We start from the raw sequence: 144179 nt of genomic DNA, 5'->3' as shown, positions 1-144179 counted from the left end.
CTAATAAAGAGCTTCAAATCAACATCCCAAACAGCAGCTTCACAACAGCAGAATTTTGGTCCCTTCCACTCAAACTGGGATGTCGTGAGAGCGGCCCACCACTGAGAAAATGCAGGCAGAGCTGCAGGACCACAGTGCTAGTTCAGAAAAGAAACCCCGCATTTGTATCCCAGTGACTTGCCACTGCTCCAAACAGTTACAATAGCACTCATTTTCTGTACATTGTCCACAGGTAAAAACATAGCAAACCTCTACAGAACTTTTCTAGCCTCTCAAGAGTTTGAGCTGTACACTCAGCGAGTTTCAGAAGGGCAAAAACCCCATTTATTTTAAGTACTACTTAAAGGAGAGTCTTCATCCTCAGGCTGTTCTAATGCTTAACAACTCTATTGGCAGGGCACTGCTGTTACCATCGGTATTTAACTAATTATTAATAAATGAGAGGAGAGCAAAGGGAATTAGACATTAAGCTTAATAAACTGGGGAGCACAAGCCTATTTGCTTTACCAGGAAGCGACAGCTTTGCACCCTCCAGGGAACCAGAGCGCTGTGTCTGCAGAGGGGATTAACACCCCTCCCTTCCTGCTCCAAACAGGTTGCTGAGGGGCTCAGGGAGTGGTACTGGGCCACAGAGGCCTGTCAGTCTAACTAGGGGATGTGAACCCATCCGAAGCCCATGAAATCTTGGGAAGTTGATTGGTTCTTTTGAAAAGACACCTGGTACACCCCAAGCTAATATAATCCCAGGGGAAAAAGAAGCTCCTTCTCTCGTTCTCTCGCTCTCTCAGTGGTCTGCATTCACTCCATGCCCTCACACATCCTCTCTCCACAGCCCAATGGCCTTGGCAGCCACATGGCCCAGGGCCCTGTGGACTCCACTCAAAGGCTCCAGGAGGGGGCCTCAACACCACAGCGCAGCAATGAACTGCAGCTGGAAACACAGGCTAAGCTAGCTGGATGCTGGACTGGACTGGACTTTAATATGGAGCAGACACTCTGAACACTGGCTTTTGTCTTGGCCCTGCTGAGAACCAATTGGACCTTTTCCATGGTGAGACAGATGGAGATGGGACATTGTGAAGTCGGGAAGAGAACCCACTTAATTTGACAACATCAATAAAGTTTACCAAGGACCCCCATCCTCCTGTGCGGGTCTCAGGAAATTCTTTTCCTCGTGATACTGCAAGAACTCATTTTTGCGCCGGTAACTCTTTCTTCATATCCTAGGACATCATAACAATTTTAGGTTCCCTAGTCCAAGAAAGTAGGTCTCAGTCAACAACATGACTATGGTTTCTGGCCTTTCATGCTAATCTACACAAGAACAATGTAAAAATCAAAAGCATTTCATGTGGTCTTTCAAGTAAATCCCTTTACCCCAGAGCACACATTGAGTGCATCTTCAAAAAGTCAACAACTAAACATGGGAATAAAACTCCAAATAATTTCTAAACTTGATGCAATACAAAGCTAACAGATGGGCTGGGCAGAGTTATTGATTAAATAGATTTTTTCCAAAAGCAGTCAGCACGTTGCAGCGCCATGTATAAAAAAAATACTAGGACTATCCATGAGAATTAAGAGCTTGAAGAGTTGATGGGATAAGTAGATGGTAGCTAAGAACTCCTCTGTCTTCCAGCATGGGATGGAATAAACACATCTCACAAGAGGGTCACAGTCAAAACTCCCAGGAACTCCAGTAATTTACGTTTTGGGAGGGTAACAAAGTAAAAGGCATGTGGAAAATTTGGAAGATAGTATCAAAGAAGTGGAAATAAATTTGTTAACACAACAGTCACTGTTTACCTAAAAATGTTTTCTGTCAATAACTGGTCAACATAAGGATGTGCTGTCATCATTGCATAAAAATAAACAGAGAGCAGAACCAGCACCCAGAATGACTTTGGAGGAAGGAAGAGGGAAGCCCTTGCCCCAGAGGAATAAAATGTCGCAACTTTCAATGGTGTCCTAAGCCAAATAGTCACAAAAAAGATTCCTTGCCAAGAAAAAAATACTTTCCTAATTTGTTTCTTTTGTTGTGTTTTGCTTTGAATTTTAAAAGTTCTTTTTTGTTTTGTTTTAAAGGGCAAACTCATAAATATTTACAGAGAGGACTTACTAAGCAGAAAAAGAGATTAGAAAATGTTTTTGAATAAATGCAACATGGTTCATATAAATTGAATTATGCAATCAATTTTACATTGAGAAGAAATTATAAATCACAAAACATAATCTACTTTATGAGACACTTTAAATATGTGAAGTTAAGATAAATCCAAAATGTTTTGTATTTGTTACAGTTCAAATTAAATTGAACAAACATACTGGCGCCTAAAGTTACCATTGGTTGGTGTTTACAGACAGTAAGCAAAATTGTGTAGTAGTATTAAATGTTACCAAATAAAAATAATAAGTTAATAAATCTGCATTTCAAGATTTTAATTTAAACATATATCACACATACTGCTTACCGTATAAAATTCTGTTTATTATAGGATCATATAAAACCTTTGATTTTCTATTTTCTTGTATGTCCAAGATTATGGTAAACGTTTATCAACTACCACTTCGCAAATACATAAAGTTGAGTCACGTTTGTGTTTTATTAGGCAACAATAATTTGCACAAACACCACATTTGTGTTTCCTTGAAAAACAACATGGTTTCTAATAACACACTCTCACCATAGTCACTCAAAACCTCCTCACGGCAACGCCGTCCTGGAGACACTTAAATCTGTGTTTTCTGATATAGTCTTACTTATTATTAAGTACCACAGAGGGAAAACAGTCTTTTAAAAAATGATTATTTGAAGATGGCTGACACTTAAATTGCCTTCATTCCCAAATTATAGAACTATTTAAATAAAGACAGATTCAACTCCATACATGCTATTCTCTTACACAGTGTAATTGTTTCTCCTACACACTTGGCAGTCCCAGATACAACAATCGTACATAAAATTAACAAAGCCCTTAGCCACCAAGGGTGAAAAGCTATTTATTATGCGATGCATCAGAGTTCAGCTACAGATCAGGCATTATCAGCAATACTCTAGCACCCACAAAAAGTTTTAGGCATAACATCTCCATAGAAGGTGTGCCTCTAGTCCGCCTTTGGTTTAATGAGGTAATAACTCAGGAACGAACTCCCTCACAGGTCCTGGCAAGGAAAACCAAATGGAAAAGGTACTAATGTACTCCCCAACCTTGTCCCGAATTCTACACTTCCTTTTAATAAAAGCATAAGGAATTCTACCACATCTGCTTATGCCCATAGGTTAGAGGTGTATGGAAAGAGCTGTCTACGTTTTGTCCTTAAATTCTACATAAATGTGGAGAGAGAAATTGGTCCCTCATCACTCATTCACTCATCAAATATTAATCAAGAGTTCCCCAAAATGTAAAAATTACCACAGCATATATCATCTTTGTGAAAAGGGGATTTTATTATTTTTAAAATGCTTACTTCTTTTCATATGCCAAGAAAAAAAAACTTCAGGAAAAAAAAAAAACAGTCTCCACAGTTGCTTTGAGAAATCCGGCATTAAAGCAATTATTAGGATAACACTAAAAGCATGACAGTTTTATAAATAGAAAACCCTGAAACAAGGAAAGCTATGAACCCTCTCAATAGCTTTCCTCCTTTCTCTAAGACGTAGTAAACAGGGTGATCTAAAATACAGAGTTCTCTCAAATACAGAATTCGCTCTATATGTGGGAAAAGTAAACCATATCTTATGCTTCTACAGCTCATACTGATGGGATAGAAGATAAAGAGGCGATTCAAATACATTTTCGATAACATCATATGGAGGATTACGTGAAGGCAAGAGGGTTAGAATTTACATTAACGTTTTGTGATTACACAAATTCTAAGGTCAAATAAAGGCCTCTTTTAAAAAAAGGAAGTTAAATATATATATTTCTCTACCAAGCAATTAGATAGCCAAGCTTCTGGTAATTAGATAACATCTTACACTTAAAATTATATATTGAGTAACTTAAAAACACATCTGCAATAGAAGTTATTGGACAAGAATTAGAAAAATGTGCCCTGGCTGGTGTGGCTCAGTGGATTGAGTGTGGGCCTGCAAAGCAAAGGTCACAGGTTCCATTCTGTCAGGGTATATGCCTGGGTTTTGGACCAGGTCCCTAGTAGGAGGTACATAAGACACAACCACACATTGATGTTTCTCTCCCTCTCTCCCTCCCCTCCCCTCTCTAAAAATAAATGGATAAAATCTTTTTAAAAAAAAAGAATATAAAAGGCAGTATGATTATTTAGAAAAATGGAAACTTGAGAATTATTATTATTCATTCTAATTCTCCTATAAATTCTTTGGTACGGTGCCTCAATCTGTTTTTTATTTTCCTTAGCTGTGAGACAAGGATATAACATATCAGTTATTTCAGTAGGATTGGATAAAAAATAGTGAATTTTGCTCCCCATCATTTTAAAAACAGTTTAAAGGTGGGACAATAATTGCTTTGACATGAAGTTGATTGAAAACAAAAGGATAAACTAGTCGTTGCAATGACCTAATCCAAGGCGGTAAGAAACACCCTCTGATAAGAGGGTCTAGAACACAGGTTCAAAGGCAGAAGTTTTCTCTGCACACACGCACAGACACACTGAATTTCTCCCTCCAGTCCCTTCAGTAGTCTCAGTCACCACTTCAAAATTCCTGTTCATATTTACGATTTTCAACTTGGTATCAAACTCTGCCCTTGGCTATAAAGTCATTATTTTTATTCTTGGAAAACATCCATGTGCAAGGAGCAAAACAAAATGTTATAATTTGTGTTTATTTCCATTCTTCTTTCTAACCACTGCCTAAATTCAGAATTGTTCCCTATTTCCTTGTGGAGCCTGTTTCTGGTCACAAGGATGTCATTAATTCAAAGGTTCAGAAATCATAATTTTTTAATAAAAGAAATTGAAAAATCATAATGCTAATTAAATTTCTTTTAAATGCTTTTTCTTCAGAAAGAGGTCATAATTGCTTTAAAAGTAATTTTCTATGTAAAAACTAAATAAAAGTTGCAAAACTTAATATCCTATTAAAGAAATTATATATCAAATATAAATTAGCATTAAATAAGTTCTTCATGAAAGGTGGGGGCGTGGGGAGCTAGGGAGGCAAACTGGTGAGGAAAGGCTGCAGGCTCCCACCGGACTGAGAGGGGATTCCCACCTTCCTCCACTCCCCTCCAGAGGGACCCCAGTAAGACATGATGGAGTATGACCAAACCCCACAAACATTAGAGAGCAAGTGTAATGTTCTCTGCAAAGCCAGAGATACGAGGCAGGGAAAGAAAGCACCGTTAAAACGTAGAGAATTGCTCCAGTATTTAAAGAGGAAGAGACAGAGCTGAACCAAAAAACACCACTTTTTAAATAATCCACTTGGGGGATCTTCAAAAGTCCTGACTAAACCTAGGATTCCCAGCTCATTAAGTTCCAAAGTGGGGGAAGAAAGTCAGACAATTTCATTTTGGATATAAAATTTGAATAGGAAGGAGGTGTTCAGTGTAGGTAACAAAGAATCGAGTTGTACCTAATCTTATGCAATTATTTAGATATTGCTAGGTTATGCTAATATTCATCAATAATTATGCTTTCCATTACTAAAATGTTTAAGTACCAATATAATTAGCAGAATTAATGAAATTAGATCCCCTTCCAACCAGGGTGAAAGCGTGTTTCATAGAACACTCAACCATCAGGACAACCTACTGGAGACATGATGTGCCACTCGAACCCCCTTTCAAGAAGGACCTCAATCCAGTGCCAAAGGGGGCAGCTACCTGCCAGCCTGGGAGTGTCAATTCCTTCCTACCTGCCTCAGCTTCTGTGCACAGGTCATGACCTTCTCAAGGCGGCACCAGCCAGTGACTAAGCAAGACCAGAGTGAAGGTCCAGCCACTTAATATGTAATATGAGATTCCTCTAACACCAGGTGAGATTCCTCTTACACCAGGTGAGATTCCTCTTATGCCAGGTGAGATTCCTCTTACGCCAGGTGAGATTCCTCTAATGCCAGGTTTTCTCTTAGGTCCCAGACACCTGTCAGATCTGCACCACAGTCCTATTTCCCACTGCCCAATCCTACTTTCTCCCTTTTCCATTCACACGTGTTAATCCTCAGTACACCCTTTACATGTCGACTCTGGTTCAGCACCAGCTTCCCAGAGAATCTGGGTAACACAGTACAGAGGAGTCTAAAGAAGCAGGAATAAAACAAGGTGTTGGGACTGGATAGCTCACTGCCTGGCTGGCTGGCAACAAAGGCCCATCCAGGTAGGAATAACCTGCAGAAGCCCCTGTTCGGCTAAGCAACCCACTCAAGATCTGCCCTTACCTCCCCTCATGCCAGGTCACCAATAGACAGGATTAAGGTGTAGAAATACTCCAGTCAGGGCAAGCTGGGCCAGATAAGAGAGAAATGAGGACTATACTTAAAAACAAACAAGAAACCACGCAAAAACCACGCAAGAACCAGACAGCGTGTATTAGCAGCGCCTGAGATAATACCTACAGGCTGAACTTTGAGGATGCTTGACCCAGGAGGCCCACCCTAGACCTGAATTTATTGACTGTTAATGGACATAAGGACACTGTCTCAGAACATAGGTTTAATGCTCTGGAAAGGGCCCAAGAAGGTGGTATAAGTCAGCAGCGAGGGGGCTCCCAGCAGCCTGCAGAAACTGCTGACTCGTGCTGAGCAAGGCTGACAGCGTAGAAAAGGAATGCAAGGCTCAGGCAATCAGGCACTCCGGCCTGGCTGTATCATGTGAGGCTGGAGAACCCACCGAGGACTCTTTGCCGTGCTAAGGCCCAGAGGGCATGCTGTCCCCCAAAGCCACCCGAAATACTGAGGAGGGGGCACCGTCCTTGCAGACGTTCACAGTGGCTCTTCGCTGCAAACCGGAGCTGACAGGAGACGCCCTAGCAGGACTTGGCTCAGAGACAGCAATAGAGGTGACAGGCAGATGGAGGCCAGGGGAGAGTGCTTAAGCCCCAGAAGCCGGGGGTGCAACCAACCTAGCAAACGGCAAGGTCACGTGGTTATATGGGTTTTTCAACAGGTCGTGTAGGAACAGTTCAGTACCCATGTGGAAAACAATCTCAACCCTTACCTTACTTACCTCACACCATAAACAAAAGCTAACTCCAAACGGATGAAAGACTAGGTGCAAACCCTAAAATTAAATTATAAAACTCTCGAAGATTGTCACAATGGCCGAGCCAATGACCAAAGACCAGCCAATGACCGAAGACCAGCCAATGACCGAGCAAGACTCTGGGACAGGGGCCCATCCATGCCTGCCCAACTGAGGGTCCCTCTCGAGGGCCATCCATGCCGCCCACTTTCCAGGGCACTGCAGTGAATTCTGGAAACCCCCATTGCCCAAGCCCATTTTTGCCCTTTTCCTCTCACAGGTATTCCCCGTAATTTTTTTGTACTCCTAACTCCATTTCAGTATCTGCTTCCTGTTTCTTTTATTTTTTAATAACAAGCCACTGCGTTTTAAAAAGTGCTGTAAATGTTCCCGTTCTGCATGTAAATAGCTTGGAAGTTACCCCTCCATCTCCACAACAAAGAAAAAAGTTCTTCTTGGATCAGTGAGAAAGGAGAAGACACAGAGCAAACCAAGCGGCCCCAACACTGGAGGGACAGACAGAAAACGCAGGAACTCGACTTACCGGGCAGAGCTTCCCAAGCAGCAACTTCCACGGGAACCAGGGCCGTGGAAGGAAAATCCAAACTCGCAGCAGGTTCCTGGGGTCTCAGTGTGGGCAGCTCTTGGGTTTTAAAACTCCATGGACACCCCGTCATAGGGGGTCACCCACGATCCTGTGAGATTTACCTCCAGGAGTTTGACCAAGTCCCCACAGAAAATCTCAGCGACAAATCCCCTTGTGCAGCCGGCAGGGGAGGGGGAAGGAGCCACTTTGAGAGACATCAGAATACTGCTCCCCTTAACAAGGCCTGCTCACAGGGGAAGCTAGTTAACCGATATCCTCAGAGCCCACCGACTGGGAGAAGGGGTATACCCAACTTCAGTTTCCTCGAAACTTCCACCCGACTGGGAGAAGGAGAACGCCCAACTCCACCCAGCTCACTCTGCCATTCGGTCTCACCTAAGGGGGCCAAAGTGACTGAGAGCCCCCATGAAGTTCAGGGTCCAGAGGCACAGAGTCCCCACAGGTCTGAGCCCTGATCAGAACACCAGAGCACGCTCTCCCTCCTGCACTTCACCACCACATTCTTAAAGGCCAATTGACAGCAGTTCTTTCCACCTGGCTTGTCATGTCTGCCCATCAAGGAAAACCACACTCTGGAGGGATAGAGCAGCGGACTGCCGGGGAGCTTGGGTCCATACATTACAGTCCTGATACGCCAAGGCTGTGGGTTTGATCCTTGGTCAGGGCACATACAGGGAGCAACCAATGAATGTATAAATCAATAAGTGGAACAAGTCAATCTCTCTCTCTCTCTCTATCCCCCCTTATCCCCCCTCTGCCTTTCCTCCCCGCCCCCCCCCCCACCTCTGGTGTTAAACTGCCTGTAGCAGAAGCTCTCTGTTTAAGGAAACCATCTGGTGTTAAGGCTCCAATTCTAGGCAACCTCCCCCATCTCCCAGGAGTCCCCGCTGGGCAGCACCAGGACCCTAAGTTTCCTTGGCACTCACTACTGGGTGAGAACGGATATATCTTCCACCTGGAAGAAATCAAATGACAACTGCGGGAGGTGAATTTGAGCACAGTTATCCTACAAATTTCCAGGAACTATGAGTACAAGAGTTTGGCTATAGGTGCATTTTTACTCTTTCTTTCCAACCTCAATTTGTGTATTCTCGTATTCATATCCAAAGTTAGCTTGAGAGCACGTTATACATCTGCTCAGATGCCAGACAAGGCATGACTTGGTTGTCCCTTTGTGACTCCATCTCTCTTCATGGCTGCGTACGACAAAACGAGCTTCCTTTTCCTCTCTGCACAGTACAGGGCCTTCCGGATGACGGGTGGACAACACGTACATCTCCTCAGGTACATCCAACCACAGCACCAGACCCATATGCAATTGCAAGCGCCCCCACCTGTGCTTCAAAGAAGTGAGTGAGATTCAACATACTAGAAGACTGGAGTGACCATATACTTCGGCACCCAGACAAGAACCCTGATGCAGGTGAAGGAGACCACTCTGAATAATCCAACTAGAATAGCAGACAGAAACTAGCAAAGCGACATCCGAGCAAAGCCCCTCCACCCATTCTATCTACTAGCAATCCTCCTTCTGTAGTAAGTTTGCTACAAAAATTAACATGACACAACCTGAAAGAAGCAGCGTCAGACCACTAGGTGCCTCATCCTTTTATTCATTCATTCAATAAGCTTTCATTCAGCACCTTCTGTGGGCCAGGAACTTTACTGGGCACTGATGAGAAATCACAGATAAAGCAAATACAGTCCTTGCCTTTAGGAAATAGAAAATGGGGCAACAAACACGTAATTCAAATAATTCCAAGATGTGACTTTTAATGCTTTAAGGGAAACAAAAAAAACTTTGGAAGAAAGAGAAACCTACTCAAGATACACTGTTCAGGAAAGACCTCTCCGGACTGGTGACATTTGACTGTCACTTGAAAGCCGAGTCGGATTGGCCATGGAGAGTGGCTGGGAAATAGGAATAGAGGAGGAGCATTGCAAGCTCAGAGAAACAGCATGTGCAAAGGCCCTGCAGGGGGAAAGTTCTGTCTAAGTGAGAACATGTGAAGACCTATTTTCTTACAGTTCCATGAAGAAAAGAATGAGTGTTTAAAGCAGACTGGAGAGGTCAGAAGTCTGGCTTTCTTCACCTAGAATTTACAGGTGAAAGAACAAGAGAACCGTAACTGCCAGGACACAGAGCCAAGTTGATTCTGTAAGCACATTTTCCTCTGTCTCCTCCTAGCACCAGTGAGGGCCATGAAGTCAAAGACAGAAAAAGGGTACTGACACCAGGAAAAGCCACCTGTGCACATTTGCTCCTCTGTCACAAGGGTGCAGCGAGGAAGCTAGGGCAGGAGGGAGGCCTGGGTGCAGGACTACCCTCCCCACGTGACAAGCCTCCTCACTGGGGCATCACTGCGTTTATCTGTGCAAAATTCAGACCTGCTTCTCTTTCCTCTAAATCATCAAACGTCCTTGTGGTTCAAGCCTTGTCCAAGTGGCCACAGCATGGGGGGAAATTCTAGACAACTTACATAGTACTTTCAAGTTTGAGTGAAATGGAAAATACAGATTGCACGATCACTGACAGGGGAAAGAGTGCACTTCTGTCCAAAGTCAAACGACAAGGAACCTGAAGTTGGGCGCATACTGCTGGGTGTCAGGGGTCTTATCACGAACAAAAGAAAGCACAAATCCAGGGCAGTAATTAGAGGTCAGAGAGAAGCCATTTTCAAATTTAAAAAAAAAAAAAACCCACAACACTAATAAGCCTAAACATGAATTAATTTTAAAAGAAATGAGACTCCAGCATAATTTGGGGGTCCAGGAACACTTTGAGCTTTATTCTAGTGTTTTGGGTTCAGCAAAATACATTTTGCCAAACGTTTCCCCCCTTAATTCGGAAAAGGCATGCATATTTCAAAGGAAATTTAATCCATATGTTTCTGATTCATTTACACTTAATTCATCAAAACGTTGTTTTGTAAGAGTTATTTGGTGTCCAAGAAGTCTTATAAGACTCTTCTCTTTGAACCAGAAAGCCCTGCACTGCCAGGACTAGATGGAACTTTATATGCAAAAGGAGTAGGACCTGGTGTTCCTCTAGGAAGTTTGGCCTGTAAACTAGACTCTGCTCCTAGAGTGATGAGGTCAAGAGGCACAAGTAATGCTAAAAATTAGCAGGGAGCCTTGAGAGAGATAAAGAGAAAACTGCCAAAGAGCACTCTGCAGTGAAACAAACTCATCAGCCTGTTACTGAGAAGCAGTCTTCATTTTCATTTTTCATTACGAAAAACCATTCCAACGCTTCAACAAGAAAATGAAGGACTTTGGTCCTTGGCATGGAATGTTATACTTAGTTATTAACCATGAAAAAATATGTTATCTTATAAAACAATAGCAAAAACTGTATTTCCTCTGGTATTTCAAGTATTTTGTTATACGAATCATGAGCTTCCTCAATTTTCTTTAGTCCTTCACTACTTGTTTTGGACCTTGAGGATGCTTTATTGTTTTTTTAATCTAGTTGATGTTCAAGTTTCCCACTAACCAGGAGGCTTTTTCTCTTTGGGCATGTGCGATTGCTTGCCTTCCAAGACTTCAGATAGTGATTCTTCTGCCTTCTTTACAGAAATAAAATAAATAAGCATGCCAACTCTACATTTAAAGCTATACTACCCTGCGGTGCATTCACTGTGCTTATTAACTTGATTGTGCATGTATTATGGAAATAGCTCAAAACGTCTTTTCCAACGAGCCAACGTCATGATGCAGTTACGGTGCTGCCCCCCATACATGTGGGAAAGCCCCCAGTCTCTTGGATGACAATAAGATATAAGGATCTAAGAGGACAGACCTCGTCAGATTTAAAAAGACTATAAAGATTTCCTATGATTGAAACCATGAAATAGTTCGGTGAAAATAACTTGAGTAAAATATTAAGCAGTAAACAAAAGTGGTTGCTGTTAATAGGGTTTAAATAATCGATTTAAACTAAAAAGTATGAATTGTAAAACGTACACACTATAGTCTTATATTATTTGATAATATTCATTATGAACCTTTATGTAATGACAACCTAGTGATACAAAATCTTTTAACTCTTTTTTAATCTAAAATTAAAATTAGTGTTACATAACTTAAATGAACTTCAGTTTTCTTTGGAAAAAACTTTCCCACTTATCTGCACAAAAATTTTGCTAAGTGCAACGTACAAATTAAAGATAAATTTTGGTGAATACAGGAATTTATCGAGAGCCTAGGATGCACACACCATTTTTTCAACCCTAAAAAGTTTAGCTATGTAGTACAAGCTATAAGATTTGAAACTGACAGAGTGGTCTTATCTCTTACTAATAATTACAGCAAGAGAAAGAGGCATCTACAAACAGAACGTGGATAAGTCCCAGCCCTACCATACAGGAACTATGTCCCCTTTAGGCATTACTTTTTTTAATTTCTATGAGCCAGTTTCCTCATCCATAAAATGGATAAAATATTATTCTTATCTCAAAGAGCAAGGATTAAATAATATATGTGTATTACAGTATTGCTAGCTGTTCCAACAAATAAATGCCCAAGTATGTAACTCCCACATGACAAACACTTATTTCCCACACACATACAGTCCTAAATGTGTATTCCTGATTATCAGAGGGCTCTAGTCCAAGAAGGAACATTGGAACCAAGCATCTTTGTATCTTGTAACCCCACCCTTTTCAACACATCACTTCTAAGCTTGTGGTGTTGCTGCATCGAGCCAGCAGAGAAGGAAAGAGCACCAGCCCCTCAGTGGGAGGGTGTATGGACTAGGCGTAGAAGTGGTACACATCACCACTATCCACATTCCATTGGCAAGAACTAACTCGCACGCTGATGCCTAATTACAAACCAGGCTGGGAATGTCCTCATTAGGTTGCCAAGAAGAGGAAGCAGGCTGGGAGAAAATTAGCCGGGCTTTGCCACATGTAAATTGTATAGCACTCTTCCGTCATGTGATACATACTTAGCTATCACCATTCCTTACAAAGTTCCTCTTAAAGGAAGACATTTATCTTGGGAAACACGCAGATAGAAAAAACTTAGTATAGTCGATAGATGGATATATCCAGGAGGGCTCTAAACACAAGACTATGCATATTCTTTAATAATACTATGATAAAAACAATCAAAAAGGCTTTTCTCCGAGTTCAAATGTCAAAGGTCAAGCTTAGTAAATGAGAGCAAAATCCTTAGATAGTTGCCTTTCAAGTATTATTACAGCAAACCTCAAGCTGCTGTCCAAATTCCTGTGTCATATTATCACCCTGTTGCAAAGCATACAGCTCCCATGGTGTACAAGTTAAAATTGTTTTGTTTATGCATAGAGTTGCCATTGTATTACTGTATTATTGTTCTCTTCCATGGACTAGGGCTCACGCCATCCACTGATAGCTTCAAATACTTTTCTTCAAGTAAAGGTCTAAAACTCTAGCCATCCACCAGGGGCAATGTGAAAAACCTAGTAAAAAGACCCTTCCTTTCTTGCCAAAGAAATTGCTTTCTTTAAAAATCTAAATTCAAAGGAAATTTCAAGATTTTTCAGGGTCTGTCTGGTTCTAATGGGAAACCATTGCCAATCCAAAGGGCAGATTTCAGCAGCTTTAAAAAGAGTTAATTAAAATCACCCTGTTCTTAACTTGCCTCTTTTTCTGTCTCTTTCGTTGGCCCAACTTGTCCATTAGTATAATATTAAACAAATGAAAACAAAAGAAAAAATTAAACAAGGTCCTTTCTGTGCATATTTCTAAGACCAGGCAGGGCGAGCTCCAAAACCACGTCTACAAAGCCAAAATTGTCGGGAAAAGAAAGCAGCTTTTTAGCTGATTGAAAACTACTTGAATTCGAGGCTTGTTTTACATACCCCAAACAATTCATACCCTTGCAGTTTGAAACGTTGTGGCACAGGGGATGCTACGCAAACGCAGCACTCTCTCCCTCATAGGAAACACGCCGAGGGAAGCTGTGCACCTCCGCGTCCTCTCCGGCTGCGTCTAGCCAGGCCTTACATTGTTTCTCCCCAACAACGTGTTAACCTGGAAAAATAAAGCTTTCCCGAACGTCCCAACAACCTTGGCTCTCTGATCATGTGATCAGAGAAAGAAACACACTCTGGCTTTCATTAGTTTGAGGACATCTGCAAGCTTACACCGAAAAACAATCTCAGTGGCTGATCGTGTTCCCGCGTCTGGACCGAACAGTGTTAGTGTCAACAATCGCCGTCAACAGCGTGGCTGGGGCTAACGTAAACATCTCAGAAATCATACGCTTAATGTCGTCGTTCAGAAGTTGGACCAAGCTGTGACTAAACTCTTCTGCACTCAAGACCGCAGGCTAGGGCCTGACTTTGATATATTTCCAGACCGAAAGTGCATCCAAACCTGCACGCTGGGAGAAAAGGAAGCGTTCCTGGCGAGGGGAGGCCATGTGGCAATAGGTACCTTTGGTGAGTGGATAAATGTGGGACGCGAACAAAGGGCCAGACTGCCCCCGCCTGTAGCGGTGGGAGGTATTCTGTGGGTCCCATTGTTATTAAAGTCAAGTCGTAAAAGTCGACACTGTTTATTTCTGCGGCGGCGGCAGTTCTTGGGCTCTAGCTCCCCCTCTGGCCATGTTTTTAAATAGCTCCATGCCTTTGCGATTAAGTGCAGGCTTTCCTTAGACCCAGCGCAAGGCAGCGGAAAAACAAGCCCGAACAAAAACAAACGGCACCTCAGTGCTGTGGGTTTGCTTCACGAACACGTCAGGCCCAAGCGAGGCAATTACCTTCATGTAAAGGAATAATTTGCTCGGTCACTGTGAGAAGTGAGAATTTTGTGCTTTTTAGACTTTTCTGTTATCTCTAGTTCTAGGCAGCCAAAGACGTTTTCGAGCTTCATGTTGATTCCGTGGTAAGGACAGAGTGAGCTGAACGGCACCTACTCTACCTCTCTTCAACGGTGGGCTCACTCACCATCACTGGACTCAAAATGATCAAGCCCATACCCCTTCTATTTACAGATTTTCTAAGGTAAAAAAAAAAACTAGGAATGTTCTCTCTTGTTTCACAATTACTTTTGGACAGCACGTTGTAATTGCAGAATTACTTTTTCTGTTATTATTCCCCATAGCAACCATGAGAGGTGGATCAACCGAGAACTGTAACCCCTGCTGGCAGAGAAGAAAACAGGAGACGACAGTAAGGGTCAGAACTGGGATGTGACCCTCAGGCAGCAGACGGTACTATCGGCAGTCTCCCCACTACACTGTGCTATCTGCCCACACGTGGAAGGAGCCGAACTGTAATCCCTGCTTTGCATCTGATCCACGTAGCCTTTTTCTGGTTTCTGGTGGCCCTGGGAGGGAGAGTGGCCAGAGCGTGCTGTGAAAATACATTCAAAGACTACCCGTTTAGGTCCTTCATAGAATGGCCTTTATCAGAAATCAAAGATAATGGCCAACTAATAATATTAGGGCACCTAGTATATATACTGTATATTATCTCCTCAAAACTCCTTGATAGTCCTAAAGGGTCAGTATGGTTGTGTTCTTCATTCATGCGTAAAATGGAATCTGAGCCCTGGCTGGTGTGGCTCAGTGGATTGAGTGCCAGTCTGCAAATCAAAGGGTCACCAGTTCAATTCCCAGTCTAGGGTAATGCCTGGGCACGGGAGGCAACCACACATTGGTGTTTCTCTCCCTCTTTTTCTCCCACCCTTCCCCTCTCTAAAAATAAATAAATAAAATCTTTTTAAAAACTTTTTAAAAATGGGATCTGAAAAACACTGAATGATTTGTTCAAGATCATCTTGGTAGTTAATGGCAGAGGTAGGATTTGAGCCTAAGTGTGTCTGAATCCAGAGCCCATACTTTTGGTACCCGACCACATTGCCACAGCTCAGAGTCAGCCAAGGGATCTGCAAAATTTGCCTTTAAAACTAGCTAAGTAAATAAGAAACTATCAGAACTTCTTATACTCCTTCAGTATCTTATTTAGCTCATTACTTCACTCTAGACCTTTCCAGCTCTCAGCACTTAGATCTTCAATGAGGTTTCAAGATAGCTGTTTTGTGTGTGTGTGTGTTTTCAGTCTTATAAAGGCTGTATTTACCTAATGTCGGCAGAGCCTGTTTTCCATCTTGTATCAAGTGGCAATTTCACCCGCCCCATCCTCTGGAAAGTCCAGTGAGAAGTACTTATTAAGTGCTTACATGAGCCAAGCACTGTGCTGCACATCGCAAAATGTTTTTTAGATAAAAAGGTGTTAAATCGCCTTCAAGGAGCTTACAGCCCAACTAGAAGGACGTGATTCTGAATGCTAGCAGAAAACACTTATGAGTCCAACCCAAAGACACTTAAAAAAGTGTGAAACACTCAAACAAGGGACAGCCACAGTGTCAGGGACCTCTGGAGTCCTGGCTAGGCTATAATAACGCAGTAACAGCTGCCGTAACTTCAGTCCCTACCGCTGAACTAAGATGAAGCATCTTTGGTTTCTACTAACTAAAAATTGTGTTCCACCATCCACATGGAATCCAGATAAATTAATTTCCACTCAGAAGTACCTTCCATCTTTCTTCAGTGAGTCCAAATGCTTGAAACCCAGGTCCCACCCGTTATTAACAAGCCTTCATTTGTCTCCAATCACCAGTCTCATTTCCCCCATGTCTAAAAACATATTTTGTTTGTCCCATATTTGAGCATAGATATTTTGATTGCGAGTGACAGAGCAACTTGCACTGGCTTAGATCAAAATAAAGGCATTTATTGGTTCATATTTATAAAATTTTCCAAAAATGTTGTCATAACTTGCAATCCTGGCCCAAGAAGCAAATACTCTGTTAATGGAAATATTTATCTGTGTCACTATACATTTTTTTGTTCACGAAGAATAAAACAAAGCTTAATTTTAGCTTCATCAAAAAAATTTTTCAACCTATAAACAATGCAGTCAAAAAGAGAGGGAAAAAGGAATGACCATTTTCATAATTTTTGAAAGGAGAATCTACCTTTGCCGATCCAAATGATCTAACATAAGTAGTCACTTCTACGCTCTCTAGCTGCCGTGGCTCCAAGCCCTGGTCCCTTAAGATCACCTAGGGATCTTTTAAAATCAAATCAGTGTTACCCTCCTTCTCCCTCAACACCACACCAATTCAATCAGAAGCCCAAGAATAGGGGGTAGGGGGCTGGATAACAGTATTTCTTAAGTGCTCATCACATGATTCGGATGCGCAATGATGGGTAAAAACCTATCTTCTGTTAGGTTACCTGACCTGCATTATCCCATCTATTGAGTCAAGGAGTTTGCAGTGCTCCCCAGGCAATGGCAAAGGGATGGGATGGCCATTTGGGCTCCTAGAAAAGGGCAAAACAAGAAGAAATGATTAAAGGAAGAACCCAGACACATACTATTTTCTCCCCAAACTGGCAGTGATTCTGGCCATGGCCCCCAACAGCAGTCTGTAATTTCCTTGCAAGATTCTCTTCCCAACCACAAAATTCTAGAATCTCTATCTGTGTTCTTCACTTCCTTTCCTTTCCTTTCTTCTTTTCTTTCTTCCTTTCTTTTTCTTTCTTTCTTTCTCTCTCTCTCTTCCTTCCTTCCTTCCTTCCTTCCTTCCTTTTCCATGAAATTAGCCAGGGAATTATCTACTATTATCCATGGGCTTTAAAGAATATATGAGGCAGAGGTTTTATACTACTGCCTCTAGGCAGAAAAAGGCAGAACCAACTGTATGAAATTCTGCCTTCAAACTTCAGGGCCGGTTGTTGGGTAGTCGCCTGTGCTGTTCTGAAGCAGAAGGCCAACCCCTTGAGGTTGTTATAGGACAGTTATTTTAAAGGGCTTGTTGGTGAGCCACATGAAATGACAGGGGCTATAAAGATGACCATAAATATGGCTTATACCTAAAGATAATGTGTGCACATTGGTTCATTTAGGAAAACATAGGACCACACTACAAGACCAGCAGGCTAGCTTCTGTTTATTCATGGGTTATCAGTCACACACACACACACAAAATTACAGCATTTTGTGGTAGAAGGGAGTCATGTCCATTGACTGCATTGGAGGAAAAAGCCTTAAAAGGTGGATGCTGATTGCTTATGGTCTTTATTTTCTGCCAACCGAAAGGAATCAGAGGCCCCGCCCTGTGCTCTCCTCACTCACCTTGACTCCAGAGCCGCTGCTGACACAAGAAGGAGCTCCATGTTTTCAGAATCAACGACTTACTCTCAGTGGCCCAATTGGCAGAAAATGAAAATAAACAAACTCAAAAACCTCTTATTTCGCAATATTAGCAAAGAAAACATGACCTCCCACCTCCTACCTAATCTACCCCCAATTGCTCCTTTGACACTATGCCTAGTAAAATGGAAAGAGGTTTTCAAACGAGGGAAAGAAACATCTGCTTGGACTTTAGAATCTCCTCCAAAGCAGAAACCAAGCTATAAAGGTTACATGTTCCAACGAGCCAAGCAAGACGAAGGAGAAAGTTCAACTGCTTATCCCACTTGACCTTGGCTTTAACGCAGGATCACGTTGATCCTGATGGAGAGATTAAAACGCCAAGTCCAGAACTGCTCACCAAGCAAATTCACAAGGGGAGTTCTAAGAGTTCTTTGGCACTCTTGCTCCATATGAAATTAGCAGGGACGATTCCAGGCCACAAATGTAGCAATATTTTAACTCAGTGTGCAAAATTTCAAAGATAAGGCCTAAGATTGGAAGCAGTACTGAACTTTTCAAACAGTGCTTTCCTGGTAGGATTTGTCAAGAAAATACAAGGCATGTAGGAGAGCTGTTGAAAGATTTCTTTATGGAGGGAATAAAGTGAAGGCACTGTTGGCCGTGAGAGAGAAAGGATGGGGTGGGGGCGGCAAAACCCAAAACAATTTCTTTTCCGTGTCTCTACTCTAAATTGCAGGTTCCTGCTGCCTTCTACGACACTCCCTTTCACAGTACAGCACAACAGCACATCAATGGTCGCGCCTTCTCTCAGAAAACACTAATGCAGGTTCGGATGATAAATCAGAAATATAAACTTCAAACCTAAATTTTTGAAAATCTGAGAGAAATATTAGCAACAAAACAGAGATGGGCTACTAGTCCATCTCTTAAATTGCTCTAAAAGAAAGCACCAATGGGAGAGAGACTCCCACTGGATTTCAGCTGCATCTCAGCTGAGCTCCTTGCATGCTTTGGGCCTCTATTTCTGCATCAATAAAAGAAAAGAGTTGGAGTAGAGGAATTCTGGAACCAAAGCATCCACAGATGTTATGGAGGTTGTGCGAAGCTGCTCAGAACACCGTGCCTCTGTTTTCAACTCGCTTTTCCAACTGGCCCAGTTCACAGCGGCTTCTCCCTCCCCTCCTTTCAGGCTGCTCACTGACAGGGCCACGGTTCCAATTCGTAACTTGGCATGGTTATTCAATTGCGCTAACATCGCCTCTCTCTAGGAGATGGCAAATTCCCCTACCGTACAACATAACACATTTTTTATTGCATCCCTTACCGAAATTAAGAGTGTTATGCACATGGTAAATGCTTGCATGTATTTTTTGGATAAATGTATGAATGAATGAATGTTTGGCACTTAGTACGTATTGGGTTATTTAATTGACCAGTTTTTGTTAGGGATGAGTCACAAATGTAAGGCAAATGTAAGGCAAGAGAAACACTGATTTCTAGGAAGCAGAATCTAGTCATTAGACCAAAACTTTGCCTAGCCTACATTTGTTAGACAACAAAAGAATTCATATTCCCACTCTTAAATCTCTATGTTATCTCTGTTTTGACAGTATCACAAATATATATTGCATCTGAAAATCTTAAAGTATATAATGAAATAAACACATCAATTAACATCAAAAGTATTTGTTATTAGAGTATCTTTTTTTTGTAAAAACACAAAGAAAGTCTCTGTCTTTGTAATCCTTTTTCATGTACTTATTTTCTAATGTTTTGGGGGTTTTACTCTTTCTTAATTTGGGGAGTAATATACTCATTTGAAAAGACATACACACCCCTATCTTTATTACAGAATTATTTACAATAGCCAAGACAGGTGTTCATCAACAGATGAATGGATATGGAGGATGCAGTATGTGTGTGTGTGTGTGTGTGTGTGTGTGTGTGAGATAGAATATTACTCAGCCATAAAAAAGAATGAAATCTTGCCATTTGAGACAACATGGATGGACCTAAAGGGTATTATGCTAAGTGAAATAAGAAAGACAAAGAAAAATACGGTACGGTTTCACTTATATAAGGAATCTAAAACAAACAAACAAAACAAAACAAAAACAGAGTCATGGAAACAGATACCACGGGGATGGTTACCAGAGGGGCGGGGCATGAGGATGGGTGGAAAAGGTGATGGGGAATATAGCCGATAATACTATGCTAAGTTTGCACAGTGGCAGATGATAACTAGAATTAGTGGGGTGACTACATCGTAAGGTATAAAAATGTGAAATCACTATATCATGCTTCTGAAACTAATATAACTAATATAATATTTATACTAACTATATTTAAATTTAAAAAAATAAAGGAACTATTATGTTTAACTGTTAATTGTACCACAATTTAAAAAGCATTTAACTATCATGTTCTTCTGTTTCTTAATTCAGCATAGCTTAAGTCAGCATAGCTAGCACAAATTTACTGGCCTTGTCTGATTAAAAATATATATATATCTATTTTCACTTACTTCCGACCACATATGTACTAAAGCAAACCTCTTTAGGGCATAGGATGCAAGAATTAATGCATTTACAAATTTTTACTAACATCACTGGCTCCTGCAGCCAGACATTTTCAGAATTATCCTTATACCAGAAAGGATTTATGTCATACGATTAAATGGAGAACTCGTTTTAAAAAACTATAGGCAAAAGGGGAAAAGAAGAGGCTCTGACATTATAAGAGTCTTGCGACATCACCGGCAGAGCTGTCTCTTACTAGCATATGGAAAGTTTTCTTACTTGCTAATTAGACTCCAGCACCCCTCTGCTCTTCACTCCATCGACACCAACTTTATCCTACTCATGACCTCAATTCGTTTTCCTATGCTAGTAGCTAAGGAGACAGGACACATATTTCTCTCTCCTGGAGTTTGGTTATCTGCTTACAGTTGAAGGGGAAGCCACAGAGGAAAATCACAGCCAGACAGACAGAAAGAATACCTAAGAGGAAGTAGTCACAAAACAAAGAAGAACCACAGGTTAGGTAAGCAACAAGTACTACAGCCTTGCTCTGTACACTAGATATTCAGCCAATGGCTGGGATTCAAAGAAATAAACATTTCCTTCACATGTGGTTTTCAGTTCCCTGTTAAAGTTTACTGTTGCAAACTTTTCTTTGGGCCAAAATGTATTTTAAAATATTTGTTCATCTTATCTAATCACGACAAAATCAGTAGTAAACTCTGGACCAGTTGAGTCCACTGTAAGGTAGTTGGAATCACACACACATGGGAGCACACACACATGCCAGTGAGCACACTATTTTAAAAAATCCCCTTTGTCACTAGCGTTTTGTTTTGAAAAGACTGTCCCTTTTCCCATATGCCTACCTTAAAAGGACAGCCTTAATTCTAAGTGCCCCAGATAATTAGGAACACTGATAAAAGAGGCAAACAGAAATCAAAGCCAACCAGGTGCTCTTCCCATCCTGTCACGACTGAGCGTGGCCTGAGCCCCCACCAGCACGTGGCGTTGGCCAGCCGAGGCTCACAGCACTGAGTTGTACGCCCGAGCGGCGGGCCACCACAGGGAGCCGGGGCCAGTGGAGTCCTACTGGTGATACATCTTCTGGCGGTGGAGAAATGTCAACTAGAGTCACTCAGAGTCACTGAACCTCAGAGCTGTGAGGAATATTTATCGGATTGGCCTAAGTTTGATATGACAGAAACAGCATGTGCTGCTTCTCAGTGGGCCCAGAGGTGTAAATACCACTCAGGCAGCCTGTGGACTCCAGTGGAGATCTGTTCATCCTACTCGTAACCGAAGGAGGGGACCTTTCTGACAACTTTGCACTGAAGTACAGAGAAAAAAATTAACCACTGAATTGACCTAACACACAAAGAAAAAAGAAAACAGATGCTTGAAACCAAAACTACACCTCTGAAAAACCAGTTATTTTAAATATTTTTGGTGACCATCCAGTAGAATCCTTTGTATGGAATTATAATTGGTTGCTTTCCTAAAAAGTATATAGTTCACTCATTTTTCACTTAGAAGATGCAGCTCAAGAATAATTTTAAGCAACAACATGATGATTCAGAATAATTAAGCCGCATGCAGAGTAAAAGTTTCTCAGAAAATGAAAATTTACTTCCAAAGAATAGCCCTTTGTTTTTCAAATAAAATTCTGTTTCTCTGAAACTAACTAAAATCCCTCAGCAAAAATGCAGTAGACAGCTGAGAGAAATGAGCACTCTTAAATTGGAATTGGGAGTAGAAAACACAGCTTTCTGTAGGGAAATTTGGCAATAATTATCAAAAGCCTTAAATATGTTTTAAACTTTTACAGTAACTCCACTTCTTGGAGTTTTTCCTGATCTGTAAACTGAGATACAGATAGAGTTACATAGAATAGTATTCATTGTGAAGTTCATACTGGAAATAACCTTGATGTCCAAAAATAAGAAGTTTGTTAAGTAAATATGCCATATCCGATGGAATAGAATGTTATTTAGTGGGTTGAATGATGTCATAGGAAAACATTTAACAGCATTAGAAAATAGTCTTGATGTCCCATTAAAAGAAAAATAGAAATAAAACAGTAACTATGATAGAATCACAGTTTTTAATGTATGCAAGTGCGCGGGAAAAACACTAAGCATACATTCTGCAGATCGATGCTGTTCGGTAGGAATATGGTGCAAGCCACATGTATGATTTTAAGTGTCTAACAGTCACACTAAAAAGTAAAATATGAAAAATTAATGTTAATAATATCATCTATTTAACCCAATATCCAAATACCATTTTTATATGTAACCAACATAAAAATCTGTTGGATATTTTATGCTTTCTCCATACTGAGTCTTTGACACTCAGTGTGTATTTTACATCCGCAGCACATCCCACACCCCGTTTCCAACCAGCTGCCTTTCAAGGGCTCAGCAGCCACAGGTAGCTGGTGGCTATCGCATTGGGCAGCGCGCTTCAAGAATGGGGGATACAAGTGATTCCCTATTTTCATCTTTACACTTTCCTATACATTCTATGTTTATAATCAGAAAAAAATCAGTACTTTCAAATAACTAAGCAGAGGCAGCCGGACAGAGAAAAAATATGTCTCTGGGCTCCAGACCCAGATGCACAGGGGCCAGGTCCCTGACTTTGCCGCTGCACTGCACGGCCTCACTGTAAAGGGGGGTGACGATGCCCAGCCATCGTGGGCGACCATCAGCAGAATGCTGGGAAAATAGCGGCTACTCAAACAAAGTTAGTGTTTCTCTAACCAGAAATTTTCCTTCCTGAAAACAATCCTACATCTGTACATAGAGTATCCCTCAGACTGATGGTCAAGTTGAGGTGTACTGTGAGCCCTCTGAAGGGGCAAGTCTTGCTTTCCTTTATTTTTCAGGTTTGGACCTAGAGTTTGGCAGAGTACCTGGCACATTTATTTATGAATTAATAAATGCATGAACAAATTAATAGGCTGTGCCTTTTTAATGCATATTCACCTCAAGGGCTATTTTATATGTTCTCCCCCTTTTCCATATTCATAATTTGAAAACACATGAAATGCTAAAAAAGAAGTTCTTGTCTCTTTGATGCCCCCAATCTTCCCATTCCTTCCCCCGCTGGCCCTTGCCATCTTCCCCATCCTCCTCCAAGGATTAACAGTTTCACATTCTTTTATGCAGCTTCCACAATATGTTATGTTTTTCTCTACTCTAGCATTTACTGTGCTTTATTCTACTTATTTCTATGATAGCTGACTACCTCTATAGACCGAGCTCCTTGAAGGCAGGCATGCTGTCCATGATGCTGTGCCTAGAACAGACTAAGGGCTCCATAAATGTCTATTCTATGCGTGAAGAAATGAATCAATAGCACTATGAGGTTGTAAACACCTCAAAGTTTATATCATTTTATTGAAGATTTTATTTATTTATTTATTTTTAGAGAAAGAGGAAAGGAGGGAGAAAGAGAAGGAGAGAAACATCAACATGTGGTTGCCTCTCATATGCTCCTTACTGGGGATCTGGCCCGCAACCCAGGCATGTGCCCTGACCGGGAATCAAACCGGCGACCCTTTGGTTCACAGGCCAGTGCTCAGTCCACTGAGCAACACCAGCCAGGGCAAAGTTTATATCTTTAAATTCCCTCTACAAGGGCAGTTCACAAAGACTGGGAGAGAGGGCTGTTTTTTCAAATGCAAAAATACCAACACAAAATTATAAGAAACATGAAGAACCAGGAGAAAATGACCCAATCAAATGTATAAAATAAATTTCCAGGAACTGACTTAGAAGAAATGGATGTATATGAATTACTTGATAGGGAATTCAAAATAACCATCATAAAGATGTTACTGAACTCAGGAAAATGATGAATAAACAAAATTAGAATTTCAACAGAAGTATAGAAAATACAAATAAAAATATAAAAGAACAAAACAAATTTTGGAGCTAAAGAATGCTATAAATGAATTAAAAAGCTTACAGCATCAACTTGCAAGGATGCAACATCAAGCTTCATCAAACAGAAAAAAGAATCAGTAAATTCAAATACAAATCATCTGAAATTATACAGTGAGGGGAGCAAAAAGGAAAAGGAATGAAAAAGAATAAAGAAATCCTAAGAAGCTTATAAGGCACTATCAAGAGGATCAATTATGGGAGTATCAAAAGAGAAAAGAGAGAGAAAAGGGGAAGAACACTTACTTAAAAAATAGTAATTGAAAACTTCCCAAATCTGGGAAAGAAGATGGGCATTCAGATTTAAGAAACACAGTATATTCAAATACAAGGAATTCAAAGAAGTCTGTGTCAAGACACATCATAATCAAATTGTCCAAAGTCAGTAACAAAGGAAGAATTTTGAGAGCAACAGCAGGAAAGCAACTAATCATGTCCAAGGGCAATTCCTTAAGACTGTCAACAGCATTTTCAGCAGAAAACTTAGAGGTCAGAAGAAAGTGGGATGATATATTCAAAGTGCTCAAACAACAACAAAAAAACTGCCAGCAAAAACACTCTTATCTGGCAAAACTGTCTATCAAAAATGAAGAAGAGATAAAGACTTTCCCATACAAAAACTAAGGGAGTTAATGACCACTAGAACTGCCTTATAAGAAATACTAAAGGGAGTCCTTCAAGTTGAAACAAAAAGATGTTAAACAACATGGCATATGAAAGCATAAAGCTCACTGGTAAAGGTGAATATACAGACAAATAATGGTGTGTAAATCACTTTTATTTCTGGTAGAGAAGTTAAAAGACAAAAGTATAAAAAGTAATTGTAACTACAAAAATGTGTTAGTAGATACACAACATAAAAATATGTAATATGTGTATAATATGGTTCAATCTTTTCATCCATACTCCTAAGAACTAGGTACATCAAGCAACAGTCAATCTAATATTCAGAGTTCAATAGGGACTGATTTCCCTTTCCATTATAAAACAATAACACCCAATTTTTGAAAGACCATACTTAGAAGCCCTTAAGCATCCTTTCTCTTTATTATGTGCAAGCTAAAGATGGTATTGGTCAACTCAAATTGATTTTGGCACACTCCCTAACATAATAAGACCAGTGTCATTTTACTCTGCAATTCTATGAATTCTGATGAACTTTCTCCACATTTCAACATCACTGCCAGCATGTGAGATAAAATCTCCTGTGGAAATTAGCTTATCAGACACTGAGAATTCTACAGTGAGTTTGTCCAGTTCCACTAGAATCTTTATTTCCCATCTGTACTTGTTGTGGCCTTGTGGTAAAATTAAACCACAATTATATGTGTTCCATCACTCAGTTTATAAAGAATAGAGATTTTTATTCTACCCATGCTCATAAAAGGTAAGTAGTTCTTTGCATGGAAAGCCAGAGGAGCTTAAATTGGATAAACTTCCTGCATAAGAATTTCAGTGCTCAGAAGAACAATCTTTCTCAAAATGGAACAAACTGGTACTCATCCCCTGTACCTCAGTCAACACATCTGCATTTCCTGTTTTACATCTCTGCATTAAAAATTACTTTCACAGAAATTACACAGGTTCCTTTTCCACTAGGTTCTCAAGAATTGGTACTCAGAAAAGCTCACACTTCATAAATATCTGTTCACTTAGCCTGCCCTTTTTCTCTTGATTTCACATTTTTGGCATATTTGTTGATATTGTATCTGTATCTCAAACTTATTATATTTTTCACATTTATTTCCTTAGTAATATGTCTCATTTCTACCATTTGTTCAGTCACATATTCTGCTACTCAGAATTTCTTTAATTAATAAATTTAATTTTTAAGTATTTAAGAAATATTACTATTCTAAGAACATGTACAGGGACATATTATATAACAATATCCTGCTGATATTTACATGAATAACATTTTTGAATAAGATACATGAAAAAATAATTAAAAGTTAACATTATAATTCTAGATATTTAATGGAATTCCGTTATATTAAGTAAGACTCTGACTTTACGCATTGGTTACCATGCTCTCACCTGCTTTCTCAATTTTAGGGACAAATTTAAGGCTTTCATTAATAACAATGCATCAATCAACCAACACTCTATCAAAAAGTAATGAAAATTAATATTTGTGTCCTTAAAAACTAGAAAAAATTGCATTTTCTAGGTATGGAGGCACAGAGTATCCAAAGACAGTGACAGTATTCCTACAACCATGTTTTCTAGATTCATTTGCTCAATTCTGTTAAAAAAAATAACTGGGGTTATATTATTACATCTTCTTACAAGGAATGCAATGACATAAAAATTACATTAAAGCCAACAAAGACAGACTGGAACAACTGAAGTAGAAGAAAGTTCTCGGAGGAGCAGTAAATCTCACACATACTAGCGCACCAAACAGTCCAATCTTCCAAGTCCCAAGCAACATCGAAGCTACCCAGGGAGTGCATAGAAAAAGGGAAGACTTATAGTAGAGAGTAAATATCTTCATACAGTAAAAACAGAAAAGTTAGGCGAGGCTTTTAAAATAACGTATGTGGAGCCTCCAGAGAGGAATTTAGGAAGTTTCACAGTGGTCACAGTAGTTACAGCAATAGTCAGGAAGTAGGGGGGAGAGAGAATGGTAAACATGGTACTACTATCCTATCAAGTCTACCTCTAAAAAATTGCCCAGTTACCCAGTCTGAGATTTTTGAGAAGACAAGTAATAGAAAGCAGCAAGACACAGCCATTTGCCTCAGGAGTACCACACGAATTCACAGTCAAAGTTTCAGAGTAGGTGAGTCTAAGACATCAGGCTCTTTGTCCTTAGTCTCGATCTTTTTTATTTTCCTTGATCTTAACCATCCCTTATCTTCTAAAAGATAGAAGTTATTCTTTGATCCTTCTATCAATCCTCCAATGAGTTGGGGTGACTTCAGGATGTCTTGACCTAGCTGGGTAGCTGTGATATCTTAGGACCTTTCCAAATATACAGAATTCTCCCAACAAGGGATAAACTAATGTCAGACACTAATGACTGTGGCTGAAGTTAATGAATGGGGCCAATGAAAATCCTATCAGCTAAAACCCTGTCCCAGGTTGTTTGTATGCTATATGCAGTACATCATTGTCCACTGTACTAATAGGACAACGTGATGTCCCATACAGCACACTGATATTGATTATTCAGTTACCGTCCTTCCAGGCCCTGGCATCCCATACTGCCACAGCTTTCCAGGCCCCGCTTCACCAACTCTGAATCTCTCCCATCTTGAATACCATCCAGGGAGTTTTGGTCACCAAAGCACTAGTCAAAAGGCAAACACGTCCACAAAGTAACATCACGTCAAAGAACCTCAAAATAGCATTTGTCAAAGCCCAAAAGAATAATAGCAAAGAAAACAATGTTTGCACTTATTTTCTAGTAATAGGTAATGTTTATATCACTAATAACTAGAGATTCCCAATAATATCTAAAGGATTTTGAGGGTGATAAAGTACCTAAAATTAGTTTGATTCATAATCCCGCTTATGGTCTCCTGTGTCTAAAGGTGGAAAGTAGAAAGAATAAGAGTGGATAATAGAGGGGAAATGTAGAGGATTCCAGCAAGGTCAAATAAACTTAATATTTTTTACAGCATGGTTACTTTTGTTCTGAGTTATCTTTTGCTGTCTAAGCAGATGCAAAATAAGAAGCAGGACAAGATTATCTAACTTACACCAAATGGATGGGAGAGTGGAGACCCTCAATACAGAAAATGGCTTCCGTGTGCAAATTGCCAGTCGATAAATGAAGTGAGCCCCGTAGCCACAAGTGACTACTGAATACTTGGAATGTGACAAGATCATCTGATTTTATTTTAATTCATCTAAATTAAATTTATAAATTGATACTCAATTCCATTATTAGAAAACTTTCAAGTATGTTCGACACCATCTGGGCACATAAATCTACTTGTTCAACTCCTACTTTTATGAATTATAAGTTCATCTCAAGTTTTCTCTAAAAAATGGCATTCTGAAGGGCAGGTGGGGTCCGGGAGAGCAAAGGGGGAAATTAGGACAATTGTAATACACAACAATAAAAATAAAATGACATTCTGATGTGCCCTGAATGTAAATATACAGTAAAATTTTAAGACGTACAAAAAAGTAAAATATCAAAATAATTTTCATGTTAATTACACATCAAAATGATAGCATATTGGTTTAAACTCTCTATTAAAACTAACTTCATTTACTTTTTTATTTTTTATGTGATCTCTAGAAAGTTTTTAATGACATACGTGGCTCACATTGTGTCTGTTGACAGATTTAGAGCACAGTAACCCGGCAGCAGCCAACACATTCCCCTTGGAGTTAGCACAGCATCGTGCACATAATCGGCGATCACTAAATACCCGTTGTCTACATAAAATTTATCCATGTATTAGGGCAAATACACTTGTTGTAGTTTCCAAAAAAAAATTAATTTTAAAATGAGTTCATTTTTTAGTGGAAATATTATTTTAGAGACAGATCAACCCATAAGAGAAATGGGGACATTTTTTCCTCCTCGTACTCAGAGAACCCACAATTAGTTGAGAAATGTTAAATCAAATCATCACATAATGTTGATGATTAAGTATCCTTAGTTATTACTACAGCTGTGCTATCCTTTTCTAGCACTTCTAAGAAACTTAAACATCTTCTTAACTAATCTTCATTTGGGTAGGTCCCAGCTCTTCCAGGAATAAAAATCTCTTTTAGTTTTAGTTTCCCCCTTTGTTCTGTGTGAAATCATCAATCAAGCTGATGACACTATAAAGCTGTAAATGTAAAGAGAAGTGAAAGCAATTTCACAATCTAAGGAGTTTTACAACTGAGCGCTGATATATCACATTTTTCCAAGAAATCTAAGAGATCCTCTGTAGGTATGTTTAGATTCCTCCCACTGACAAAGACCGACTATAGCCAGGTACTGCTGTATACACTCATTCCAGTCCTGGTCAGAGAATCCAAGGCCCAACAGTCAGTCCCGAAGCTCAGGATGCCACGTGATTATTTTATATTTTAAGGCAGGTATGCCAGGGCTGCCTTGTCAATTAGCCACCATCAACACAGGGCCCAGGACCCACAATACTTTTAGGGCCCCACAAATATTTTTAGTTCCTTTTAAAATCTGAAGAAAAAAATAAACTTTCAGGTTGAAGATACTATTTTGCTATATGTTACCAATATAGACATCTTTACACCAACATAGTCACAAATATAATTTTTAACATGGTTTGAAGGAAGGGGCCCACAAGGCAAGGTGCTTAGTCACAGTGCAGCCCTGCAGGGTGGCAGGAGCAAACAAGACACAACTGAGCGATGGAGCAGCACTCTGAACGGAGGGATCACAAGCAGACTGGCCGCATAGGCCCTCACTGCGAGGGGAGAAACGGGGAAGGAGCGTGTGTTTACAGAAGGGGCAGAGAGCTGTACCACTGGTCACAGAATGCATGCAGAGCAGATACTGTGAAGGGGAGTTTTGGCAATTCCTCATCCAGGTCTGTGCCATCCATGAGCCTTCAAGTTCACCCACAGGCCACATACATCATCACAGACAAGCTGGCCTCTGATATCTTGTCATTTTCAGCCTCAGTGCTGCCCTATTTTGTCCTGGGCATCTTGACGTCTCCTGACACTAGGGCTTTGGAGTGTGTAATTACACTCCTTTATACACCCTTGCCCAAATCTTAGTGTACGTGCAGCCGAAGCGAGCACACCTGGCTTGTTCCTTCAGCCCGGTGGATGGCACGCAGCACTGTGGCCTCTGCTTCTCTGTGTTAGTGAGACTCGCCCTCTCGCCACGCTGACACAGGTGGCCCTGGTGCCCTGTCCCACTCTACTCTCAGACCTCTTCACAGAACTTTTACATGATAGCACCTGGGAGCCAGACAGATGAGTTTTTGAGTTACTGGTTCAGCTCAGTGGCTTTCCTGTTTTCGATGGTTGGTTCTGGACCGTGACATGGAGACAGGGAGCAGGGCTCCTAATTAACTCACCCTGTCCTTTGTCGGCCGAGAAGCAGGCAACCTGCTCAGTAAGTTTCTCACCCCTACATCCTACTCTATAAAGATCTGGAACCAATATATTCAACAAATACTTATCAATTACCTATTATGTATATATGTTGTTCCAGATGCTATCAATGCCAAAACAGAGTTCTTGGCCTCAGAGAATTTATACTAATATACAGAGACAGACAATAAACAAACAAACAAAAAACCCAGAAAACAGGATGTCGGATAAGCAGATGATAACTGTTATGGAGAAAGATAATAGAGCGAGAGAGACAGTGAATGGGGTGAGCACAATTCTTTTCTGTAAGAGGGTAAAGCAAGGTGACATTTGAACAGACTCTTAAAGAAACAAAGCGAGAAAGCCATCTACACATATTCAAGGGAAGAACCTTCTAGAAAAAGGAAGCAATAAGTAGAAAAGCACTGAATTAAGGAGCATGCTTAGCATGTTTGAGGAACAGCAGGTGCTGAGGAGAATCCCTTTACCCTGAATGCTGGAGTGGATGTACTGTGCTTTCTGCCACTAGGAAGTGATGACAAAGGCCATTTCACTTGGAGTGGCAAGCAGTGAGGAGTGGACGGGGACAGGAGATAATAATTCAATATGAGAAGGCCTCAGCCTACCATTGGTGGCTTTGAAGAGGGTGGGAGGGACCACAAGTCAGAAAATGGGGCAGAGGAGGGGTCGCTAGAAGCTGGAAAAAACAAGGAACAGATTCTGCTCTAGAGCCTCCAGAGCCCTCCTCACACCTCCCCCAGAATCCAGGGAGACCCATTTCAGATGTGTCTATTTTGATGTGATTATTTTCTTACAGCAAAAATTATATTTTTAAATCTTCATTTAAAAATATTTTGACTATTATCTAGATATGACACTGTCTAAATAGTTTCATCATATAAGGAAATGTTATCAGAAGCATTAAACTCTAATTAATCAAATCATTAAACTTTCTAAATAATTATTAGAAGATTTATATTTTATTGTAAAACAGCCCTGGTATTCTCTTCTCTAATTTGGTCTCATAGTCTTTTTCTTGGGACTCTTGAATTCTAAACAACATATGTGAGTTTGTGACGTCAGCCTCATTTCCACACAACAAATAAATTTAAGTCAGTAATATTTGGATTATGTGAATAAGGTTTTTAAATCTTGTTAGGCAAAATCTCTGACAAAACTACTTGAATGTTGAAATTTGGGGAAACTTTGTAGCTAATATTCTACTTTTCTCCCCTAGTCAGAAACTTATATTTTCTATGTGTGTGATTTTAGACAAGTTACATAACCCCTGCGCTTCAGTGCATCAGATGAGAGTATTTTATGATTCCATGATACTATGACTTTAAAATGGGCCTAGAAGTTTGATAGAATGGTGAGAATGAGAAAAGCATGAAAAACATTTCCTCTCCATGGACAAGCTTAAAATGTTAAGCTTCAAATCAAGCTTAACGTTACAACTATCACAAGTTCATTGCCAGTGTCACACAGGCAGTCACTGGGAAGAGCTGGGCTTTACGTACATGTACGCCACAGACAGGAGGGACTCCCTCCACCTTCCTCCCGTTCTCTCAGTGGCCATTCTGGGCCTCTCGGGTGTTTAATGTTACTGATACAATAAAAAGTGAAAAGTCTTAGAAATATTATCTAAAAGGCTGAGAATCCTTGGGGAACATGAATGAAATCTCTAGAGATTTCCAGCAGTGAAAACCTCAACAATTCACCCATAACCCTTCATCCATCCATTCTACCCTTCTTCCTCTTTGAAGTCTCCAGCCCTTCAGAACCTCAGTTACAAGCCATGAGGAGTGGTGGTCTGTGGGTGCAGCTGAAAAGTCCACACTCTCAATGGCCAGGGGCCAAATCTCTGTGTTACCAGTTTTCATAAACCCTAGGCCACCTGCTGATTTATCCTGAAAACTGCTGACCTCAGCTGAAGACATACCGGCCTTGACCTCTTGAACAGTTTCTAAACAACAACAAAAAAAAGTACAAAAGAGTTTCATTTAAAAAAACACTAGTTATTTTTGAACTTCTGGATCTTTTAAATTTTCCCCGTGTATTACAGATTGACGTTGTCTTAGAGTAGTACATGATTTCCTTTTCTTGAAAACAGCAAAAGAGTGTCCTTGGCAAACTGTTCCTCGTGTAAACTTGCCAATGAGCTATTTTGCATCTCTTTACACAGTCTGATGTGCCAACAGCCAATCACAGCCATCACCGAATTACCTCCATTCTAGCAGCAGCATAAAAGCACCCAGAGCCTGATGGCATCACTCCTCCGGGATTCGTCATGCTAGAAGCATATCACATGGTCACCCTCCTCTGGTCACATACATGCATTCATTCCTCCAGGCTCTCACGCCTGCACTACAGGGACTGGGGTCTCAGCCTTGAAGCCTACAATTCCAGAACAGCCAGGCTGAGGACATAGTGTTCCATCTTTACAATCAAATACAGATTTCCTATTAAGAGGAAAATTCTCTATTTCAAAAGATTTAATAGTAAGGTCCCTTAAAAATAATTCCAGATGGTTAAGTTTTAGGATTGAAAAATACTACAAGGAATATTTTTGCTTTATTGTAATTTGAACAAATTTTCAGACATTACAAGTCTTACCCCTTCAGGTTTCCTTTCAGGGGGTAGGTTGGGTTTAGGAGTTCAACCGCATTTTTTACACTATTTATTTCAGTATATTTGTAACCTATTCAAAATGACCTCACTCTTATTGACACATTTTTGGTGATTGATTATGCTAAACAAGTTGCTATCTTCCTACAATGTTTTGATACTTCTGTATCAACTTGGCCATCTTTTCTCACTCACTTGCAGCCTCACCCTCTCTTCTTTGATGTCTCTGTCTCCTTAAATTAAAAATAAACTTCATTGAGCTTAATGGCTTATTACATCAAGAGGGAAAAAATTCAAGCAAAACAGCAATTACGTACATAACCTTTCACTGAAATGAATATTTCCAAGATAAACACCAGTGAGCAAATATGGCCCAATAGCCTATAGAGAGCTCAAGTATAACACGATAGTGATGCTTTTATTGCCCCTGCATCACACTTCCCAGTAAATGTTTCCAAACAGCGTTTGAACACCATATGCATGCACGGTTTCCTACAATGTGCCAGTAACTGAGTCATGAGATGAAATCCTTAGCCCCAGCTTCTGGGGGTTGAAGTCATGTTAGTGTGTCACCTTAACTGCCACCAGATAGCGCTGTTTTGGGTGGCTCTCTGAGACCACATGTGCCCCATAATTGAAGGTCTACAGGAATGATTTTCAAACTTTATTATCTCATGGCACACATCAACTAATTACTAAAATCCTGTGGCACACCAAAAAAATATATTTTTTGCCAATCTCACAAAAAAAATAGGTATAATTCTGATTCAGACTGGACAGCTATTGTTGTGTTGGCTGTTATCATTTTTTATTTGACAATCTAAGAAGCAAGAGGTCAGTGCCCCTGACTAAATAGTCAGGTATTGCATGTTTTAAAAATTCTTGCAGAACACAGTTGAAAATTGCTGATCTACAGTATAATAGATATGAAGGCTAAAATTTTGGAAGAGGGGCATGTGGAAACTATGTAATAGAATAAATGTTTATAATTCTTTCAAGATATTATTTTGGAATGATCATTTGGAAGGAAGTAGCTAAATAAATGTCTGTAACATGTACACAGAAATGATGCAAGGAAAATATAGAAGAAAAACTTCGTGTGCATCTTAATGTGCTTTCGGACACCTAATGTATGAATTCTTCATCTCAGGTAAGTTAAGCATCCTAGGATCTGCCTCATTTTGAAATTAATTTTATGGTGAGGCCAGCACATTTCCTTCAATGGCTTGGCTGTCTGTCCCTGGCCTGTGCCCCCCTTGAAGCCCCCCAGGCTTTTTGGTGTGCCTTCATCCCAGAACCTCCTGTCCTCCACAGGCCTGTGGAAGCTCTCTCACCGGGCCTCATTCTGCTCTTTCTACCACAACGTGAACTGTTGGATTCCTCTGCCTAGGCTAGGAGAACCAGACTGCCAGTCAGTCTAGTTGCTTCTAATAGCTCTTGCTTGTTGAAGGAACTATAGAGCAGTTCCTTGTTAAAGCACTTTAAGCTTTAAGTTATGGTTAACATAATAAACCTCTTTGAGAACAAATAAACTTTAGTTTCTTCATACCACAAAGAAAATAATATTTTTCTCATCTTTAATATAATCCCAGCCTGCTGAAACCTCACTACAACCTAGAATGCACAATTTTTCAGAGCTGTCCTGCCTCTTTGTGGCACGTGGTAAGTACCTAAAAACATTTGTTGGATGAGCAAAAGAATAAAGGATGGAATATTCTGTTTGGTGTGTCATTTCCTAAATTACCGGGTTAACTGCAAATAGGGGTATAATGAGAACTATAAATTGCCTACTCTAACATTGTCTCCTAGAATTTGTAAAATAAATAATAATCTACAACAGCTTGCTAGACATTTGCAGTTTATGAGGAGTGGCTCCAGAATGTTGTCACGTTTAAATCAGACTAATGAGTGATTACATCTAAGATTCTGGGCACCCTGAAAATACCATGATTGGGGCTGCAATGTCAACAACACACCCTCCACAACTTCCCTACACCTGTAAAGCTACACAGGGAGGATAGCCCTTGGTCTTACTTTCTGTAGGAACTCACGGAGAGATTCATCATACTGGGGCCATTTACCACCCCATCCCTTTCAGGCTACAGAACCAGGTTTCTCCAGGTTCTGGGGAGGTATTTTGACTCTGAATTACATCACCATATGGTTTGCAGGGGAATCTGGAACTGAAGTAAGTAGCCTGCTTAGCACTTTTCCTCCTTTGCCATGTAGCCTACTCTCCTCCCACTGCTGGCTGACTATGCAAAGAGTACATGGCTCTGTGAGCGAAAACATGTGTTCCAGAGCCCAAGACAGCTGACGGCTCAGGCTGGAAAGGACTACACACTTGTTCAAACGGCTTTTGTGTAGCTGCTGGGTAAGGGTCGGGTTGTTTGGGCTGGGGCGGGGGGGGGGGGGGTTCTTTTTCTTTTTTTGGCATAAATTCAAGATGACTATTTAGGCCAAGTTAAAATAAAAAATTTCCAGGTATACCCACTGCAAAACAAATAGCTTTTTCCATGGTTTGCCATAAAGGATTTAAATATGTCTCTATATCATTAGAGCTTCTGTGGGCAAAAAATACCTAAAACTAATCATTAATAAATTTCCTTCTAGCATCTTGTTGCTTTAAAGCACACTTCTGTAGAGGTGGGTTTAAAAAAATAAAAGTAGGAGATAGAAAGCTAGATTTTGCTGAGGTATAGCTCTGAAATCCCTGACAATAAATAACCTATTAGTGTTAGAAGTGTTCTGAATGTGGTATCCAGTGAGCTCCACATGAGACAAACCATCTCCCTGTGTAGGGGTCAACAATCCCATTCTACTGAAAAGAATCTCTTTGATAATTATACTTTTAAATACTTCATATTCACAAGGAGTTTTGAATGCTTTCTATAAAAGAAATAAACAATAAAGTCACTGTATTCAAGGGAGTCTCACAGTTTGTTGAGGAAATAACAGTTATATATATGGAACCATTAAAAAATGAAACAAAGAAGTTTTTAGTACGTACATATAATGAATAATGTTCAGGGTAATTTACAACCATCCTCCCATTTCTCATCACCAAATGTCCTGATTCTGCACCAAAGACCCAGGGGCCTGCCTGGCCGAGACAGAATGCTCTTAGGTAAACAGGGAGGGTGGCTGTGGGCTGGGACAGAAGAGCCATGTTAATAAACAGCGTCCCACCCTCACCAGCGTGGCTCAGTTGGTTATGTGTCTTCCTGCACAGCAAAGGGTTCTGGGTTCTGTTCCTGGTCCAGGCGCCTGCAAGAGGCAACCAATCAATGTTTCTCTCTCACATCGATGTTTCTTGCCCTCTCTTTCTCCCTCCTTCATTCCCTCCCTCTCTCTCTCCCTTCCTTCTTCTCTCTCTAAAAATAAACAAAATGGTTAAAACCGAATAAAGGAATGAATAAATGAATAGATGAATAAACATTGTCCCATTTCTGATGCACATGTGTGTAAGAAAGAGTGAACCAAAGGGACATCAGTGTCATGGAATATGTTGTGGACATCTGAGCAGAAAAAAATATTTAAGGATGTGGAATAGAAAAACAGTGGGAAGATCAAGGCAGAGGTGAGAGAGTAACTCAACAAATGGCAGTTATTAGATAGTAATGAGTGCCATTTATTGAGGAGTGTGCACTTACTAGTCCTCTAGGTGGGTTAGGCTCAATTATTGCCATAACTTTCAGAGTTTGGAATCCTTTACTTAAATTTAACTGACAAAGAAGCCAAAACTCCAGGGTTAAAGTGACTTATCCAAGGTTTCCCAGCTAGAATACAATTCAGTCAGACCCAACTGAATCTTAAAGGTTTTCCACTCTGCTGACAGTTTCTCCTGACTCACTTACGTGGGCCTTGCCCCGGGGAGATGCACACGCACCTCAAACGCAGCAGGGGGCCCAGTGAGAGCTGCAGTGCAGCAGACCTCCAGCAAACGTTCTTCCAGACTCCTGTCAGGGCGGGGCACTGTGCTGGACGCAAGACAAACACGAGTGAGGAGGCAGAGCTCAGCCCTGCCTGTCTCATGGGAGTCCTGAATCTGACCGGGAGCAGAGGGGTGCTAAGAAGAGGGACTCCAGGCTCCACATCTCCTCACACATCACAGACCTGCTTTCCTTAAGATGTCGAAAGCAGCCATTAGAAGGTGAAGTTACACAAAATGAGTTAGGATCACAAACAATATCCAATTTTAAGCAGCTGGAACATACAGATAGATGGCCAACAGACATATGAAAAGATGCTCAAGGTCACTAATCACCAGAGAAATGCAAATTAAAACCACAATGAGATATGATTTCAAACCTGTCAGAATGGCTATCATCAGTAAATCAACAAACAACAAGTGCTGGCAAGGATGTGAAGAAAGGGGAACCCTTTTGCACTGTTGGTAGGAATGTAGACTGGTGCAGCCACCACGGAAAATGGTATGGAGCTTCCTCAAAAAATTAAAAATGGAACTGCCTTTTGACTGAGCAATCCCACTTCTGGGAATATATCCAAAGAAACCCAAAGCACTAATTTGAAAGAATACATACACCCCTATGTTCGATGCAGCATTATTTATGATTGCCAAGACTTGGAAGCAGCCCAAGTGTCCATCAGTAGGTGAGTCGATAAAAAAGGTGTGATACATTTACACAAAGGAATACTACTTGGGCATAAAAAAAAAGAAAATATAACCCTTTGCAACAGCATAGATGGACCTGGAGAACATTATGCTAAGTGAAATAAGTCCATCAGAGAAAAGCAAATACCCTATGATTTCACTCAAACGTGGAATCTAATGGACAAAATTAACTAACAATCACAATAGAGATAGGCTCATAGATAGAGAGCAGGTGGACACCTCTGGAAGGAGGGGTCGGGGCTGGAGGGGTTGAGCAAAAACTAGAAAGAAGTCATGGACATGGACAAGAGTGTGGTAATTCTGGGAGGGGAAGACAGGTAGTAACAGAAAAAATATGATGAAAAGTAAACCATTAAAAAATAAATGAATGAATGAACAAGCAGATGGAGTGAAAGGTGTGACACGGAAATAGCAGAATATAATAATAACAATGATAACAATCAAAGTTACTGAGTAATCGCTCGGTGCCAAACATGTTTTTAAACACAATATAGCTTAATTCATTTAGTATAAAAAGGATGAGAGCCATTTGAAAGCTAAGAGCAGGAAGCCCCATTGCAGCAAACTGATTATCTTCTCAAATCCCCATCCGATATTTTTTACCAAATTTGTTGGGTGTGACATCGGTTAATACAATTATGTAAGATTCAAGGGTACAATTCTACAACAACTCATCTGCAATTTTTAACCTTAAGAAACTGCAGGCCTTGGTCCCAATGTTCTTCAAGATCTACATGTCACCTATACCAACATTACCATTTTGGCAGACAATTTTCAGATTTGAGATGAACAACAATTTCTTTTAGGATAAGAAAATTTCACTCAACATCCAATTCATTCGTTGTCAGGACAATATTTTGCAGCCAGCTGATGCAGTCGGGCCCTTAGGGACGCTACCTTTTCCAGGCCGCAACCTGTTCTAGTTAGAAGGAAGTTGTCCTTCTGAATGATTATTTATTTCTCCAGTCCAAGCCTGTGCTAGGTAGTAATTTATATGTCTTTTTAATATTCAAAATAAAACAATGACTTCTCTGCATTTATGCCTGACATCTAAACTGTATGTCCTGCTTTGCAGTCAAGAGTATAGGACTCCAGTATTTCAGGATCCTCGGTGACCCCAGAAATAAATGGAATGCCAGCAGATTATATCAAACAACTCAGTGGGAAAATGGCACAAGATGCGAACACACTCTTAACAAAGGGTAACACCCCAATGGCTTATAAACATATGAAGAAATATTCAGCTCCATTAGTAGTTGGAGAAATAGAAAATAAAACCATCATAAGATACTGCCTCACACCTACTAAAATGGCTCAGTTGAAAGAGTGTCATTCCCAAGTGTTGGTGAAGACATGAAGCAAATCAAGTCTTCATGCACTGGTGCAGGAGTGAAAACTGAAATACTGCTTGGCAGTGTCAATTAAAGTGGAATGCATGTATACACTATAGTGCAGCAATTCTAGTTTTATGTGTGTGTGTGTGTGTGTATCCAGCAAAAATACATACATATACCACAAAAGGACATCTTACAGAAATTCCCACAGCAGCACTATTTATAAAAGCCATCATAAACAAATCAACAAACAATAAGTGCTGGTGAGGTTGTGGAGAAAAGGGAACCCTAGTGCACTATTGTTGGGAATGTAGACTGGTGCGGCCACGGTGAAAAACAATATGGAATTTCCTCAAAAAAACTAAAAATGGAACTGTCTTTTGACCCAGAAATTCCATTGTTGGGATTATACCCTAAGAATCCAAAAGAACCTATGCACCCCAGTGTTCATAGCAGCACAATTTACAATAGCCAAGTGTTGGAAGCAACCTAAGTGCCCATCAGTAAGTGAGTGGATCAAAAAACTATGGTACGTCTGCACGATGGAATTCTATGCAGCAGAAAGAAAGAAGGAGCTCCTATCCTTCCTGACAGCATGGATGGAAGTAGAGAGCATTATGCTAAGTGAAATAAGCCAGGCGGTGAAAGACAAATACCATATGATCTCACCTATAAGTGGAACCCAATCAACAAAACAAACAGACAAGCAAAATATAAACAGAGACATGGAACTAAAGAACACACTGACAGTAACCAGAGGGGAGGCGTAGAGGGAGGGCGATAACGGGGGAAAGAAGGGGAAAGGTCATCAATGAACATATATAAAGGACCCATGGACAAAGCCAAAGTGGGGAAAGATTTAGGGTGGGAGGTGAGGGTGGCTGGGGAGGGGGAAAGTGGTGGTGGGAAAATGGAGACAACTGTATTTGAACAATAATAAAAACAAAAACAAGCCAATAGCTACAAACCACCCATATGTCCACCAACAACAAATGCACAAGCAAGTTGCATTATATTCATATAATGGAAAACTATACAGCAATGAAAGTTAATGATTTAAAACTATACTCGAAACCTTGAATGACCCTCAGAAACACAACATTGAAAGACATCAGACACAGAAGGCTACGCAGGACCTGACTCCTTTCGTGGGAAGTTCACACAAGCAAAACTAGTATGTACTGCATGAGGGAGTGGTAGGTGCTGGGTGGAGGGAGGAAAAGGAGGAAAAATTGAGACAACTGTAATAGAATAATCAACAAAATATAATTTAAAAATAAGAAATGACTAGGGGTTATTTTGGGAAAGGAGACCATGACTGCAAGGAGGACAACAAGGGCTTTTCAGGGCTGCAGTTAATCTGTTTTTAATGATCTAGGGGCTGGTCACATAGGTGTGTTTCCTTTGCAAAAAAGTCATTGAGACTTATATTTATTATTTGTATGTGTATGTTGTTTTTTGCATAGAGGTTATATTTTATCAAAACTTTACCCAACAGGAAGGATGGGGGGAAAAGGCATACATCTGTAACTGAATAACAATAAAAATTAAAAAAACAAAACACTTTACCCAACAAGCAGGAGGTAGGCAGAGATGTAGGAATATGATATATGAATATATATTTCTGTCATCAGCAAAATTGCTGCTAACATCAATGCCTCTAAATGAGTTCCATGTAGTAAATTCCTCTTAGAATATGTCATAAGAAAAATGTTTATGTCTCCAGAATACCTTTATGCTTCATTTATTAGGAAGCTCAGAGCTGACCTGAACACTTCAATGTAATTGTTTTTAACCAAAGTTTTGCACCATTTCTAACTCTCCAATTCAGTATTTATTTTATTGTCCTTTAATCCATTTTTGAAGTATTCCATCATTCTTATGGCTATTGAAGGAGCTAACATCCTTAAAATCTTTCTGGAATTTATAAAGGTATAAAAATTTATGCTTGAGAATAGTAAATATAGACTAGTGATCAAATATAGCCTCCAAAATTATGAGATAAATTTATAGGTAGATATTTTATTTAACTTTTAGTAAACTCTTTATAAATTTTCCTATAATAATTTTAAGTAAAAATCTACTAATCATACATCCAAGTAAATATTTTTATTGTATTAATGCCAGTATTAAATCTAAGTAGACGATACCAACCACAGTCATTTTACTGGGCTGTCTCATACTGAGCAGGTCCCTTATTGGGCACAGAAGAGTGAAAAGTTTACACCACCTTCATCATGAAAAGTTCACTTTGTAAAACCGACAAAGACATCCTTCAAACAAGAGGAAATTTACTACAACAAAAGACCCTGCATGTATAAAGGACACACGGACAAAGCCAAAGTGGGGCAGGATCAAGGGTTGGGGGGGTTGGGAAGAGGGGGGAAATGGAGACAACTGTACTTGAACAACAATTAAAAAAAAAAAAGAACCTAAATGCACAGCCCAATTCACTCATTACATGAAAAATAAACACAGAACAACGCCAATGGTGGCAAACCAACAAAGATGTTATTCAATGAGTTTCCTATAAACTACAAATAAAGGAAAATAGGGAAGAACTGACATAGAACAGAGATATGTACAATATGACTAGACCTTGTTTTCCTAATGTTTGTAAAAAGCAAATAAATGTCAAATTGTGTAACTAATAAAAATAAATGAACATCAAATATTTGGAAAAAGGGTTGTTTCACAAAGAATATCCAAGTTAACTTTCAACTGTTAATAACCTGAGCTTCCCAAAGGGGTTGTTTTGTTAGGTTGATGTTGTTATTGTTATTTAAAAAGTAGTGTGACAAACTTTCTCTGTGAGGCAAAACAGTCTTATGTTTCCATATCCTGTCCTTTCTGGTAAATATCCCACCAAATTCCATTAGTGACCCTTTTTTATTCCCTTAACTTGGTAGATTGGGTCTCTTTTTTCTATTTTCCCTTCTCTTACTCACTAAATAATATTTCTAAAACTACAGTAAGTACATAATAACAATTATCCATATTGAGTGGCAGCTGAAGGTCAGGCACACTTCCAAACACATTACATATAATTATTTACTTGATCCCCAGAATAACCTGATGGGGTGGGCGCTGTCATCAGCCCCATTGTAGTGATGAAAAACAGAGGATTTATGTTATATCCCAAGGTTAACCCCAGCGAATGTGTTAACTATCAAGTCCAGTGACAAGAATGCCGTGCAGGTTAATCATTCACCATATGATGAAATGAGTATGTAAAGTACATAAATTCAAAGATTACATCTATAAAGATACTTTTGAACAAGATCAAACTATTTAACTCAGAGTTATCTTCTTCCAAATTACCACTGTTCACATAATAACAATTTACACTGAAATTAATACGGAAGTCGTCCCTAACTATGTTGATACCTTGGAAGAGAATTCAGGCATTTCATTTTGAAGACTATATCAGCTGAAAGGTTTTCCTTAAGTAAGGGTGAATATGTTTAAACTAATATTGTCAAGCATCATGTCCAACATCAGAAGAGGCTGAGAAACATCCTCGAGTATCCTCAGAAACCAACTTACTCTGCAAGGGTCTCCCCATCAATGGAATCAGTAGTAGTTTGTTGGTAATCAAATGAGTAGACGAATAATATAAAATCAGGTAGGTGTCCTCTGTCTAAAAAAAGAAGAAACATAGACTGTCTGAACATCACTCTTAGAATTCCTCTTCTTCCACTGCGCCTCCTCGCACAACCAGAACTGACAGAAAATCGAACGGCAAGGGGGTCCACACCAAGGAAATACAAAATAAACATACATCCAGACTGGTAGGAGGGGGTAGATGGGCACGGGGGTGGAGAGGACTCGTGTGGCCGTGGCAGGACTGAGACTGGCGGAGTGTGGGACGAACGGCCCAGGCAGTCTGACCACTAGCAGACCCTGCGGCCCCACACTGGCGCACAGATAAACCGAAAGGGCCGGACTCAGAGTGGCGGAGAGTGGGGAAGGCTGAGCAGTGGGTAGCACCCCACAGTCCCACATTCTTGCATAGATAAACTGAGCGAACGGCAGGGAGTGAAGCAGACCCTGCAACCCAGGGCTCCAGCTCCGGGAAATAAAGCCTCAAACCTTTGATTGAAAACGCCCGTGGGGGTTGGGGCAGCAGCAGGAGAGACTCCCAGCCTCACGGGAGAGGTCGTTGGAGAGACCCACAGGGGCCTAGGGCGTGCACAGGCCCACCCACTCGGGAACCAACACCAGCGGGGCCCAGTTTGATTGTGGGTATCAAAGTGAAAGATTGAAATCCCGAGGAGAGTGAGGCGGGCGCCAGGCCCCTCCCCCACGTACAGCGTCACATCCCAGCAACCAGCGTTACCCCGCCCCCCAGTGAACACCTAAGGCTCCGCCCCTTAAAGTAACAGACTCTCCAAGACAAAAAAAAAAAAAAAAATGGCCCAAATGACAGAACACTTCAAAGCTCCAGAAAAAATACAACTAAGCGAGGAAGAGATAGCCAACTTATCGGATGCGCAGTGCAAAACACTGGTTATCAAGATGCTCACAGAATTGGTTGAATCTGTTCGAAAACCAGATGAAAAAATGAAGCCTATGCTAAGAGAAACAAAGGAAAATGTACAGGGAACCAATAGTGAGGCGAAGGAAACTGGGACTCAAATCAACAGTGTGGACCAGAAGGAAGAAAGAAACATCCAACCAGAAAAAAATGAAGAAACAAGAACTCGGAAAAATGAGGAGAGGCTTAGGAACCTCCAGGACGTCTTGAAACGTTCCAACATCCGAATTATAGGGGTGCCAGAAGGAGAAGAGGAAGAACAAAAAATTGAAAACTTATTTGAACAAATAATGAAGGAGAACTTCCCTAATCTGGCAAAGGAAATAGACTTCTGGGAAGTCCAGGAAGCTCAGAGAGTCCCAAAGAAGCTGGACCCAAGGAGGAACACACCAAGGCACATCATAATTACATTACCCAAGATTAAACACAAGGACCTACATCCAAGATTACTGTATCCAGCAAAGCTATCATTTAGAATGGAAGGGAAGATAAAGTGCTTCTCAGATAAGGTCAAGTTAAAGAAGTTCATCATCACCAAGCCCTTATTATATGAAATGTTAAAGGGAGTTACCTAAGAAAAAGAAGATCAAAAATAGGAACAGTAAAAATGACAGCAAACTCACAGTTATTAATGACCACACCTAAAACCAAAACAAAAGAAAACTAGGCAAACAACTAGAACAGGAACAGAACCATAGAGATGGAGATCACATGGAGGGTTGTCAATAGGGGAGTGGGATGGGGGGAGGGGGGGGAAAGGTACAGAGAATAAGTAGCATAGATGATAGGTGGAAAATAGACAGGGGGAGGGTAAAAATAGTGTAGGAAATGTAGAAGCCAAAGAACTTATAAGTATGACCCATGGACATAAACTATAGGGGGGAATGTGGGAGGGAGGGGGTGGGCAGGATGGAGTGGAGTGGGGGGGGGAATGGGACAACTGTAATAGCATAATCAATAAATATATTTAAAAAAAAGAATTCCTCTTCTTCACAATCAGAATTTTTTTATTGCATATGGTCCTTTTTGAAAGAAACTTACTAAAGAAGATGGTCAAGGTAACATTAGCAGGCCTTCAGGAAGAGATTAGATAAAGCCTGGAAGGAATGATGGGGGACTTATCCTGGGAAATAGAGACCACAGCAAGAGGTGATGGGGTGTACAGGGTATACACACAAAGACAAATAGTGAAAGAAAAGCAAAACATTGCAAGGTTGAAGAATTCATTTTAGACAGAATAGTTTAGACAGAATAGACAGAAAAGAGAATAGTTTAACTTTTAATAAAAATGGTAAAGTAAAATACAGGTTTAGAAGAAAAAATCTGTGAAACATATGCCTAAAAAGTACTATCATATTGTTTGGACGATGATAATAAGTTACAAATGCACAGTGTAAACCCTAGAGTAACGAATAAGTAAATAAAACAAAGAGGTCATAGAAGAGATAAAATGCAACACTGAAAATAAACTCAATACATAAAAAGAAAATAAAGGAGGAAAGAAGAGGCAAATGAACAAATAATGTATAAAACAAAAGAAAAAACAAGAACATAGTAGATTTAAAGCCAAGAATATAAAAAATTTAGATTAAAAGTAAGTGGTTTGAATATTTGCATTTAATAAGAACAACTGTCTGTGTTCAGACACAGTAAGGTCATGTACATCAGCAGCTACCAGTAACTCACACAAACTGTTAGGACGGGTAAGTGAAGTTACCCAGGAGGCAGGATGCAGGGTCAATCTAGGAAAATCTATTGTATTTTAAATGTATATGCTTAGCACCTACAGGCCTGAAATACTTAGGGATACAGTTTTGAAAACATCTGCAAGACCTGTGCACTGCGAGGGACGAAACATTACTGAGAGAACTGAAAGAAGGCCCGACTACATGGAGAGATGTGCCGTGACCATGGGTGAAAACACTGAAGACTGTTAAGATGCCAGTTCACAAACTGATCTGTAAATTCAGCACAGTATCATTCAGAATCCCAGGCGGGTTGCATTTTTAGGGTTTTTCCTTGTTGTTGCCATTTGGTTATTTGTTTCAGTTGGGTTTTTTTCCAATACTAATCAGAACCTGATTTTAGAATTCATATGGAAATACAATGTACCTGAATTAACCAAAGAATTTTTGAAAATAAGCAAAAATAAAGATTTACATGATCTGATTTCAAGACACTATAAAGTTACAGTAATTAGAGTAATGCAATATTAGCACAAAGACAGAAAAATTGATCATTAAACGAAATAAAGAGTTCAGAAATGACCCACAAAAAGAGATTAATGGATTTTCCAACAACATACCAAAATAATTCAATGGGAGGAAAGTAGTCTTCAACAACTGATGTTAAAACAACTGGATATCCATATTTTTTTAAAAAAAGAATCTTAGCCCTTACTTACCACCTAACATAAATAAAAATTAGGTTTTAAAACAATGGATCATAGACCTAAACATATACGCCCAAAGTGTAAAACTTCTAAAATAGCATATAAATTAAAATATTCTTAAACACTAGCTTAATCAAAGATTTCTTAAACAAAACAAAATGTCCACACACATACAAGTGAAATGTTCACAAGTGAATCATAAAGATAAAGAGCAATAAACTAAACTTTATCAAATTTTAAAAAATTGTATTCTTGAAAATATGCCATTAAGAAATTGAGCAAAAAGGAAAAAGGACTCATGGACATGGACAACAGCGTGGTGATTGCAGGGGGGAGGGTGGAAGGGAGGTATGAGGGGACTAAGTGGTAATGGGAACAAAGTGCAATAAAAATCATAAGAAGAAAAAAAGAAAATGAAAAGGCAATTCACAAACCGGGAAAAAATACTCCCAATTTTTCTGACAAAGGACATTTATCCAGAACACAAAAAGAATTCTTGAAACTCAATAATAAAAAGACAGTCTACTTTTTAATTTGGCAAAAGATGAACAGACTCATCATTAGACAACATACACAATGGCCAATAACCATATAAAAAGATACTTCATCATCATTGGTCACCCGTAAAATATAAGCTTACAGTGAGCTTGTATTAGACACTCAAAGAAGGTTAAAATCAAAAAGGGTGATAACAAGTGTTGGCAAGGAAGTGGAGCACCTGGAACTCCCATAGGTGGATGAGGAAATGTAGAATGGTGGTATATTTACTTTGGAGAACATTTTGGCAGTTTTGTATAAAGTGAACTATTTACCATGTGCATGAAATGTGCTACTCCTATATATTCACCAAGGGAAATAGAAGCATATATATACCAAGAGACTTAACACAAATATTCATAGTAGCCCAAATATGGAAGCAATCCAAATGTCCAACAAAATGTGAATAGATAAATAAATGGTGGTCTGTCTCACAATGGAATATTATTCCACCATTAAGGAAACAGACGCTGATACGCATAATGCATATAGATCTCAAAAACAAAGTGCTTAGCAAAAGAAGAAATGAAAGGGCATACTGTGGAATTCTGGTTTAATGAAGTTGTAAAGGAAGCAAATCTTACCGATAGTGTTACACAGCAAGTCAGTAGTTGTCTAGGTCAAGTGGAGCAGTGATTGACTACAAAGGGCGTGAGAAAAAAATTTGGAAATGGAAACATTATATATTTTCAGTGGAGTGGTGGGTACACAGGCATGTGTGTGGCCAAACTCATCTGAATGCACGTGTAACATCAGCTCAATTTATTACACAGTGTCTGGCTGAAGTAAGGCCTGCTTGAGTGTGGTTGATGGGGTATGTGAATGTCTCACATGACAGGGACAGCAATTTGAACATTTCACCTAAAATGCCACAGGGTGTGCTCGAGTGTGATTGTTACATTACAGAGTTACATGCTTATGATTTTGTAATAAAAGATTTTGTAATAAAAAGTGACATTATTTGTGCCAGACCCCATGTGTATGTATCAATAAAGTTGATTTAAAAGGAAAACATGTATTACATATATAAATGGTAAAATAAACAGGGATGAGTCTGGGTATTAATTCAAATAGCCCAAATAATCTAACTGAAATCATTCACCATCCACTTAATCAACATTGTAATTTATATATGTCAATTTGATTAAGCTGAAATTATTTTCACAGAAATCTTTTGACTGTAAGGTCCTGAGTTAGAATGGGCAAGAAGAGGAATTTGTATGAGACCTGGAAGCCACAAGGGATGCAGCAGGCTTACTTTCTAAAGGTCCTTGTGTTTAGTTGTAGTGATGGACTCAGATTCTACAACTTAGAACGGGTTCTAAATTGTCTTTGTTCTCTTCCCTCTGCATCCAGCTCCTCTTGCCAACGGCAGACACCAATGACTACTAATGGCTCGGGTGCACCCCCAGACACTGGGTGTGGGACCACAGAGCTGGACTCCATACCAGCGCCATTCCCTCCTCCCCACACACTTTTGCCTTTCCTTTGCTATATGAGTTAGGCATCTGGACAGGTTTGATTTCCAACATGATTTCTTTGGTGATCATCCAACTTCTCTCCTTGACCTTGATTTTTCAATTCTTCTTACAAATGTGTAAGGTCCGATTCCTATAGCACATCTATTATGACGGGTTGGCAGAATTTTTCTGTAAAAGGTCAGAGAGCAAATAACTTCAGGCTTTTTAAGTCATGAAGCAAAATCAAGGATATTATTTAGGTACTCATGTAACAAGAAACAAATTTCTACAAATATTTATTGATGAAATTCAATATAAAATTATCATAATTGAGTACAATTGCTATAATACATATCTAGTAATTAGAAGAATAAAATTTATTTTTTCTGGTGGGGAATAACATTATTTTCAATTGGGATTCAAAATTAGTGTTCCCTACCCCCTGAACACATAATATTATTTGAGCATATTCATAAGGCACTTGTAAAAGTATGTTTGATTGTTGTCTCAATATTTGCGCTTTAGCATGTTGTTCAATTGCAAGTTAATTACTTTGAATTGAGAAACAGGTGGAAGCCCCACAATTGCTGAGTTAAATGGAATTTGAAATATGGAATTTTTTCATTTTCATCTAAAAAGTGTTTGCTGGGAATTGAAGAAAATATTTGCAAAACGCATATCTAATAAGGAAATATTTTAAATATGTAAAGAATTCCTACAATCAAAAACAGGAAACCTTAATCCCAATTTAAAAATGAGTAAAGGTTTTGAATAAATATATTGCCACAAAGATATGCAAAGGACCAATAAACACAAAAAGATTCAGCATCACTAACAATCAGGGAAATTCATACCAAAGTAACAGTAAAATACCACTTCACACCCTTTAGGATGTGAGTCTACTTAGGAAGCTAATTTCTAAAGCTATGCAGTATGCAAATATACTGATTGAGTCAGTCCTTCAGAAAAATTTCACTGTCTACTTGAGCTCAAAAAAAAATCACAATAAACCTTTAGCACTGCTAAGCTATTATTACATGGCTATGTGATAGAACAAGTTAGAATACCCAGCTTCTACTTCAGGCAAAAATTCATGAAACTGACTGTGGTTGAGTCTATAAAAGCTACTGAAGTTTACCATCAATGACACAGGTTAAAAACCCCATGATAAATTCAAGAATTTTCAAAAACTGCCTCAGGAAATATTAGAATAAATAAGCAGATGTTAAACACCTTATATTTTCTTTTTTTTTTTTTGCTATTGTACATAAATTTTATTTTTATTTTTATTTTATTTTAAATTTATTTATTTATTTTTATTCAGTTACAATTGTCTGCATTTTCTCCCCTTCCCTCCACCCCACCCCAGCCAGTCCCACCTCCCTCCCCCTCTTCTATCCTCCCCCTTGATTTTGTCCTTGTGTCCTTTATAGTATCTCCTATAGACCCCTCTTCCCACTATCCCCTCCCCACTCCCCTGTGGCTATTGTTCATAGCAGCACAATTTACAATAGCCAAGTACTGGAAGCAACCTAAGTGCCCATCAGCAAATGAGTGGATCAAAAAATTATGGTACATTTACACAATGGAATTCTATGCAGCAGAGGGAAAGAAGGAGCTTATACCCTTTGTAATGGCACAGATGGAACTGGAGAGCATTATGCTAAGTGAAATTACCCAGGAGGTGAGGGAAAAATACCATATGATTTCACCTTTAACTGGAACATAATCAACAGAAGAAAAAAAGCAAACAAAATATAACCAGAGACACTGAAGTTAAGAACATTGTAAACACCGTATATTTCCATAAACTGTGTCTATTTGTCCAGCTAAGTCTTTCTCTGCTCCACACACATCACATCACTGTCAGTGATATGTATGAGCAGATCCCGCTTCAGGTTGTACTGAATCAGTGTTTTCTTCGCTGCTTCCAAAGTATTGTCACCTGCAGTTGTTCCACACACGCCATTCTTTGGGGCTAACTCTTCAGTCAATGCAGATTTGGCATTGATCCCAAATAAACAACAACCGAGCAGTATCAGTAACATGTATTGGTTCATTAAGAGCCAAAGAAAAACACTCCAAATCCTTTGCTTTGTTTTTTAACTGACTATTGATGTTGCTCCCAATGTCTTCAATTCTTCAAGCAACTGTTCTCTCAAAAAAGGTCATAGTCTTAAGCAAGTTTATTTTTTCCTGAATGCATGTCTTTGATTGCTGCAGCGAAGTACGATTTAATTAACTTCACTATTGTTAAACAGCTTTCCTCCCTTTGCTAACAAATATGACACCCAGAGAATGACTTCAGTTGTAGTCCCATTTTTATTTTTTATTTTTCTGTAGATGTTCTGCAATGAGCATTTAATTTTTCTGGTTTTTGTGTTCCAATGTGGTAGAATATTGAAACAAACATCCAGCTGAGAAAAGCTGACATATACTGGGTCACAGCTATATTGTGATTGCACAAAAAGAAGACACTACTTTGCCATTTCCCGGAATAACAAAACAATTCACTGTCCGCTATGTCATGAAAGAGCAACATTCAAAGTCTACTTTTCTTGGTCTGACACAGTAGATGTGCGCTTCTGTAATAAAAATGTATTAAACTTTTCCCTAATGTTAGTTTCTGGCACTGTGCCTGGCACTTGAAGCACAGTTGAGATGAGATGGCATCACTGCCACTTGCGGAGTGCCAGCCAGCGGGGCAAGAACACGCTCATTGACAACATGTACATGACAGATGTGGCTGGGTTCCAGTAAGATTTTATTTATGGGGACTAGAAGTCGGATATAACCTAATATCTATATCATAAAATATTATTCTTTTGATATTTGCACCATTTAAAATGGAAAAAGCACTATTAGCTCAAAAGTTGTGCAAAAATAGGCAGTGAGTCAGATTGGCCCAGTGGGTCATCACTTGCTGGCTGATTCCAGAACTCACTATGGTTATAACTCACTGACTAAACTTCGACCGAAACAATATATATTTTATGCTAAGTATGTGTCAGGCCCGTGCCAGGCAAAGAAGATCAAGGTGAACATGACAATCTCTGTCCCCAAAAGGTCCGTATACATTCAATATTGCTTCAATTGTAGTAAATGAATTGAAGTGATTCAATACATTGCTTTAGATTGTAGAAGTTTCTGTGATAAAAACTTAAGTATTTGCCTATCATCTACTATATGCTTCGCACAGTATTGCCTGAGATACTAGCAGCTTTACTCCTTGAGGCCTACCCAACCTTGTCTGGGAAATAAGACGTGACTGTATTAGTTATATACTGCTGTGTAACAAATCACCACAAACTAAGCCACTTAACCTGTATTTACTATCTCACACTTTCTAGGGGTCATATGTCTAGTCTTGGCTTAAGTGGGTCCTTTGATTAGGGCCACCCAAGGACATTCAAGGTGTCATCCAGGCTTCCTTCTCATCTGGAAGCTCAGCAGGGAAAGAATCCATTCCCAGGTTCTCTCAGCTGTTGGCAGAATTCATTTCCTCATAGCAATGGGGGTAGGGTACTAAGTGCTCCTCTGTCTTCTAGAGATCTCCCTCCACTCTCAAAGGCTGCCCTCAGCTTTGTGACTCCCAACATAGCCACTCACTTCCTCAATGTCAGCTAAGGACACAGTTTCTAGAGGGAGTCTGCAAGCCACATGGAGTTTGGTACAACATTTCATAATCCCAGGTATTCAGTTGGTGAGAACACCGTCCAGATACACCTAGGTTTCAGGTTCCATCCCTGGTCAGTGCACATACAACAAGCCACAAATGAATGCATAAGTAAGTGGCACCAAAAACCTCTTTCTCTCCCTCTCTGTTTCTCTCTCTCTCTCAAATCAGTAAATAAAAATAATCAAGGGAGTAACATCTGTCACCTTTGTCATATTCTATTTGTAGCAAGACACAGTTCCCATCCAAACTCAAAAGGAGGAAATTATACAAGGGCAAGAACATCAGGAGACATCTATCATAAGGGGCCACTGTAATCTGCCACAGGCCAAAGAGGAATACAATAAATATATGATCAAAAGAGAAATGGCATGATATAGACCATTGGTTTTCTAAGCACCTAAATAATAGACAGTACAGTATGGACATAAATTACTGAGTAAGGCCCCATGGTGAAAAAAAAAAGTCTCAGCTTATCTTCGAAAATGATATAGGCTGAAGTGTTCATAAAATTCTGTGGGAAATGACACCAGTCCTGATAATGCAGTAATAGACACAAAATGGGATGTTTGCAGAAAAATGCTGAGACTCACCAGAACCTCCTAACCCTGTTCAAGACAACTTTGTCACTATCAAGTTTTTTTCAAATGTTGAAAATGTGATATGCTACCAGTATTGAAATCCAGAATAAACCCAGCTTTCCCCAAGAAAAGCCTGATATAAAACTCAATATCAACTAGAAAAGGAAAGTAATTATTCTATCCATCCCAGTTCTGCCTTATTTCATGTAAATAATTTGATAAATTATGCTAAAAGTATTCACCATTCCATTTAGTAAATACAAGAAGAGAGAGGGGAAGGAGTGGGAGGATAAAGGGAGATGGTGTCTATTTCTCCAGCATTCTTACAGAATACTTACATGCTGCAGAAAATGGGTCCAGATATGGAGACCAATCAACCATTAGCGCAGACTATGCAATGCAAGTGATGATGGCAATTCATGTTTACAAATCTGTATAGTCAACAGACGTAGTTTCATAACTAAAGGAAGTTGTGGGCATTGCTGGCTTCTCATACTCAAATGTTATTTTTGATTCACTCTAACTTCCTTATTTAAACATTCTTTTCTCCCCAATTAGCCAAGAGATTCCTTCTCAGTGAGCACAAACCACATGGAAAGTTACAGTTTTTGAGTTGCATCCATTTCTGAGTTCTCAGGGAGCCAAACAGACTACATGCTTCAGATTCAGAAATCTAACTTAAAAAATGTCTATCTGGGTTAAGAAAAAGCATGGAAATTTCCTTCCCCAAAGGTAATTCTAGAAGATCTGTGTGGATTCATACATGCCGATTCTATGTTCCCAAACAGTGATCAAATGATCCAAAATGCTAGATGCATTTATGTATAGATTTTATTTCACCAGTAAGTACATTAAGTGAAAGATAATCATGAATGAAATAGACATACAAGATACAAGATAAAAACAGATATAGAAATAAAATTTGGTCTATAAAAACCGGAATTATCTGTAATAACACAGGAAACAATACCGTTTAATCTCCCAGATGTGGGCTCTGGGGAAGGATGTGATGCTGAGCCCACCAAAGAAAAAGCTGTAAGGCAAACACGTGGCTCGTTCTAAGTCAGAATTCCAGACCAGTTGGATCTAGATACAAAGGTTGTTCCAAATAATAGATACTTTGACCACTATACACATCACTCACAATAGAAAATAAAACATCCCTTGAGTTATCGATTATGCTAAAGATTATTTGGCTAACACCTTGATGCATTTTATAATATCTGCTCTCAGTACAAACTCATATCTTGATTTCCTTATTACTAATAATTGCAGAACAATTTTCCTTATTGTAGAAATTTGATTCCTCAGTATCTTCTTTTATCTCTATCATGTCTTCATCCATCTATTCCATCCATCAGACACCAAATTTCTGATTATTTCCCTTCGTTTCCAGGTCCTCTGCCTCCCCACTTGGTTCAGAGCCTCACTGCCTCACACAGGGCCTATCACCACTCTCTTCTCAATGGTTCATTCTGCCTGACTTTTCTCCATCACGTTCTGTCATCACATTGCTACTAGGATTGATCGCTTCCTGGCTTACCAGAGGCCTATTAAAAAGTACGGGTTCCTTGTCTTTACTTCAGGGGCCTCCAAGTTATCCCTCAGGATTCCCACAAGCCCCCTGAGCCCATGGTTCACCAGCTGACCTTTCTCCTTACCCCTGCTACATTCTTACTTACATTGCTGTGTTCTCCTGGGCCCCCTATCCACATCCCTTCACTCAACAACATGTCTCCCATTAAAATTTCCACAGACAGGCCATCTTTCTTTTTCTGAGTACAAATAGCATTCTGAACCCATCACATCTTTTTATCAAACAGTAACCATATCTTACTCTTCAATATATATATAATTACTCTTGAATAAGTCTTATCTCTCTTACCATGTACAAGCATACATGGCCTATTTACATTGTACTCATAAATAGATTTTGAACAGAAAAGTTCTTAAAATTACTTGTTAAATGAATGCAATCGAGTAATCTTCAAAAACCACATAACACATATTACTATATTTAACCAATAAGTGTAACTAACAGACTCATAGACTCTATAGAGAAAAACATTTCTTCTGAAAGCATTTGATTCTAAAAGTTTATACAGAACTAAAACAAATGGTTGACTATGACTTAATAAACTTGAAGCTATGTTAACAACAACAGAAAGTGACTGCATTAACAATGAGCCCGAAGTAGATAAGGACAACCCGGGAGGAACTCCACGTGAGCTTTCCTATAAACACACACACACAGCCCGCAAACTCCACTCAGTCAAAGTCTTGCATTTCATAAGAGACTGATGCTTTAAAAGAGAATGGGGGGAAGGGTACAGGGAATAATAAGTATAAATGGCAGGTGCAAAATAGACAGGGGGAGGTTAAGAATAGTATGGGAAATGGAGAAGCCAAAGATCTTATATGTACGACCCATGGACATGAACTAAGAGGGGGGGAATGAGGGTGGGAGTGGGGTGCAGGGTGGAGGGGAATAAAGGGGGGAAATGGGACAACTGTAATAGCATAATCAATAAAATATATTTAAAAGAAAAAATATGACTTCAAAGGTCTCCAGCCTAATGCTGTATACCTGAAACTAATTCAAAATGATACTGAATGTAAACTATAATGGGAAAATAAAATCAAAAACATCTGAATAAGAAGGTATAAAATCACCATCTGAAAAAAAATGTTTTTAAACAATTATAGCCTCCAATTATTTAATACCTACTGTGTGTTGGACTCTGTGCTAAGAGCATAACATATATTCACATTTTGTTCTCACAACAGTATTGTGAGGTGAATAGTATTATCCTCTTTTTGGAGATGAAAAAACAGATACTGGACAAACCTCATAGCCAGAAAATGGCAGGGCCAGGACTGAAGTCTCTATTTGTCTGACCTCAGAGTTCATGCTCTTACCCACCTCACTCCAGTGCAGAGGGCTCCAAAAGCACAAACACAAAAATAACATTACTTTAAACCTTATTTTCATCTGTTATGGAATGTTGAGAATATTGGCATGTCATTTTGCCTTAATAGGCATCAATAAATGTGTTACTTTTTCACTCTTTTCAACCAATGATAATATTTATAGAGTTAGTATTATTTAGAGAATTTAGTCCAACTTATTTTGACTTTGTTTAGAATTCAATTAACTCTTCATGACAACTTTAAAGTAGGTCTTGGGGATGAATTTTGCATCATCAGCCTCCTCTGAAAAACTACGAAGATCACCCAAAATTTAAGTGGCATGCAAATTTAATGTAAATTTAGAATGATTTAATATAAGTTGATGCAAATGTTGAAAATACAATTATATTATGCCAGTCAGATTCACTGAAAATGAAAATGATTGTATAAGAATGTTTCAGAAGTATTGCCACCTATTGTCAATTCAGAAGGAGAATATACATATATTGGAAAATGTTAATCTAATTTCAGAGCTCAATCACTTTACAGTGGTACTAGAACATATATAGAAATATGTTCTCTACTTGAATTAAATGGACTTCATTTATATACCTAAGAACTTAATAAAACCATGGCTAAAACAAAGTTACCCTATAAAAAATTAGGATTTTTAAAAAATCAACTCAAGGTAAACTACAAATTTAAAATTAATCCCAACTTCCTCATTGTTCTATTTCTTTGCGTATCCTGGTTAGGGACTACAGAATTGTGATTCTGGTTTTTGTTGTCACGAGAGAAAATAATATTTCTACATGCTTGCTAAATCCCTGGGAGATAGCTGGCATTCACTCAAGCATCCATTCAATAACTGAACTGCTTATTGGGTACTGACTTCATACCCGCCGCTCTTCTAGGTGCCAGGAATACTGTGGTGAGCAAGATTGGTAAGCTTTCTGCCCTCCATTGCTTCCCCTCTAGTGGAAGGGCATCAGCAAACAAATACACAAATCAGTAAGTAAGGGAATTTTAGATAGTGTCAAATTCTACATGGGCGCTAGAAGAGGCTAATGGAAGAAAGAGCCTCTGAGGAACAAAATTAAGTTGGGGGATTAGGGAGTTACTTGGAGATGCTGGCCCTTGAACTAAGAGTTAAATGACCACAAGGAGTCAGGTCCACGAAAACCTGAGGAAAGAGGATTCCAGGTGCAGGGAGAGGGAGTGATTCACACGTGGCAAAGGAGAAGGAGTTCAGATGAGAAGGACCTTTACCAGCTCAAGGAGGAAGGAAGCCAGCGAGACCCGAGCATTGCAGACAAAGGGAGACGGAGGAAACAGCACTGGAGGGAGAGGAGAGCCCTATCAGTCAGCCAGCTCTTTGTTTTGACCACATAAGACCTTTAGATTTTATGTGAACTGCAGTGGGAAGCAAGGGTATAAGCCAGCAAGGGAACGACGTGACCCGATTTATACTACAGAAGAAACTATGTCGCATCATATTGTTTAAGCAAGTTCATTCCTGGGTATAAAAATAGAATTACAATGAATTCCTTCCCTGGCTTGGACTTATGGAGCAGCTTTCTCCCATAGAAACTCATATTATTCAGAAACCACCATCTGTTTATTCTCCCAGCATAGGTGCTGTTACTCACTTAACAGAGAGAGACTGAGATGTGGTACAACGAATTCATTGTCCATTCTCTACATGTAATAACGACCAGCACCACGGAAAATGTACCCCAGCAGCAAGTCTGAGGCTGCTGTCTCATCAGGGCGAATGTCTTGTCCTGCTGATTTCACTGAACACTTCCTCATCCTTCATTTCAGACGGGAAAACTTTTCTGAGTGCTTCTGGAAGACAAAAATGGTGCTTGCCAAATTACAAGAGACAAGCAGTCCCACTTTAAATGATGACTGGTATGAGTGTTATGAGTCACTAAGCTCCAAACCAACTCAATTTAGCCACTTGAACTATTCAGTCATATCCTAACAACGCATGGTACGGAATGAGTGTCCTACTGCTTTTAGGAAATGGAATTCATAAATAAAAATAAGATGGTATTTGGGGTGCTTCACTGACTGCACAGTACAGACAAGTCAAATAAACACCACCTTCCAGTTTTTCAGCCCAGAGATCAGAAGCTTTAAAGAAGTCACTCTTGAAAGTCAACCCATTAACCTCTGCCTCTCCATTATCGTGTGTTAGACTTTTAGAGAAACTTCTGTGTAGCTGCAGCTTCTTAAACCTCGTAATCTCGAGAAGAGCACAGAGGATTTGACATTTCTTAGGAGCTGTTAAAGTGGAGTTAGGAGATTTAATGAAAATTTAAAAGATCATAGAGACTTCTTTGCAGAACAGTGAATGCTTTTTCCTTTATCTTTTTGTAGGCGCTTTGTTGCATAATAATATTTTGCAGTGGGGGTGCAGGGGAAGCTGCCATGACATCACTCAAAAGTATGACTTCTTTGAATGTTTTCTTTGAAAATTCTAAGGGCAATAAAGTGTTGGTGGAAGAGCCCCTGGTTGACGCTTCACGGCAAGAAGTCACACCGGCAAGTCCCACTGCAGACTAGCCTTTCTGCTAGTAAATACAAAGGGTAATAACAGCTTCCTGCTATAAGTGGTCTTGGGTATGTCACCTGCCCTTCTTGGTTTCTTGAACCTTGTCCACATCTCTGCTCATAGTCCCCTTATTAAATTCTTTCCAATTAAACTATTTTGACTGTGACAGCTGTCTGCTGCTGGGATCCTGGCTGATTCTGTACATGACCTTTAGTCAAAGACAGGCCTGAATCCCTTTGCCCTTACTGTCCTTGTTATCATTTTGTCACTCTGATTCTGGGGACCTAAAACTGGTTTTAAGAATTCTGAGACCAACTAGTATTTAATGAGCATCTACTATGTGTCTAAAACTGTGCTTGGAACTGGAAGGATGGAGATGTAGAAGATATTGCTCCTGCTCTCAGGGGTCTCACATTCTACTGAGGTGATATGGCTTCTCTAAGCTACAGGCCTCCAACAAGCCTTCCCAGAGAAGTTTCTCCCAGGTAAAGCCAGCCCGTCCGTGAAGCAGGAAAGTGCAGATGGCTGGCTTTGCCACAGTCAAATGTCCAGACACTGCCAATTACTGGCCTTTGGAGAACTTGGCAGGCATTCCCATACATGAAGAAGAGCAGTAGCAAGACAAGACTGGGGATTTAGTTGAAACCAGGTAATAGAGGATGTTGTATGCCATGCTAACTAATTTGTTTGGGTATAATTCATAGGAAAAAAATAGGTCTTTGACAGTGAAAGAATCAGATCTAAATTTTAAAAGTATTACACTGGAGCAATAAACCAGTGAACTGAAGGACACTGAAAGAAGAGAAAAGACGACCAGGCATAAAATTATAACAGCCCCAGAAAAAGATGGAAATAATGGGCACCAAAAGAAAGAAACAACCACGAAAGACGGCAGAAACTAAGAAACAAATGGAGACACCAGATGAATTCCAACAGTAATATGGAGGGACAAAAAAAAATTGCTAAAATTTTGTGGGTTACATAATTGTTAACCCAGATATTTTGGTCTAAGCTTAAATAGATTGATTTTCCTCCTTAGCCCTGCTACTACTCCATGTAAATGACTGGCATATTTTCTACTTAGAAATAATTAACCAGAATGTTCCTTTGACCTGCTATTGCTCTATTTTAAAAAGTTTCTGAAATACATCATTGTGTCAGAGAGAATGTAATGTGTTTTCTCTGTCTTACATCAGACAATAAGAAAAATATTGGAAGGGCTGCAATGAAAAATTGAAGTTATTACAGTCGTGGCTCGAACATGATTCCATCACATTCCACTGTCTCCATAAACTCTGAAGATGCATGAGAAAAAGAAGAAAATGTTCCTTCAGCTCTTAAGACAAAGGAATAGGAAATAACATAATTATACAAATAAAATAGCAATCAGTATCATATGGGAGAGGTTATGATAGGATCAATTATTGTTAATAACAAAAGTATTAAAAAGATTGAACAGCAAACAGGTCTGTACCCAAACAGATCACCTACATACAATGAAGTAACTCTTAAAATTCCCTCTCCACCATGTATTTCTCCATAGCAAAGCATCAGAGAAATACTCTACGACAAAACAGAAGACTTTACATTTTCAGCACCGCTGAAGGCTCAAATTCTAGTCCCCAAAGCTTCCTTCTTCACAGCCCATCTCCTTCTGAGAGCTCATCTCTTCCCATGCTTTCCATTCCCTTCTCAATATTCTGAAGCACCAGGCCCTCTATCACTCCTAAACCAAAAACCTTTTTTCTCTTTCTATCTTGCAGATTCCTCAAACTCAGTCTAATTTAAAAATCTTTTTAAAAAAGCTAAAGCAGACTCCATCATCATCCCCTCTCTCCCAGCTCTGAATCAGTGCACCCCACTAACATCACTGCATCAAAACACCATGTTTCCCCAAGCCGTTCAACCTGGAAGTCTTTTTTTAATTTTTTTAAAGATTTTATTTATTTATTTTTAGAGAGAGGGGAAGGGAGGAGAAAGAGAGAGAGAAAAATATCCATGTGTGGTTGCCTCTTGTGCACCCCCCTGGGGACCTGACCTGCAACCCACACTATGCCCTGACTAGTAATCAAACCAGTGACCCTTTGGCTCTCAGTCCAGCACTCAATCCACTAAGCCACACCAGCCACGGCTCAACCTGGAAGTCTTGACTTCAGCTTTTTCTCACTTCTTTATTTTACTCATTCCTATAAACGTTTCCTTTCAAATGTGCATTATTCTTCATCTCTACTCCTTTCACCTTTGAATTAATAACTATAATATTTTTGTTGTGTATACTATACTCAACACTCCCTGGCAAGATGTTGAAAAGCAGTACCTTGAATTCCAGGGTTGGCTTTGACCAAAATGGGTAGTCTTAAGAAAGTTCAACTTCTTAAACTCCATTATTCTCATTTGTACAGTTGGGGCTAATAACAGTAATGGCTTCATAGGGCTGTCAAAAGGAAGAGATGATATGACACGTATAAAAAAGACACAGCAACTAATAAGAACTCAGTAAATTTTAGCTGCTGGTATTATCACTGCTTCACCCAGGGCCAAGGCATCATACATTATAGCCAAGCTAATCTTAATTGTATCATGAAACTGCATTGCTCAAATTCCATTTATCACCCACCTAAATCATCAGAATTTATTTATTAAATTTTTCCCTCCTGGAACTTGCCTCATTTGCATTTGGAGCATGTCTTACTTACAATGGTGTTGAAAACACCATAGGAGATGCCTCTCCACTTTGTCATTAGTATTCCTAGTGCCCAGGGCCTTGGAAGTTACCCTTCTTTGGTTCTCCTTCTAATTCAAACCAAAAAAGGAAACACCAGCATTAACACATTTTGTTATTGCACTAAGGCCTTAAAAACTCTACTAAATTCATTTACTTTTGACTTTGAAAAACTGGAGTTCAGTATAATTTCTTTTGGAATGTGATGGCTAAGGCCTGGTCCACCAGATCACGGGCTCTGAGTCACTGAGCCAGCAGTGGCATTTTCACAGACCAGTGCGGCCCTGCAGCGTCCCCATCACTGGGCCCCGATAAGTGAGCAAGACAGTAGCCTGAGGCTGGAAGTGTTCCACACCCTTTTACAAAAGTAGAGGATTTGGCATCATTTTTCTCCCCATCATTTTTAAGCCCTATTGTGTTTCAAAGGAAACTCAATCCATCTGTTTCTGCTTGTTCAAAATGCTGTTGTTTTGTAAGAGCTATTTGATGGCCCAGAGCCCCAACAAAGCCATTGCTTCCCAGCAGAAGGCTATAGATTTCTCCAAGAAATTAATGAAACTAGAACCTCTGGCGTCCTAGGCCTCGCAGACCTCTGTCGCATTGCTGGAGTTTTTCCCAGCTTGAGTTTCCTTTTCCGAAGAGCATCTCAACAGAAAATTGCTCCTGCAGCAACTTCATCAGCCAGACACTCCAACATGCAGGACTTGCTCGGATGTATCTTTCAGTACATTTTAACTCTGACCATGTTGTCACAAACAGGCGGCATTCTATCTGAGGAAATAAAAACCCTTGCAATAAGTGCTTACATTTTTATTTTAATCCTGTAATAAAGACACTTTTCTAAGAAAAAAAAAACGGATTCATGTGGCAAATCTGAAGATAGGCTTTTGAGAAAAATACCTTATTGTATATAATACAGAAATAAAACGGTAACAATAATAAAAGGTCTTCCTTTGCCTAAATAGCTATTTGAAAACAATTTTTTTTTAAATATAAACTAGTAGATGCAGAAATTAGTTTAAAAGAATAAGCTGGAAAATGTAGCTTTTCTTCTTCTTAGGGTAAGCCATAATTATAAATGGAGTCCTGGGGCTCTGGACTAAAGCAATGAGGGAAATTAAATTGCAAGGTAATTAAGAAAGAAGCAATTTAACCAAATTATAATTTTGCCTTCCTGATGTCACCAGGCTTTTGTTACTGCTTTCTCAAATAAGAGAGTGAATTAAGAAAAAGGAAATAACTCAAATTAATGTGTGTTTTGAACTCGGTCAATCTGGTAGTAGTAAGCTTTTCTGTGGAAGCTGAACTTAATCAAAACAGGAAAGAGAATTGTCTGTGCTAATTTATTAACCTGTTGTGCATAGGCTGAAAAGACCAAGATTACCAAATGCTTCCCAAATGAAGTGACTGTGAGAACGCCATTGCATTTCTCTTTATAAATCTTTCCCTCTAAATGTATTTACAGAGATGACTATCTTATGAGTATGGAGCTGAGGTTGATGTGCTAGCGATGAACCTCCAGAATGGCCCCTTTCTGGTAAATTGTGCAATAGGAGAATAAGTCTCCTAACAGGGTACCAGAACTATCACTCTCTCTGAGAGGGATCCCACCTTCTGCTAGTCTTTCTCGCTTCACTTGGTAATTTTTGGTTGATGGATCTGGCATTCTTCCACAAGATAAAATTCTCCAAATTGTTTTCTTTTTTCCTAAGATATTATAGCCAGTTAAATCGTGTTAATGCCAGGCACAGTGTGAAACATGTACTTAACTTGAGGCAGAGAGAGCGGTCTCAGGTGAGGCTGTGGAGAAACAGAACAGATCCGCTTGTGTTCCCGTCACACGGAGTTACGATACACCCGGATGGGTGGGTCTGTGCGCCCGAGACACTGACATCTTGCACCCGTCCCTTTGCCTTTGATAGGGACATAATCTAGTTAAAATGGAAATGTATTAGGAAAGTCAAACAATTAATTGATGCAAGAAAGGTTGTTTCATGTTTTGTGTAAATCAAAGCTAAAAATTCATTTGAGGAACAGCGCTGTGTCGTAGACTAAACACAATTTGGCCTGCGGACGGGGTTTGGTGGGGGTGTCAAAGTGGTTCTGGGCTGCACATGGTCGGTAATCCTCAACAGAAATGTTAACTCAATTTGTCAGTATTATCTTTATGTCAACAGTAACGCTTAAATATTTACAATAGGCATAGTACGCTGAGAGTTAGTAACGCAAGATAAATTGGAAAAATGCGAACGAAATGGATGGCACTGATAGAAAGCTCTGGCGCTACAGTCTCCGGGTTCATACACAAGAGGCTTGCCTGAAGTTAAGATTTTATTAGGTTCTATCATTGATATGCTGCTCCAACGTTTCCTTATAAAATAAAAATATGTACATAAAAAGTTCTTAAAAGGAAGCAAAGCTATGAGTTTTAAATTTATTCTATAAAGGTCAACATTTGAGCCTAAAATACATGCTACCTACTCTTCTTTCTAAAAACAATAAAAGTAATATTACACGACTTTCTCTATGCATTCTCCAGATATGATTTGTTTTAAAACTTTCCACAAAATTAAATAATTACCATGTTAAAATAATGAACAGAGAACGATGACAAGAGAGAAATGCCCTCTCTCTGTCGTTTTCCAGTCCTGCTTCCGTTGCTACCGGGTGTTGCACTGAAGGCGCGCTGTGTGTTTAAATTCTTTGTACCCTGAGTTCTTTGAGAAAACAGATCGATAAAACTAATAAATACATCTCCTGAACTAAAACATCGCCACTGTACTGAGCCACCTGACAAGTAAATCAGTCTTTCAAAATAGAAGTCTCCAAATACCACAAGCAAATGACAAAAATTCTTAGAGAAAATTTGCCCATTTTAAGAAGAAAAAGAGAAAAAGGAAAGCAGTGCACAGAAGTACAAGAGGTAAGATGATAAATTTGCAGAGCTTTCATTGTTTTTTTTTTTAAGTAAGGAAACAACAGTTGAGTAAAATTCCCAGATTAGATACTGCCTATAAAAGACTAGCATTTAGGGGTAGGATTGATGGTGGGAGGTGGGGGTGGGTAGGGCAGGGGAAAGTGGTGGTGGGAAAATGGAGACAACCGTATTGGAACATTAATAATAAAAATAAATAAAATTTTAAAAAGACTAGTATTTGTTATCCACAAGGTAGAGAAATGAAATGAGCCCACCAAAAGATATCTCTACTTTAAAGATTCTAGTTGACAACCCCCTTTAGAACTAATTCGTTGATTGAGTCTGTGTTTAAAGAGGACAGCAGCCTGCAACTTTGCATTTTCTCCTCCCACTATTCAAGCCGTCCTGTAGTGACTTTGTTCTGACTTTTGAGGGAAATGTGCAAAACTGTTTCCGTGACACCTGCTTCAAGGCCTAATACTTCCTGAAGGACTTTGCCTATTATTGCAGAAAAAGCAGACCAGTGCTCGATCCAAATGAATCTGCACTGTCCGTCCTCTGAGCGACTTCCACTCCAAGCTGGAGGAGAACAAATCTGGCAGAGGTCGCCCTCGAAGGTGGCAGTATCACTCACGACGGTATGACCTCCGGTGTTCATTCATTTCTTCCTTTATGACTCACATACTCAGGTACAAGTACAAAGCCTCAAGGAATTCATTTAAAAAAAACAACAACAACAACACTGAATAACCTTTAGGATCAATCATTTAACCAGGTAAGTTATGAGATGAGAAGAACAGACATCAACAAAACTAGTGACTTTCTAAAACTCCAGTCTTACTAGGCCTGGTACTATTCACTTCCACTTCAGCACAGCACATCTTGATTCCTTTTTAAGAAATAATTTAGGATCACTATATACACTGGGTAATAAAGATTAATATTCAAGGTAACAGTTGTAGGAGATGAAGAAAGGATAACGTAACAGATGTTGGAAAGAGAAGATACACTCTCCGGAAAGCTGGAGCTGTGCCTTTGTGAACAGCAGTGGTTAATACAGATTCTAGTGATTCGTGAGATTTAAATCGCTGTTTCTCACAGGGGTTATAAAATAGGGGGGACAGGTATTTCTAAGCAATTAGTATATGATACTACTACACAGTCAGAGAGGGCCATGTCCTCTTTTCTTCAGAGATAAATCTGTAACCCTAGCAACCCTAGCACTGTCGATTTTTGTCGTAATTACTCACTATAAAATTCAGTTGCTATCAATATTACTATCAATAATGGTGGCTGCTAGAAGGAACAAATCGATCACAGTTTACTCAAGGACATTTATCACAGGTGGATTTGCCATGAACATTTACAAACAAACATGTGTTCTGGATACTCCACTGGAAAGTTGAACACCGAAAGTACCCAAGATCATCCCATGTGGTCCTAACCAACCTCTCTAGCCCCACCTGCCACACTTCCTCTTGCCTTTTCTTCTGATATACCTCCTTCTCTTTGTATATAATTTTCCCTCTATCTCAAATGTTCTTCCCTCTTCTCCATACGGGGAATCCTTCCTCATGACTCAAGAACCTTCTTAAAGGTCACTTCCTTAAGACAACTTTTTGAGGACAAACAACGGATGAAAGATAAAGAAATAAAGGGTTATTATGGCTGTTCTTTAGAGAATGGATTGGAGATGAGCCGGAGGAAAGCACGGAGACCAGATCGGAGGCTGGTGTTGTAATCTAAGCAAGAGCTGATAGGACAGCAGTGGTAACAGATGGAGAGAGAGATAACAGACTTGACAATTATTGAAAATATAGGTACAACATCAGACACCCTGAATAAACATTTGCCAAATAAATGAATTTATCCCTAGGCCATGAAAAACCAAATATTTGGGGTGATGGAAATTTTGAGATTTGTGTTTTATAATTGTGACAGTGTGGATAATGGTTTTGAGACAGAAATTCTGAAGGTGGCCAAGTTAGTTAAGAAACTAGGATAAATATGCAGGGGGAAGAGGACTGGGGTACAAAAACAAGATGAGGCAGAATAAAGAAAACTGAAAAGATGGAATTTAAAGCAAGAGCTAGGTGAAACTAAATGGCTAATTTAGTAGAGAGTATAGAGAACAATAAGGGACTAAAGGCTTTTTTTTTTGAGGGGGGGACTAAAGACTTTTTAGAAGGTGAAATTATGTTGTCATTAACTGAAATAGGAGAAAAAAATCAAGTTTGAGGAGGGAAAAATTATTAATTTTCTTTTAAACATGTTGATCTTGAAATGAGAGATAGCCATGTATAAAAAAAGGCAATCACAGTTCTTCTTGGTCCATATCAGAACCAAACTTCGAGACTCGGTTCAGAAAACCTGCCCACAATGCAGTGTCTAGGGCACTGAAACATGCCCCCCTGGGGTTGACGACAAAAGCATCCAAGCTAGAAGGTATGAGGAAGGCTAGTGTCTTTGGGCACAAATATACAGTGTGAAAAAGAGAGCAGCAGGAGAGACATAGCAGTAGGTAAGACATGGTCCCAAGCTTACCCTGGAGAGGCGAGATGCATTAGATGAGGGAGTTGGCACTGAGAGAATCTCAGGCAGCCCTCTTCCCCACACTCTCAGTTGGGGACTCTGTGCTGGGAACCCCACAGCAGAAGGGAAGCCCCCAAAAGTTAAGAAAATGATGCCTTATGGGCAGGCAGAGGGAAATTCTGAAGTGTGGTTTTCCTCAGCTAAATTTCCACGTGGCATAGATGAGACACTAGAGAGCTGAATCTGAGTGGGGAATTTGCAGAGGTTGGGTGGCTTGGAAGGCCCTGAATTAATGGCTGCAAAATACACCAAGAAAGAAAGAAAAGAAAAGAAAAGAAAAGAAAGAAAGAAAGAAAGAAAGAAAGAAAGAAAGAAAGAAAGAAAGAAAGAGAGAGAGAGAGAGAGAGAGAGAGAGAGAAGAAAGAAAGAAAGAAAGAAAGAAAGAAAGAAAGAAAGAAAGAAAGAAAGAAAGAAAGAAAGAAAGAAGAGAGAGAGAGGGAAAGAAAGAAAGAAAGAAAGAAGAGAGAGAGAGAGAGAGAGAAAGAAAGAAAGAAAGAAGAGAGAGAGAGAGAGAGAGAGAAGAAAGAAAGAAAGAAAGAAAGAAAGAAAGAAAGAAGAGAGAGAGAGAGAGAGAGAGAGAGAGAAAGAAAGAAAGGCCCAAAGAGGTCACTGCACCTTCATAAGATGAGATGACTTACTCTGCGTGGGGTCCCAGGAAGTACACCAGCTGCTGAATTTAGCAGCAAAGGTAAGTAGGACAAGCACCAACTACATGGGCAAAAAACATTGATGCAGAAACCAGAGATGCAAAGGACACCTTGCCCAAGAGCCCCCGGTTTTCCCCTCTGACATATCCGAACCCTCCACTTCCACCAATACAACAGGCACCATCTTAGAAAGGACCTGGAAGAAACAATAGAAGATTAAAACATCTGAGACTGATCGTGTAATTCTAGAGACACTAAACAAGTCAAGTATTTAAATTACAATTGGTCTAAGGTTTAAACACAATTCAACATTTAGTCTAGTTACTTTGGTAGGAGGGCGTCTCAGGGACATATGTCCCTATCATTCAGAAGGTAGAACTGAGCAAGGCCAGTTTAATGATCAATAAAATTAATAAATTATATTTTTATTCACATAAGTTATGAGTTACATTTATAAGCCTGTCCTGTAAATAATAATGGTGATAGTGATCGTGTTGTTAATATTGGCTGGACAGGTTTCATAATTGCCCACGTTGCTAGGTGTCTTCACGAGTCACAGAATTCTCAACACAAGGCATGATCTGACCGGAGACAGGAAGCAGAAAAAAACATAGCTCATTGGATGGATGGTGAGTAATGATATCGCTATTACTGGCGTAGAGTGTTCACTGATTTGAATGGCTAGAGATAACACTGAAAACTTGGGTGAAAGACCATGAAAAATCCTAAATATCCTACTAAGGAATTATTTCTGTAAATACAGAGGGTAAACTCCCATTTTTTAATGATAAGAATAACACTGGAGAAATCTGTGCTTTAAGGGAATTAACCTGACGGTTGTGTGGGGGACAGTTTGGGACGGGTGCCAGCAAATAAGGGTATCCCAGATGGGGTAGAGTCAAGAGATATGGGTCCTTGAGCATATCTTAGCTATGATCACTCTGTCATCTCCAAAAAAAAATCTGCAGCCTTTCACTAGATAAAACCAAGTTAACTTGAATGCTGGAGGCAGTCTTACACGGAAAAGACAGAAAGCATGTAACACAGGCCCCTGAAGAGATGAGGGTAAGAGCAAAACTCTGTCAGAGATGAGCAGATGGATGAGTGGAAGATGGGTGCCGATGAACCATGGTCCTCATCCTCCTACCTCACAGCAGGGAAGTGCCCCGAAGTCTGGAACACACATCCTAGAAATGGCATGGTGGCAGCAGGCCACGTGGGAGATGGTGAAGACACAGGCAGAACGAGGGCTCATGAACGCAGGAGCACAGGCAGACGTGAGTGACTCTGAAGGAGCCAGAATTTCAGAAGGCAGTTAGAAGGCCCAAGTTGTAACCCAGTTCTGCCATTAACTAGCTACCCGACTGTGAGAAAATGATTTAATCCCTGGAGACCTCATTTATCTCTCATACCAAAATGAAGCACGGTAAATGTTTACCAGGGTTCCTTCTCACAGCTGATTACTCCAAGATTTCAAAGGTTCCTCCTTTTCCCTCTAAAATTCACAAACACGCATGTACCAAAACCCAGGGAAGTAGAAGCCTGTTGTAATCCCACGGGTTGAGATGGGATTCTTCTCCAAATCGGTGCCACACAGTATGTCAGCTCCACTCCAGTACCCTAACGAAAAATGTTAAGAAGCTGAAATGGAAATTTATTTAGATAAAGTAATGGCTGGGACTTTTGAGTTTATCAAAGAAGTATGTTGTTCTGGTTGCTCTTATTTTAATCTACCTTACAGAAAAGGCTAAAATGCTCTTTGCATAAATATTTTGAAGATGACACCTCTGATTATATTAACTTTCTATTTCATTTTCTCTATTAAAATGTAATGGTCAACTATATTTAAGCCAACTTTTCTCACAGTCTAATTATTCAGTAAAATGCCAAAAATAAAACTTGCCAATTGACTACCTCTCTTCAAATGATTTTTAACTAATCAAAATATTCCTAGTTTTAACTAAGAAACTTTATTAAAAAATACATCATTGCATAAATAGATCAGACATTCTCATTAATATCACAACATAAAAATCATATTTTTAATATGACCTTAGCTCTAAAATTCTATGCCAGCATCCACACAAAATCCATGTTATTTCATTTTATTTACCCACATCTCATATTAGTTTGATTTGCAAGCCTTACGAGAGAAAGAATTAAGAAGGCATAATTACCCCCAGATTGTGTCTTTCCGATCTCTTTCAGAGTTATAGTCTTTTGTCCTATTTCACATTTTACCTTATGATTCCCCTGGGTATTCATTTCCTTATAATGTGACATTTATCTTCCATTCACAAAAACGCCAGTCATAATACCACATGTCTTTGCACTATCTAGTGACTTTTTTCTGCTCGCAATACTGCCAAGGCATGCCCAGTCTCTAGACTGCCCTTATTAATGCCTCTTCAGTGATTACCAGTGAGTTTGCTGGGGGGACACCATTACCAAGGAGGAGCATAGATATTCCTATGAGTCTATTCAAGTTTATACAGCTAGAGTTATTTACATGCCTTACCATGTTAACAGGTGTTTGTATTTCTTGATCTTAGCTCTTAGAGGTAGATGAATTACTTTTTAAATTATATGTAACAATCATATTTCTTACTTCATGATCCTATATTTACAATGAGGAAAACTAAGATTATACTTACAGCATATACATGTAAAGAACTAATCTATTAGGTACACTTGAGAACACGAATCTTTTAAAAGGATCTAGTTGCTGAATGAAATCCGATGAAATACAGATACCTCTACCTCCCTTGAGTAAGTGGAAGCTCATGTATATGCTTGAGCACTGAGAGTCACAATCACCTGAGGTAAAGAAAAGCAGCCGGCGCTTTAAAGGAAAGCACCAAAGTCGTGTTTTGAAAGTGGGTGAAATCCCATCTTGTCTTTGAGCTGTCATTCAAGCCCTGAGACTTTGCCCATATATTCTACTCACTATTCTTGTTCTCAGCCTGTGATACCTGATTCCCAGGTCAGTTATTTCTACCTTTTGTTCACAAGTATTTCCTCTTAACAATACACCATTCAGAAAAAGGTATGTCTTTGAATTGTCAGCTAGTACTTTGTTCTGACAAAAGCTATCACTCTTGCGTTTCAAGTCTATACGTTAGAAATCTTGAAATCAAACACCACTTGTTGACTATTAAAAATGAGTTTATTGGACGAGCGGTCCTTTAGAAAGTACAGTCACTAACACTGAAAAACAGAATCCTCCATTCCAAAATGTGTAAATATTTAGCATAGGTTAATATGATATCACTTTAAGGAATCTAAAAGGATTATTCTCAGGTATGATTTCAATATGTATTTGCTATGACATATTCATTATATATTAGGCTTCTGTTCCCCATGCAAAGGAGGCAAAAAAAAAAAAAACAGATTTAAGTAACTGCAGGAAAAATTAAATTCCTTAACTTCCTTGTATTGATCTAGGTTAAATATACAAAATAAAGCAAGGTCTCTATTGCCTAGAATCTAAAAGAAATATAACTGAACCACAAAAAGAAATTAGAAGGATTGCACTGCCCTTTCTTCAGATAAACATGTAGCCCGTTTTGAAGCAATACTGAAATAATGACAAATATGTACATACATACACCTGTAAAAACACAAAATCTAAAAAAAATTAGAAATATTAAATTGCTTGACTATACTAAATCTATCAATGTGCTTAATATTTTATTAACATTATATTTAGAATAATATACTGCTGAATATAATTTTAGATGTAATAAATTAGATAATATATAATTTATTAAAATATTTAAAGCACATACCACATATTAAAAAATTATAATTTATTAGATTTTATTTTACTCAGAAGTTTAAAATGACAATATTCTTAGTACTATTTAAAGTAACTGTGAAAGAGGTTGTTTCAATTTATTAATTATAATACATATTTTCATTTCTTGATTTTTTTAGATTAAAATGAGAGCTGTCTATAATTAAAATATTTAGCTACTGGTTCATCAAAAGTGCTAAACTCATAAACGTTTACGTTTTAAAATTTTCATGCTTTCATTTTTTTGCAACAATAAGCCTCATTATTAAAATGGAATTATCATATGAACAATGAAATACCGCAGCAACTTTCATGTAACATTGTTTAAAATATTTTTTAGATTTTTCCATAGATATTTAGACATGCAAATATATATATATTAATCAGATATGTGTATTCGTCACAAATTGTAGCAAACTGTACACACTATTCCATAACTCACAGTATTACCTAACGGAACTCCTGAGAGATCTTTTCGTGACGACTGCTTCCATCTATACTGCCATGACAGCATTTGTAGAGAATTACTAACTATACATCCCTGATATTACCTTCTCAATTCAGCATTTAATTTCCTTCAGAAAAGACACATAGTGTGCGTATGTACACACACACACAGCAGTTACCTACAAATAAATGGGAGTTCACTCCACATTCGGCAACTCGCCTATTAAAAACACTGCAGATGATTCAGGTTTCATATTATCTGACATTTGAGACTTCAAGACTCTGTTGACTGAAGGAACCACTGGGAACCCAAAATGACAAAATTCTACCTCATGTTCTCTCAGAACATTGTGTGACTATGGACAAGACCACTCAGTCGTCAAGGTCCTTTTTCTGAGTCTGGATTATTGCTTTTTATCTTCCTTTTAATAATGTTTTTTATTTAATCTTTACTGTATTTTTTCCCATTTCCATTTAGTCCCCTTAGACCCCCTCCCCCGAGTTTCTTAATATCCAGTGAATGGTTTTCTTAAGTGTTTTAAAACTTTGTGCACTTTATAATGTCACCAGTTCATATTTATATTTCATTGTGTCATTCTAAAAACCTAAATCATATCATTGTGAATGTTAATTTGACACTGAAAACAATTTAATGGTGGGAAAAGTATATATTTTTATTCCTATGTTAGAGATAACGAGACTTAGGGAATCTGAAACTTGGCCATGGACAGTCTAGAACAAACCTTTGTTCCTTCCACCACAGCTGCCTGTCTTTGGTGCACACTATACAGAAAGAGACAATTTCTGACCCTGAAGCTTTACAGGGCACCTTGCTAGTATTTTCGTATCTACGACTTCATTTCAATCTCTCCGTACTCTTGGGGGTCAGAGATTATCACTGGCATTATTTTATGGAAGAGAAAGTCGAGTCTCCCACTTTCAAATACCCAAGGGCACATAGCCATTATGAGTCAAAGTAAGGGATTAAACTCAGGCCTTTTGGCTTCGAGTTTGAGTTTCGTGCTGTGTGCTTACAATTTGTGGGGTTGATGTGTCTGATATTCCAAGGGTCTGCAAACAGGGAGGAAGAAATCGAGTCCCAGAAAACAAGCGGTGATTTGAGGGCTGGCCATCTAATCCTGGAGCCGACATGTACTCACCACCAACCCAGAGCTTCCCCGAACTCCTCAGATTGGATGACAGAGAGGAAGGCGTCCCTTCCCCGGCCTCCCCCCTCCCATGGATTACTCTCTAGGAAAGATGGAGAAAGAGGAAAAAGATACCATTTATTTCCCAAAATTGAACCTAATCATTACTGGTCAATTTCATCACTGCAGTCAAATCCCACCTCCCCCCAGCTGTGCGATCTTACTACATAGCTGTGTCATCAGGGTGCTTGACTTCTGAGTGCTTCGACTTCCTCCGTTGTGAAGTGTGGCAAAATAGGACCTACCTCAGAGCAGTGTTATGAGAGTTACATAAGATGACTCATGCAAAAGTATTTAGCACAATTCTTGGCACAAATATAAGCCCTTAATAAATATTAGCTATTATTTTCTCATTCTCATCAGTTCTATTTCCAGTATCACCACCCAATTGAAGTCAGCACCTCCTTACACCATGGATTTCATAATCTCCTCTTAGCTGGTCTCCTTTCCAATACTTCTCCACTCAGATGAAACAAAATTAAGGTCCAGAAAATATCCTCATTTCTCAAAAATGTGCTATTGCTCCTGTATTGCCTAGAGAAGAACCTCTGAGAGATCTTTTTGTGACGATTGCTTCCATCTAGACTGCCATCATAGCTCCTGAGACTGGCACTCGGCAGCCTGCCAACCCAGCCGCAGCGGGACCCAGCTCCACAGTTGCACCTCACATCAAGTCCATGGACACACTGCACGCTCTGCATGAGAGAGCCTCACATGTCCATGGGCACACTGCACACTCTGCATGGGAGAGCCTCACGTGTCCATGGGCACACTGCACGCTCTGCATGGGAGAGCCTCACATGTCCATGGACACACTGCACGCTCTGCATGGGAGAGCCTCACGTGTCCATGGGCACACTGCACGCTCTGCATGGGAGAGCCTCACATGTCTATGGGCACACTGCACGCTCTGCATGGGAGAGCCTCACGTGTCCATGGGCACACTGCACGCTCTGCATGGGAGAGCCTCACATGTCTATGGGCACACTGCACACTCTGCATGGGAGAGCCTCACGAACACGCTCTCCCCTCAGCCCTGTGCACACAGCGTTCCCTCTCTCTGGAATACTTCTTTTCCTTTGAGTACCTAAAAGCTTCAGTTATTTCCAGATCTTCCCAAAACTTTTATTCCATTTTTTATTGTTTTGAAATACAGTACCATGTATGGCCTGTTCCAACAGAAATATACTATGAGCCGCATACACCATGGTAAATCTACATTACAGCCACATTACAAAACTTTGAAAGACACAGGTGAAGGTAAATAAAATAATGTTTTATTTAACTCAATATATTGGACCAAATGTTACCATTTCATATGTGATCAATGTAAAAGAATTATGAATGAGTTATTTTATATCTTTTTTTGTATTGTTTCTAAAATCCCGTGTGTATTTTACACATATAATACAATCTCAATTCAGACACTAAATTTTCACAGCAAACACGTGCTCTGTACTCAGACTTCAAAAAATTTACTCAAAAAAGTAAATTGACATATCCAAGTTGTTTCAAACATTCATAAAAGTCATCTAATAACTGAACTATGTATCAGTTTTTCAAATTAAATTTAAAATAATTAAAATAAAACAAAATTTAAAATTTGGTTCCTCGGTTGGACTTGCCACATTTCACGTGCTCAGTAACTACATGTGACCAGTGACGACTGCACTGGACTTCAAAGACATACTTTTTGTTAAACCACTAACTGAGTACAGTGTCCTGTATCACATCCCGTATCACTGTGCTGTAAAAATTCACTATGATAATGAAAATTATCTCATTGGTCACCAAACAGTTTTCTGATCCCTATAAAATACTGTTACCATTAGAGATAGCTAATTCAGAGACAGAGAAAGAGAGAGAGAGAGAGACCTTATTTTCCTCCATAACATTTCTTGACCTCTTAGTATATCTCCATTGGGTCTGGAAAATCAAAAATTGAATTAGAAATAATCCTGTATTCCATTTGACCTTGCCACAGATCGGGCAAAACTTGACTTGAGCAGATGGTTTGACTAGTAATGGTTTCTGACCACCACCGGGTCTTGCCTCATTTCCAGAAGATACAAACTCCAGTCTCTAGACCAGGGGTGTCAAACTCACTTTCACCCAGGGCCACATCAGCCTCGCGGTTGCCTTCAAAGGGCTGAAATAAATTTAGGACTGTATAAATGTAACGACTCCTTAACTGTTAAGGAGTTGAAATTACATTCGGCCCTTTGAAGACAACATGAGGCTGATGTGACCCCCAGTGAAAATGAGTTTGACACCTCTGCTCTAGACCAACAAGGATGTGAGTTCCCCAGACATAAAAACTGCATGGAAACTATCTCTAAAGTCCCGCCAAACTGAGTTTAGAAACAGTTGACGTTAAACGTAACATTATGAAGGGTAAGAAACTCTAGTTTTGAAAATTAATGAGGACCAATATTCACAGATATAACACCTGAATTGATGTTTAAGGGCCCCCAAAATCTTGTTGCAGACTTTATTACCCTAAATGGCTGAAGGAAATGGACATGTCTGTGACATTTTCCCAGTCTGGGCATAGCATCACAGCTTCCAGGAGCCTTCAAACATGCATGTACAGAAAACCCAAGATCAGGCTCAACGTCAGAACACACTAACAGCAAAAGAAAAAAAATGCCTTTCAGGGATTTAGATCCACAAATCCCTCACAAATCCATGAGTTGCATTATGGACAACAAGCACTTACAGAACACCTGCTGTGTGCAAAACACACTGCTTGTCCCTGTGATTAACTTAAATCCCCTCTGCTTAAGCACCGGAGACCACCCTACTGTGGTCTCTAGAAGCACAAGTGCATATATCTGTCAGACCACAGCATCCCTTCTCACCGTACTACATGGCCCTTGTCAACCGGGCCCTCAACGCTGAGAAGCGCTGGGAAAGCTCGGAGAGGCCATCCATGGGTGGACTCATGGTGCCTCGGTTCCTCTGAAGTTTGCCCACAAGTACTTCTGTCTAAAACACTTCGAAAGTTTATTTCAATCTCATGGAACAATTTTTTGAAAGTCTTTATCTCTAATTTGTCACATTTACTCCACCATTGACTCTTCCATCTTTCTAAAACATTCTTCCAAACCCACATATCTGTCCCACTATTTTTCTGAGCAGAAAATGTATATACTTCATGTCTCTGAGTAAGAAAATAAATACTTTGTGCCTCTCAGTGTATACGTGAGATAGATGATTGATGGATAGACAGATAGACAGACAGATAGCTGGCTATGAGTTTCAAACATATCTAAAATGCATTATAAACTTCTTGAAGTCAGAAATCACATCTGCTTTTTCCCAACTATCTAATCCACAGCTTGATGTGGATTTATATCAAACTTTTGCAGGCATAGAATCAAAATGGAATCCTGTTTTCAGAAGTGCAAGCATGAGGTGATTTTTCTAGAAAAGATGTTATTTTCAGAATAGGAATAAAGGGATAAAATAATCCCCATAGACCCTGCTCTTGACCTCCCCAGCTGGCTGCCGTGCTCCTCACCTGGCCCCTCTCAGGAAACAGGAAAAAGAAAAATGAGAGATCAGGACAGAGACTGGAGACAGCCAGAGGCTAGGATTTGCTTGTAAGTAAACAGCTTCTGCCCTGAACTTGCTAGCATTCTCTCTCTCTAAGAGAGCAAAAAAGACAGGAGGTGTACGATGGGGCCCCTGATTTTCAGCAGGCCTTCAAGTCGGATCACTTTACACCCCTACGTCTTATCACTTGAGCACACTGCCTTTCCCGAAAAGACTCCCTCTCAGCCTGGATAATCAGGGTCGAAGCCCACCAGTCACAAAGAACTTCCACTGCGGTCAAAGACACCCAGCCATTTGTCAAGTTTGTGTTCTATTTTGAGTACATGTGGATGGCTGGCACTTTGTTTTCTGGTCATAGTGCTTTTACTTAGGGCTAAAGAAATTTTACCCCCATTTTATAATGTTTCTTGAAGAAGTCCAAAATTTGAACTTTATTTTATCTATGAAATGTAAGGTAAAGGAGAAAAAGAATTTCCTTCAAATCAAATTGTACTCCTGTATTTAAAGCTATGAAATAATAATTAAATGATATTAATAGTAACACTTATATGGTGCTTATTCTTAGAACAGGCATTGTGTTCTAAGAGCTTCAAGTATAGTAATTAATTCAATGACAATTTATCAACTGCAACAAAATTTTTCCAATAGCCACATTCAAGCCCTAAGGAGTTGAAAACATTGAACATTAAAGTTGTTTCTCGTGCAGGCTTGCATTTGCCTTTTCCTGGAAGGGCAATGTCAGGAGGACGATAGAACGTGTAAAATGACACAACAGTCACAGTCCTTATTCACTCCCCATCTGTAGAAATAACTGGATAATCACTGGGCCCCTAGGACTCTGAACCCTTCAGGAGACGGGCCTTGGCAAACTGCCCGTCTCAGCAGCCTGCAGATGCCAAACAGAGGAAGTATATTCACTCCCAGCATCAGCTACTCCCTGGCAGATTGCAGAGCTGTCACTGGCTGTGGCTTCGGGCTTATCTAGGGACGTGTCACAAGCTGGGCTGTTACGTGATCCGCCCTGGCTGCCTTGAGCTCCTAACAGGCTTTTCCCATTCAATGACTTTTACACATTTCTAACCATTGTGAATGAGGTGCTGTGGGACTTTCTGGTGCAGTCACCAGGAAGGGCTTTTGTGGGTAGAGAAAGGAACTCTCTCTCCACCTGAGTTCTGCTCAACCGTGGAAGCAGAACTTCCTCCTTCAAGGGTGCACACTCTAGCTCCCCACCACCAACCCCCCACCCCAACAATGCCAAAACTGCCCCACACTGCCACCTCTAGCCCCCATCTCCCTTCACTGAACCTCCTTCCCTCAGGAAAGGATTGCATAATTACCAAACCCAGTGGGCACCTCTCAGGCCCTCTTCCTGGACTTGTCTGGGGTGTGTGATGCAGTTGAGCATCGTGCCTTGGAGCTCTGTCTTCTCTGGGCTGCCCAGGACCCCACCTCGCCCCACCACTGTGACTGCAGCTTCTCAGCTCCCTTCCCTGCTCCTTCTCCTCCAGTGTCCCCTTCACAGGGGGCAGTACCCAGGCGGCTTAGTGAGATCAAACAGCCATACCAAAGTACCAAAGTACAGAAGTGTGGCTCAAAAACCACAGAAATCTACTTCACATGTCTCTGGAGGCTACAAGTCCGAAGAGACCAGGGTGCTGGCATGGTTGGCTTCTGGTGAGGACCATCTTCTCTGTTACAGACTGTCTGCCATCTTCGCATGGTGTCCTTGCATGGCAGAAGGAGGATAAGGGAGCTCCCAGGGGCCTCTTCCCTGAGGGCCTCACCCTCGTGACCTAATCACCTCCCAAAGCCTCACCTCCTAAGACTATCGCATTGGGGATTCAGATTTCTCCATAGGCAGTTGAGGGGGGACACGTTCAGTCAATAACGCCGGGCCTATGTCTGAGCCTCTCTTCTCTCTGTCCTGCTAACCCTCCCTAAAGAATGTTGTGTGTGCTTGCAGCCTCACCTACACAGGTAAACTTAACCCTCATTCTCAACTCCTGCCACCTGAGCTCCAGGTACATTGGAGCTAGACATCCCACCTGGACGTCCACATGGGTCTCACTCTCAGACACATTCTTTTCCCACCTCTCCTACCCAGCGAACTCTCTTCTCCTGGATCCCTCATGTCAGTTAGTGGGGTCAGGAGCCTCCCACCCGCTGCACCAGTTTGAAGCATGGCTATAAATTCTTTGACATATCTGAAATATGTCAAATACATATCTGAGATATGACAGTTTGAAATTCTGTGAGATCTTTGAGGGTGAGTCATTTTTAAAGACTGGTAGCTTCTGCCCGGTTCCTGGGAACACTTGCTCTTGGAGCCCTGAGCTGTGATGCACACAGTTCAACAACACTAAGACCACCATGCTTGAGAGGCCACACGCAGGTGCTTGGGCCACCCATGTGAGTGAAGAGACCACCATGGAAACGGGTCCTCCAGCCCCCCACCGTTCTAAGTCCCCCTTGTCTTGGTGTCCTCTCATCAAAGACCCCACGTGATGGGAAACAAGGTGGGGGGTGAGGCTGGAATTGCTCTGCTCTTTCTGAATCCCAAATCCACAAAAACCATGATCACTTAAAAAAAAACAAAAAAAACACAATGATTGTTTTATGTCACTAGATTTTGGGGTGTTCTGTTATGCAACAATTAATAACTGTATTTGCCCAAGCTTCAAGCATAGAAGTCAGTCCCTTTCTCTCTCCCATATTTTATTAACAAGTAATTTCCCTAAGGATCTGCTCTGTGCCCGGCACTGTACCAAGCATGCACTGGTGATACCAATAATTACGGCCTAGTGGAGAGGCCGTGCAAAGAAAACAAATCACAATACAAGACAACATTTCCCAACCTCGTTCCAGAGAAATCTGCTGACAGACTTTTCCCAAAAGAAATGATTCATGGCCAATTAATTCCGGAAGATTTGAGTAAAAACAAGTTTCTTTCTTGAATTACTTCTCAGAACAATTAATACTCAAATGTGTAAAATAAATATGCAAGAGGAGTCTAGAATAAAGTTTCCTAAAATTACTGGAAAACGAAACAGATTTTGGATTTTTTATTCATTTGTTGGTTTGCTCTGTTTTGAGGAGAAGTTCGAGCAAATAGAACTCAGCAAAACACAATGGAAATAATGCATTCAATTAGTAGATGTAAACAGACCCAGTACTGGGAGCCTAGAGGGACCTCAGGGGCTTTCTTCAGTAATCAGGGGACTCCCCCAACAGGAAGCGTATTCCGAGAGAAACAGAAGAGTGAGAGGAAGCTGCCTGGTGGAGGAGATGTAGGGAGGCAGGCAACTGACCTGTATGGAGATACTTCAATGGGAGCAGGGCTACCTATTTAGGGAAGCTCTAAGGAAATGTGACAGAACTCTCATGTTTTTGGCTCTCTCTGAGTACAGATGCTAGAATTTCAAGTTCAGGTCAGAAGCTGTTTACTTGCTAGCAAATCCTAGCCCAGGGCTGTGTCCAGGCTACTTCCTGATCTCTCGTTTTCCCATTTCCTGTGTTTCCCAAGAGGGATCAGGTGAGGAGCCATAGCAGCCAGCTGAAATTTTCTTATTCCTCTATTTCTATATTTACAGTAAGTGTTTTCTTACTTTTGAGATCTACTTCTCGTGTCTGCAGTTTGAAAGCAAGATATCGATTTGATCCAATGAACCCACAACTTTTATAAAACTGCATCTGAGATGCTGTGGTTTAGATTTACCAAGGTCATTACTTCATAAGGTATATAAATGTCTAGTCACTATGTTGTACACCTGAAACTAAAATAAAATTATGTCAACTGTAATTAAAAATTTTCAGAAAACAATGTTAGATGCTGTGGTTTAGATACTTCAGATCATGTCCAAGATGTGTTACTTTATTTAATAACCTTGTATAGTTCAGATGATAATAGTGATTCTAAATCTGACATTATTTAAAATATGTGCCCCGATTACCCATGACAACTTTCTATGGAAGTGTTGGTATTTTATAGAATAAATGCTGAACAGATTTTACATGACAGAAATTTAGAAAGTCTTTTAAGATGATGGCAATGTTGTAACAAACAGAGGCAGCAATGGGGTGATAAACTCGCATTTGCTGTGTGTAGTGTGCGCTTTTTTGCCCAAATTTTTGAGGGGAAAATAAGGATGTGCATTATAGAAGGGTAGTACTAATTCCTTATCTATATGAATGTTTTCATTCTTTTATTTATGCTTATGCATTAAAAGTTTAACTCTAGAAAGCAATAACAATATCCATATGTAAAATAATACCCTGGAATACAATAATCGGTTTTGCTTCTAAATATAAATAAATAAAACATTGAATTAAATAACTAACATGAAAGATTTTCTTCCTGAAAGTCTGGGCCAAAAATATGGGTGCACATTATACATGGCAAAAATATGGCAGATACTTTAAGAGTTGTCATTTTTTAGCATAGAAATTGGCTGCCAAAACATATAAGGCATACTCAAAAGTAATTTTTATACAGGAATGGTATTCCCTCTCCCTCACCCTCTCCCTCTCTTTCCTCCTTCCAAGAGCTTTATGGAGTAGCCATAAGAGAATTCTAGCAATTCCATACTAGTGAAACATGGACAAAGACTAAGAATAATCTATCTAAATGTCTTTAATTTGAGGAGGCTTAAAACCAAATAATTTTTATTCTGGAACTGATGAGCTATTAATTGTCAAATTAAAGCATAGAGGACAAGAATTTCATAGGACCACCCACTCTTAGAAGCAAGAATGACACAGGCAACAATGTAAGGTGTGACAGATCTATCTCTGTGCAAGTTAAGATTGCTACATAGAGATGCTGGGGACATCACTTCAGCTACCCACATAAAGCTGTCTCTAATCCGACATATTCAAGAATCAAAAGGGAATGACATCAGCAAGATGAAGATGTAGGAGACCCCAGCCTCCATCCACTGCAAAGATCAACAATTAGTCATCCATGAACAAGAAATAGCTCTGGGAGACTCAGGAGACCACTTAAGAAACTTCAGCAACACAGTAGAACAAAACACCGCAGAATAACCTCGCAAAAAGGTTGCACACACTCGAGGTGAGATCCTGCAGCCACAAGCAGGCGCATCAAAGCCAGGGCCCCTGCAACTGCCAGTGCATCCACAGGTGGCCCTGACCTAGCTGCTGGCCCTCCCCCACCACTAGTGTGTGTCTGCAACCAGTCCCTCCCACTACACAGGAAACTGCAGCTGGTACCCACAGCCAAGTACGTGCATACCACCAGATCTGAGCACTACTGCTGCCTGCTGTGATTCCTAGCACTGGACCTAGAGATCCTGCCCAACAGCCCTTTGAGCCACTGTGGACCATGCCCCCCAACACACACACAGCACTTGCCAAGGAACATGCAGTTGCTGTAGACCCCAACAGCTTGAGCCAATGAAACATCATACAGCACTGGACAGGAGCCACCACACATGCCTGCACTTGATGACCTGCACCATTAGACCTGGAATGACAGAATTCACCTCCCCAGCTCCCACAGGTGAAGATCTTTCCCCACTGAAGTCAGTGCTTAGAGTCTGATGCAAACGCCTATGAAAAACTACAGGTATCATGAAGAACCCCAGAAATATGACATCATCAAAGCAACACACTAAACTTCTAGTAATGAACCCAAAGAAATGAAGAAATATGGATTTCCCAAGAAAGAATCTAAAATAATTGTTATAAAGATGTTCAGAGAGCTACAAAGGAACACAGTTAAACAATTTAACAAAATCAGAAAAACAATATGAGAACTTTAACAAAGAGATAGAAAACAAAAAAGAACCAAACAGAAATTTTGGAGCTGAAAAATACAATGACCAAATTGAAGAATTCAATCGAGAGCTTCAAAAGTAGCCTGAATCATCAAAAGAAAAAGTCAGTGAGCTTGAAAACAGATTATTTGAAATTACCCGGCCAGAGGAGCAAAAAGAACAATGAATGAAGAAGAAGAAAGAAAGGCTACAGGACTTAGGGAACACCATTAAGATAAGCAATCTACACATATCAATGGCATCTCAGATGAAGAGAGAGAGAAAGGGTCAGAAATACTATTAAAGAAATAATAACTATAATGGCCTAAACGTAGGCAGAGATTTAGACATCCAAGCTCATGAAGCTAACATGTCCATCTAAAACAATCTTCTCCATGATGCACTATTTTAAAAACTGTCAAATCAAAGACAAAGAAAAAACTGTAAAAGCATCAGAAGATTCAGGCTGCAGCACAGAAAGCTGATGGGCTCAAAAAATTAAAAATAAAGAAGTTAAAGCATCAAAAGAAAAATCTTTTATCTCATACAAGGTAACTCTCATAGGCCATCAGCAGATTTCTAGACACACCTATACGCCAGGAGACAGTAGGGTGATGCATTCAAAGAGTTGAAAGAAAAAACTGCCAACCAAGAATACTTTAGTCCTTCAGAAATGAAGGCAAGACTAAGACTTTCCCAAACAAACAAAAGTTTATCATCATCAGATCTGCCTTATCAGAAATTCTGAAAGAAGTTCCTCAAGTTGAAATAAAAGGAATTAGTAACATGAAAATATACAATACACTAGTAAAGGTAAGTATATAGTCAGATTTAAAATACTCTAATACTGTAAGATGGTGGTGTATTAACCACTTAACACTAGTGTAAAGTTTAAAGAACAAAAGTATTAAAAATAGCTATAGTTCAATAATTTGTTAATGGATAACAATAAAAAAAGATGCATAATAAATTGTGATGTGAAAACCTATTCCTGACCATGTATACCAGAGAAATAGCTTTTAAAGTTTTGGCCATGACCTCCAATAAAAAATATATTTTACATTATAATTCAATACATGTGTACATGTCACACACACATAGATTCACACATACTGAAGCAAAGATTTTATTAAATAATCCTCGCCCTATGTAGAATGCACTCTGAGATTTTCTTTTTTTTTTAATTGTTGTTCAGTTACAGTTGTCCCCATTTCCCCCACTACTCTCCGCTGCCCTAACCACCCCACACCTTCCACTTTCAATTCTAGTCTAGTGTACTATATTGTAATAATATTTTAATGCTACTCCACTACCCACTAAGTGAATCTCATAGTCCAGTAGTGGGGTCACAAGTCACAGTTTCAAAAGCACAGCCTTAGTGAAACAAGAAAACACCAGAAGATAGGTACAGAAATACTCATAACAGACTCAGATATAAGGCTTGAAACTATAAAACTCCTAGAACTCTTTGACATGGGTCTTAGCAATATTTTTTTTGGATATGTCTCCTAGAGCAAAGATAAAGCAAAAATAAACAAATGCCACTACCTCAACTTTTTAGTAATATCAACCATCAACAAAACAAAAAGGCAACCTACTTATGGGAGAAGATATTTGCAAATGATATATCCAAAAAGGTATTAATACCTAAAATACATAAAGAACTTATACAGCACAATGCCAAAAAAAACAAGCAGTCCGATTTAAAAATGGGCAGAGGCTGGCAACACTCACTCCTCCAATAGAGCATACAGATGGCCAACAGATACATGAAAGATGCTCATCATCACTCATCATCAGGAAAATACAAATTAAAACCACAGTGAGATATCATCTCACACCTGTCAGAATAGCTGTCATCGGTAAATCAACCAACAACAAGTGCTGGTGATGACATGCAGAAAGGGAACCCTAATGCACTATTGGTGGGATTATAAATTGGTGCAACCACTACAGAAAATAGTAAGGAAGTTACTCAAAAAATTAAAAATAGAACTACCATACAACCTAGCAACCCCACTTCTGGGTATTTACCCAAAGAAATCTAAAACACTATTTTGAAAAGATATATGAATCCCTAAGTTCATTGCAGCCTTGTTTACAACAGCCAAGATACGGAAGCAATCTAAATGTCCATTGATAAACAGTTGGTAACAGAAGATGTGGTACATCTCTACAATGAAATATTACTTGGTGATTAAAAAGAATGGAACCTTAACATTTGCAACAACATGGCTGGGCCTAGAGGGTATTATGTTAAGTGGAATAAGTCAGATAGAGCAAGACAAATACCATATGATTTCACTTATGTATGGAATCTAAAAAATAAATAAATAAACAAACAAAAACAAACTTACAGAAGATACAGAAATCAAATTGAGGGTTGCCAGATGGGAAGGGTATTGGGCATATGGCTGAAAAGGTGAAAAAGACTAAAAAGTACAGGTTTCCAGTGATAAAAATAGTCATGGGGATATAATGTACAGCAGAGAGAACACAGCCAACAATATTGTCATAATTATGTATGATATCTGTCAGATAAGTACTAGACTTAACAGGGTGATCACTTTTTAAGTTATTTAAATGTTATACCTGAAACTATGTTATACCTAAAACTAATATAATATGATATGTCAACTCTAATTAAAAATAAATTTTAAAAAACAAAGGATTGCCCAGCTCAGTTGGTTAGAGCAGCGTCCAGATACACCAAGGTCGCAGGTTCAATCCCTGGTCAGGGAGCATACAAGAATCAGGCAATGAACGTATGAATGGGTGGGGCAGTGGATCAATGTTTCTCTCTCTCTCTCCCCCTCTCAAAAAAAGAATTGGATGGGGAGAAAATGCAGACAATTATAACTGAATAAAAATAAATTAATTAATTAAAAAATGCTTTTAAAAATTGAAAAAAAACTAAGACAAGCATTATTTACAACTGTAAAAAGCAGGAAACAACTTATTTCCTCCTATTTATAGATAAAACTAAATATGTTTACAGAAAAACTATAGTATGTTCATATAATAAACTACTATATAGCAATTAAAGTGAAACTATGGTTACATACATCATCGTGAATGACTCTCAGGAGCATAATATTGAGTGATTAAAAACAATTTATAAAAATAGAACTTCATTTATACAAAATCCAAAAGCATGGAAAACTAAATATGACTAAATGTATATTCCTTAAGAAAATAAAAAATGCAGAATTACGACAGCAGTTACCATGAGGAGAGGCACAAAGAAAGGGATGGAGTTACGGAAAGGCGTGGTAAACCGACAGCGTGGCCCTGTGAAAGGGCCCTCGCAGCCAGCTCTCCTGGGCAGCCAGTGATGCTCAGTCTACTTCTCACCTTAAACCCCTGTCAAAATACGGCTGCCCCCACTCAGTTCTGCAGGCCTACGCGTGCTGACACAACTGTTCACACGTGGGAGAGTTGTTAACCTTGACAGGCACAGTATGTGTAATGTAGGCACATGGAAATAAGCGCTGATGCTACTTACGCTGAAAGGAGCTAGCGAGGAGTTTGGCGAGTATCAACGGGGAAGACACACTGAAATCGGCAGGTGGGTGACAGTCAGCCAACGTCATCACCTGGGCGTCACCTATCACACAAGCACCCAGACCAAAGTCATCAGGATGGCTGTCATCAAAAATAAGTGTCAGTGGGGATGTGGAGAAAAGGGGAACCCAGTGCACTTTGGTGGGATTGCACGTTGGTGCAGCCACTACGGGACGTAGGTGCAACGGAATATCACTCAGCCATTAGCAGAATGGAATCTGTTAATTGGGGACAGCCTTCGCCAACTTAGAAAAAAATGGGCACCACATGAGGGAACCTGCCGGAACCTGGGGGAACCTGTGTCATCATCTCATGGTGACCCTTGTCACATGACTGCTTCTCTAGAAAGCATGGGCTTTCTAGATCATTAGCCACCATTTTCTTAGTAATAAGACTCTCATTTGATAGAATTCTCTAACTGCATTAAAATCCTTTTAACATTCAGTTTTTCATCACCAAAATTGTTATATGTTTTAAGGACAGCTTCTTTACCTTCAAATATAAACAAATTTAATCTAATTCCATAAATCATATAATTCAATAATGTAACCATAAGTAGCTCATGATATTTTCCTAGCTTGTCCACATATGTACACTTCTGTGTGAGTGAAATACCCATATAAACCATCAATATTCAAACACCTGGTGTCATTTTTTATGAAGTCTACAGACGTTCAATGAATATGTGATTAAGGTGTATATATATATATATATATCTGTATGCAAATATATTTGTGTGTATACATGTATGCTTTTCTCTACAGTAAGAAAAACTATGAAAAAACATAACTTCTGTTTTAATTTCTTTTTCTATTAACTGAATTTTCTGATTTTTCTACAGAGCATTATTAATTTTTTTATATAAAGTACAAGTGTTTTGAAATTTTAAAAAACTAAGAACTGAGTTGTGCCTGTTACAAAGCTAAACATTGCACACAGATTAAAATAATTAAATCATGTATTAAAAAGCAAGGAAACATTTTCAACATCTTTAACCTGACATGTTTAGAAAAGGAGAGAGCTCAGGGATAACTTGCCCAAAATCTGTTTCCTGCAGGGGACCTCCCAGTGAAAAGGCTGACCGCTCACGAAGCCCTGGGGGAACCGCCTACCGCCGAGTGCTCGAAAGAACCAAAACCGGTCAATAACGAGGTACGGACTGCAGATCCCCGACGGGTCAGGAAAAGACTGGCGCTCCGCCAGCAGTGATGAGGCTAACCCGGCAGAAAGTCTGCCCTGCGTGCCTGCGGCCGCACCGCTAAGGCCCCAGAGCCTCGGTCGTGTCGGAGAGATGGGGCTGCTACCCACCTGCTGCCAGTGCAGTGTGAGCTGGCCCGTCAGAGCTGGAGACAGTTCTGCAATATCTTAACTGCAGTTGTACGCCAGCTCCTAACCACACCCGGGGTGCGCGGTTCCCTAATCACGCCACCCATAGTCCCCTAGGATTAGGGTCCCACCCCTCCAGATGTTCACATGTGCGTTTGAGGGACCAAATGCAATATGATTAATTCAGGTGATTTATGCACAGCACTCTGGGGGTAAAAACTGGAGCATGAAAGTATCCTCACAAAAAACATTTCTCTAGGTTTACAGCCACCTATTTCACAAAAATTCTAATCTTCCAATTCCTCCCAAATAGATCTGGGAGTCCAAAGACCTTGTCCAGGAGGCTGTCTGCTAATCCTGTGGTCTACACTTTACATCGATTTTTCCTGCTGCTGCTCTGTTTCAAGGTGGCCGGTCACTGCAATAGCAGGAGAGCCCCCCAAAGGTGCCGTTGCCCCTGGTGTGGGTCCTTCTCTCTGCTGAGGTCAGCACAGTGAGATTCATACCAGCTCCCTCAGTACCAAGGACACAGCAAGTGCACATAGGACAGAGAAAAGGAAGAAGGTTCCAAAAGTCCAACGTCCAGATTGTGTGTGGTTGGGTGTTTCCAACCTGTAATGGGTTCGTCAGAGATGAATACGGACCAAACAAAAATCGCGTGAATTTTTAGACAATCACTATCAACATTAAAAACAGATGGATAAGACAAACCCTTGTCCTCACGGCATCATCTAGAAGGGAGCTAAGTTATGCCGCAAATGCAGGAGAAGCTCCAGGCTAAGCCTTACAGAGAGGTGCACAGGAAGACGGATTTTTCCAGTCATGAAAATCAGGGAAGTTGAGTGAAGACAGTCTCCGGAGATGGATGGAAGAGGACTTTCCTAAGACAGCAACCATCTCTGGTCTACTTTACCTGAATCCTAGAGCACTCATTGATTGACGGTAGAAATATAACCCAGAAAATTATTTTGGGCCAGATCCTGGAAGGCTCTGGATGTGAGGTTTCGTAGGTCCCCATTACCCTCACCATGGGTCCAAACTGCTCCCCTTGGCTTACAGCCGATCAGCTCTACTTCCATTCCAGCCCCTTCTCGCCTCTCCTCACCCTTTACGCTCTACAGTCCAGCCTGCCGGTTTGGTTTCCTGAATGTGTCCTGTTCTCATGGGTCTATACACATATCTCATGGATCTATACACATACTATCTACTCTCCCTAGAACGCTTTCCACCCTTTCCTTCTCCCAGCCTCCCACTTCTGTCCTAGCTCACACTCATTTCTCAGGTCCATCTTGAATGGGACTTTTCACAGGAAGCTTTGTCTGATCACTAGGTCCCAGTAAGGTGCACCTTTCACACCTGTGCCTCCCTTATCACACTGTTCTGAGGGTACCTACTTGTTTTCCACATGCCTGTAAGCTCCCTGAGGGCAAAGACAGTGCCTCACTCACTCACCATTTATCCCCAGTGCCTCACGCAGTACCTGACATACAGTAAGTACTCAATAAGTAATTCTTGACTAACTGAGTATGTGAATAAATAAATAACAAAGTAAATATTTGACTAATCAAGTTAGTTTAGGAATGCAGAGAAACAGGAGTGAGAGGAGCAGATATTTAATGCTCACTCAGCAGCATCTTTGAAAGCAAGAAACATTTTATTGATGATGTATGTTTCATAACTAGATGGTTATTATTCAACAGATACTTTTTGCTAGGGGGGAAATTCCATGCACATGTCAGGTTATTTAACTTCCCTGCATCCTATCTCAGAATTTTAATAGGCTTTCTATCTCTGACTATATGGTATGACTGCAAAAGATAAAATTCTGCCTATGGCTTCATATTTCAGAAATCTTCAACGGTGTCATGGTTAAAACTCCTCTCAAACTCCCCACGAGAATCAAAATTCTACCATCTCCCAGGGTTTGACACAATTATAATGTAATGCGGGCTTTCAATTTATGAATGTTTAAATTGGCAAAAGTGTGGGAGAAATATATTTATGATATAAGGTAGGGAGTGTACTGGTAAAGTAAAATGTAGGCTTTTTAGAGAGAAATAGAGTTCAAGACCATGAAGAACTTGAAGAGTAAAAAACTGAAATTCTACATGATGCACAGAGGTATCCAGAAGTGTGATGATGCATTGAAAAGTGGAGAAAGCAAAGGAATAAGACAGTGGAGAGTGACTTCTATAAGAGGAAAACAATGAGTTCTTTCAAACTGTCAGAGAAAAGCTCACAGTTAAGAAAGACAAAGAACCTTGCTGCCTTAGAAGGAGTGCAGGATTTATATAAGGTTGCAATGCCCATGGAGAAAGCTATATCAACGTGGAATTGAATGTTAAAACTGGGACCAAGAAAGATAACCTGACCCGAGAATTAAGTCTGTCACTGGCTAGCCAATCACAGCAGCAAACCAAGAGCCACGGACGCCCATAGAAGAGTATGTGTACCTAAAGCGGTAGAGCAGAATGAGGCTGTGTGTTTGAAACCTGTTTATACAGGTTATAGAGCCCTATGTCCCAGGAGCTCCGCAAACAGCAGCAACGTCTCATTAGACATAGGGGACCACACAATTTATCATCCAAAATGGGAAACCTTTAAGGGAATAAGGAGGTCCTACTAATAATGAAACAGGTACTTACTTAAGTTTGAAACTCTCTCAAACTGAGATGTAGGGTCAACCGAATTACAGATCAAACCCTTATATTAGGCCACAGAAACATTTTAAAGAAAGAACAGCAGAGGTGAACTTTTCAAAGGAAAAACACAACTTCTTTGAGGAGGTGGCCAAATGTTGCCAGACCAGGAGCTGACCTGGATCAATGCGGTTGTGTGTGTAATGCCCTGTATTGTTGGCCATGCGCAATATTTGCATGACTTGTAAATAGTTTGCATCTGAAATATTTCTCAATGTGCGTGTGCCCTTCCATTGTTTTTTCTCAGTTGATGATGTCTGTGAAATGTGAAGGCCCTAAATGGCAGGAATGCCATTCAGTTCCCCGTGTTCGGGCTTAGACTGTGTTGCTACTACATAATGCACATAGGGGAATGCGAAGGTTGCTTCCATCTCTGAGGAAATCTCATGTATCTTATGGACTGACACCATCATTTCCTTGGACCACTGTGTGGTCGTGCAGCACAGCTGTGTTTGGGGTGTGTATAGATCAGAGTCCCAACAGAGGACGCATTCAAAGAGGGTGAATAAGCTGAGTGTGACTAAGGGCCACTAGGAAAGGTGCAGCAGAGGTAAAGTCCTGAGACGGCTTCCACCCCCAGGCTTGACAGGACAAGGGGAAAGAGACATGGCGGGGAGCTGGCAAGGACTGCAATGGTAGGAGAGCCCTGCCAGACTGGAGCTGTAGCCTGTGGCAGAGGGGCCCAGCCCCTGCCAGCCCAGAACCCCGAGAGGAAGAAGCTGTGGAACAAATACCCCAAATTCTCTTTCCTCCAGCCACACAATCTCTGATTGGTACTAATATTTGGCCTAATCCCTAAGTCAAGAGTGCCTAGCTGATAAGAATCCATAGAGACCACCCTCCTGGGTAACAGAAAAGAATGAAGACTAAATAATAGGCCTCGAAAGACAAATGGAGAACATAAGGCAGAATTTAATCGAGCACTATACATGCCTATATCTCTAAATTCTAAATAAATCACATACACACTTTAAGTTCATAAGTGAAAACTAAGAACAATTTCATCTACACAGGGATACCAGAGATAGAACAGTTGTTTTTAATAATAGCTACATGAAACAGATGAAGATTTAATAAACAAAAATTAATTGCTTAAATCATCCAAAAAAGTCTTAATGCATGCTACTGTGTCTATGGGCCTACCAGCGAGTTATTTAGTTTCCAAGCTAAGCTTCTACCTCTAAACCCAGAGATGTTTCCATTTGTTCTTAACAAGATAAGCTTATACAGTCCCCCTTGTGTGACACAAGAAGACTAAAAACCAATAATGCAAGCATATACCAACAGAGACCTATAGAATAAAGGCTTTGCGTCCGTCTTCCAGAGGCTCCCATCTTATGGACAGAGAAGAACACCTGTCAGAAAAATTTAGGACTATCAGTCAGTGATGAGCACACCTGTAGCATTTACATTTACTATGTAGCAAATAGCAAATACATGAAACTTTGGTGGCTGCAATTAGCCACTTTATTTTTGTGATTATTTGTTATTACAATTTGTGATTTATATGCTCAAGGGGTTGATACTAAGTTTTCAAGACTGACTCACAATGGTTGACACAACACAGTTGTATGGCCAATGTAATGTTAATAAGCCAATCATAGGTAGTGTCCACCTTAGGTACCTTCATACAGAACCCCGTAGCCAGCCTCAAGTTTTGGTGGTAGCAAGTAGTAAGAACTGGCGCTCACCCCCAGTTCTGGAAGGGAGAGACAAGGTCTCCATTCTGTAGATCTCTGTTGCTACACAGAAATCCAAAGACCACTCAACAACAGAGTAAACTATGAGAATGGCTCCACATATTCTCCAGCATCTAACCTGAGGCAGAGACTTCTCTGGGTTCACCAAAAGCCATTTCCTTTATGCTCTGGCCTGACAGATAGACCAACTTCTACTCCTCTTACCGTTAAATGAAGCCATAGAACTAAGTTCTGGCCAATGTCATGGAAATGATATGCTCCACTTTTAGGCTGGTACATGAGTCTACTCCCCTGCTTGTGCCATCTACCAGTTGATTGTCAATGTCGAGGGGACACTAGAAATGCTGAGTTGAAGATGGTGGGACCTACATCAGCCTGAACCTTTGAATGACTACATGGAACAGCCCTACATCACCCAGTAATTGATTCACTAAAATTAATGAGGCTACTACAATTGTCTTAAGCAATACATGATTCCTCAAGTATAAACACTCAACACTTACGTGCAAATATGAATCTGTACTTCCATTTCCAAAGATCACGCCCTATTGTTCACATTGTCTTGCAGTCTTTTTATTGGGCACTATATCATAAACAATTTCCCGTGTTCATGGAATCCTTCAGTATTACAGTTATTAGTATTCCAAGTTGTGGTTCTACCATTCAAGTCTTCATTTTTTAATATAACTTCTAGTTTTCAATATTAGATAGTACATGATCCAAAGACCTCTGTGAAGGTTTTAACAAAAAAAGATTATTTCTTCTTCATAGTTATATGCTGCCCTACAGCAGCCATTTAGAGTAATGGACTACTGATTTTGTGCTGTTCGACCCCATACTAGTTAATATGTTTCTTTGAGTTTGTTCCATATGATAAACCTTTCTCACACCCTATAAAAAGATATCCAGCAGAAGTTAATAAATGTTCTTTAAAAAGTTACAAAATACAAGAACTGGTGTGAATCATCAGACATCGGTATTAGCCACTGACTACTCTGGGACCTCTATTTGCACATGCAATGACTCATTTCTTTGCCCTAAATAAAAAGTGGTAAAGTCAAAAATAAAATATAAATCTATTTCCTTTCATGAGGGACTATTTCTACATAATCACCTGAGTTTTTTGAACACTATCTAGATTTTCACCTCTCCATTCAGTGGGTAAACTTCTCCTTTTGGTAGCTTGCGAAGGTAGGAGTTGAGAAAGACAAATTCAGCAACAAATTTTTAAAATAGTAAATAATGTTGCATAGTGCATAGTTATAAGAGAACAGAAAACAAGCTATCTCAAAATGGATAAGGTGATGTAACCTTTGACAATCCCTCAAGTCAGGAAGATCAAAGCTTTTCTATAGCTTAAAAAAATGTTGCCAAGTTGTGGTTAATATGTCAGTGCAATTTCATTCTATAAAACAGTATACTTCTGACATGGTTTTCCCAACAACAATTTCTGAAATAAAGAATGTAATATATTTATGACATTTAATGAGATTCAATACTGGATCATTATTTTCCTGTAAATATTATGCAAATCCTGTGATGTGTGGGTGTTTTTAGATACAAACATTTGTAAGGAATTCTGGGAAAAATGTAATAACTGAGTGATGTGCCTCAGAGGACCTGTGTCCCCCATAGCCCATCTCTGGGTCCTGGCACTTCCCTGAGTCTTTGTGGGAAGCAGGACTGACATGAAAAGCTGGCGATATTTGGAATCATTATTAGCTTTGAAGTCTGTCTCTAGCACTTACTAAGCAGGTGAACATCAGCTCTTCATTTTACTCCTCTTAGTTACTCTTTCTACAAAACAATCTAATACTCATATCATAGGAATTATTGTAAATATGTAACTTGATGCCCACTGCACATAAAGAAATGAGCTGAATATACCTGGAACAGAGTGAATTGCCAACAGCTATTGGTTCCTTTTTCTCTTCTATTTCTACTGACGTAGCTATCTCCCGAATACTGTCACTTAGGGCTTGTTCTTAAACCAGCCAGACTTTGTATCACCAAACAGGTGTTGGTATGCTATCCAGTTACATTATCATATTCATTCATCCTTCCAGCACGTGTTTGTTGTATATCCCCCGTGCCCCTGGAGTTGTTCAAGGTGCTGAGGATAGAGCAGTGACCGAAACAGACCCCAAAAATGCTGATGTATATGAAACTTATATGGTCACTGAGGAATGCAGATTTAAAAAATAAATAAAACATATGGCATAACATCTGGGTCTCCTGCTATGGAGAAAAGCATATAAGGAAGAGGGACAGAGAATGCGAGGACTGACTGTGGCTGCAGTTACATAGGATGACCAGAGTAGGCTTTGCTAGGAAAGATAAATTTCTTCAAATATTTGAATAAAATGAGAACGAGCCACTGGAGCATCCAGGGAATAACATTGACAGGCAGAGGAAAAAGCAAGTGCAAAAGCCCTAAGACAGCAGCCAGTCAAGCAGAGTAGAAAACAGCAAGGCCAGGGATGTCATGGCCTGAGTGGGTGGAAGACGGGTAGGTCGGCATGGGGCCCACATCAGCCACAGCTCCGTAGGCTCTGGTCAGGGCTCCAGACTTCACTCTGCGTGGAATGGGGGGCATCTGAAAACTGAGTCGATGGCAGCAGGAGAGAAAGAAGAGGGGGCAATGGCGTAGATTCTGCAACACTCCAGGTGAAGGACAATGGGGCCTACTCAGGATGGAAGCCGTGGGGATGAGGAGGGGTTTTCAAACTACAACATTTTAAAGGCAGAGCTCACTGGATGTGCTGACAGACTGGGTGCAGAATGAGAGGTCACGAGAAAGGCCGGGACCAGAGTGACACCTAGGCTTTCAGCTGTAGCAGCTGGAAGGGTCAACTTGCATTTATTGAAAAGAAATATGAAAGAAGGACTTGGGGGAGGAAAGAACAGGAGTTTGGTTTCACACCTGTGAAGTCTGAGATACACACTAGACATCGAAAGTGAATATGTAAAAAAGGTCCCTGGATAAAAGAGCCTGAAATGGAAAATAAGTTTCTGGCTGGTAATCAAAACCTAGGATCCAAGGATGGACAGATGATATTTAAAGTCATAGAACCAGACGGGATCTGCAAGCAGCAGCCAGTGCGGACACGCCACAAAGGAGATCCGAGTTCTGAGCACTGAGGCAGTCAGTGTTTAGAGGTTGATTAGGCCCAGAGCAACGGGGTTTCTTCTCACCCCAACCAACTCTCCTGCTGCCCAACACCAAGTGTGAGTCCAACAACTCACTTTAATTCTGACACTAACTACCCAGAGTTAGCTTCAAACTCCACAGGTTCAAGGGCTCCATCCCCCAGGACAGCCCTCACTTCAGATACCAATTGCCAGTATTAAAAACAAGACAAAAGACCCAAAATGGAGTCACTTATGCTAAGCCCCATGGCATCAAACCAAGACTTAATTACAGTTCTGACTCTCCCAGAAATGGAACCTTAAACCAGCCAACCAGAAATCACCTGATCAGCACCAGTAAGGTAAACCGCCTGGTAGGCCTGTGCCATCACTCACTTTGCTAACCAACCTGCTTTTTTGCCTCCCAAATCTCCTTGTTCCCACTCCTACCTGCTTATAAAAGTCTAATTTTCTATATTTCCTTAGAGACTCTTCCTATCTGCTACATTGAATGCTGCCCAATCAATTTTTGCTCAAATAAACAAAAATTTGTATATGCCTCAGTTTACCTTTTGACAGTTCTAGTGTCAAAATAGGGGACTGAAGGAGACCTCTAATGGCCCCCAAAAGCAGTAAGCAAGCAGGCATGGGTACCCATTGAGGCTCTGGAGCTCGCTGCTCTCTCACTGCCTCTGGAGGCCATGGGTAAAACCCTCTCAGACCCCAGCTCCTAAGTTTTGTATTATGAGCTTTCAAACTTTATTTGAGCCTTTCTTTTTCCCGACTGGGTCTCAACATGGCCAGAGCCTGGCAGGGTCCAACATAAAACCAGCCTAGGTCCAGAGTTGAACTGGGTTCGACTCCGAACCCAGAGTGGGTCCAGGGTCAGACTGCACCTGATTTAATCTGCCCTGGGTACAGGGTGAGGCCGCAGGTAAATAACATTTTGTTTTAAGGCTGAACAAGCAGGTTAACCTTGCCAAAGATAATCTGGAATTACAGTGACCACAGTGGGGAACTTTTAACCATCTTACATAAGCTTATCCATCTACCAGGTGCCCTAGGCAACAAGGGGTCCCAGCCAGGCACTCACCATTAAGAATTGAGGGAAAATGCTTGTCTTCCTCTACAGTTCCTGGGTGCAAGGATGAGACATGCTGGGATACCCCCACTCACTCCAGAGCCTGCAGGCGGCATCCTGGGAAAACTGGTCAAAGCCAGCAAAGGGTAATGCTTCTCACCAAAGTCAGCTCCCCCAGGTCCCTGTCTGTGCTGCCTGGTTGAGAGAGAAGAGTAAAATTTCCCATTTTCCTTCCTTTCCAAATTTAGATTGGCAGGGAGAAATCGCTGTCAGAATTTGATCTTTGACTGGGACTCATGCATTTGCTTTCAGGCACTCACCGGTGGTGATTCTTTCTCTCTGGGGGACAGCTGTTGCCTTCTTTTCTGTCTCACTTTGTATACAGAGAACCTGACTTGGCAACCATCAAGCTGGAGCCCCCAGGGACCCTAGACCTTTTGTCAATCTTTACCTTGATTAATCAGCTTGAATATTGTCCCAACTGGTGGCAGATTGGGTTTCTCACTGAGATCTTTGCCTTATGACTATTTAAGTTTCTTCAAACTGAAGTGAATGGCAGGGAGTTCTTTAGGGCACTTCAGTGTTGCAGGGCCAGCAGGGGACCCCTTCTGCCCGGCCAGACTTGGATAGCGCTGTAATGAACACCTTTATTTCAACCCTGTCAGTGTCTGTTTTATTCACCTCATTTTTTAATAACCATCTAGACATTTTCAGCCCACTGCGACCCTTTCCGCTGCCTCTCTGAATTCTCTTGTTAATTAATGTTTTATTAGCATGTGTAAGACCCATGAGGGGAAGATGACTCAGCAAACTCAATAAGGCCTCCCGAACGGTTGCTCAGTTTTGTAGCAGTAAGATTACTTAGGGTGCCCATTGAAAAGGGGCCCCCACCGCAGCCTTTACCACACGACCTGGGGAACAGGCCTATTCAGTGGGTGAACGCCCTGGTTACACTGCAGCCAGCCCCACATGGCATATAAAGCATGGCAGCTGCTTCATCTGAGCTGTGACTCTTGACATTTTCAGGGGGAGTAAGACAGTCTCCCTTCTCTGTGTGAACAGACCTTCCTTATAGTAGCTTTTATCCAGTCCACCAGGATGGCTGTGTGTCTGGATTGTATACAACCGACCATGATTACTCCATGGTGAGCCGTGTGTCCTGTATCAGCCCAAACATGCTCTCCCACTCCCCGGCACTCAATAACAAAGACACTCACTTCCCCTAAATCAGTCACCTGCGCAATCCACTTTAGTCAGGATTCTTTAGGAAGCTGATGACACCAATCCCCAAGAGAGAGATTCCTTTACACCATGCCCCCCTTGTTTCAACAACTTCTTGGTTTTGCCTTCTCTAACACCGACAGCCTTCCCGGTGCTAGAGGGCTTAGAGGTCCTCATTGTCATCCAGTATAATTTTCCCTCTGGGGGCAGCTCTGAGACTAGTGGTCAAACTCAGACTGATCAGAATCTGTGCTTGGTCTAGCATCAAGATCTGACACAATATGCTTTTAATTTTATTTTAGCCATTGCAGGTAATGATAACCAAAGGGTTGTATATTTTGCTTTGTTCTTATTCGTTTGCCTTTCCTTAGGTATCCAGTGAACCAATCACCTGGGAGCTGGGTGCATGTCTAAAAGCCATTGGTAACTTTTATCTTCAGTAATTGATCGCTGCATAGTTGCTACTCCACACCATTGGCCACCATGTGGCCACCCAGGAATCAAAGCTCCTCATCTTCTGCTCTATTATTCTCTCTTTTCCCAAACCACATGTTTCCGTGAGCCAGGGCTGTTCTAGCAGATCCCACTCCAGACACCCAATGAGTAACTTTCTCTCACACCAACCAGCACCCTAACCCTCCAACACCAACTAAGTGTCCTATAATTTCATTCCATTCTGACATTAACAACCCAGAGATAGTGACAGACTCCACAGGTACAAGGGCTTAGTCCCACAAGACTATCCTCACGTCAGACACCAGCTGCCAGGCTCCAGTCCCCGGGGTACCACACTTCTGTCCAACCTGACTACACGTCATGGCTTCTCACAAATCTCACCCTCAGTTCCAACAATTTGCTAGAATTACAGAACTTAGAAAAACACTATGCTTACTATTACAGTTTATTATGAAGGATGCAAATGAACAGTCAGATGAAGAGGTACATAGGGGAAAGCCTGGAAGGGTCCCAATTGCCAGAGCCTCTGTCCCCATGCAGTTGAAGTACGCCACTCTGCCACATGTGGATGTATTTGCCAATGCAGAAGCTGCCTGAAGCCCATCACTGAGAGATGTTTATGGAAGTTTCACTCTGTGGGCATGATTGTGGCCCCAGGTGATTAACTCAATCTCCCCTCCCAAGAAGTTGGGGGATGGGGCTGAAATTTTCAAGATTTGGTCTTCCTGTTGACCAGCCCCCCTCTTGAAGTTATCCAGTGGTCCACCAAGAGTCACCTCATTAGAACAAAAGATGCTGCTGTCACCCTTGTCACTCAGGAAATACCAAGGATTTCAGAAGTTCTTAACCAGAAACACAGAGACAAAGACTGACTATCTTCCTCATTATACTACACAGAGAGACCACCAAGGGAAGCTGAGAGGAGATGCTGATGAAGAAGGAAGAAAATTAGGAGAGCGTAATGACCTGAAGCCAAGTGAAAAAAGGGTTTCAAGAAAGAGCGGATGTGTAAAAAATTGCTGCTAGCACAAGAAAGTCGAAGACAAATGAAGGGTCACTGGATTAAGCAGTGGGCATGTGATTGGTGACGTTTATAAGGACTGTTCTTCTGGAAGAGAGAAGATGAAAGTCCGTTTGGAGCAGGTTCAAGAGAGAGAGTGGGAAGAGAATAATTAGGGCCCACACTGCCCCTAAAGGAGAAAGTGAACTCCAGAGAGTTTTGTTTATTTTCATTTTTAGACAGGAGATATTATCAGCATGTTGTTTTACTGATGGGAATAATCTAGAAAAAGGGGGGGGGGGTGGTAATTCAAGAGAGAAAGTTAAAAATGGCTGGCACTTGGTCCCTGAGTAGAGTCGAGGGGATGCGGTGCAGAGGGGTTGGCCTCACCTGGGACCAGAGAGGAGCGGCCACAATAACAGAAGGGGAAGCACAGACACAGGCAGGTGGGCAGGTGTGCTTGAGCAAGTCTCCTGAAAACGCTTTCATTTCCTCAGATGGAAAGGAAGATTATTAGCTGTAATGTATGTATAGGGAAGAGTGTTGGGAGTTTAAAGAGAGAAGAGTTATTAAATGCTTCACACAGGGATTCTCAGCCTTGACACCAGAGACACGTGGGGCCGGGTACCACCTGTTGGGAAGATCGGGGGAGGGCTGTGTGTGCATCACAGGATGTTTAGTAGCATCCAAGATGACTATCCACGAGATGCTATAGCACTCTGTCCTCCAGGCTGTGACCACAAAATCATCCCCAGACATTGCCAGTGTCTTCTGGGGAGCAAAGCCCCCCGCCCGGAGGAAAGCCGCTGCCTCTACTAGGAGGTGGAGGGAGTAAATGGGTCAGGGAAATGTAAACAGACTGTGGGCATCTGGAGTCTCGCTTGAGGTGAGTGGTCATGGATTTCGAATGTGGCCATTCAGCCGCGAGGTGTGTTTCTCCAGACGTGTTCCACTGCACAGGATCAGAGAAGGCAAGAAGGTAGCACAACTAAGCCAGCGAGGAGCACGGAGTGGAAGGTATATGCAAGTGAGGGATCATAATCATAGACTGTATGCCAGGTAAGGAGGAAAGGAGAGATATGAAAGTAGGGAGGGACAGTGAAAAACAGTGGAAGAACAGATGCAGATCCCAGACAGATGTGGGTGTCTGGGTAAAAAGGGGCGTGAGCTGTGAAATGATGAAGTAATGGTCAGAGAGAGGGATGCTTGAGACGCACTTAGTCATGACTGCTTAGGGTTATTAATAATCATGTGCATGTGTTATTACATGTTCTGCACATATACAATAATTATGGTCTTTCTGTTACATGTTGTAATTCTGAGAAACCTTTAGCCCCATGATGAGAATTGTGTTGCAAGTGCCCCATTATTGGAACCAGCTAAGACTAAGATTTGAATCTCCCGTAGAGTTTATCTATTAAAAAAACAGGCTAATAAACCTATTAAACTGAGTTTTCCATTTTATATGCTAATAATTCCCTGTATCTCAATAAATAAGTGAAGGCAGAAGGAATTCCAGCTTGCTACGTGTTCAAAGATTGGCATGATATTTAGCTTGCTTACTTGTGAGAAAACTTTAGGCAAGAGGCATTTTTTTTTCTCAGAAAAGGGGCTATCAAGCTTGGGGAAATCAAAGTAGCTAAACAAACCTCTTATTATTAGAATAATGGCCATGACATTCAATATCCTTCAGGGAAATTTTAACCTAGTCTTTCATTTCGAACTTTTACCTACTTTGAAATTACATCAAACAGTAAAGAGGGAAAAAATATATAAAGAGCAAAAAACAAAATATAATGATTTTACTTTCAAGCCTGGCTGAAAGAAAAATAAAAACAAAGTAAGTTTTCCTTAAGGTCTAACTAATGTTCTGCCCTTCTGCTTCCAAAGAAAAATATGTTTTTCTGCTGCTTTACAATAAATCTAAAACACTATCATTTTTAGCATGAAACGTGAAGTAATTGCTTTGCCAAAAATAGTCACCCTATGCTACAGTCATCCAAGTTTGTTTTAATAATCCCCAGATACCAACTACCACTATGTCAGCCCTCTCAGCACACACTGCGATTATCTGTTGTTTAAAATAGATGTCCTAAGTACGTTATCTGAGTGAACAAAAGCATAAACATTTCAACTATCAAATCATCAGAACTGCTTAGGCAAGCATATATATCTCCTGGCTCCAATGTGTCCCCTATGGGGGTTTTTCCTGTTCCTTTCTCTGCTGCTGCAATGAGAGCAGGCCCATGCTGCAATAATAATAAAGTTATGCATCTTCTTTTTATAGTTTAAGTGCCGTTCATTTCTCTTAAGAAGTAGAGATTTATTTCCAGGTAATGATATATTTTACTACAGTTCAAATTCAGGAAAAGAACAAAAGGTTGAGAAAATCAGAAATATGAACAATAGATTATACCACAAGGAACCATAAATTGTATTTAGGAAAAAGATGCAGGCCTCCCTAATTGGAGTGCATTAGAGAGGGTAAAATCTTAATGATCATATGCGGCATTTTATTGATATTTTTCTCACTTTGACCAGAAAACTGAGTTCCCCAAGTCCTATGTTAATTTTCCAAACGAGCCTTTGGTTTTGCATCGTGAAGAACCCCTGTAGGTTACGTTCAACTCCGGGACTGACTAACTGGGTTAGAAATGCCACCTTTTTAGGTCCGATCTTCACATACACAAGACCACTGACTCTGTCCTGGCTAACAAAGGTGACATACCAGAGAGGATTACAGAGAAATACAAGAGAAACCGAGTCCAATTCTAGCTTCCTTTGGTGAGATCATTCCTTTGGATCGGTATCACGTTCCATTTAATACTGTCCCCAGAAGTCCTCTCAACTGCCACACTGACAAGTCGGCCTTTTCTGATGTCCCTAAGTGCCTGCACTGCCACAGACCCAGATAAGAACTGGAGATGAGTGACTGGGTTAACTGATAAAATTGCTAATTAAAGCCCTGTTTTCAACACTTCTGGAAGATTAACCAACGGGGCCAACATTTAGAACCCAGAGGAAGTTTTACTTTTAACAGTGGACAGTGTTTGGTAAACAAAAGGCTTTAACAATTTCAAAGAAAGTCATGCCAAGAAATTTTCAAAGATATTTTTCCCTCCAGAGAAGTATACAAATGAGACGATTTAGCCAACTCCTCATGAGAGTTCTCTCCCTGCAAACACTGTTGCTTGGCAGGGAAGCACGGAAGTTGATGGGCTGAGTATTTATCTATCACTGTGCTGACACAGTGAAGGCAACACAAACACAGCAGTGTGTTCTTCTTTGAAAAAACTGAATCTCATCATTTTGATTTTAAAACTTGCAAGAAACAAAAAAACATTGTATTTCTGATTTTCTCTGATACTGTCATGGACACAATATAAGGTAGTGGTTTAGGGCATGGACTTGGCAGCCAAAAGCTTGGCTTAGGATTCTACCTCTGCTCCTTCCTAGCTGGGTGACCTTGAGGTGCTTACTTAACTTCTCTGTACCTCAGTTGTCCCATCTGGAAAATGGGAGTGATCATAATAGTACCTAATGTTGCAATGAAGGTTAAGTGAATTAAATATATCACGGGCTTAGACCAGTATGAGCTACATAAGCACATGGGGAATGTGGGATGTTATTATTTCTATGAGTCCATAAACAAAAATGAGCTTTAAGTGTCTGAACAGAAGACATGACTCCTCTGTGTGTAAGATCACTCCTCAGAGCCTCTCAACACCATCCCACACTTGACCATACTCTGATCACTGGAAAAAAAGGGCCCAAATCTTTTTCCAGAAAGGGCCCAACTCTACTGCATATCAGGAACATCTTCCTCTGTAAAATGAATTTCTTGTAGGATCTGGTTGTTCAGTTTCCGGTTCTAATGATCATCAGCCGGAAGTCTGCAGCTCCTGACTCCCTTGGCCCATGGGCTCATCATCATCCTCTTATGACAGTTCCCACACTGTGCCATAAACCCACCCAGTGCCTAGCCCCAAATATGAGGTCACCTACTCTACCAGGACAAGTCCCCATAGGATTATCCCTTGTGACATATTTTTTCAGCTTGTAAAAAGAGGTGGATTCATTTTCTCTGAAGGGTCTGCTTTCCCACAAACAGTCAACCCCCGCAGTGAGAGACGTGAGGCATCTGGACAGTGTGCCGAAGGAAAGGGGGAATGTGGACAGGCAGCAGAGTCAAATGTGGGAAGGAGCCAGCCTCGCCAGGGCAGCCCTCGCCCACTGCCCTGTCTGAGAGGGAAAGACCATTAAAACGTGACTGTCTTTGATATCACCTCTAACGTGGCTGCAGACAGGACTCTCGCAGTTCAAACGTGGGGTATTTAGACTGTATGAAAACATGAGGCTCCGGAAACATCAAAGGCTCCTCGTGGGTGGTTTGGGCCAGCAGGAGGTCACCAGTACCCTCCACGGTAATAGGTGTGGAGACACTGTGTACCTGCAACATGGCGGTGTTTGCTTTTTTCTGCTGATGAATGTGGAGCTGGGAGAGGATCTGCCTTTGTGTGCCTGAGGAATGATCTACTGTGGGAAGTTTAAAGGCAAACAGGTATCAGGTTAGGGTTACAGGGGGCAACTTTGTGAACGGGGATGTCCTTTGTTCCCAGAGAATGGGCTTCTTAAATTGGTGCTGCAGTGACAGGCCTTGATAAGAAAGGCTTCCTGCCTGCCTACCAGATTTAAAGTGAAGGCCGTATAATGCTGGCGATAGGTAATTTAGATGACATCGAGGAAGGACACAGAGCAAGAGCGCAGATTAACCTCATTTTGTATTTTTATACTTAGTTATCTTTATCTTACATTAGTTCCACAACACTCACCCGATATGCTTTTGTTAATTGCAATAGCATAAAATTGAGATAAGAAACACGTTGTATAGTTTCTACTAGCCTACAGGGCAGTTGCTAAGAAATCATTTCTTTGTTTACTATTTATTGCTATTATATTTAGTTATTATAAAAAATCTATTTACTTATAATAGCTCTTAAAATCTTTCAACATAATATTCTAAAAGTCCTTAAGATTACAAATTTATTACAAGAAAGAGACCTCATCCAGACAATCCTAACTGCTTTTCACAACGAAAAGCAATATTGTATCCATGGAAAATGGATAACCCATAAATATTTGGCCTCCAACATATAGGGCAATACAATTACAGCAAGAACAATAAGCCAAGCAGAGGTCAACGAAACTGAGGAAACAGAGATGGACCAGACTGATTCTAGAGAACTAGTCTGGGGGTGCTGCCTCCACCGACCATGGCGTGGGCTTGCTGGCATTGTCACTGTCTCCAAGAAACGTGTTTATTAGGGACTTCACTTGAGGAAGCTCATTTTCTAACTCTCAGGCCTTCCTGCACTTAACAGTCTCCCTGGGGCTTATGACTTGCCTTGAAATTGCTGCTTATCAATTGTAACTATCCTGGTAGTTTGAAAATTCTAGGAAGCACTTTGCTCCCTACGTTTTCTTCAACCCACCGGCACCCAGTGCAACACCACTTATGAACAGGAAACTTGATACTCGTCATCAGTTGAAGTAGGCATGGGGTCTCTACTTGGTGGGAAGGAAAAAAGAGGACAAGGTAAGCCTCACCATTCCCGAGTACAAACCCTCCTGCATCTTCTCAGTAGACTGAACACATAGACAGACATTTCATTTCTCACTGCCGTGTTATATATTTTGGGTGGGGTGGGGGGTCATTTTCTACTAGACTCAAGTCCCATTTCCGTTGCAATTTTTGCCCTCCAGAAATAAACATCGTGGTCAGGATGTCTGCCCGGCATCCTTCTGCCCCAACAAAGCAGTGGTTTCTGATGAAATGTGAGTGCTCTGGCCAGGCGAGGCGGACCCCAGGAGCCGCAAACCCATGCACCACGGGGTCTTTAACCACAGGGAGGGTTTCAAACCGCCTAATTGAATGACAAGTCCTTCAAACAGCTGTCACTTAAGGTTTCTGGGTTGAGATGAAAGGCCAGACGTCCTTGTAATTACACCCCTGTAGCACCCTTTTCCTAAACACAGCAGGCAGCCCTGGCAACAATTTTCAGCCGAATGACCAACCTGAACACTGGAGGGTGGGACAGACATCTACCGATCGATAGAAAAAAAGACATAGAGGTTTTTGTTTCCATTTCTTTTTCTTTGTAGTTACAGGCAAACCCCAAGATTTAAAAACAATCACAGCTCTTAAGACCCCACTGAATTTAATCTCCTTCCATCTTTCATTGCCTTCCAAGATTCAATTCCCCGTGGGAACTTTGTCGAAGCCCATTTCACCTGTGCAGTTCAGCTGAGCATGAAAGCCTGGTTTTCTCACTGTGGGGAGGCATTCATTCAGACACGTGTTGTGCTTCCACTTGGAACTCTGGGCTGATCGCTTCTAACTGCTCCGAGGGAAATGAATCTAATTATTAAGTTCAAACAACTATTTAGTTTACCAAGTAATTTAACCTAAATACAAATACTTCCCCTAAAGAAATATATATGTATATAGATAATATGACTGTATTTAATATAACTCTCAAGACAACTTATGAGAAATGTATCCCGATCCCCATTTTACATATTAAGAAAAAGACGTAAATATGTTCATTTATTAGCCCAGCAGCTCTATTAGCTGACAGATGGTACTGAAATCCACAACACGTTGTTTTCAAATCTAGTAAATAATCATACTTTAAAAAAGAATCTCTTTATATTAGGGAGTGTGATTCCTCCGACTTTGTTCTTCTTTCTCAGGATCGTTGTTGCTATGTGGGACCTTTTATGGTTCCATGTAAATTTTTGAAATATTTGTTCTATATCTGTGAAGTACATCATTAGAATCTTGATAGGAATTGCTTTGAACCTATAGATTGCTTGGGTAGTATGCACATCTTAATGATGTTAGTTATTCTTGTCCACAAACATGGTATGTGCTTTCACTTATTTGTATCTTTTCAATTGCTTTCTTCAGTGTCTTATAATTTTCTGAGTACAGGTCTTTTACATCCTTGGATAGGTTTATTCCCAGATATTTTACTCTTCTTGTAGCAATTCTGAATAAGATTTCTTAATTTCCTTTTCTGTTAGTTTGTTATTGACATATAAAAATGCAACTGATTTCTGGATATTAATTTTGTATCCTGCTACTTTGCTGAATTCATTCATTAGTTCTAGTACTTTCTTGATGGAATCTTTGGGATTCTCTATGTACAGAATCATGTCATCTGCAAATAATGAGTTTTACTTCATCCTTTCTAATCTGGTTGCCTTTTATTTCCTCTTCTTGCCTGACTGCTGTGGCCAGGACTTCCAGTACTATGTTGAATAAGAGAGGTGAAAGTGGACATCCCTGTCTTTTTCCCAATCTTAAGGGGAAGGCTTGTAGTTTTTGACTGTTGAATATGATGCTGGCAGTGGGTTTGTCATATATGGCCTTTATTATGTTTAGATACATTCCCTCTAATCCCACTTTGCTGAGAGTTTTTATGATAAATGGGTGTTGGATTTTATCAAATGCTTTTTCTGCATCTATTGATGTGATCATGGGGTGTTTATCTTTCGTTTTGTTTATGTGGTGGTTCACATTTACTGATTTGCGAATGTTGTACCAACCTTGCATTTTCAGAATAAGTCCCACATGATCATGATGGATGATCTTTTAATACATTGCTGTATTCAGTTTGCTAATATTTTGTTGAGGATTTTAACATCTATGTTCATCACACTACCTAATATCAAACTATACTATAAGGCCATAGTAATCAAAACAGCATGGTACTGGCATAAAAACAGACACCTAGATCAATGGATCAGAAACAAAGAGCCCAGAAACAAACCTACACCTTTATAGTCAATTAATATTCAATAGAGGAAGCAAGTACATACAATGGTTTAAAGATAGTTTATTCAATAAATGGTGTTGGGAAAACTGGACAGATACATGAAGAAAAATAAAACTAGACCACCTTCTTACAGCACACACGAGAATAAATTCAAAATGGATCAAAGACTTAAATGTTTGACTCAAAACTATAAAAATCATAGAAGAAAACATATGCAGCAAAATCTTGAACATCGCTCAGCAATATTTTCAGCTTATGCATAACAATATTTTATCAGATATAACTCCTCAGGCAAGGGAAACAAAAGAAAAAATAAATAAATGGGACCACATTACACTAAAAAGTTTTTGCACAGCAAAGGGAATCAACAAAATAAAAAGACAACCCAAAGAATGGGAGAACACATTCACCAATACATCTGATAAAGGGTTAGTATTCAAAATTTATAAAGAACTTACAAAACTCAACACCAAAAAAAAACAAACAAACAAAAAACTGTTAAAAAATGGGCAAAAGACCTGAATAGGCACTTCTCCAAAGAGGACGTACAGATGGCCAATAGACATATGAAAAGATGTTCAATGTCACTAATCATCAGAGAAATGCAAATAAAAATCTCAATGAGATAACATCTCACACCTGTCAGAATGGCCATCATCAGTAAATCAAAAAACAACAGGTGCTTTTGAGGATGCAGAGAAAGGGAAACCCTTTTGTACTATTGGTGGGAATGTAGATTGGTGCAGCCACTACGGAAAACAGTATGGAGATACCTCAAAAATTAAAAACGGATCTGCCTTTTGACCCAACAATCCCACTTCTGGGAATATATCTGAAAGAACCCCAAACACGAATTTTAAAGAACATAAGCACCCCTATGTTCACTGTAGAATTATTTACAATTGCCAAAATATGGAAGCAGCCCAAGTGCCCATCAGTAGATGAGTGGATGAAACTATGGGACATTTACACAATGGAATACTACTCAGCCATAAAAAAGAATAAAATGTTACCCTTTGCAACAGTATGGATAGACCTAGAAAACATTATGCTAAGTGAAATAAGCCAGTCAGAGAAAGACAAATACTGTATGATTTTACTTACATGTGGAATCTAACAAACAAACTGAACTAACAAGGAAAATGAGGACAGACTCATTGATGGAGAGCAGGATAACAGCTATTAGGGGGAGAGATCAGGGGGTGGAGGGATTGAACAAAAAGGAAAAAGGACTCATGGACATGGACAACAGTGCAGTGACTGCTGGGGGGAAGGGCTGTAAGGGGACTAAATGTTAATGGAAAAAAATACAATAAAGATTAAATTTTTAAAAAATCTCAACCTCCTTTGAATTCACTTTTTCCTTTTCTGACAATACCCTCTCAGCTGTCTCCTAATATGCTGCATTTTCTGATCCACTTATTCTCAGCACCCTCAGAGCCCCCACCGGGTCCAATTTCCTCCATCCTCTTTTTCCTACTCCAAGTGGCTTCTCCATTGCCAGCACCTAGTCTGCCCAACTAGTCCCTCCCACTCTGTTTTCTGGAAAACTTGTTCAATCAGGAACAAAGTCCTAGCATCCCATGGCCTCAGGCTTTTATTTGATTGGTCTTTCCATGTCTGCTTTGAAATGTAACCACGCCTCCATCTGGGGATACCACCCTGCCAATAGCTAGTACCCAGTATTAAATACCCCACTCCAGGTTCATGATAAAAGTTTCCTTTTTCCTCACCCTGCTTTCCATCAAATACAGTTGTCTGAACACTCTCATCTCCTCTCATTATGGCTGCCACTTGCTCATAGTCCATCTTTCTAGTGGCTGTCAGTCATGATTCCTCAGTGACTTCAACATCCAGACTAATGATGATTCCAATGCCCCAATGTCTAATTAATTTCTCAACTTTCTCAATTCTAAAGTCTTTTCTTCCAACTTAGCTAAGCACAACCCCATGTTGGGCCACAAAGATTGGTAGAAGGTGGCTATGCAGACATTAGGGAAGGGGCTGTTTTCCAAGAAGTGAGAACTGTGTGAGTAAAGACCAGGAGGTTTAAGTGTGTTTTGTGTGTTGTGGAAATGGAAATAATACAGTTTGCCTGTTATATAGAAGATGGAAGTAAAGAAGATAAGAATCAAAAAGAGACTGATCAGCTGTTTATATTTATATGTCTTATCTTTATTACTTGACTATAAGCTTCTTGAAGGCTTCAAGTGATGCTTCTGAGATTATTTTTAATACTCTACATTATCTAGTAAAATATTCAATAAGTGTTTTCCAGAAACTCAACCATCTGTTGTCCAGAAAAAATACTATAAATTAGAGATTTTCTACAAGACCTCTTTTTCTAATTATCACCAGCTTACACAATACCCTGTGCTTTCAATGGAAAGTAGGTAAGACATTCTATACAAGACCTATTTTTAATATCAGAGAGTATACCCACTACTCTAATCTTTAGTTAGAAATTATTAAACTTCCAAAGGCTTTTACTGTTCATAAATCAGGATCTCCACTTTGCATAATACCTATACCTAAAACAGGCTACCCCTTACTATTCACAAATATGGTCTGTAGCTATTTTAATATCTCATCAATCAAGAGGCCTTGCTTCACAATATTTTTTTCTGATATATCTCCTCAGAGAAACAAAAGAAAAAAATAAACAAATGGAACTACAGCAAACTAAAAAGTTTTCACACAGAAAGGAAACCATCAACAAAATGAAAAGGCAACCTACTGAATAGAAGATATTTGCCTATGATGCATCCGATACTCACTGAATATCCAAAATTTGTAAAGAACTCATATTACCCAACACAAAAAAAAACAAACAATCCAATTTAGGTGGGCAAGGATCTGAATAGACACTTCTCCAAAGAGGACATACAGATGGCCAATAGACATATGAGAAGATGCTCAATGTCACTAATTATCATAGAAATGCAAATTAAAACCACAATGAGTCCGACCGAGATGGAGGCGTAGGTAGACACACTGTGCCACTCGCACAACCAAAAGAAGGACAAGAACAAATTTAAACACAAAGAACAACCAGAACTGACAGAAAATTGAACTGTATGGAAGTCCAACAACCAAAGAGATAAAGAAGAAACACTCACCCAGACCACTCAGAGGGGTGGAGATGGGCAGACGGGTGGAGAGGACTCACAGCAAGGCAGTGGCTGGCGGACTGGGTGGTCCCACATCCACATGCAGATAAACTGGGAGGAACAACTGGGGAGCGAGACAGACCCACAACCCAGGGCTCCAGTGCAGAGAAATAAAGCCTCAAATCTCTGACTAAAAACACCTATGGGGGTTGAGGCGGCAGCGGGAGCAACTCCCAGCCTCACAGGGGAGCTCATTGGAAAGACCCACAGGGTCCTAGAACACACACACACACACACACACCCGGGAATCAGCACCACAAGGGCCTGATTTGATTGTGGGGAGCAGGCAAAGTGACTGAAAGCCAGCGGAGCTGGACAAAGAGGCACTGTTCCCTCTCGGACCCTCCCCCACACACAGTGTCACAGCGCAATCACATGGGTTGCCTCACCCTGGTGAACACATAAGGCTCTGCCCCTTACTACGTAACAGGAGAATCAAGACAAAAAAATATGGCCCAAATGAAAGAACAGATCAAAGCTCCAGAAAAAATACAACTAAGCAATGAAGAGATAGCCAGCCTATTAGATGCATAGTTCAAAACACTGGTAATCATGATGCTCACAGAATTGGTTGAGTATGGTCACAAAATAGAGGAAAAAATAAAGGCTATGAAAGGTGAAATACAGGAAAATGCACAAGGAACCAAGAGTGTCGGAAAGGAGACCGGGACTCAAATCAACAGTTTGGACCAGAAGGAAGAAATAAAGATTCAACCAGAACAGAATGAACAGACAAGAATTCAAAAAAAATGAGGAGAGGCTTAGGATCCTCTGGGACAACTTTAAACATTCCACCATCTGAATTATAGGGGTGCCACAAGAAGAAGAGGAATAGCAAGAACTCAAAAACTTATTTGAAAATATAATGAAGGAGAACTTCCCCAATCTGGTAAAGGAAATAGACTTCCAGGAAGTCCAGGAAGCTCAGAGAGTCCCAAAGAATTTGGACCCAAGGAAGCACACACTGAGGCACATCATAATTACATTACCCAAGATTAGACAGAAGGAGAGAATCTTTGAAGCAGCAAGAGAAAAGGACACAGTTACCTACAAAAGATTTCCCAGAAGACTACTAGCTGATTTCCTAAAAGAAACCTTGCAGGCAAGGGGGGCTGGAAAGAAGTATTCCAAGTCATGAAAGGCAAGGACCTATATCCAAGATTACTCTATCCAGCAAAGCTATCATTTAGAATGGAAGGGCAGATAAAGTGCTTCCCAGATAAGGTCAAGTTAAAGGAGTTCATCATCACCCAGCCCTTATTATATGAAATGTTAAAGGGACTTATCTAAGAAAAAGATAAAAAATATGAACAGTAAAACAATAACAAACACAACTATCAATGCAAGAGGCACCTACACATTGATGTTTCTCTCCCTCCCTTCTCCTCTCTAAAAACTAATTATAATTAATTAATTAATTAAAAGATTCTTTAAAAAAAACTAGATTTTTCTTTTAAAAAAAGGTGTTGGCGAGGATGTGAAGAAAAGGGAACCTTCATAATCTATTGGTGGGAAAGTAAACTTGCGCAGCCACTGTAGAAAACAGTATGGAGTTTCCTCAAAAAAATTAAAAATAGAACTGCCTTATAATCCAGCAATTCCACAGCTGGGTGTATGTCTGAAGAAAACCGAAACACTAATTTGAAAAGGTATACGCACCCCTGTGTTTATTGCAGCATTATTTACAACAGCCAACTGCCCACCGACAGACAAGTGGATAAAAAAAGTGGTGGTGCATATATATACGATGGAATATTACTCAGCCATCAAAAAGAATGGAATCTTATCATTTGTAACAACATGGATGGACCTAGAAGGTATTTGCTAAGTGAAATAAGTCAGACAGAGAAAGACAAATACCATATGGTTTTACTTATATGTGGAATTCAAAGAACAAAATAAACAAACAAAACAAGAACAGACATAGATGCAGAGGACAAACTGATAGTTGCCAGAGGGGCGGGGGTTTAGGACTGAGTGGAAAAGGTGAAGGGATTGAGAAGTACAAATTGGTAGCTGAAAAACAGTCATGGTGATGTAAAGTTCAGAAAGAGAAGGAATATGGTCCATAATATTGCAATAACTATGTATGGTGCTGGGGGAGGGGGTGGGTGTGCTTGAATTATATCAGGGTATCACTTTGTAAAGTATATAGTTGTCTAACCATTTATGCTGTACATCTGCAACTAGCACAAAATAATACTGAATGTCAACTGTAATTAAAAATAAATTTTTTAAAAATATGAATAAAAATATAGCCTAACTTCTGGCAAACACGTAGAAATTTAACTCATCCTTGTAAATAGTTGTATATTATTTTATATAAAGATCTATCATAATTTTTCTAAAGAGGCTTTGCTTCAAACTGTGTCGTATTGTGTTCTTGAATCATTATTAAACTTTGACATTTTTTGTGTCCAAATAAATAATAATTATGCCTTAAAATTTTTATTTTTAAGAAAAAAGAGTTCCTCAATGTTAAACCACAGAGGACATTCTCACCCTGAAGATTAGTATCATGCCACAGTATTTTTCTCTTTCTGGGGTATACATCTCAGCCCAATTTCTAATATCGCTCCCATTCACACTGCCAAAGTGTTCCAATGATTCAGTTAGGAAGATAAAATGCTTCCCCTTATTCTTCCACACAAAGCCAATAATTTGTTTTCCCATGATGTTTATTACTCGAATAAAACAAATGTCTTTCTGGAGACCATAGCTTAGTCATATTACAAAAGTTTCCATCTCAAGTAGGTTGCCCATAATTTGTGGGTAAATCATTCCAACTGGGAGAAGAATTTCACTTCCCTGTTAGATAAACCTCTCACGGAATAATATGCATAAAGTAACAGAATTTGACAGACTTCCCCTGGGAGATAATGTGGCAAGCACAGTGGAAAGAGTGCAGGACCCCAAGTACAGGGCTCCTAGTAAGCTGAGACACACAGCTGCCGAAATAAAAATGTTACGTGGGGATCCCTGAGCAAAAATCTGAAGTCATGACCGCTGGGAAATCAGGAACACGTGATCGCTATGTCTCTAGTTCTCATATTCACTATCTCTGAGATTTCATGCAGGTGATTTTGACCACGCCCCTATGTCCTCGGTGCGCAGCACTCCTATCCACCTCAGTGAACTCAGAGCCCCTGTTATTACAGCATGGGAAACGGGGCTCTCCTCTCCCTGCTCTCTCTCAGACTGCCCTGGCTTGTGCAGGCAAAGAAGATTAGGCAATTACCCGACTCCCTGCCTCCCGAAGTAACATAGGAAGATCACTTTAGGCTACTTCCACATACTCTTCACCAGCCCCTCCTTCTCCGCCCCCCCCACCCCCGTACCTCATCTCCATTTGCCCCCTTGTGCATCTTCTTGCGAAGGATGACCTGAAGTCACCTGGGTCTTTCTGATTCCTGGGCACCTACGGTGGAAGAATTGCCCATGTTGTGATTACTTTCTTGTTACAAGAACTTTTCGCTGAAAACAGAGTACTTTTAAAAAAGCATAATAGACTTGTGTTTTTGTCTGTTTCCAGAAAACTCATAGCCTGTATGTTTTCTTGAAAACCTCATCCAAAGCTTTCCCATTCTGAGAGAATACCATCTAGTCATCTCTTCTGTGGAAGAGCCCAAATTAACATTGGAGCAAGTTTCCCTGGCCAGTTAGCGTCACTTTAAATGTCCGGAAACAAGGTCCTCTTCACTGAGGCCAGGGTTGTTCATAGTTAGTCACATATAGGTCTTGAAAGCCTGTCTCAGTAAGTGAACTTCTGTTATTGATCATTTATTAGCATACCATGAAAATGGACTTTATTCTCCCATGGTCCTACTTTCTCTCAGAGTCTCTTTCTGTACTCACAGCCCTGAGAAATTACTATGATTGCATCTTTTCAATCCCTGATACAAGGGCATTGTGCCTTCCAAACACCAGTCTAAAGGTTAACCTTACATCAGAATTATTAGCCAGCAGCTTTTATGTGTCATTGCCCCTCTTAAACTTCATATCTTGAATGTGAAGCCATTTCTTTCTCTATAAGCTATCACTTCTTAAATTATCACTGACCTAGAATGATACTATCCACCTCCTAATCCCTCTCAGATACTATGGTTGCTATTACTCCAATCTGTAATCATCTTACTCGAGATAGGAACTATGCCTTGAGTTTAGGTCACCTAAACTTATATTTTGTCACCACCCAGCACAGAGATTTCTGTAACAGGCACTCAACAAATATTTGTGGAAGGAAGACGAAAAGAAAAAGAATAAGGCTTCAAGGTGACCCATCCTCCCCGTTTGCCTGGAACTGAGGAATTTCCTAGGAAGAGTGACTTTCGGGGCTCAAACTCAGAAATGCCCAGCAAACCCAGGACAAGTTGGTTGCACCAGCTTACAGGAAAACCCTAGAAAATAGTCATCTCGGACACAGAAATGCCTGCAGATGAAGTACGTAAGTCTCTCCTGCATGCTTAACAAAATAGGAAGATGTAATTTGTATTCGTCTGGTCTCGTTATATTGGCCACTTCAAGAAGGTCTCCAGGCCCTTCTATGTGTACATACTGCTCTACTCACACACACAGTATCCTGATGCTCTGATCACAACACTTGGACCAGGAACTGCAATTGACCTAGAGACGGCCATTCAGAAACAATCTCATATGAGAACTCAGCTCAGTGGGTGATAGGGAACACTCTAAAATTGATGACTAACCATGCCATCTTTTGGGGGGAAGGTTTGAACTTGGCATTTACAAAGAAGGGGTCAGGGAGAAGTGTTGGGATCTATACAGGCAAAAACTGTAAATAATGTCAACCTACTCGTGACACGCAGAATGAGGAATGATGAGTTTCTGGGTTTCCGAGTCTGAGGTGTCAGAGCTGCTGAGAACTGCATCCTGAAGTAGATGGAAGCCTGAACGTTTGGTGGCTGGCATGTTCTCGTTTCCTTATTTCCCCGGGCGTTGTCACAGTAAACCTCACTAAGGTCATCTGAGCATGTCTCTGTTTCTTACAAGTTAAAAGAACCTAAAAGATAATTCTTTCCTCAGTCAATGGGATTAATGGGATGAAAATGAACATTAAGACCAAAAAGTCAGAAAACAAAATAATAAACTGTTGAATAGACCAAGTCCCTCAGCTATCAAACTATCACAAATCCCTAGTGAGGGGAGATTGGTGGAGAAGCAACCCAAAGTCTTATGAGTTACAAGCCATCTCTATGAGTTACCTGTGCTTGTTTTTAATAATCATTTGAAGTCTAAATTTACTATTTCAAGATTCTTCAAAATTTTTCTTGTGGTGGAAATACTTGAATTTGAGTGGGTAAACGTGGAATAGAAGCAGGAATGGAAGGACTTAGAAAACAAGTCCATCCACAACAAATGGGAAGAGAAGGCGGGGTTATAGAGTTAGCATGAATTCCAATAGAAATACAAACTAAATGTTTTGTATTATAATGAAATAAATATAAAGCACATAAATAGGGCACAAGAATATAAACTATATATTCATTTTTCTTAATTCTATGACTCCTATGGAACTGGGTGACTCAAAACCTTATCATTATTTCAAAGTGCTCCCAGAAATTTCAGGAAGTTTTCTCAGCCACCTCAAAACCATGGAAGAAAGACAATTGGGAGATAGACCCTAAGAGCGCTGAGATGGCTACCATGAAATATTTGCCATAATTTAATAATTTTATTCTAAAATATTTGAGACTTAATAGCACATTATTCATTTTTCCTGAAATTTTGCCATATAGATCTAATCATTCACTTCTAGGACATTCACCATTATAATATCTTCATAAGTCAAAGACACTAAATGACCCAAATGAAAACATCAGAACCCAAAGCCAGAGAGCATATGAGGAAATGGGCGCCCTCCGCACACCTGGCAAGCAGGTAACCTGCTCGGCCATTTGACAGAGTAATCCAGCAATAGGTTATGAAACTGAGTCTGTAAATGCTATATAACTCAATAAATTCACTCCTAGGCATATGCCTCAGCAAAATTCCTGTACCAAGTACAAAACACACATAAAATAGTGTTTAGCCCTGGCCGGAAAGTTCGATTGGTTCGAGCACTGTCCCCATATGCCAAAGCTGTGGGTTCAATCCCTGGTCAGGGCACATACAAGAATCAACCGATGAAGACCTAAATAAGTGCAACAATAAATCTCTCTCTCCCCACCCCCCTCTGTCAAATCAGTTTTTTTTAAAGGGGGGGCTACATATGTCTGGGACAAATGCAGCAGTCCATGCTTAAGAGTTCTTTACAGAACGCTTTGTTAAGCATCTAGAAGCAGAATCCCATTCTACTTTTCCACCAGCAAAACACTCTACTTATGATATGAAGCCTCTAGATTCACCAGGAAAGACAAAACAAACTAAACACGTATCATTAAGTCTTCAAACGACCTTAGGATCCACACCCAGAAAAACAGATGTGCACCCCTGTTCCACAGCTGTGTGTCTTACTAACACTAACCTACCAGGACCTGGAAGTGGCAGGCCCAGGCATCTTTTTTTAGATGCTAAACTAACGTTTTGCCCGCATGCACACCACGCCACTGCCACCTGACAAGAGTGCTTGAGGTGCGCTGGAATGCCTTCCAAAGCAAACAGACAACTCTCAGGTCAGAGGTAAGAGAGCTTTTTAAAGCAGCAGCGTTTGGGGAAAAAGTCACCTATTTGTTTGTAGTTTTACTTGTTTAATAAAAATGTTCTTAATATTAAAAAAGAAAAACACTCAGTTCAAATTTCACCCGAGGAAGTCTTTGCTGACAGCTAGGAAGGGCAAGTGGCCCTGTTATACAATCTCACAGGACTCAGTGTGTTTTCCTTTGCTAACACTTACACCATTTGTGATACATGTTCACACATATGGCTATTTGACAGGTTTCTCTCACCTGCACTACACAGGAAAGTTTCATGAGAGCAAGAAACATGTGTGTTTTGCTCATCAATGTATCCCCAATACCTAGCATGGTACCTGTCATAAGTGATCAATAATTGTTGAATAAAGGAATAAACCCTAGGATATTACCCCACCTCATTTCTCAGTAAACTTGTCTTCCAGTAAAATCCCATAAAAACCCTACCCTACCACATTTAGCATTGGCTGCTCAACTAATGCCACAAAAATGCTGATCATTAATATCTCAGCATCTAGTCTCCCTTTCTACTGGAATAGAATCCCCGGGTTTTAGCCAAGAGTGGGCACCACCGTGGTGTGAATGCTTATGTCCCACCAAAATTTATGTAGGAGCCCCACCCCCCAATATGATGGAGGCATTTGCAAGTGGGGTCACTGGGAGGTCAAGATGAGGTCATGAGGGTACAGTCCTAATGATGGGATTAGCGTCCTGAGAAAAGGAAAGAGACAGAACTTCCTCTCTCTCCCTCCCCACTATGTGAGGACATGGGAGAAAATGGTCAGCGGCCAACCAGGAAGGAAGCTCTCCCTGGGAACTGAATCTGCCGCCACCTTGACCTGGGACTTCCCAGCCTCTAAAACTGTAAGGAATCAATGTCTGGTGTTTCAGTCCCCAGTCCACACATATGTTGTTTGGTTACAGCAGCCCAAGCTGACAACCAACATGCGAAAACAGTGATAGACTCACAGAGAGCAGGCTGACTGCTTTCTGGGTGAGGGGGGTGGGAGGATTGAGCAAAAATTTTTAAAAAAGAAAAAACTCATGGGTATGAACAGCAGTGTGGTGATTGCCAGGTGGAGGGGGGTTGGAGGGAGGTGGAGGACGGTACAGGAAGGATAGATGATGATTCAGGACAGAGATGTGACTTGGGGTGGTGAACACACAGTACAGGGTACAGGTGACGTGTTGTGGAATTGTGCACCTGACACCTGTGTGATTTTGCAAAGCAGTGTCACCCCAATAAATACAATAAAAGGGAAACATGCCAGTCCCTTTACATCCCAGTGGAATCACATGAACAGTTTAGACCAGTGGAATGCAGAGCATCTTCTTGGCCATGCCCTCCTCTTCCAGTTTCCCCCTTTTCCCTTCCTGTGGCAGGAATGTGGGCGTGGTGGGGGCAGATGAGAGCATCACTGAGCGTGGAATAACAACATGGGACAAACCAGACCCCTGATGACTCTGGATGCAGGATCACCATACCTGCCCAGACTTTTAGGAGAAAGAGAAGAAAAATGTTAACTTGTGTAAAGCCTCATTGTTTTCGGCCTCCGTGAAGAGCAATTAAATCAATAGCTAATCAACACATTCTACTGATTAATACATTCAGTAGTGAGTATTCCTTGGAAGAGTGACCCAAAAAAAATTATCACAGAAATTTCTCCTAACCAATAAAGTTGTGTTCAGAAGAAAGTTAAGAAAGGTGGAAATATAAGTAGAGATTCAGTAAAAAAGAAATACAGAGCATCACGAAAAACTTCATCTACTGCAATATTTTTTTCAGAGCCTGCCCAAGTCAACCATATGCTCAGTTTATAGCTGAACTTTGTTATTGAAATACTTTGTCAAACACACCGCCACCCGCTTCTGCCCTCCAAGTTTATATTCTAATCCTCCCTCTTCTTCTACTCTTGTAAAGGCCTCCAGGTCCTTAAGAAATCATGCCTCCAGCTGTGGTCAGTACGTTTTGTACCCATCCCTCGATACGCTTTTTTTCGACATGAGGCACTGGTAGCCAAAAAAAAAAAAAATCTTTCTGGTTTAACCCAAATACTGAATCCCCACAAATCCACCCACCCCATGCCGCCTCCCACCCTCCAGCCGTTGTTCAGAGACGCATTGTGGTAACTGCTGCCCAGCTGTGATGCCCCCTCCACAGCCAGACGCACTGCCAGATGTCTGGAAGGTTTTCCCTGCACCTGCTCAAGTTGAGTGAGAAGTATCCCTGGCTGTCTGTGACTTTTCACCTGCTTGCTTTGCTTGCTCATCTTTCTCTCAACACTTCTATTATCTCAATTCCAAACCATTTGCTGAGGCATTAAGCAAAAGACATAGTAAGATTCACTAGAAAACCAGTTTATGCAATCCATATATCTAGATATTACTACCCCTTAATAAACCAATTAGTCTTTTTTTAATTGATTAATCTTTTTACAAAGGGAAAAAAACAGAATCAATGAGACAAGCTACAAAATAATAATGTAAATATATTTGTATATTTTTTTCTTACTGGTTAATCTTTATATGTAAATGTCAAAAGTTTTGGAAGTAAAATAATCATAGAAAGAAGAGAGAAAAGATTACCATGTTTCCAATGACAAATCAAATCCTCTTCTCTCCTCCCCATTCCACAGCACGTTTTTGTCTCTGTATTAATCACGTTGCTCGCGTAGCATGATTTAATGTAGAAAGAAAGCATTGTCTGCCCAAACATAGCCCCCTCCACCATCACCGACTGGCATAGAACTTAATATTTAACAAGAAATTAATTTATGTAGCTTAAAATGATTGCATTTTCAAGAGATCCCCATTAAAATTATTCCATTGCATATCAATTTATTCCCATAAAGTAATTCTGTTGAATCCCCACATGGGTGAAGCAGACACCATTGACCTAATGTAAAAATCAGGAGACTGAGTTTGAGAAAGTAGCATCATATAGCTTGTAACAGCTGAGAATTTCACCTTCCAGAATTCACTCTGACACCGAGTTCCATGTTTTCCTGTCCTTCACACTGTCCTCTCGGACGTGCAGCCAGGCAGGACAGAGCTTTGCAATAGTGGCCTCCCTGCCACATGCCCTAATCAGGAAACCGAACTCAGATTCTCTTCGAGAGCAGAAAACACGCACCACAGTCACTTATTTATTTCCAGAAGCTGCCTGGCCAAAGGTCCCTTATCCCTATGTTTCTTTACAAATATTATCTTCTCGTTTGTCAGAAAACATGATGATAACAATGACAGAGAGCTACAGTGCTTAACTGACACGTAATGAATTCTCCGTTTACAGGACTCCAGCCAAGTATTCAACGAGCCATGCAGCCCTCAGTATAAATGGTATTTCCTCCATTGTGGGATAAACTCACCCCTAAAGGGCAGGGTTGACCCTTCATTGTGGCCTCAAATAAATAGAAAGTGCCTAATTTTCCAAAGGTCAGAAAGTTAAGATTGGCAAGCTTCTTGTGTAATATATAAATTGTTAACTTTTTAGAATTAGGAGGATGCAGACAATTAAAAAAAATCAAAACTGAAACTATTTCTCTTTTGTACATTGCTGGTGGGGTCATTTTAAAATAGAGAAAAAAATCATTGAAACAAAAGGAATTTGTTACCACATGTATGGAGAAAATAAATGGCACCAACAATTCAATTCAACATGGTAAAGTCTATAAGGAGGGACACATAATTCTACCTTGGAGAAGTGACCCTTAAATTCAATGCTAAAGAATGAGTAGGAGTTCTTTGGAGCAATAAAGAGGAAGCCTTTTTGCACAGAATATGTAGCATGTACAGAAGCACAGAAGCAAGATAAAGGAAAATACAGCTTGTTGGTTCCCTGGAACCCAGGGAACTACCAGGGAAATTGCCCAGGACAAGACTGGAAAGGTGAGCAAGTATTTGACCCTTAGCTGCTAGCTGCCTGCATGGGTTTGACCCACTTCAAGGTGCACGAGCTCTTCTCCATCATTCCCTACACTGGAACAACCACTTACACATTATGAACCCAGAGCTGAAGAGAGGTGAGCATCTTTCCACTTTCCACACCCTTGTGAGCTAGGTACTATTATTCCCATTCCACCAACGAGTAAACTGAGAGCAAAATAAGTGAAGCAACTACCCAAATTTATACCATCGATGATAGAACCAAGAACACAAATAATAGCCTCATGCCTATGTTCAGTGGAGTTTCCATATAACCACACGGAAATCATAACTTCTGAAAATAGTAACTTGTAAAAATAGTGACTACCAACACTTGCTCTGTTCTGTTTATCTTATGAAATAATTTCAAATCCATTATCTGGATCAGTCTCCATAAAACTCCTATAATAAAGTTGAAGGCTCAAAGAGTTATCCCAAGTTTGTTTAACTGGTTAAGTGGTGAATCGAGGACTCAAGATATCTCAGCACGCTGATGTGTTTGTTAAACCAGTATTCTCCCAGTAAAAAGTGTAGATTAATCTTTAGGAAGGAATTAAAATCCATTAGGAAAAATAGGAAATGAATTACTCAACAATAGGCAATGAAGGGACTTGCAAAGATGGAGTTTGCTCTTCCCCTCTTCATTGAACTTATTCCTATCAGAGTAACCATATACCTTTGCTTCACAGAAATTATGAGAATGGGCATGCTCCAAATCACATCTGGTCTAAACAGATTTTTGGTCAAACTCTTAAAATTTTTCATATGCCTCAGTTTATTTTTTAACATTTCTGGTAAGAGAAGAAGGAACCAAAGTAGACACCCCCCCCCAACAGTCCCCAAGAGCTGCCTGTGCTCACTGCATTCTTGCTGCCCCCAGAGGGCATGAGTAAGTCCACAGTTTTTGCATTATGAGCTTGCAGGTTTTCTTTCAGCAGTTCTTGTAACAGACAGTTCAGAACCAGCTCTAGTCTAAGTAAGTCCAACATAAAAACTAAAAAGGGTTCAACTTAGAAACTGAACTGGGTCTGGGGTCAGACTGGATCCACCTTAACTGGACTGGGTTCAGCATGAGGCCTCAGGTGAATAAAATTTTGTTTTGAGAGTAAACAAGTAGTTTAACCTTACCAAAGATAAGCTTGAAATACAGAGCCATGGTGGGGAACTTTTAACCACCTATTTAACCTTATGCATTTTCCAGGTGCCCTAGAGAAAAAGGTGTCTTAGCCAGGCACTCACTATGAAGGGTAGAGGGAAAATTATTTTGCCTCCTCTCCAGTCTCTGGTGCCCAAGATGAGACACTGAAACACTGCTTGCTTTTTCTGTTAATGCATGAGGAGAAAATGGTCCTTAACTCTGGCAACTATTGCTCAATCTACTACTAAGCCTATAGCTGCACAAAAGCTCCTAGATTCTCTTGCTAAGATGGTTTTAGGTAATAGAATTGCTTTAGATTCCTAATTGGCTGGACAAAGAGGGGTCTGTGCCATAGCAAATACCTCCAGCTGTACCTAGATCAACACATCTGGTATTAGAGCAAATAAAGAAATTAACAAGGAAGCCACCAGGCTAAAACAGGTTGATATCCCTTCAGGTACATTCTTTGACTTAATTTGATACCAACTGATTTGGTTCATAGGCCCTGGCTAGGGAGCAGACTTCGGTCTCTTGGTATTATCCTCCTGGAAGTTATCATTGTAGTCTCCCTTGTGTGCTGTGTTCTGTAAGGTTTTAAATGCATGTTCACAGCCATCAGCAGTGCATCGATGGTCTCATTGTGCTTAGAGAAACAAAAACAATAATATGAACAGCAAACACAATTCTTCTGGGGATTAGACTCATAACCTATGAGTTTTACAAGAGCAAGAGCAACTTCACTGTGATGGTGACTGACAGTGGTACTAATGCCAGGTTTTTGGTCAACCTTTCACATATGAGAGGATGACCAAAAGCAGGGGAATTGTTAAATTAATTAAACGAGGAAACCATTAGACTGAGGTAGCCGTAACACCATGGTAGCCTATGTAAGCAAACCCAACTCTAAGCCTGTAAATGCCTCAAGGTTATGAAATGAAAATGGTAGAGACAACCAATCACAAACAGCCAGCTAGGCTTTAAGCTTTAGCCAATCAATAACTGGCTTCTTGCTTCTGCCTTTTCTCTATAAAAGTGTCTCCCTAAGTTCCTGTTGGTGGAGTGCTCCTAGCCATTTCTGGCTTGATGCTGCCTGATATGAATTGATTTTTTACTCAAATAAGCTCTTAAAGTCAAAAACAAAAGTTATCAGAGTTGCAATTTTCCATTTATTTCAGTAGTTCTTTGATTAATGTCCCTCCTCGCACACACAAGGCCATAAGAGCCATGGAGGAGAACCAAGATGGCGGCGTAGGTACACACTGCACCTCCTCGCACAACCAGAACTGACAGAGAATCGAACGGCAAGGGGGTCCGACACCAAGGAAATAAAAAATAAACACTCGTCTAGACCGGTAGGAGGGGCGGAGAGGGGCACCTGGGTGGAGAGGACTCTCGTGGCTGTGGCAGGACCGACTGGCGGAGTGTGGGACGAACGGGGCAGGCAGCCCGAGCACTAGCAGACCCTGCGGCCCCACATTTGTGCAGATAAACCGAGAGGGCCAGACTCGGAGTGGCGGAGAGCGGGGCAGGCAGAGTGCAGGTAGCACACCGCAGCCCCACATTCGAACATAGATAAACCGGACGAACGGCGGGGATCGAAGAAGACCTCGCAACCCAGGGCTCCAGCTCGGGGAAATAAAGCCACAAACCTTTGATTGAAAACGCCCGTGGGGGTTGGGGCGGCAGCAGGAGAGACTCCCAGCCTCACAGGAGAGGTCGTTGGAGAGACCCACAGGGGCCTAGAGTATGCACAGGCCCACCCACTCGGGAACCAGCACCAGAGGGGCCCAGTTTGATTGTGGGTAGAGGAGTGAAAGATTGAAATCCCGAGGAGAGTGAAGCGGGCGCCATTGATCCTTCTGGGCCCCTCCCCCACGTACAGCGTCACAGCACAGCAACCAGTGTTACCCCGCCCCGGTGATCACCTAAGGCTCCTCGCCTTAAAGTAACAGACGCTCCAAGACAAAAAAAGAAAAAAAAATGGCCCAAATGACAGAACACTTCAAAGCTCCAGAAAAAATACAACTAAGCGAGGAAGAGATAGCCAACCTATCGGATGCACAGTTCAAAACACTGGTTATCAATATGCTCACAGAATTGGTTGAATCTGTTCCAAAAACCAGATGAAAAAATGAAGCCTATGCTAACAGAAACAAAGGAAAATGTACAGGGAACCAATAGTGATGCGAAGGAAAATGGGACTCAAATCAATGGTGTGGACCAGAAGGAAGAAAGGAACATCCAACCAGAAAAGAATGAAGAAACAAGAATTCAGAAAAATGAGGAGAGGCTTAGGAACCTCCAGGTCATCTTGAAACGTTCCAACATCTGAATTATAGGGGTGCCAGGAGAAGAGGAAGAACAAAAAATTGAAAACATATTTGAACAAATAATGAAGGAGAACTTCCCTCATCTGGCAAAGGAAACAGACTTCCAGGAAGTCCAGGAAGCTCAGAGAGTCCCAAAGAAGCTGGACCCAAGGAGGAACACACCAAGGCACATCATAATTACATTACCCAAGATTAAACGCAAGGACCTACATCCAAGATTACTGTATCCAGCAAAGCTATCATTTAGAATGGAAGGGAAGATAAAGTGCTTCTCAGATAAGGTCAAGTTAAAGAAGCTCATCATCACCAAGCCCTTATTATATGAAATGTTAAAGGGAGTTACCTAAGAAAAAGAAGATCAAAATATGAACAGTAAAAATGACAGCAAACTCACAGTTATTAACAACCACACCTAAAACCAAAACAAAAGAAAACTAAGCAAACAACTAGAACAGAAACAGAACCACAGAAATGGAGATCACATGGAGGGTTGTCAATAGGGGAGTGGGAGGGGGAGAGGGGGGAAAGGTACAGAGAATAAGTAGCATAAATGGTAGGTAGAAAATAGACAGGGGGAGGGTAAGAATAGTGTAGGAACTGTAGAAGCCAAAGAACTTATATACATGACCCATGGACATGAACTATAGGGGGGGAATGTGGGAGGGAGGGGGTGGGCAGGATGGAGTGGAGTTGGGGGGGGAATGGGACAACTGTAATAGCATAATCAATAAATATATTTTTTTAAAAAAAGAGCCATGGAGATTTATTTTTGTTCTCCATTATTTATTGAATCTCCAGCATCTAGCACATTGTAATAGGTACCCACAAATATCTGTTGAATAAATAGACAATTCTGAAATTCAGTAAACTTTAAAATCATCTGAACAGTCTGACCCTGTTGACTCTCTCCTTGTCACTCTTTCTTTTGACTTTTCCTTTCTCATTAACTCAAATAACATTCTTCTAACTTTAACCTTTTCCATTTCTCCTTCTTGGTCCTTGAAGATTCCTCCTCTTCAAACTAGCCATCAATGTTATCCCCCAAACACAATCCTGGCTTTTCTCCCCTTACTACTTAATTTACTCTCCCTGGGTAATTCATATACAACCAAGATTTACTCTTCTATAAATTCCATAGGCTTTTAAATCTACCAGCCAAAACCTCTTGCCAGAGACTCTGATATATACACCCAAATACCTGCTGGGCTCTCACATAGTTATCTAGCTCACACGCAGCTTGTTCAGAACCAAACCCTTTCCCTGACCACCAAACTTGTCTTCATGTATACCTGAGTTGATGAACACCAGTTGCCTAAGCCACCAACCTTGGCATACTCAACCACTATCTTGTTTACCATCCACCCCATTTCCAATGACTCCCCAAGTTCTATATAGTCTTCCTCCTAGTTATTCCTAGAACTTATTCTATTCTCCCTCTTCCTCCTGACACTACACTGATTTGGTTTAATCTATTTAATGATCTCCAACTTAAATTCCTGAAGTCAGTCTTTCCCTTTTCCAGCCTACCTCCTACTCAAATGGTCCTCAAATTGTGGTCCCCAGTCTGATGATGGTTTGCATATTGTTTATTTCTTGTCCACAAGGAGATAAAGAGCTTGCACTAGAAGGTCACTAAGCATACTGCTTAGTTCAGCTGACTTTTTTTCCTTTTGGCAGTCATTTTTTGTCAGTGAAGGAACCAAGGCATTGCTCTGAATGCTGGCACAAGCCTGTCTCTTTGGGGACTTGAAACTAACACTTCCTACACAAACGACTTTCAGCAGTTCCGCTGAGGCTGCATCGTCTCTGAAGAAATCTCATGTTCTAATCTATGAATCTTGCACCCCCAGCTCAAATACATGGTTCTCGCCCCTCCGTGGAGTTTGCCTGCCCCTTTCCCCCAGGCCAAGCTGGGAGAGCCCATCCCACCATATGCTTACAGCAGTCAGGGTACCTATTACCTGATTTTATAATTTTACTCTTCTACTTCCTGCCGTGTTTGATGCATTTTAGCTGCATAAATGATCGAATAAACGGATGCATGATTTATACAAGAAAAATCACAAAGAATCAGATGTGGTATAATTCCAGCCCCCAGACTTTTAATAACATTAAAATATGTTAAGTATGTGCATATTTTAAAACAAATAGTTTATTGGCTTATTTCAAGATGATTTTAGTCACATGACACACCATATACCTGATGCAGAAAATTTTTTCCATAAGTTTATACAGCAGAAATTCTGACCCACTACTACTATTTTTGGCAGTAATTTCTGTAGACAATTTGCTGTCCAAATCTGATTTGGCACTTGGGATCCATTTCTACATCTACTTGGCCCAAAGCTTACTGTACATATCACTTGAAACCTAGTTTTTCAAGAAATTATGATGTTGTAAAACCATATGAGCATGCATTTTTGTCCCTTGATAAATATGTGTCATTGCATGTGTGTATGTTTTTGAAGAACAGATGTGATTTATGTAAAACACACACACACACACACACACACACACACACACAAAAAAGCAAATGCACCCAACCATCCTGTGCATGGAGCAATGTGAATATTCTCAAAACAACAGTTTTAGAATGCACCGCCTGCCCTGTTCTTAGACGCAGCTGCTTAGGCAGCTGCCATAGTCTTCAGCGCAGTCATCTGCAGCTATGCCCTGTGTTTATCCCTGGTGTCTTGATTACATATCAAACGACAATATTATGCTCTCCTTCCCCCATACCTCCACTTTCTACTCTAAACTCAGAAGTGGCGATGCAGCTTGGTCTCTTCACTGGCCTATTCGGTAGGGAATGTGTTTCTGGGATAAATAATACAGGTTGACATGAGGAAGCTGCATTGCTTTCTAGCTCCTCACAAATAAAATCTTTGCAAATGGTCTTGTGATTTGTTTGAAAGGTTGCAGATGTCCTTGTTTTCAAATGCCGTTTTTATGCTTGTCTAAGTGGAGGAATGCATTATTTAAGGTTCCTGGTTTAGGATAATTTACTATTTTTTCATTCTCTGTGGCCCTACTCATCTCCAAAACCAAGTAAACAAGAATTAACTACTTTTATTACTAATCAATCTACTGTACTTCTTGAATTCTCAATCATGTTTCTTTCAGATCTTGAGAGGTCAGAAACCAGGATGTGTCTGAAAATCAGTATGTACATAAATATAGCAGTTTGTGCTCCCCCCAAAAGTAGTTGTTATTCTAGTGATGTGTCTAATAAGTAATGATATCTTAAGCTTGATGCAAAACCATGTTCACTTCATAAAGATGCAGTAAGTAGTGGTTAATTTAAAGACAAGTACACTAATGTCAAATAACTAATTTTATTAATGTCTTTCATAAAAGCATCCAAGTTTCTGTTCAACAATACCATATCCATTTCCACTTAAGCCATATGTGAAACTCAGTTCTTCGGTAGTAAGAGTGATGCTTTCTTACTGTGTATCCACATACCCTAGTGCACACCTGGCTCTAAAGTGGTCTCTGCCAAGTGGGTGAGTGAGGATAGTAACTGCACTGGCAAAGCACCGTGGTGCCTGAGCTTCCCAACCCCCTCTCTAAGCAAGGATTCAACAAAATTGCAAGACTTTCAGAGTCCCACAAAATATTCCTCTGTGTTGTTAAGAAGTTCCCCACCCAGCATTTGGTCTTAGAGTCATTACTAGGATCCAAGTTTGTGGGTGAAAAAGAGAAATCAGGAGACTTCCCTTTTAAGCCCCAGATACCTGTTTCACACATCGAGGAACAGGAGGAAAGGCAGTTTTGTTTTTATTTTTATTTTTTCTGTCTCCATACACTTTAAAAGGAACTGAGAAGTGGTCTTATCTATCACATAACTTTGAAGGACTTGAACCCTAAAATAAATACGGTTGGTCTGGATTCATGCAGCTCCCAAGCGGCGGACCTGGACTAGACCATGCGTGCTGACCCCCAGGCGGGCAGTGTCTCTGCTCCAGCAGGTCCACCCAAGGAAGGCATCGCCTCCTTGGGCCCAGGGCTGTGCAGTCCTCCAGCTCAGGCACAGGCCAATCACTATGTGGTGGTCCACACAGAATCTCCCTAAAGTGCAAATCAGTAAGGGTCTTTATCCTGTCCCTAGGCAGAATAATTACTCCCATTGTCCAAGCTGAGAGGGCAGGTTAAGCCATTTCTGTGGTCCATATTCCTTATTTTAACAATGTACCCACTTCTACCCATGGGTTTCACTTGGTATTTTTCTGGAGTGAGTTGAATCCACCTCCAAGTAGTACCAAAATCTTGAAAATTTATACTTCATTTATAGTAGCTTCTTGTGCAATGATAGACACTTTTGCAAATTCAGCTTTTATTGTCATTTTATCCTCTCTTAGCTCCATTCTGTCATCTTTCCTAGCCTTCATCTGCATCTTATATTTATGATTCACACATTTTATTTCTCCTTTCTCTGGGTGATAACACGTGCTTTAGTCACTCTAAAATGTTAAAAACAAAACTAATGAATTCTTTGGGCGCCCATTTGTTTCCATACCTTCAATTTTGTCTCCTGAGCCTTCTCCCTTGAATTTATACCTAAGTATCGCCTTTCTTTTTAGCATTTTCTCTGCTTTAATTGGGTAATCATCATCATAAGTTTTACTTTTCTGGGTCTCACTTGATTCCCAATTACCATCTAACTGAATTACGATGCCTATCACTCCGTTAAGTAGTCCCTTATGTCTACATCGCCAATCATTTCCTCTGTGTTGCTCCAAAGATAGACACAAATCGTTTCCTTTCTTGTTTGTTCCTTTAAAGTCCATATTGGGTAACCAGCCAGTCCCTGCCATGTACACAAACGTGGAGTTAAATTGATTTCTTTTAACATCCTCTGGGCCAGTTTATGTCCAAATGGGTGAACAATCCCGCAACCCCTTATTTATCCTTTTCATCAGCCCCGTCCTTGTTTTCCTGTTTGCTCTGACAGCATCAGCCACACTCCTCGTATCAGTTTACCCTGCAACTAATGTAATGCTGAGTTGCTTAACAATGATACTACAGTTCTGTAAAGGTCTTCTCACTCTTTCAACTACGCCCAACAGCCACATCTTGTTGTATAGGCATGGAGGGGGCATACACACGTAGTAAAGCGCAGGTAAATCTGAAACACTGTAAGCACTCATCAAGGCCTATATACAAATGGAATTTCTAAATTGCCTGAGAACAGTTTCTTCGGATGAGATGCCTCTGGAGGAGAACTAGGAGGTCTGGGTGGCAGTCCTATCTCCACCACTAATTACTGTGTGACTTTGAGACCGTTTCTGGACATCAACATCTTATTCTGAAAATATGACTCTCCTAGTGACTCTATGAAGGCTAATAATTTACCAGCAACCATTCTCTCAGAGACTATGCAAAATAAACTCGAGCCAGTCTTAGACCACCCATCACAAATTTGGAAAAAAATTAGATCCAATCAATGAGTTTGAGCTACATTTTTTGTTTTTTACATTTTGAGACCTAGTGACACAGGACTCATTTAGTTAAACAAATTAAGAAGACATGACTTTAAAGAAAAGGGAAAAAGAGATTATGAACATCTCCAGTAGCCAAATGAATAAGAGAGCAGGTATATGGATGATTCCAAACCCATAAGCAATCCAAAAACTTAATTTAGAAGTTTCTTTTTATTTGAATCAGCTCAATTGTAGTGTTCAACAAGCTTAAAATAAAACAAGCCTATCATTTAACTAGTTCTTTCTTCCTCTAGTTCCCCTTTTCTGTTTAAAAGGGTCCTTGACCATTGTTCAAATTGATATAAAGAATTCAGCAGCATTCATGATACTCTGAGAATTTGGTAATACACATCTTTCCTAAGGTGGGGAGATAATTGCATTTGTTTTAATGCTATTACTAAGATTTGGTGTTATATCATGTTATATCAACTCAATACTTAAATATAGAAGAAGGTGCTAATACTTGAAAAGTTAAAAGCAGTATTTGGACATTATATATCCATAGATAAGTAGTGTTGAGTGGTTTTTTTTTCCTGTAGATTGATGTACAAGACCCCCAAATGGAATATGAGTAGGGAAATAAAAACCTAGAGAATATCCTTTTTCTACCTTTATTAAGGCATAATTGAGATTGTATCTATTTTAAGGTCTTTGGATCTTGGCCACAGAAGTACAAGATGACAAACAGGTTATTCTTCTGTGCCAGCACCTCTGGGGAGCTGGAAGAGAGAACTAAGTTATGGAACGGGACAGGGTCTGTGAGTCTTGGGGATGAGTTAAGCAAGGTAGACTTAGAAATCTAAGTTACATAAGTTTGACTCATTTAAGTTTTCTCTATCCTTTTCTTTCTTTTTATTCCTGCTAAATTTTCAATAAAATTCTAGTCTGACTAATGTGGGCTACAGGAAGATCCAGAGGAGGATTTCAGCACAGGCTTGTGTCAGAGCTTTAAGGGAGAAGACACAAGCCAAGGGATGGGCAGAGGACTGGCCCCAGGCTCAGGGAAGGAGAAGCTGAGGAGACGGCGCACAGGTCTGGAAGGGGGGCAAGAGGCCCTTGCGGTCGTAAGGTGTAGCGAACACGGCCATTCACCTCGTCTCTTATGAAGCCTACATTTAATTTTAGGTAAATACCAAGACAAAAGCACCACTAGAAAATAAACGATTTTAATTAAAAGCCATGGGCTTTCAAATAATGTAACCAAGTTTCTTAAATATCTGATTTTAAAGAAGGATATGAAGCTCAAGATTCTAATTTCCCGCTAATATTTTAAATTATACACATGAAATGTCATACTACTAAACTGCTGATTATGCAGAAAGCTCACTGATACATTATAGTTATCAAAACCACCTTTAAAACAGATATCGAGTATCCTGAAAAGAATACTTGGACATAGTCATAGAAACAATTTGACATGGGATTTATTTTATTTGCAATCTCTTATATTTCTGTAAACTGCTGTTTAATATTTATAAATAAGGAAGAGTAGATGGAGAGTACATGGATGGATGAATGAATAGATAGAGAGATAACCTCTCAAATATCTTTTTATTGTAGTAAAAGACATGATATGCCTTCTTAACAAATGTTAAGTGTACTTTACAGTATTATTTAGAATAAGCACAGTTGTACAACAGATCTTCAAAAAGATTTTTTAATATATTTTATTGATTATGTGATTACTGTTGTCCCATTTTCTCTCCCCTTTATACCCCTCTGCCCTATATCCCCCTCCCACCTGCATTCCCCGACCTTAGTTCAGGTCCATGGGTTGTACATATACGTTCCTTGGCTTCTCCAGTTCCCACACTATTCTTAACCTCCCCCTGTCTATTTTGTACCTACCATTTATGTTTCTTATTCCATATACCTTTTCCCCCATTCTCCCCCCTCCTCTCCCCACTGATAACCTTTCATGTGATCTCTATTTCTATGAATCTGTTCCTGTTCTAGTTGTTTGCTTAGTTCATTTTTTTTTTTAGGTTCAGTTGTTGATAGTTGTGAGTTTGCTGTCATTTTACTGTTCATATTTTTGATCTTCTTTTTCTTAGGTAAGTCCCCTTAACATTTCATATAATAAGGGCTTGGAGATGATGAACCCCTTTAACTTGACCTTATCTGGGAAGCACTTTATCTGCCCTTCCATTCTAAATGATAGCTTTGCTGGATAGAGTAATCTTGGATGTAGGTCCTTGCCTTTCATGACTTCAAATACTTCTTTCCAGCAAAAATATCTTAAATGTAGATTGAAATTTTGTAAGACCAAGTGTTTATATTTCATAATGAAATCTCTGGAAGTTAAGAAATTCAGTTCTATGCAGACAGAACAGCTGTTTTTAACCTTGTATCATGTTTGAAATTTCCCCAAAAAATTCTCTTACTAGTGGAGGTTTTATACATATAATATTTATTTATATGTTTATTCATTTGTTTGTTTATATATTATATTTGCATATTTATATATTTATATGACCATATATATTATAAATGTATGTATATTTCTGTCCTTGTGGCAAAAAAAGCATTAGTAAAGACTCAACTGATATAGTTAAAGGTTGAATTATGATTTAATAAGACTTATTTGGAATTCCAAATCAGTACATGTGGTTGAGAAGATTTTGAAGAGTTTTTCTTTACAATGGAGTAATAGTGCAAATTAAAAGTTCATTGATTCCAAAAAGGTTTATCTCTTAATATACCTGTTACAAATCTTTTTAATCTCTGAAAATTAGCCTTTAGCTCTGAAAATGAATACATCTTAGAAAACAAATCATAAATGATGTAACTATTTTACAGATTTAGTATTAGTATTTCTTTCTATTCTCTCAGATTTTTTCAGTTTCAAAATATGTGCTATTTTGAAACATATGTTTTCACTGATCTCCATTCACTTTTTAACTACATTTACCTAGCACTGTCAGCATAAAGGGTGATTTTAATTTTCATTAGCCTCAAAGGCATCAAGGTAATTCATTTTCTATGTCCCCTCTTAAGACATCCTTAGATTAGAAGATTCAAAACTAATTTTACCATCATCATGCCTCCAAATGTTATGGATTTGTGTTTTCAGTTGGCTTCCCATTAGAACATACACCCTTCTGGGAGCAAGTTTCAATCTCAGAGAGGACCTACAATATCGATAAGCCGCCGTACTCACTCAGTCCCTGATGACCATTTAATGCACTCAAGGGTCACTATGAAGAGACTGTCTGTCAAATGAAACTGCCCCCGAGGTCCCTAAGTGAATTTTAGACCTTGATCACTTCAGACTAATGAAATGGAAAGGAGGGAGCTAGCAATCTGGGAAATTGAGCTTGCTAGACAGTCTTACATAGACATAAAATAATGCAATTTAAAATTCCAACCCTTAGTCTCTACACTCTAGAGATTTCAAAACAATTTGGAGCATTCCATCCTGAATCTGCTTTTATAGTAATAAAGTTGCATTTTCGGTTCACGGTTCACCTTACCCCATAAATGATACAGATTTTGGGTTTAAGGGAATGCTACCCACTTAGTTGAACACTAGTACAGCATTCAATTTCCAATAGAACTTTCTGCATATACTCTTGTTGAAGAAACAATTACACATTTGGGAATAAGAAATTGGTCCTTTATATCCAGTTGATCTCCAAGAGTTTCTGGCAGATAGCCAGTAATTAAATGGCTAGCCCATAATTTCTATCTGCAGATTTTGAGTTCACTACCATATCTCTTGAAAAAAATTGTTAAAAGGCATAAAATCCTAAGTGAAATAAAAATTAAAACCAAGTCTCTAAAGGCCAAATAGAGTAGAATTATTTTTCAGTATATTTAGATGTTTCATTTATTTATTTATTCATTCATTTATTAAATGCTCTATGACTCTCCATGAATAATCTTTTTTATTTCCCATTACTATTTATCCTCCCTATACCCTCTTCCACCTGCCCCCACCCCCTCCCCCCCCACAAGCATCCTACTGTTATTCATGTGCATGAGTTCTTTCCTTTTTTTCCATTTTTGCTCAGTCCCTCCACCCCTCCCAATCCTGCCCCCCAAGACATCAGCTTGTTCTCTATCTATAAGTCTGTTTCTATTTTGCTTGTTAGTTAGTTTGTTTACTACATTCTACATACATATGAGTGAAATACTACGGTAATTGTCTTTCTCTGACTGGCTTATTTTACATCATTTATTAAATGTTTAATGAACAAATAGTATGTCCAAGGTACTATTCTAGGTACTGAAAATAAAAAGGAATGAAGGCAGTAATGTAATCCCTACTCTAGTGGAGTTTTCATCTAGTAGAGGTGATAGGCAATAAAAAAAGTAAACAAGCAAATGAATACTGTAACTCCAAATAAAGTAGCTCTACCTGTTTAACATATCAGTGCAAATAAACATATAAACAGAAACACATATAATCATATATAAAGATAGACATGCATCAAAGATGGGCATCTGCCACTCTAAATGACTCAGAAAGTTTTTCCATCAAACCTTTAAAACCAAGGAAACAGTGCTTGTTCTCAGGGAAAAATAATGTTTAAGGGACATGTCTCAGCAAATGTTTTTTTTAAATGAAGAAAGAAATTAATGAGAATATTTCTTCAGGTCATTTTGGTTCTTTGGATGGTGTTTTAAATATACAAGGTCTGTCCAGAAGTATCCAGCCATGTATTATGAAAAATAGAGACATTTATTGAAGAAGATATAAGAAACATTGTATATAAGACAATGACACCTCAGTCCCCTTCAGAGTAAGCACCTTAGGACCTCACACAGTTCTCCAGTTGTCATGAGCTGCCCCATCATATTTTCCTGAATCTTCCTTTTCAAATCTGATTTTAGTTTGGGGAAATCCAGAAGTCACAGGACACCCAATCTGGGCTATAGGGGCACTGAGTCACCTGGGTGATTTAATGTTTTGCAAAAAACCTGCACCAGACTGATGTGTGAGCGGGCACGTTGTTGTGATGAAGCTGCCAATAACTTGCCCATAGCTGCAGCCTTCTGAATCCTCTGAATAGTTTCCACAGAGGAATGTTGAATGTTCAATGCAATGTCTTGCAACATTTGATGCAGATTCCTTGCTCTATTTGCTCATTTTGAATGTGACAGCCACACAGTACACGTGCTCACTCAACAGCATCTACCACCCCCACTGACTAGTACAGTGAAGTCATCATTGTTCATGCATGTACATTCCAGTCCACTCTCCTTGGCTGCCAGGTTACATCAATGTGGCACAAACCATTCTCGTTATATTAACAATGGCTGGACTTTTTCCGGACAGGCTTTGTATATACATTTGTAACACCAATCACCAAGCAACAGCTATAGCCAATGACAGAATTATCACATCTGCTTGAAATCCAATTGAACAGACTCAGTGGCTAACAATTAGAGGAACGACTTTCATGTAACTTAAGCTTATAACTGTAAACTTTTTTGTAAATACTTAAAAGTAAATAAGTGGCCAGGTGCCACTTTTAGTGACAGTCTTCCATTCAGTGACATCCTGGAGCAAGCTCATACCAGCCCACAAAAGCCAATAGTTAAATTTTCAGGAATGTGGTCCTCTTGGTGGTAGTGGCTTCAATCAGCCACTGTGGGAGTGTTTATACCACAGGAATCGACAAAGACTGAAAATCAGGACTGTCTTTATTTTTAAGATCCAGTTGTGAAATATCTATCGCTTCTTCCAGTTAACAACAACAATAAATAAATATTATACTAAAAGCTACCATTTCTCAAGCCTCACTTAAAAATTCAGCATGCTAGGACACGTCAAGTGTGTGCGGAGTGCACCTCCTAATATTCACGCTCACCACGGGAGGTGAGACTAGAATGAGCTCCATTTCACAAAGGAGAAGGCTGAAACATGGAGTAAGTAAAAGGCCCAGTGTCACATAACCGGATAACTAACGGTGGAGACAGGACTCACACCCTCGGGTCCTGGAACCCCTACTCTAACTTAACAAACTGAGGGAGTGACCTGAATCGGGCTTGAAAGACAAATAGCCTCTGAGCTCCCTTTCTTGACTTTACTCCAGGGCTTGATGCCGGACCCTCAACGATGTCACAGATAAGTGTTGGTTATTTATCCAGAAGCCACCCGCCACTGCCACACACACTTCTAGGGGAGTGTATAGAGCCCTACCTGGGTGGTAACAGTGTTCTCAGGGAAGAGGTTTAAAAGGCTTCTGGGTAATCTTGCTCTGTAATGCAGCTCATTCCTCCTCTTACCATGAGTCCTCAGAGAAGACCATTAACCTCCAGTACTTCTGGGGTCACGTGATTTTGTGTGTGGTTTTCAATAGGACAACATATGACACTGGCTAAATAGTTGTAGGGAAAGATCAGAGACTGTGGGGGAGGCCTCTAATGTAAAAAATTACATTAGTTAAAGGTAATAACCCTGATGTTTAAGAGGTCAATGTGGGCAATTTTTAATTTTGCTTTTAGCAAATCTGTGAAAAGAAAATAAACACATAAGGCCTGGAGGGGAGAGACTAGATCGAGAAATAGAAACAGATTGTTAAGATCTGGTCCTAATGCCTTAGTACCCAGACCAGTAGGCAGATTTCCTACCCAGAAAAATCTTTAATAATATTAATAATTAGCAATCACATACCCCTCTGACCACTTTCTACCTTAGTCTCTTTCTCATCGTACATGCTATGTGATGCTTTTTGCTCAGGTATTATTATTATGAATCATCTGTATATCCTTGTAGCAATATTTAGCTATGTTCTCAAGTATATACAGTTTAACTTTATTATCCTTAAACACGTTGAAAATAACATTACCAATCATCTCATCTCAATGCTTCTATTCTAAAATATTGCAAACTATAACCAAAAGAAACAACTTGCTAACTCAATCTCGCCAAAGTATTTTTTCAAGATCATGGTTATTATCAAGTCATTTGATATACTAACCTATTTATAGATTTGCATTTTAAAATCTTCCCCATGCACAGTGACATATCAATGATATATTAAACAGTGTTGACCTCCTAATATAATAATATTCTTAAAATGATGACCAAATTCCAAACATAGAGTTATGAGTCAACTCTATGATATTAACTTAAATGACAACATCCAGCCTGGCTGGGCAGCTCAGTTGGTTAGAACATCATCCCCATTCGCCAAGGTTGCAGGTTCAGCCCAGTCAGAGCACATACCTAGGTTGCAGGTTCAATTCCCCGTCAGGGTGCATACAGGAGGCAACTAATAGACGTTTCTCTCTCACACTGATGTTTTGATGTCTCTCTCTCTGTCTCTCTCTCTCCCCCTTCCTCTCTCTCTAAGGTCAATAAACATATCCCCAGGTGAGGATTAACACACACACACACACACACACAAATAGATCTCAGAACTCGTCTAATCTAACTTCTTTTTTTTTTTTTTACAATGAAGAAACTAAAATCCAGAGACTTTATCCTGGCAGAGCCTTGGGAACTTGCCCAAAACATAATAACTAGGTAGTTGACACATTCATCATTTTTCCATAACTGTCTATTTTATCCTGCAAGTTTTCTAAAATCTCCATTTGTTTATACAACATGTTGAAGAGATAATTTTCAAGGAATTAATGTCCACACTACAGAACCTAAAAAATAGGCTCCTTTGATATCACATTAATGTAGCTGACTATTTCCTCAGGCTCACACATGTTGGAATCGCTGGCATTGAACTGGCTGGTGCTCTCTGCCCCGCACCCCACCTCCTGCCCTCCCCCTCCCCCAGAGTCCCAGACCCACTGCTCCGCATAATCTGGCCTTGTTCACTGCGTCTTATGTTGCTGTGCCCAGCTACTTCATGCATCACTAATTACGTTTTATGTAAACACTGACGAAGCCACTGAAATAGCATAACGTGAACGACAATAGAAAGTCATACACCCACTGAGCAAAAACCACGTACCCCTGTCTCGTGCAGACTCACACTCACTGCTGTTGTGTAGGGTTCCTGTGCAGATACTCCCGGCCTTAATGGAGAGTGAAGCTTTGGGAGCAACCCATTGAAACCACTTGAAAAGGTGAGACTCCACGGAAACGCATGGTGGTGCCTTCCGCGAGTCTGCCTGAGCCTTTGCTACTGCCCCTCGCCCCACTGTGCTTTGCCCCTCACCCGAAGCGTCACTTTTGTGTGCGTTTGGACAAGGCATGCATGAGAGTAACGGAGAAGTGGAAATACAAGCCCACAAAGAGTATTTGAATCCCTGTCCTTTGCACACTGCTCTGAATTATAAATCTGTAAACCACAACACTAACATCTGGGAAATAGAATTAACAGCATTCAAAAAGCCTCCAGATGTCACATACCCCCATCTGTTGTGCCCATGTCAGACGGTCCCTAATGATAAGAAACAGTTAAGCATCTCCAAGGAAAGAGCTGTTATAACCTCCTTTGATATCTGCCATGCCAACTCTGGTAAACTGATGGAGTGAGTGTGGTATAGGCCACATTCTCGTGGTCCAGATGGCTCTCTCTCAACAAAACAAGAGTGTGGATGTGTCTTCGGAGTCACGTGCAAGAAAATACACAATCTGGCTTGTGCGAGAGTTGTTAGGGGGGAAGAGAAGAAGAGGGAAGAAGAAACGCGAGGAAAGAGAGGCTTTGCTTAGTTAAACATTCGTTCTCCTGTGACATCAATATTTAAGAGGATGTGTCTTTGCCTTCCCCAGCAAACAGGATTGGAAGGCATCTGTGAAAATGAAGACAAAGGTTGGCCCTTTAACATAGACCAGGGGTGTCAAACTCATTTTCACTGGGGGCCACATCAGCCTCACAGTTGCTTTCAAAGGGCCGAATGTAATTTTAGGACTGTGTGAATGTAACTACTCCTTAACAGTTAAGCAAGAGCTCGGCACTGCCACCGGGTAGAAACAAGGTGCCAGGCCAGATAAAACAAGGTGGAGGGCCAGATTCTGCCCACGGGCCTTGTGTTTCCCACCTGTGACATAGACATTGCATCTGAGAAATATCACACATTCTGGCTTGACAATACACCAGGAATAAAATGAATCTGAAGTCTCACACCTCGCACCAATAGATTCTACTGACTTTAAGTTTTGAGGGTTTAGCTAATATGTTTTCTTACAAGTAAAGAATAACTGTATAAGTTTTTGTCAACGTGGCAATGAGAGTAGCTTCCTCAATGGAAAATAAATAACTGTACGTATAAATCAGGTAAATAAATATGTTGTGCTTGGTTTTGTTGACTGTGAAAGGAGAAAAGAAACATTTATTGAGTGCTGTTTATTTTTTTAAGATTTTATTTATTTATTTTTAGAGAGAGGGGAAGGGAGAAAGAAAGAGAGGGAGAGAAACATGTGTGGTTGCCTCTTGAGAGCCCCCTATCAGGGATCTGGCCCACAACCCAGGCACATGCCCTGATTGGGAATCGAACCAGTGACCCTTTGCTTCACAGTCCGGTGCTCAATCCACTGAGCCACACCAGCCATGGCAAGTGCTGTTTATTTTTAAACTGTGAACTTCTATGAGTCAAGTACTATTACCTCTACTTCTACATAAGGGGAAATTACACAACTGGTGAGTAACAATGTCCTGATTAAAAGTCCGGAGTGTCTGGTCTTTCCATTGTGCCACCCAGAAAAAGAAAAGTATTACCTTCTTATTTCTCCTTCACACCCAAACAGAGTTGTTTTCTAGTGAGAAGTAATTCTTACACTTTGTGATTAGTGGAAACTTACTTTTTAAAGATGACTTATTAAATAAAGAAACCAGGGTTTAGATTTACCTTTTGTGATACTGTAATATGTTATTTCTATGCTGGCTTGGCCAGAGCCTTATTCTTAAGAGGATCTCTGCATTCTCTCTCATCACTCTACCTCTCACATGGATTTATAGAAAGCTAATCTGCCCTGGAAAGAAAGGAAAAGGGAAGCAGAAATTTCCCTGTGAATTCCTACCAGATGAGTACCGGGAGTCGTGAGTGTATGTTCACGATACAGTCTTTCCTACAAGTCACCAGGCAACTGCCCAGCTAGCTGCCCACTGAGCAGCCCAGCACCAAGGAATAGGCAAGAGTCACACACAGTAACTATGCTAATTACTCAGCTTTTATTGAATGCAGGTTCACTCAGAGTAGAACATCAACATCCATTCATATCCTACTCACACTCTGACAATCTAATAAAATATAACAGACACACAACAATCAGCAGGGAATAACGAGCCCAAGTCCCAGAGTCTCAGTCTGTGGGTCCAGGAAACATCATGGTGGGCAAGGGAGCCATCAGCACCTTGCAAAGAAGGACCTCCTGAGCCAGGTGGGTAGCAGTGCAGACGAAGTCCTCGGTCCAGCAGGGCAGAGCCTCCAGCAGCTGATGCCAAGGGAGGTCAGCATGACATGGAGCAGCACTCTAGTTTATGGAGCTCGGCGGTCTCAGCAGCGGTCTGGAGCCCTCCTCAGTTATACCTTGAAAGTGGTGCACTCCACCCTTCTGGGTCTCTTGATAAGTGTCTTGGCATCACTGATAGCAAGTGGGGAATTTGCCCAGGAGCCTATCTATGGGCGGTCTCACACTGCAGACATGAATGTTCTGACCACTTGTACAGATATCTCAGGTGTGTCTCCTTACCAGATGTGTCTAGCATGACTTAGGTAGCTTCCCTCTGGAACCAAAGTCTCATGGCTGACTGGCAGCCATCTTGGTTGACATGAGTGACTTAATTTTATTTTACATACTTTATGCTATCTTGACTAGACCAATGCCATTTTATTGTTCCCACCCTCCACACTGGGGAGTTAGCAGAACTTAACACTCTATCATATACTACAGTCATTCAATGTCTTAGATCTCCTACTATTCCATAAGCCTTTTATAAGCAGGAACCATACCATAATCATTTATAGATTCATAGTAGACATAAATAAACTTTTGAATGAATTCATTTTAGCCAGATGACTCTACAAAGATTAGTTGAATATTGAAGCAAGACTTTTAAACCAAATAAATATTTGTTAAATCTAATCAAGTGTCTTACTCAATAACACACTTTTAAAGAGATGCTGGTACCCTGGCATACAGAACTAAAAATACGTGTTTCCAGTATCAGCTACCCAAAAGCATTTCTGGGGGAAAAAAAATGCAGTAAGAGTAGCTGAGTATCAGTATTGAAGGTGTCCTTAAAGACTGTCAACAACAACAACACATTTTACTAATCAGGAAACCTTGGTCAAAAGAGGTTAAATACTTTGCTTCATGTCACAGGAGCTTGTGGCAGACCACTACCAAATCCAGGCCTTCCAGTTAGGAACCAAGTGCCCTTTCTCCCCTGTCACTTGGACCGTCCTTCTTCTCATATTTCTGAATGAATAAATACACTGACAAGTCCGACCAAATACGGAAGGAACTGGACGAATACCATGCTAGGGGCTAACAATATCAGAGCCAGCCTTTACGGGAACATGATTCCTGCTCACCCAAAAGACATAATTAGATAAGTACTACACAAATGGATATTTATAATGAGTTACAACAAAGTTGTACTGCCTTCCCAAGTTATCTTCATCTGTTTCAGTTACCTCTGAGGCTCACTGGGACGGTCACCTTTTCCTTGGTTTGATTTGTTGTGTTCTTGCTTCTATTTTCAAAGATGCTGTGATGCTATGACAAGTCAAATTTCATTTGAGTTCTTGGGATGCCTCGGTACCCACGGCTCAAAACGGCAAACCCAAAAATGCATTTTTCATGCCTGCTGATTCTTTCCTTGTCCCATTCTGCAAGTTAGTTTACCACAAGAGGGACTCATAAATTATGATTTGGGATGGAAAATATGCTATCTCAAGTGATTCTCAGTGTTTTGTGGCTTTTGGGGAGACCCTAGGAGAGGAAGAGACTGAGGAAAGAGAGGCTCCACTGATATGCTTGTGGCTCCATTTATTTGTTAGCAAGAAACAAGAAGGAAACCACAAAAGCCATAATTTGCAGGTCTCCTTTGCCAGGGACACTCTCAAAGGCAGCGCACCCCACTGCAGTCCCATCTCGTGACTCTGGACAGAATTCTCTCGGAAGGATGGCACGTCAGAGCGCCCCTGCTCCACCCAGTCTTCCAGGCTCATCCCTCTGCTCCAAGATTTATTTGTGGCTTCTTTGCTTAATATTGGTTTTTCCTTTTGTCCTTCTTCCTCTCCTGGTTCCCTCAGGATCAAGTTCAGGAAAAAATACTTCCTCTCATTTCTGCTTCAAGTCACAGTCTCTTTTTTATTTCAGTTGAAATAGCTGGTATAAACAAATTACAGAGCTGAATAGGGCAATTTCCCTGAAGATAAATAAAACTGTTCTTGCATTGTAAGGCAAATATTACTGATGGGTCACTAAAATCCGTATGCTTCTCTTTTCCATGGGCACACAATTGTGCTGTATTTGAAAACTTTCCTTACATTTGGTTAGGGAATACGTTAAGTTCTAGCGAAACAAAACATGAATAGAAGTGATACGTGCCACTTTGAGACCTAACCTATGTAAGAGATAAATACGTTCCTCTATGCCCTTTTTGCCTCTGGCTGTCACAGAAGCAGATACCCGCAATGATCTTGAGAAACATGGGTTGAGAATGCCAGACCTTCAGTCACTCTGAGTCCCTGAGTCAAGGAGAGCCACCTTAAAATCAATCAATTTCTATTATTCTTCAGTGACTGTACATTTTGTGTCTATTTGACAGAGTAGTTATTGACCCCAACTAGTACCCCTTTCTTTGTAGGGACCACACTCAGAGGATAGATATGAAGATAGCTAAATATTACTCCAACTCTGCACAAAATACAGTTGCTACCTTGGATGCATTCTTTCATGTCTTTGTATCTCCTCATATTTGTTAAGGATAAGAACAATAAGATGAATCAAAAGTCGTGGAACCTTACTGTTAAAAGACTGCCTCGTCCAGCTTCATGATACAGACAAGAAAAGTGCAGTCCAGAACAATTGGCCGATATGAACCAAATCGTATTGCCACCAGTTACAGGCAAAGTGGTATCAGAATCCAGGACTATTACTCCGGCCCAGGGTTCTTCCCTATAAAAGCTTATAGTAAAGCAATCCCCCCAAAAGGAATACTTCAATGAGCAAGGGGAAAGAATTCACATGTGTTAATTGGCATTCTATTTATAGTGCCAACATTCAAAAAAAGTGTCACTTGATTTTGGAAGACTCTGTACATTAATGATATCATGCCTAACAGGAGACCCTCTACTGCCTAGAAAAGGAAAGCATTACAAATCACTGATTAACATTTTTGACTCAAAAGAAAGTTTTCAAAACTTATATAAATTGGACAATAATGACACAGATGTATCAAATGCCAAGTTTGGGGGTGGGGGGGTTGCTATTTCTCTCCTTAGTAATCAAATTGAAAATATAAAAAAATGAATTCTTGAGTCCTTGGACTACCCTCAATTTCTTGAAAACTATAGGATGGCAGGCCAAGATGGAGGCGTAGGTAAATGCACCTCGTCTCTGTGTACAACCACAGGAAAAATTAAAACTAAACTACAAAACAAGAATCACCCAGATTTGTCAAAAAATCAAGCTGTATCCAAGTCCGACACCAAGGATTGAAAGAAGCCACATTCATCCAGAAGGGTAGAAGGGGTGGAGACTTGGAGGTGCGGAGAGGCAGGGAGAAGCAGCAGAACAGTCAGTCCCACGTCCACGTGTGGTAGATAAAAATCAGAAGGGATACCACAGGAGCAAGTGATCCCAGCCCCAGACCAGACCACCCAGCCCAAGATTCCAGTGCCAGAAAGATAAGTCCCCATATCTTCTGGGTGTAAAAATCAGTGGAGGTTGGGGCAGCAGAAGAAACAGTGTGATTCTCAAGAGACTTCTCTTAAAGGGCCCACAGCAGACTTAGGACTCACACAGACGCAGCCCCAAATCCAGGATTCAGCACCAGTTGGAAGAGAACAAGTGGTATATGAGGAGAGGGGGAGAAAGTAAAGTGACTAGCAAAGGGGCAAGTGCTGGGGAGAGAGCTTCCTCTCTGGCAATCTCCAGAAGCCAGACAGCGGCACTGTCCCCTCTCTGAGCCCTCCCTCCACAGAGCCACAAAGGAGTGAAACAGGTTGCCCCACCCTGGCGATTACCTAACGCTCCACTCCACACAATTTACAGGTGCCTTTTCTACAACAGGCCACACTACTGAGACAGGGAGTCAAAGCAGCTCTACCTAATACACAGAAACACACACAGGGAGGCTGCCAAATTGAAGAGACAAAGAAACATGGCCCAAATGAACACAACAAAACCCCAGGAAAATAACTAAATGAAATGGAGATAAGCAACCTATCAGATGCAGAGTTCAAAACACTGGTGATCAGGATGCTCAGAGAAATCACTGGGTACTGCAACAGCATAAAAATGACCCTGGCAGAAGTAAAGGTTAAGTAAAATAAAGAAAAATCCACAGGGAACCAACAATGGAGGGGATGAAGCTGAGATTCAGATCAATGATCTGGAACAAGAGAAAGAAAAAAACATTCAATCAGAACAGCAAAAAGAAAAAAGAATTTAAAAAAACAGAATAAAATGAGGAGCCACTGGGACATGTCCAAATGTACCAACATCCAATCATAAAGGTGCTATAAGGAGAAGAAGAGCAATAAATTGAAAACTTATTTGAAAAAAATAATGAAAGAAAATTTCCCTAATTTGGTGAAGCAAAGCCATGAAGGTCCAGGAAGCACAGAGCGTCCTAAAGAGAACCACAGCAAGACACATCATAATTAAAATGCCAAAGGTTAAAGATAAAGAGAGAATCTTAAAAGCAGCAAGAGAAAAGCAGAGAGTTACCTACAAAGGAGTTCCCATGAGGCTGTGAGCTGATCTCTCAAAAGAAACTTTGCAGGCTACAAAGGACTGGCAAGAAGTATTCAAAGTGATGAAAAGCAAGGACCTACAACCTATATTACTCTATCCAGCAAAGCTATCATTTAGAATTGAAAGGCAGATAAAGTGCTTCCCAGACAAGGTAAAGCTAAAGGAGCTCATCATCACCAAACCCTTATTACATGAAATGTTAACAGGATTTATTTGTGAAAAAGAAGATCAAAACTATGAACATTAAAATGTCAATAAATGCATAATTATCAACAACTGAATCTAATAAACAAAGAAAGCAAACAAGCAGAACAGGAACAGAATCATAAATATGGAGATGATTTGGTGGGTTATCAGTAGGCAGCAGGAAGGAGGAGAATGGGGAAAAAGGTGCAGGCATCAGGAAGTACAAATTGGTAGGTACAAAATAGATGGGGGACAGGGGGGACGGAGATGTTAAGAACAGTACAGGAAATGGAGTTGCCAAAGAACTTATCTGCATGACCCATGGACATGAACTCAGGGAGGGAATTGCTGGAGGGAATGGGGGTACCAAGCAGAGGGAAGTAAAGGGAGAAAAATTGGGACAACTATAAAAGCATAATCAACAAAATATATTTTAAAACTGTTGGGGTCAAGATATTCATATGGCCTCAAAGTTACACCCTGCTCATGACATTAATTATATAGGGTAAATTTTGTAATCACTACCTTACCCATGTGATCAAATTTAGCAACGTCAACAGTAGAAAACCTGACATTATGTAACCTGAAATGATGCAATAAAAAATACACAAACTCACCCCCAAAAAAGAAAAGAATAATCTTATTCTGTTGACAATCTATTCCCAAAATCTAAGTGCTTGACACAAAGAACAACTTTGATAAATATTTGGTAAATGTGTGAGTGAACCCATAGAATTTTTATGCTGTAAACATTTACATCACTAACATTTGTGACAGTAAACTACTCATTGATTATCCGTTGGTGTGTAATAACCTGTATCACAAGCTTTTTTGCAGAAAGCCCAACACTTGCTTAAACCAAGAGGCAGAAGAGTATAGTGACTTAAAGCATGGACCAGCCAGACAGCATAGGTTTTAATCCCAGTTCTAACAATTCCCTTGGGCCCTTTATTGAACTTCCCTGTGCTCTATAAGTCAAGTATGGGTGCTGTTAATAACAGAACATACCTTGTTTAATATGAATATTAGCAAGAAAACAATGTCACTCTCGGTGTTTGAGGAGCATTTAATGAAGGACTATTTACAAACCTGTGGA

This window comes from Desmodus rotundus, chromosome 1, assembly GCF_022682495.2.
Source record: "Desmodus rotundus isolate HL8 chromosome 1, HLdesRot8A.1, whole genome shotgun sequence".
NCBI lineage: Eukaryota > Metazoa > Chordata > Mammalia > Chiroptera > Phyllostomidae > Desmodus > Desmodus rotundus.
Note: the sequence above shows the minus strand (reverse complement) of the source record.